The 144179-nt window shown below is 47.2% G+C and overlaps 1 protein-coding gene across 2 annotated transcripts; it reads left to right on the forward strand.

The window, feature by feature from the left end:
* Nucleotides 1-649: 649 nt before the first annotated feature.
* Nucleotides 650-102951, forward strand: OGG1 (8-oxoguanine DNA glycosylase). 2 transcript variants are annotated; one of them, XM_085624273.1, is made up of 8 exons: nucleotides 650-802; nucleotides 36207-36327; nucleotides 49501-49940; nucleotides 63499-63678; nucleotides 81861-82039; nucleotides 97519-97666; nucleotides 101983-102032; nucleotides 102652-102951. In XM_085624273.1, exons 1-8 carry the CDS (start codon nucleotides 679-681, stop codon nucleotides 102736-102738), a joined length of 1329 nt encoding a protein of 442 aa, XP_085480399.1. In that variant the 5' UTR covers nucleotides 650-678; the 3' UTR covers nucleotides 102739-102951. The 2 variants fall into 2 exon arrangements, with proteins under 2 accessions (XP_085480399.1, XP_085480400.1); XM_085624274.1 differs by lacking the exon at nucleotides 63499-63678.
* The last annotated feature ends 41228 nt before the right edge of the window (nucleotides 102952-144179 follow it).

The raw sequence follows: 144179 nt of genomic DNA on the forward strand, positions 1-144179 counted from the left end.
TATCTGATTTGACATTTGAGTGACAAATACAGGCAGTATACGTGTGAGAGGTTACATGCTTACATATAATTAATACTGAAAGTGGTGTTGCATTGCTAAAACCGCACATTCCAAAAAGGATATGCTTTTAAATGATCATGAACGTTTTCTTAATAAAGGGAGCTCAATAGTTCGGACTTCCTCTCGGTCCTCTGTTAATAAACCCCACCTACCCGACCTACGATGTAATCGTTCTGACACGACAGTCCCGGAAACAGGATTAAGAGTGGATCTGGCAGTCCGTCTTCTATCTCAAGCCCGGCACAGGATGCGGCGCAGACCGCTCACGCGTGTGCCATCGAGGGGCCATCTTTTAAGAGACACTGCCGTTCGATTTTTACATACAGAAAGACGGCGTCAGGTGAAATAATCACAAACTATCCTCAAAGTAGGAAACGAAAAAACGAATAAACGCGGGTGATGAAAACAACGTTGCATTTCTTTTGTATACATGTATGCCCTTCAAGATGCAACCGGAATTTAACAGAACATGAGGGACGATATTGAAATTTGCCGTTTGTTTTTTTCATTTAAAAATACGGTTTCCTCTGGCGTTATTAGACTCCCGCTCCACAGCTGCGGCACAGTGACCAAACTTCGGACGTGTGGGAAGGCCCTACACAGCTTTCTTTTCTTTCCATGCGCCGCTCCGAATGGTGCCTGCTCTCTTGCCCCAGCCTGCTGCGGAAATGGCTCGCTGATCGCCGGCAACAGCGCGCGCCCCTCCAGAGCTGCAGCAAGAACGTGCAGGAGAACTCAGCCTGTAAGTGAATCGGCGTGCGCGCTCGTGCGCAAAGCTGGGCGCGGAAGAACGGTCGAGAAGCGCGAGCTGGAACTCACGCGTTAGCGGCCATCTTAGGCCGGGCGTTATCCCAAGGCAATAAAATGGCAGCCTCCAAGAAGGACCCATCAGCATCTAAGGGTTTTATCCATTCTGCATCTATGGGAAGATGCTTCAGTGTTTATGGCTTCAAGTCTTCTAACTAGCATTGCCAACTGGGCGGTTTTCTACTGGCACCACCAGTATTTTATTGTTGGTACAAAACTAAGCATAATCACCTAAATATGTATTTTTAGGCCTTATCTGTACATACTTCCATTCATGCCACTCGACCTGATTCCAGCCCTGCCATGTACCATGCATCATGCGTTAGACTAACGCATTTCAGTGTGGTGGGCTGCACCACCGCACTGAAATGCAACGTCACGCATTATAACACTTCCTCAGCTGTTAATCATGGAGCTCCCATATAATAATGCATGATACAAGCTGCAGGGGCAGCTCGCAATGCATACTACTCCTGCAAGGCTCGGGGCCACGTGACAGGTGTAGTAAACAAAGAAAGGAACGCGTGGGCATCTTTGTCACTCATTGAGTGTGCAATTCCTGGTCACACTCGACTGCAAAGTGTATTTAGAGAGATTTCCTGAAGCATTGTTGTGACAAGGGCCTCCTCCAGCATGCCGAAGTGCAAGAAATGACATGCGTTGGTAGGAGGGCTTGAGATGAATTCCTCCATCAAGGCTGGAGTGTATAAATATTCTGAAACTGGGCTCGCCCAGCAGGACAGACTGAAGCCGGGGAATTGCAGCTTCCAAACCGCATCTGAAAGATTCGTCTCTCTCAGTACAGTGCCTTGTGTCCAGCACCTCACATTGTAAGGATTTCCCCCTCGACGTGCAGGTGCAGCCTATAGCGCTGACAGGCCTCTTACTGCTCAAGGCGCCATTGCCAACCGAAAGGGCAGGAGGGTCGCATAGTTGACCTCACTGTTCTGTGACTAAAGGCTGCCTTTCGTCCATCGAGGGCCTTACTGGGAAATGGAGCAGAGAGGATACTGCGGACTCGCCAGTGATGGTGTAAACCAAGCAGACACAACACCTCTGTTTTTGGAGGGAAGGGTATGTTTGCTGAGAGGATAGTCCCAATGTAGCCAGTGGAAGAACCCTCGTTCCAAGGTGGGTGGGTGGGAGGGGGCACACATGGAACCCCTTCTACAGTGGGACACTCAAAGTCAGTGCCCTCACGCTATGAATTCATACTACGAAGGAAAGGGTGAACCACATACTTCTGTTGCACCATCTTGCGGTCATGTATCGGTGACAAGATGGCTCAGCAAATTAAGCATACAATGATGACAACTGCTCATGGTATGTCATGTGCATTTGTATAGTGCTTGAATAACACAAGTATGGTCTCATAGCACTTTTAAAATCTAGGGACCCTCTGTGGTTCTGGGGTACTTTTTGACTGGAGTCAAAGCGGCATGGTTACCTGGTATTTGGTTCTGTTTCGTACTGTTTGCAGGAGAGTCATATTGGGTCGGGTGCCGGTATGGTGAGAATAACATAACGTGGATTTGTAACATACACTCTTGGGGCTCTTGACGCTGAAATAACAGATGTTTTCTTGTTACCCAACTCAATAGTACTCATTTTATCAACCTCGAGAGGATGAAAGGCTCCTTGGACCTGCGAGGATAAGAATTTAAGGGACCATTATGTCAAGCATAGATTCCTGGAGTGAATGCATTAGTCCACTGAGTCACTGCCCCAGTATTTAGAATAGACTACTTTATCATTTAGTGATGGATTGTATCATTCTGTGGCCGGCTGGACCCTACTATGGATCTGTGTAGCGCATAATTGCGTTCGTGTGCACAGATGTGCGTGTCTAAGCACTCTGCCATGTGTTTCGTTCCACTTCATGTTTCGAGGTATTTTCGCTCATTATGCAAGTGTGATAAATTTAAAGTTTACCCGTCGGTGACCAGTTCAAATCACAGCAAGTCCAACTCGGCATTTCATCCTCCCTTTGTTATTACATTCATTACTTTATTGGGCAACAGTAGCTTCTTTTTCTACAACATTGACAATAAAACTGTGCTCTTAAACACTATATAAAAAAAACATTCCTCATTGATGTCTCCTACTCGACCCTTTGCTCATCACAGGTTGTATTTCCTACTGTTTCGTGATAATTATCTTCTCAGTGTTGAGCAGATTTTGTCTGCAGCCAGTTTCAGTCTTTGAAGCTAGATGATCATGAGTTGAATCCCGGATTCCCTTTACCCAAATCTATGATTCTGGACAAAACCTATTTCCTCCTGTGCTTTGTGTACTTTGCAAATCAGTAATTAATGGGTGGAATCGGCGATTCTTGTAGCACGTAGGAAAGATGGCAGGTACAATGTACGCTTCTTTAAGGATAACAATGAGATTATGTGTGTAGAGTGCCCCTCAGATAGTGTTGCAGGGATTCTGCTTATGCACAGAACTATGCACAGGAAACCAGGACCTCAGTGAATTGTGGTGTACCAAAAACTCACCTCAGAACCCAGAACCCCTTATCCGACCAGCATCAGTGTCCCATTCGTTATCCGAGGTTTATCTCGGTGGTCCCAATGTACAGACAACCCAGAACAAGCGACTTAGGGTATTCTCAGGAATGGTGGGAATCAGAAATACCTGTTCGTAATTATTCTCATACCAGTCCACAACAGAATAAACAGAGACACGGTAAAGTTTAAAGAGTTTATTTTATAAACCTCGTGTCCTAAGATGCAGTACTTTGGCTAACATAAGCAGATAAATGATTAAGATCAAAACCATCAGCATAGTTTCAATACCATAGAAAATGAAAGGAGTAATCATACTAAAATGACAGTGGATCTCAGCCACCTTCCTTTCGCTAACAAACTAATATTATTATTATTAGACTAGTAAAAGGTCTCTAGGCTTGAATGGGGAGCCCCATACCGTAAAGATCAGCTCAGTGAGATCACATCACAGGATCAGCTAGGCTCTGCTCCTGGGAAAGCTCTTCTTACGAATGTAATGAAAAACATGTAACACTGCAATAGTAAAAGCACCCGACTTTCAGGTATTTGCAGCTGCGTGCGTGTTATGGCTAAATAGTGGGTCGATCAACCTGAACCCAACAACATGCACCGTCTAGCGACCCAGACTGTTTCTTTACACGATGTACAGACCAAGGTCGCTGCTCACTGTTCGGGATGTGAACAACAGACAGTTCTCATGTGAAGCAAAGTCGAGCAAGCATTTTCTCGATCAATAACATGTGACTACAGTGTCGTGTGCAAAAGCAGCAAAAGCGGCAAGATGGCTTTCTAACATCTAACGCGGTTGTGCTAACTTAGCATTGTACGTATATAGATAGCAATCTTCACTACACCCCCCTTGATCGGACCACTAACCAGTAGGGGCGCACTTTCAAGAACGCAGAGTTCAAGTTTGATAGTTTGGAACCAAGGGCATGAACTATAAGTCCATATAAGGTAAGTGAAAAAGTTCGAAGAGAAAAAAGAATAAGAATGGAAAAAAAAACATTTAAAGGATAAAAAAAAAACATCACTGAAGGACGTAGGACGAATTGAAGGTGCAAAAAGTCAATCCATCAATGTATAAGCACAATAAGTTGCAACAGCTTCCAAGAGGAAATCATTGGAACGTTCTGCAAAATTATCTGCCATCCAGTTCAGCACAGGGAAGGAACACACATGCTCCTCGACAACCGGAGCCTCCAGCACCATTCGAGGACAACTGTCGTGCTCTTCAAGATAACTTCTCGCTAAGAATTCATTTGCAGCCGTTCCGATGTCCCAATTCCCAAGGACTCCATGTGCTGCTCCACAGGCCATAATCCTGACGCCAGAACAGTCCAACTCATAAGCCACTAAGGGGCTCATTAGCCGATCATAATCCGGGGCAGGAGACACCGAGTTCGACATGCACAAATCGAGAACCCATTGGAATGGACAATCTAGGCAATGAAAGACGGGCTGGACACAAGTAAAATAGGAAAACCGGAAGGACAATCCATAGGCTATGCTTAAGGTCACCAGTGGTAAAGTGCCATAGTATTCAAGCATCCGGTTACAAAGATGTAACAGCCGGGACCTGCTGTTGTGAGACGCAAGTTGTGGATCCATAGCGTAGTGCGCAGATCAACAAAAGTACCCCAGCTACGAGGGCGAGAAGCAAAGGGAGACCTCCAAAGACGCTGGAAAAAATAGAATGAAAAAATGCCGAGATCACACCAAAAATAATTTGAAAGGAGGTCACGAGGCCAGAGCCCACAATTTTAAAAAAATGAGCCAGACCACTTGTTGACGAGACATTAAAGATAGTCTGAATCAGGGTCCCAAAATGAAGTGGGAGATCAGTATTCAAAAGCGCTTGCACCTCAGTGCGCGTGTTTGCTACGTGAAGGACAAATGTTTCCCAGGATGAAGTCAACGCGACTTCTTTTTGAGACAATAGAGCCCTTATTCTGCTCATCTTATTGAACTCTGCTTTCAAGGTTGGAATGGAAGGCCAGATGGATACATCGAGCCTTCCATGCGGGGGTGGGAAAAGGACGTTATTACAGCAAACTACTCTCTGTGATACAGTCACTATGTAAGGAATCCCCACTAGCATCCCACAGCAAGCTTTGTTATTTAACAGTAAATAACTACCATTAGCAAGCAGCATAAAAGACGGGGTTATAACTGGCACCGGGATCCCTTTCAGGACGCAAGCTAAATTTGGAGCGTGCACATTACATGCCTCATGCAATTGAATGTGCCTACACACAACAGAGTGATCCGGAGTGGAAGTGCACCCTTCACCTTTCAAGTATACCTCTTTTCCGTCTCTCACACATCTATACGTGAATGGGAGTGACCAAACTTCATGTAGGAAGGCAGAACCAAGTTTTTCATATCTGCCAATGTTTCATGCACAAACTGAACTTAAACAGAGGGAATGGTAATGTGATCAACCCGTGTTTAAGCCACACAGCGGAATTTAATTCAGCAACAGAGAAAGGTAAAGGTTCTAATTTTTCAATGTGTAGCAACGAATAAGTCGCATCTTTCATGGACATGAACTGTTTTTTGCGGTTAAATTAAAAGGAAGGAACAACAATGAAGTATTCATGTAATCCCAAGGGACTTTCCCAGCCTTTAACGTCTGCAATGTCCATGCAAACTGCATAATAGAACGCGATTGATTCTGACCATGATACAAAACAGACAAATCATCCTGCACAATATCTACCACAGATGAAACTATATTATCTAAGGTATAAATTCTGGAAGACAGGGTGTTAATGCTACTATCTATGACAGCCAATACCTTTTCCATATTGGCTTGATCAATAGCACGTAATCTGGATGCAGCCTCAATCTGTTACAACTTCCAAACTTCGTTATAAACAGCATATACCCATCTTTTGGACCTGCCTACTGCAGGACCCTTAACAAAATCATTCAAATCTATTTTGTCGTTTAATCGTGCTAAATGAATTTTAACAGATGCCAAGGTGGAATGTTGCAGCCAGGATTGGCATAACTTACCTACTGAGTAGGTAGTTACAGTGTGAGAAGACTCAAAACGGGGGTCTACACGAACTTGTGTATACCCCGGTGCCAAATCCAGAAACCGATGTTGACAGGAATCCGAACTCGTTTGCCACACCAACCACCCTTCCGGATTCAATTCAGAAATATTGAAGGATGTGTTGGAAATGTATGACTGCAATGTAGCAAGGGACAGATCCGTATGATTACCCAAATTTGGATAAGCACCCAGACCCGGCATGGAGGGAAAATTTAATTTTTTAGAAGTAGCCAATCCAAAACAGGTTGTCTGAAAAATGGACGAATTTAAAAATAACATGTGATTCGGGATAAGACAGGCACGATGCAAAGCTTCTGTTCCCTGTACCTGCCACGGTTTAGAACCCCAAACCGATTTAAGATCGATAGTAGCTTTCCACAGATCATATCCTCCAATTGCCAACTCGTCCATAAAGGACTTGGAATACAACAATTTGGTGTGTTAGTTTAACTTTAGAAGCAGACTCAGGCGCAACCTTAAAATAAAAGGAGGCCGGATTTGACACAGTGAAATCAGAAAAATAAGTGAATTTGTCCACTAATGTGGCGGAGCTGCCCAGCCTAGGGGCGGGACAGTGTTCCCATTGTGTAAAATGTACAAAATTTCTAAACGTATTTGCTTTGTGTAGGAAATGCGTGCCATAATGTTGATAACAGAATTGCTCATCATAATTAGCAGTATGAGGGGGCGTGGCTAAGCAAGCCACGATGGCGGTCCTGCTTTGCTGAGGCTCCGCGTCTGGGCGCCTCTCGGAAGCATTATGGAGCGTCTTCATGGCAGCTCATCGGTGCAGGGGGCGTCGGAAGGTGGCTGCATGATAGTGTGATGCCGGCGGACGCCTGGGCGCATTCCTAGCCTTCAGAACGGGACTTTGTCCGGCCGCAGCCGCCGACGCCGCAACCCGAGACCCAAGATGGCGTCGGAGCTCCTCTCAACGAAACGGGTGACGGTGTGAGGGGAGGCTTTGAGACCAGCGGCGCATCATGCATTATCTGCACTGACACCTGGAAGGTGTAAACCCGGAACAGACCCAAGAAGAGCGGCACGGAACATCGTGAGGCGGAGGGGCTTCGCCGCCCCGGGCGTACCCGCCATCTCAGACGCAGTAAACCCGCCGTGGGCCGGGAGTGGACCCCGATGTAGCCCTCGAACACCCCAGGTACCCCTTGCGGTTGACTCTGGGAGGGGCTGGGGGGGGGGCGCTGGGCTCCGGTGGGAACGGCGAGACCTGGAGGCCCTTCGACCCTCCCGAACAAAACCTGCCTGACCTTAACATGGCCGCCCGGGTGACGCCGGATCCTTCCCGGCGCAGCCGGTGAGGCCTTAGTTCCCGTGACCGCCAAAGCGACGGCCTCTCCGGCGATACCCGAGGGAGTTGCTGTGCCCTCGACTGACCTGCCGGCCGCCTGCCCACTACGAGCCGCCTGAGAGCCCCCCTGATACCCCGGGGGGCCCCGAAGACTGACGAGGCCCGGCGTGGCCGACGAGGACACCCAAGGTGCCGGACGCTGTGGAACACACTGAGGAGAACGAGGGAGATGGCGACTTTGAGGGAGGGCGTTGTGGGCTCGGGCTCCCCCACCACGCACAGCGGGACCTCGTCGCCTATATACTGAGGGACTTCGGTGGCCTCGCCTCGGCTGTGGGCTCTGGGAGAGGGCTTGGCCTATACGGAGGCCGCAAAGTCAGTTCTCAAGTCCTGTGGGGTGTCCCCCCTCAATCCTGGGAACGCCGCAAGTGATTTCCCATAACTTCGGCTGCAGGCGGAGTCTCCGTGAGGGTGGCCTGTTACTGGGAGCGCCCTGCCTGTGGTGTCTTGTGGCTGGCGTGGACGACTCCTGTGCCCTGCCCGTGGAGGGAGATCCAGTATACCGGCCCGGGCTGCTACTTCCCTGTGTGGCTCCCCCACGGCCCATCGCTGCTGCGCCTTCTGCCCTTCCGCGGACCCCTGGCGTCACTGAGGGCTCCTACGACCTGACCGACGACACCGACCCTTCCATACCACGTGGAATCAAGATGGGGAAATCAAAGCCCGCGGAGCCTCAAGCGGTCCCGGAGACAGCCCCGGAGAACATGCTTCGGACCTCGACCTGGTCCCCCAACACGGTGCCCTCCACAGACCTATCAATCTCGGATAAGCTGGATAAGGTCCTCACCGCCATCGAGCTATCCCGTCTGTCTATGGAAGAACGCCTTGGTACCCTGGCGATAGATGTCAACCTCCTCCGCGATGATCACCGGAAACTGGCGGACCGGGTGTGTACAGAGGAACAGACACTTGAGGAAATGCAGCCAATGCTAAAAGAGCAACAGAAGACGCTCCAGGGGGTCCTTACTCGCCTAGCCGTGGTGGAGGAACACGCACAGGATTTGGAGGGCCGCTCAAGACGCTGTAACATCCGAGTGCTGGGGCTGCCGGAGGGAGTCGAGGGTGCAAACCCCATAGACTATATGGACACGTGGCTGAAATCCTTTACCCCACCATCAGACTGTATAACATTCTTTTCCATAGAGCGGGCTCACCGAGTGCCAGCCCGAAAGCCCCCGCCCGGCGCGGCTCCTCGACCACTCCTCGCTAAGTTCCTACACTTCCGGGATCGGGATGCGGTGCTTCGGGCGGCGCGACTGGCGGCGCCGTTGCGGGTGGAAAACAACCAAATCATGATCTTCCCGGATTATGCCCGAGCAGTACAACAGCAGAGATCTTCCTTCCTGGATGTAAAGCGGAGACTACGGGACAATAAGATTCAATATGCATTGCTCTTCCCGGCCCGCCTCAAGATCCTCTACAACGGGTCTTCCCTCTTCTTCACATCCGCGGAAGCCGCGCAAGACTGGACAGATCAGCATTGCCCGCGGGCACCCACTCCTCATCCCCAAAGGGGCTCACCTCTCAAAACTTTCCACGCCCGGAAGCGGCCCAAGAAACTCCGCAATATCGAGTCCAGAACAACGAACGGCTCCCATGACTCGCCTGATCTCGAACAGATTATGCGAGAAAGACGTGAAGCTCTGCAAGCAGTGATCGATCTGCGCACCACACAGCCCTCAGACTCTATAGATCGACCCCCGCACCTGTTCTCATCAGAGGGCGAAAACGACAGCGATGGCACCGTCTCGGGGCAGACCAGGCGGCGCCCCCCCACGCCACTCCGCAAACTGCAGATGGACTACTGGATGGACTGACCTCTCCTACTTCGCCCTGAGGCAACTCGGGCATATAGACTACCACATGGTATCCTTATATGTAATGTACACCTGGCACCCATTGTCTCTCAAACACGGGGACTGACACCCTGCTCCTGACGCGCACCGATCCTACTACATGCCCACTCAGCGCGCGGCCTCGCACTCGCATATCGTCACCCCCTATCATATAAAGCAGTTCTCCCCCCTCGTGTTACGGGAGGAAGTTTGGACACACCGTTTCCCAAACGATGAGTCCTATGTATTGGGACAGTTTCCCGCACCCCTACACGTTGTTTAAACCCCGGTTCGCACATGTCCCACCCTGCCATGGAGTTTCACACCACAGAATACCCGATTATCCAGGCTCCCCATCTGCCTGCTCCCCTCAGACGCAGCGCATCCCTGAGGGTCCACTACACGATTTATCTAATGGGCACCTCACCCAGCCCCCACACAGAACCGACCATTTATGGCACGGCTGACGACCAACGCAGACATTAATGTACTCACACTCAACACACGTGGTCTACACACCCCACGTAAGCGCTATGCGATATACGCCTATGCGAAACGACAGAAAGCATCTATCCTCTGCTTACAGGAAACCCACCTTAATTCAACCGAAGTGGGCAAATTACGAGTAAAATGGCGCAGACTCATCTGCGCCACGACCTACTCCTCGTTTGCCCGGGGGGCACTGATATGGATCCGTCCAGGAACCCCATTTCGGGAACTTAGACGGGTGGTGGACGACGAAGGCAGATACGTCCTACTAGAGGGTCTATTAGATGGGAGGGCTATCCTCTTGGGAAGTATATACGCCCCAAATGTCGATCAGGATAAATTCTGGGACCGACTCACAACCTCTCTGGCCCAATTCACGCATGTACCCTGGCTACTAGGAGGGGACTACAACTGTATCCTGGACCCGAGACTGGACCGCTCGCACCCCCCACTCCCACATTCCCCCACCTACAGACAAATCGACCGATTTAAAGCATAGGTCGCACACTGGTCACTCACAGACGCATGGAGACTACACCATCCCCAGGCCCGCATTTACTCTTTCCACTCCATTCCTCACAACCTGCGAGTCCGGCTTGATCAATTCTTGTGCACCGCAACGCTTCTCCCGCAAATACGTCACTCGGATTATCTGGGCAGAGTCGTTTCAGACCATGATGCACACCTTCTCGGCCTACAGTGGCGACCCCCGCACCCCCCCTGTCCCCACGTGGCGGTTATGGCGGGACTGCCTCACAGACCAGATCTTCACACACGAACACCAACGTAGCATCCAAGACTACTTTACTCATAATACGGGGACCGCGTTGTCAACCCTGGTCGAGTGGGATGGCTTCAAAGTGGTAGCCCGCGAAGAATGCATTCGGCACAGAACCGGGGTGAGACACACCTTGGAGCAAGACCTAGAGAAGGCGGAACAGCGACTGGCTGCGGCCACTAAGGCCGCAGATCAATCGGTAGCGACGGTGGCTCAGGTCGCCCACGCCAAATCAGAGTACCAGACAGCGTGCGTGGGCCTCCGACGTCACAACTTTCGGGCATACGCAACCCGAATGCACAAGTACCGTGACAAGACGGGCACACTTCTGGCATGGCTCGCTAAGCGAGATACTGAAGTCCGGCCTATTACCGCAATTATAAATCCCCAGGGCACCCTGGTGCAATCTCAGGACGAGATCCTTCAGGCATTCTATCAACATTACTCGGCAGTCTACACTGTTCCCTCATCTCTCGACCCAGGGGCCGTAGACCACTTCCTAGACCCTCTTCCCCTCCCCCCAAATCTCTGCTGAAGACCAGAAGGGGTTGGACGCAAAGATACAAACCACTGAGATTACAAGCGCTGTACGAGCACTGGCCCGCGGCAAGGCCCCTGGCCTTGACGGGCTCCCACTTGAATATTACGCCACCTTTGCCCCACAGCTGACCCCTCATCTATCAGCAGTATTAGACACGGCGCTCAGACTCGGCGAACTACCTGGCTCCATGAGAGCGTCGGTGATTGTGACATTCCCGAAACCCGACCGAGACCCTCAACTCCTAGCCTCCTATCGCCCCATCACACTACTCACAGCCGACTGCAAAATTCTAGGGAAAAGTTTGGCGGACAGATACTGACAAATCATACGCCCGTTAGTACACCCGGACCAGTGCGGTTTCGTTCCGGGAAGGAATACCTGTCATAATATCCGGCGCCTCTTTCACATCCAGGATCAGATTGGCGACCGATTTCCTCATGCGGCGTGTCTGATCTTGGACCTTGAAAAGGCGTTTGACACTCTAACGTGGCGGTTCCTCTTTGCCGTCCTTGGACGGGCGGGCCTAGGCCCCACACTCATAGCCTACACTCGCCTGCTCTACACCAATCTTACGTCCCGGGTCCGCCTTGGTCGCTATATCTCCCCGGAATTCGCAATACACAGGGGCACGCGACAAGGGTGTCCCCTTTCGCCCTTATTATTTGCGCTCACGGTGGAACCCTTGGCCGTCCGGCTCTGTAGGGATGGGCAAGCCTGGGGTATCCCACTAGCGGACGTTACGCACTGCGTATCCATGTATGCAGACGACCTCCTCATTTACATACGGGATGTGACAGCGGATCTCACCATGCTCGAGACCGCCCTGACGGAGTTTGCAGAGGCCACGGGCTTGAAAGTGAACTGGGACAAGTCGATGGTATACCCCCTCCATCCAGGCGCCTCCTCCCAAGATGTCTGGATCGGGGACCGGAAACTGCATTGGGCGGCAGAAGGTCCCCGATACCTCGGGATCCGATTATATCATTCCCCAGTCGACATTATTGAGGGTAACCATCGTAGGGCACTAGCAGGGATACGATCCTCTATTGGGTTCTGGCGGAGCCTCCCGTTGGCCCCGATTGGTCGGGTAGCCCTGGCAAAGATGATACTGGACCCGCGGCTTCTATACTACTTCACCAATCTCCCAGTGATCCCACCCCGCTCCTTTTTCAAAGATTTAGATACACTCCTCAGCTCTCTAATATGGGGTCAGGGGCGGGACAGGATCGCGCTGGCCAAGCTAAAACTACCCACAACGCAAGGGGGGCTTGGTGCGCCATCATTCGAAGCCTACTTCCTGGCGTCGCAGCTCCAGTGGCTCTCATACTGGATGGCGGAGAGATACACACTCGAAACATGCACTGCCATGGGATGTATGCCCATACCCGAGTTGCGTTGCCTGCTTCTGCCGGGCTCCCGCCCCACGCGAACCTACCCCCTTCAGGTAGATATTGCCCGGTAATGCGTTCAACGTATACACCGCATGGCACCACACTGCCCTCCATACACGCCATTACTACCACTAGTCGGCTGGCCCAGACACGGAGGATTCTTCACATCCGCCATGCTTCGGGAGTGGGCTTCTAGAGACATTGCCGAGGCAGAAATATTGTTTGAAGAGGGACAGCTCCGGTCGTACCGGCAGCTTATGGACGACTACGACCTGCCCCCAGGCCAGTTCCTGCTTCACCGTCAACTCCTCAGCCACTTTTGACCATATTCTGATCTTACATTGGGGGAGCCTCCCACACACCCAGTTCTCCACACAATTTTACGAATGGGACGGGGTCGACACCTTATTACATGGTTGTACAAATCGATCGGGGACCTGACACCCCCACTGCTAGTACCTCTCAGAGCCATTTGGGAGGAGGAAGCAGGACGACCATTTCATGACAGCGAGTGGGACAGGGCGATAGAATTCCCCAAAAAAGTATCCAGGAACGCCCGATTTAAGAACATACAGTTTCACATCCTACATAGGGCCTACTTAACGCCAGCGCGCCTTCAACGCTTTTATCCTGACGCTGACTTCCTTTGCCCTCGTTGTCAAGCGGGGGATGCAGCCTTTTTCCACATGTTCTGGACCTGCCCGGGCATTCAGAACTATTGGTCATCTATCCACTCGACGCTTAGAGATCTCACCGGGCTGACCCACTTGACTGCCTGGGAGGGATGCGCGCTGGGTATACTGGGGCGGAGGAAGCGACACAAGATACCAATGCGCTTTGTTTTCCTAGACCACCTACTGGCCAAACGCTGTATAGCCATGCACTGGCGGTCCCCTACTGGTCCTCCGATTGCGGCGTGGGTAGGGGCGGTTCTTAAATGGGCTGCAGCTGAGGAGGACGCAATACGGGAGGAAGAAGCCAAAGGTATCCGCAAAGTCCCAATCTCTCTAGAATGGGCGCTCTTATTGCACCAATTCAGACAATCCCAGACCCCGGAGGCCCCGGTCACCGACATACATACCCCGACACCGCACCGCCTCATGCGGTACAGGTTCCCAAGGCAAGGGATCCCCCCCAGTGACCCTCCACACCACCCTCAGGCCTGTTGGGTTCACCCCTGCTCACCTGATGTACCTCACGGTTCCCCACACCAGATCGCGTACGCGCCCACCCCCCCCCTAGGTGGGAGGCAGCTATATTATCGAGTGGGCAATGGCAGACTTATGACATAAACCTGGCCCAATCATTCAGAACCCCATGGCACTTCCCAGTTTGGTTATCCCCCCCAGTTTTCTTTACGGGCAAAGATCTGCTACAGCACAGGCCGCATCTACACGGAACAAGACGCAAACGTGCTCTCTATGTTGATGACGGTCTATTCTGCTACTCATGTAACATACTCATCTCCATGGAATGTGATGTATGTATGCTTATGTTAATAAATGGCAATAAAACGAATTATCAAAAAAAAAATCATAATTAGCAGTATCTAAATACAAATCCTCAGCATCAAATGCAGCATAATATTTCAAATCAGAAAACAGTGCTTCCATGGCCTGAACATCCCAGTCATCCGAGTGGATGTTCTGCTTAACGACATCACCCATAGAAACACGAAATACATTTGGCACATTGATTACTTCAGTGGGGCCATGTATTTGAAATTTTACAGCATCCCAAGCAATTCCATCACGTACAGGCCAGGCAGTAATGTTCACCAAAGTCTGGTCCCTTTTCATAATATGTGATGAGGAGTGGGGGGCCAAAGTTCCATCAATTAGTCGATTGTAGAGCGTTCTTTCAGGTAGTGTCCATTGATAAGTCTAAAAAACACTACCACAAAGCCAATGGACATAAACAAAAAAATACATATGAGCAACAGCCAAATGTAAGTCCAAGGGGGAATTAAAAAATGTCTTTTGAACCAGGCCACAAAAATCGAAACCTTGGATGGGGCAATGGAAGTCATTGAATTATCGTCAAAAGAGTATCGTGACCGGGTAACTGTGGTGGATTGTAAAACAGGCAATGTAACATCCGCAGGATAAGCATACTCAATATCTTCAGGTAAACCACCAGATGTCGGTGGCAACAAAGGACCAGTAACTGTATGCATCTCGATGGCAACATCAGGCAAGGTGTCAGAAGCCGGGGCCACAACAGAATTTCTCAGCATCGAAGGGCAAGAAACTGTCGGTGTCATACTAAGAAGAATCGGCCACTCGCTGTAGCTTGACATTGTCAATGGAGATGTACCTGTTATCCTTGCGACCAGGAAGTGGAGGTAAAATGACTGTTCTTGTACCTTGTACTCCAAGCACTGGAACTGGTGCACGATAAGAGGGGCCGAACTCCTTCTTGTTCTCCACCTTCTCACGGACCAGATCACCAACTCGAGGTAGCCAGCCGACTACCGGAATCTGAAGTGCAGCATCAGATGAGGAGGGTACGTGTTCCTTCGCTAGACTGTCTCTGGCTTCTTGAAGATTCTGCAATACAGCACAGTGATCATCTACGTCAAAGGGTGCGGCTGACGCCGCCATGTCTAGATCATCAAGGTCCGGGACAAACATTCGTATGCCAAAGAGAATCATGTATGGGGTCCGCCCACCCAGAGACCTTCTAGGGAGATTATTAAGTGAACGTTGCATGTCATATAAGTGGGCTAGCCAGTTCCGGCCAGTACCTAAAACCCTGGCTGTCAAAGATTGCTTTAAGTCACGGTTCATCCGCTCCACTACACTATTACCCTCAGGTCGGTATGGAGACGAAAATTTGACTTGGACCCCCAAATTTCTCATGGCATCTTTGTACGCCTTAGAGGCGAACGCAGGGCCCTGATCAGAATGAAAGGTACCACATGCAAAACTTCCAACAAAGACACGCAAATCCTTTATGACAGTGCGGGCATCAGCACTCCTTTGTGGCCACAACCACAGAAAACGTGTGCACGAATCCACTGCAACCAAGATGTATTTGTACGCAGTATCAGAGGTAAATGGACCGCAATGATCCAAATAAACACAACCCAGTGGTTTATTGGATATGTACAACTGAGTTTGTGGTGGGTGTGCCGAAGGTGAAGGTTTTATCTGCTGGCAAATGTCACAGTTAAGAACATAAGCACGGGCTTGTTTATATAAACCGCACCACCAGTAACGTTGTTATAACAGAGATACAGTAGCCGCAACGCCGGCATGCGCGGACGCCATGCCCTCGTGAGCTGCTTGTATCAAAGATGGTCTGCAGTCCGCGTTGGGAATCAATCCGTCACCAACGTCATTAATCCTCACTAAAGGGACGTTATCAGGACTTAAGCGATAATGGTAACGAGAAGGGAAACGTCTAGGAAATTTCGTTCCCTTCTCTGTAGCAGCAATAGCTGCCAAGATGTCATCATCGATCTTACTTTTGGATCTTGTAACTGCTGCTACTAAGTATGTTGCCACTACTGTTTTTGCTGCCTCGTCAGCCAGGCTGTTGCCGACAGCATGGACACCAACCCGTTGGTGACCAAGAGTGTGAATAACATTCACGAGGGGCAGATGTTCTTTAAGTTCTGCCACTCGAACCCAAAGCGTTTTATGCTTAATCGTGCTACCTTTGGAATCATGGTAGTCATTCTGAGACCAAAAATGCAGATTGTCGTTGTAAGATTGGACACAATAAAATGAGTCACTCACTATAAGAGTAGTGACTAGGGCATCAGCAAACTCTAGTGCAAGCACCAGAGCATGAAGCTCCGCCAACTGTGCGGTACAATCACCCAATGACTGCGTATGCACGACATCGGATTGGAATTCACCATTCACGAAAGTACCGACCACAATTGCGCAGGCCGCTGAGTAGGCGTGCTTCGATCCAGTAGCCGGTTGCGCAGAACCGTCAGTGTAAATGACACAATGGTAATCCTCGAGTGGGCGCAAAGACAGAGGAGCTGGATGAACGAATTCATACTGTAAAAACTCCTGAGTCTGTAGAGCTGCGTCAAAGATATATGTGACGTCAGGCGATGTCAAGGAAGTGGCCCATTGTATCCACCTTGGATGCAAAACTTTAGAATTTGGTACACTTGCTTTTGTCACCGCCTCAAGGGCAGGATATGGTGTTACCACCAACATGCGTTTACCTTGCGACAACGCTCGTTCTTTCAGAATCGCCATCTGCACTGCCGTCAGAACTTTCTCAACAGCGGAAAATCACAGTTGAGCTGAAGTGTACAAGTGTGATTTGTAGGCAATGGGGACGGTGTCGCCCTCATTGAACGTTAAGTATGTGAAACCCACTGCGCCTGGCACAATTCGTATTACCAGGTTAGTGTGGTTATCACGTGTCAGTAAGTATTTTGAAGCAAGAAGATCAGCTTGTAATGATTGCAATATAGCTGAATGCTCTGGCAGCCAACATGATTTGGAAAAAGTAGGTTGTACCAAGGCATAAAGCGGCTTGATATGCTGGGCATAATCAGGAATGTACGTTCGACCGAAATTCAGAAAGTCCAGCAGAGATTGTAATTTCTTCAGTGTCGTAGGAGCACGTAGGCATGCGCATTTCTCTAGGAAGTGCGGAGCCAATCCTCGACCTTCATTGTTGAGTTCGTATCCCAAGAACAACACTGTATATTCCGCAATGTGAGACTTCGCAAAGTTGATCTTGTAACCAAAGTCTGCAAACAAAACAATAATGCGATCAACGCGACTGAGATGCGGTTCCAACTCGTCATCTGTGAGATAAATATCATCCACATACGAGTACGCATCAGGGTCTATGCTATCTAACAGAGAGACAACGCGAGCGGCGAAGACACCAGGGCTGTTTTTATAGCCCATCGGTAATCTTTTGAAATGTTTTTGTTTGCCACCCGAGGTAAATGCCGTCCACTCACTACTACGAGAGGACAGGTTATGGCTGTAAAAGCCATTGGAAATGTCAAGTGTGGTTTTAAACCGTTTTGTCACGAGATTATCGACGAGAGACGAACTGTGGGTATTTTGTACTGCGCATGTCCGGCAATGAGAGTTTAAATGCCGGTAATCTAAAACCAGGTGGTACGACCCGTCAGGCTTCGTCACAGTGAACAAAGGATTATTCATTGGTGACACACACGTTTCAATTACTCCTTGATATTCCAATTGTTCAAGGATAGACGCGACGTGAGGTCTTGCTTCGCGACGCATGGGGTATTGGGGTTGTGGCTGGGGTGTGGTTCGCAACGGAATCTCATAGCTAGGAGACAATTTATCCCAGCCAACCTGATTACGATATAACGCAGGTGCGAGCACCTGAGCCCACTCCTCGGCGTACTTTTTAGCTTGGTCCTTCGGCACTGTGTGCGCAAAGGACGGGAGGATCATCTTCTCCCCTCTAGGAGCATCCAAAACAAAAGCCGGGGGCCAATCTGCCTCCACCAATAGAATATCATAGGAAGTGGTCAGATTATCCCCAAAAAACCCTGGAATTGTACGTTGTATGTCACCTTCAATTAAGAGGACTATATTATACAGTCTATCAGGGGGAGCCACGCGAGTGTCAGCAGTTTCAATATTCACGAATGTATCAGTTGCTGTCGCCACCAGATATGGACGCAGTGCTCGTCGCACTACTGTAACTTCCGCCGCGCTGTCGAGCAGCGTTAGTGCCCATATCAGGTTCTGAAGCTGTGTCCGTGCTATCTGTGGCATACCTCTCTGTTAGTGCAGCAACTTTCTTCTTCTGACTCGTCCTGCTTGCCTTTGCCGTCAATCTGTCGGGTTGCTCACGACCATTGGCACCCCTTCCTTTCCCACGGTCTCCGCCACCGGATTGTGAAGCCGATGTTTCCTGTGAAGAACGAGGAGAGCGTTGCTCAGAAACCTGAAATCTATCAGGTGACTTAATACGTGATCGATCGCGCAGATCATATGTGCGTTTACTGGACGACTGGACGGGTGAGGCAGGACGAGACCCCTGTTTCTGTTGCTGCTTCCCCTGTTTCTTCGCTCTCCAACTTTGTTTAGGAAAGTTGGGGCGTTCGTCCTTAGTAGACGAGCTCACCTTAGTTTGTTGTACTATATCAGGAATGATTACAGTTGGTTTTACACCCAAAGCACTACGGCCCACGGTCCTGTATGCTTTCGCAATTATTTTAGCGAACTCCTTGGGCTTGTCGAGTTCATCCACGCGGTCCATCATATTAGCAACTTGGAACTGCATGGCATCTCCTTTGAGGTTGCCCATCACCATGGAACATACCACATCGAAGCTGTCGACAAGCCTCATTCCCAATTCAATAGCAGCCTCCGCACCGTGATTCTCTTGAACATTTTTGATGACGGAGGGTAGTACAGACATAGACGGAGTGCCATAGCACTTCGAGTAGGTCGCGGCAAAGACCTTGCCCCAGTTTGTGCAATCAGCCATATCTGGGACTAAGTCTTTCGGCAAACTAATGGTGAGTATCCTGTGTTTCTCCACAGGAGTGGTATGCGGAAAAACCGCCTCCAGTTGGTCAAATTTCTCAGCAAGCCAGTAAGGAAATTCATCCTTACTCTGGGGGCGCTTGCCGACTACCGAATTAACCATAACAGGACTAATAACCACCGCGTGGTGGTCCATTGGTTGTCCCGCAACAGCAGGTGTTCCCACCTGCACGTTGCGTGACACGTACTGCACCAAAGCCCTATGAACTGTAATCAGGGCTGTGTGCAACACCCGCAACTCAGCCACCGACTCCGTGAGATAACGGGGATGAGGCGTAAAACCGGCCAGCACCGGTCATGTGGCCCCTGCAATAGACAACGGGCCCATTCTTGCCGGTGCAACCGAATGGGGAAGGGCGCCATTAAACCAAATGGTATGCTGCCAGGCAGAGATTGGAATTTCTTGTGTCCTATACGGGATATAGACCGGAGGTAGCTGTGTGGGAGTAAAGGAATGAAATGTATCATCGTCATCCACCGCCGTAAAAGTCACCCAAGAGTAAAACAACTCATATGGGTAAGACACATCAGCGCTCACCACAAAAATAATAGCCATCCCATCATCCGGCACCCCATACGTCGTCAAATGACGGCGTAGAGCTGCATGACTATGCGTGGCAATGTCAACCGCCATAAGGACACACCAAAGAGTATCAACGATATCAACAGTAGCACTGGGGTTCAGAAAAAATAACCTTTTTAATGATCAAGCTTGAAGGAACCTATTAGTCGAAACACAGGTAGGTTAAACCGTCACTCCCGTCAACCGGAAACCAGAGTGAGGGTGTTGTGGACTAATATAAGCACTACTAAGGCGTTTCAAATCAATAGACCAAACGTTAGGTGCGCCATGTTGCAGGGATTCTGCTTATGCACAGAACTATGCACAGGAAACCAGGACCTCAGTGAATTGTGGTGTACCAAAAACTCACCTCTGAACCCAGAACCCCTTATCCGACCAGCATCAGTGTCCCATTCGTTATCCGAGGTTTATCTCGGCGGTCCCAATGTATAGACAACCCAGAACAAGCGACTTAGGGTATTCTCAGGAATGGTGGGAATCAGAAATACCTGTTCGTAATTATTCTCATATCAGTCCACAACAGAATAAACAGAGACACGGTAAAGTTTAAAGAGTTTATTTTATAAACCTCGTGTCCTAAGATGCAGTACTTTGGCTAACATAAGCAGACAAATGATTAAGATCAAAACCATCAGCATAGTTTCAATACCATAGAAAATGAAAGGAGTAATCATACTAAAATGACAGTGGATCTCAGCCACCTTCCTTTCGCTAGTAAACTAATATTATTATTATAAGACTAGTAAAAGGTCTCTAGGCTTGAATGGGGAACCCCATACCGTAAAGATCAGCTCAGTGAGATCACATCACAGGATCAGCTAGGCTCTGCTCCTGGGAAAGCTCTTCTTCCAAATGTAATGAAAAACATGTAACACTGCAATAGTAAAAGCACCCGACTTTCAGGTATTTGCAGCTGCGTGTGTGTTATGGCTAAATAGTGGGCCGATCAACCTGAACCCAACAACATGCACCGTCTAGCGACCCAGACTGTTTCTTTACACGGTGTACAGACCAAGGTCGCTGCTCACTGTTCGGGATGTGAACAACAGACAGTTCTCATGTGAAGCAAAGTCGAGCAAACATTTTCTCGATTAATAACATGTGACTACAGTGTCGTGTGCAAAAGCAACAAAAGCGGCAAGATGGCTTTCTAACATCTAACGCGGTTGTGCTAACTTAGCATTGTACGTATATAGATAGCAATCTTCACTACAATAGTCTCGAAGCTCAAATGGGTGTAATGTCTCATATTTATGTTTCCCTCGTCGTCATTGCTTGATTTTGCTTGCGAGACAGTGTCACTCATAATTACACAGAAATTATGAAAATGTCACTCATAGGAATCTGAAACCTTGGCAGCTATGCCCGATTCAGGCGAGAGACTCCAGATTTCCTAAGCCAAAAATTGCTTTATTTTGGCCGTCTTGAATTACCTCTCTTTTAATAGACTTAAATTGGGGAAATACATTCTCCCAATTATTTTTTTTAGAGTCTCCCACTTTCCTCCTCTAAAATGTTGGCCTGTCTGATACTTCAAACAGAACCTTTAAATGTGCTCTAGAGCCGCGATAAGTATCCCTGACACTGAAATCGAACAAAGGCAGAAAAAAGTCATGTTACAAATGAATGCATACACTTTTAGGGCCTCATTGGCGAGGCTCTAGCGTCACTTTTGCGTTGCCGGAGCATCACGTCTTTGATACTCCGGTGGCACAATGTGCCGCAGCATATTTACAAGGTTACGCAAAGCCACTTTACATGGCTTTCCTTGGCCTTGTAAATATATGCCCTTTTCACGCAGAACACTGCATAAAAGGGGCGTTCAATGGTTGTTGCTGTGGGTGTTCCCACGCAACACCCATGGAATCTGAAGCATTCCCGGATTTACAAGGGATCGTAAACCTGGAAATGCGTCAGATTCTAACGTCACCCCAGGGGTGGCGTTAGAGAGGTGCAACAAGAAGAAATATCCTTATTTCTCATCGTTATTTCCGCTTTCTATGTGTTCTGCATTCTGCAGCACACATAAAAGGAAGAAATCACCTTCATTGATTGATTTTGTGCAGAAAGGTGTCCCTTTCTGCGCAAAACCAATCATCCCCTCAACGCAGGCACCCTTGCAACATGGCGCAAGGATGCTCGCGTTGGCGCTCGGCTGCATTATTAGCACCAGCGTAGGGGTCAGTACAGGAATGCACCATATTCTTGTAAATTTGGCACATTCCTGCTTTTTTAGAATGACACACCACAGGGCTGCAAAATTGCCTGTGGCACAGCGCTGCGCCGTTCTATAGTAAATGAAGCTTTAGAGTCCTATTTGGCATTAAGTCTGGGCCTTTGCGCACTCTTAAAACAACAACACATGCGCTTATCACTTGAGTGGCAACCCTACTTCTAACGTGAGTCACATTTTTACAGAGATCAAAGCCAGCGTGCAGCTAGCTTTTCATATTTATATTGAACATTTTGAACACCTGAGCTTTGTTCATTATGAATCTTGTGTTTTATGTATAACACCTAAACCAGAGTTTGGGCAAACAGGACAAACCCAACATCAGATTTGGACTAGAACCTGCAGTGAATATGGACATAGCAAAGAGTGCAAATACTCTTGCCACTGTTCGGGGGAACGGATCATAGACACATACAGCCAGAGCCTCCTGATTGTGTCTCTCACCAGGGATGCCATCTTTCCCAGAGAAAAATATTGGCCATTTGTTCACATTTTACGACTCTGCAACCGTCCTGACTTGATTCTTATGTAGAACTGTCTATGAAATTGTATTAATTTTAAACACGGTCTAGCTGTCTTCGTTTACTTTAACTATCAGATATGAAGCATTAAAGCAGCTCTAGAACTCATTTTAAATTATTTGTTTCTGATATTTGTAGCACTCACAAGTTTTCCAGGTGCACACCAGATGTGCTGCTCCAGTCCAGGTTTTCCTTCGAATTCTGGGACTGGCCGGCCAGTATTCAAAGGACAAAACCTGGACCGAAGCAGCTCATCACATGTGCACATGGGAAACTTGGCAGGGCTGTAAATATGTGTTGTTTTAAATATGTTCTGTAAAGAGGAAAACATACCAGCTGTAGGTGATTTCCCTAATTTGTGTACCAGCCAAGGAATTAAAATACTGGTCAAACTGTTAAAAATGAATAGGTCGCAACCCTAATCACCGCCACGCAACAGGTGGCGAAACGACCATGCAGCAGGAAGGCAGAGGGTCCTGCTATCCTCCTCCTGTTCTAAGTGATGCCAGCTCATGCAGCGGTCCTGCAGTGATTTCACATCACAGAAGCACCATTTGGAACTAAAAATATGCAACATAACCACATGCAATTTCAATTTGTGGCAAAAAAAAATAATATTAGCACACAGGAACAAAACCAATATTGATATGTAAAAGGTTAATGTTCCACATGTCCTTATAGGGAAATTGACCTAAAAGATATTGTCACTGTCGCAACGCTGGCTGCTTCCGCAGTGAAGCACTTGGCTACATTGTTACATTTAATAAATGTTAATTTGGATCTGTAGCAGCTGGAGAAATAATTCAAGGACTCATTTTAATAGTTCACCAAAGTCCAATTCAATGGTAAAGTCAAATATTTATTGACCATTGTGGCACAACTAGCTGTGATTAATCAAAGGGTTAATCACGCTGCAGATGAGCCAGCGTACTGTATGGACCATCATATCTTACACCCGGGGGGATATCTGCGAGCACTTTACACCAGCCTGAAACGTTTGACCCTCACAGTCTGAATCAGGCACATGACACTTAAAACATTGGGCTTGGGAGGTAAGATTTCCCAGGCCACCCCATTCTGGGAATCTGAGAGGTACGGCACGCTCGGGACAAGACCCGGCTTAATGGGACCATATAGACATATCTAACATGGGGGAGCTCTGGTCCAGTGGGGTGATCCCAATCTCCGAATTACAGAGGGAGTATGAGCTAGCGAATGCAGAGACCTTCTGTTATCTGCAAGTTTGACATGCTCTTCAGATAGTGATCCCCGGGTGGACGACCTCCCAGAATCGTCATCACTGGGCCTGCAGCCTTGCGCCTCTGGGCACGGAACTTCTCAGTGGATTGCAATACCCTGCTTAAGTAGATTTTAATTAACCATACGAGGAGCCAGGACAGACCGGTTTTGAGAAATCAGTGTGCTAATCAGCGCTGCTTATGAGCTGCTAAACACAGTGCCGTGATAAAAATATCACTGACACGACACTGAAGCCACGTGTGTGTCATATGTAATCTACTCTACGAACAACAGTATACACTTCTTATATCTATCATCCCACGCCGAAATTAGGCCGGGACGGAAGTATAACCGGCAGGAAGGCAGCATCAATTCCAATACAGTGACACAGCCCTGAGGAAGTCGCGGGTCACATACCCATTGCGACGAAACACGTGTTGGCGGGAGCAACTGGAATCAACAATAAACCAGCAACGTCATACTAAATCGCTTTGTGTGTCATAACGTACAGCACTGCCAATGTGTATAAGGAAATTACTTATTTATGTGTGCTAGGGCATGGTAGATTTTAATGATACCTCGTTCCAACAATGAGCAACTGGATTGCAATAATTTTGGAAAAATAACCAGTGGTTCTCATTTAAAGTTGCGAAGAACCACCCAGTGTGTGCTGCCTCACTTCTGGGACTGGGTGGCCATCTAGGAGAGGTGGAGATCAGAGGGCTTTGGTCTCCGACGGAATCTGGTCTCTCCATCAACTTGCTGGAGCTCCTAGTAATTCGCTTGGCATTAAAAGCCTTTCTTCCTTCAGTCAAGGGAAAGCTGGTTCAAGTGTTTCCAGACAACACAACCGCCATTGATACTGCAAGAAACAGGGCGGGGTGGGTCGTGGACCTTTTGTCAAGAGGTCCTGCGTCTTTGGACGTGACTGGAACAGGAGGACATATCCCTGGAGGTTCAACACCTGGCAAATTCTCTGAACACCAGGGTGAAAAACTTAGCCGTCGATGCCTAGTGGATCACGAATGGCGACTCCCTCCGGAGGTCTTTTTCAACCGTGGGTAGAGCCTTGCTTAGATCTGTTTGCCTCAGCCGAGGATGCGCAATGTCAGCAGTTTTGCACGCAGAAGTTTCCAAGGTGGCCCTCGCTTGGAAACGTTTTTCGTCTCGAGTGAAGCTCAGACCTCCTTTACACCCATACCGCGTCTGTCCAGAGTGCTCAAGAAGATCAGGAGCGACCGGGTCCAAGACATTCTTGTGGCTCTATTTATACTGTTCCCAAATAGGTACAGGGTGTACAGAGTCCACAGTCCCCAGAGGTTTGGTAGAGGCTAAAGTTAGATATAACCTTACTCTCTAAAGTGGTAGCTTGGTCGAGCAGTAAGGCAGTATCAGAGGACAGTGTAAAGCATTTGATGTACACACTCAGTCAGCAAATAAATTCACACACTCAAAAACTGAACTCTACGCCAATTGTTGTTGTATAAAAATATACTGTTGTTTATTTTTAGAACCAAGCAAGCCTGGTACAGGTAAGCATTAAATACTTTTCAGTAATAAGTTACTGGATATAGAACAGTTGAAAAATGCAATAGGAATTGTACTTTCTTTGATTTACAGGGGAGCAGTAGTATGCAACACTTAGCAAATACAGTACATTGGAATGAATAGGCTTTTTCAGTAAATTGCAGGTAAGTTACTTTTCACGTTACTTTTCTAACTCAGTGCTGCATACCTAGATTCTGCACTGGGACATTTCCTGCAGACAGGTGAGTAAACACGTTTTGGTTATTTTTGCGATTTTTAAAGAATATTTTTAGGTTTCAAAACTCCACACTTAAAAACTTTTTGGAGAAAAAGTGTCAGTGTTATCCTATGGAAGGAAAACAGGTTAACAGTTCACAGGTAAGTAATCGACTGTGGGAGTTAAGGTTCTGGGGTTAGACTCAGGGGTCTCCCAGGGTCAGTGATGCACTGTTGTTGCACCCTCAGCGGCACTAGGGCGGCCGGGTGCAGAGTGTTGAGGCGCAATGTTATCCAATGGGGGATAGGGGACCTCTGGTTGGTGGCTGCTGGCAAGCATGCCACCGGGTTGTGGGAGCAAAGCTCCTAGGGTTAAGCTCAGGGCAAGTTGGGGACCAAAGTAGCACCAAAGGTGCACCCTCAGCAGCACTAGGGCGGCCGGGTGCAGGGTGCCGTTTTGAGGTCGGGTGCCCTGTTGTTTTCAATGGAGAACCTCCGGGACAAAGAAACACTGCAGGCTCGGGGACGAGGATCTTCTGGGTGCCACCACCACTTCGAGGGGTAAGTTGGGATGTCGTGGGTTGGTTAGGCACCGTTGGTTTGGGCACACAACGGCGTCGAGTGCAGGGGTGCCTTTGGACGTCGGATTTTATGGCCCACTTTGGTCCCGGTAGGGGGGTCCTCTGGATTGAGGCTGCAGGTGTCATCTGGAGGCTTGAGGCAGGTCAGGGGTCGCCGGATCTCGGGTCAGGATCGCCGGGGGGACCTCCTCGTGGTGTTTTTCTACTCGAGCTCAGGCTGGGTTCGGCGGGTGCAGAGTGGACTGGATTCGCGGTCTCTGGCTGGCACCAGAAGCTGCAGTTTAAACACGTCCGGTGTTCACGGAAGAAACAGTCTGGTAGGTGAAGTCAGGCAGGTCCTCCGGGGTTTGTGAGGTTGCTGGCTGCTGGACATGCCGGGTGTTTCGCAGGAGCAGGTTCGAGGGGAGACAGGCCTGTAGGGCTGGGGCCAAGTCAGTGGGCGTCGTCCTCTTGTTAGCTCTGCACGGCTCTTCGTCCTTCTTCTTTTCTTCTTGTAGGTAGGCTGAATCTACTTTCTTGGTTCAGGGCTACCCTCTAAATACTGTATTTAGGGGGCGTTTTAGGGGACTTGAGGTCAGTAGCCAATGGGCTACTGACTATTGGCTACTGACCTTAGGGTGACTACACCCTTGGTGTGCTCACCCCTCGTGGGGGAGTGAGCACAATCCCTAGTCCTGATTGGGGTGTGCCTGCCATCTGCAAGATGGCCAGCACTGGAGAGTGGGCTTCACCTCGCCTCCCCTACCTGAGGGGTGGAGTTGGCAGAGGTGGGCACACCTCCTGGGCTGGCTAGTTTTTCCTGCCTGTCTTCCTGCCGAAAGGGAGGGGAACCGGAAGGGGGCCTGCTCCTGATAGCAGGAGAGGCTGGGGGTCTCATTACAAAGGCTGCAAGGCCTTTGAAGCTCCCCTGCCACATATGGCTCTTCCTGGCCTGGGGAGGTGTGAACACCTCCGCCCAGGAAAGATTTTGTTTCTGGGCTCAGGGAGCATAGGCTCCCACCCTAGGGGTCCAGAAACATGTCTTGTGGTGGCAGGCTGGTGTGTACCAGTCAGGGAACCCACCAGAGGCTGGTCGTTTTTCAGGGGGCATCTCTGAGATGCCCTCTGTGTGCATTTTTCATTAAATCCCACACAGGCATCAGTGTTGGTTTAATGTGCTGAGAAGTTTGATACCAAACTTCTCAGTTTTCAGTGTAACCATTATGGTGCTGTGGAGTTGACAAGCTCCCAGCACCATATACTCTTAATGGCAGCACTTATTTATTTATTTATTTGATTTATTTATTTACCTTATATAGCGCGTTATAACCACCGGGGTCTCTAAGCGCTGTTTGTCCAGATTACGTAGTGAGGTATGGCATTCACTTGATCCCAGCAATGCGCCTAGGGTCTGCTCCATGCTTGCTTAAAAAGTACAGTTTTTAACTTTTTCCTGAAGGATAGCAAATTGCATTCCTTCCTAAGTTCTGGGGCCAGTTTGTTCCACAAAGCTGGGAGTGTGATGGAGAAAGCACGTCCCCCCACCGTGGCCAGTTTGAAACGGGATTGGGACAAGAGGGTAGCGTCCGACGAGCGCAAAGTCCTGCCCGGTATATATGGGAGTAGGCGGGATTTCAAATATCTTGGTGCTTTACCATACAGCGCCTTGTGTACGATGCACAATCCTTTAAATACAACCCTCTGCCGAATCGGGAGCCAATGTAGCTCCTGCATCAGGGGGGAAGAGTGGGCAGTCCTGGGTTTCTTATAGATCAACCTGGCTGCATCATTCATAACCCCCTGTAGTTTATCCAGCAACCGCTGGGGTAAACCTATATACAGGGAGTTCCCGTAGTCCAGCCTAGCCAGGATTGTGGCTGAGACCACGTGTCTCAAAGTAGAGAATGAGAGTAATGCAGAGATCTTCCTTAATTGTCGTATCAGGCCTATACAAGTACCCACTACTGTAGTGACTTGTTTTTTCATGGATAGTTTGTCATCCACATATAGGCCCAGACTTTTGACTGCAGTCGCCGGTTTCGGTGGCACACCCAGCTCCACAGGCCAAAATTTCTCGCTCCAGGGGTTGCCCGAGATGGAAATGGGCAACACTTCCGTCTTATCCGGGTTGATTTTTAAGGAGTTCTCGGACATCCAGTTAACCGTGGCTTTGAGTATGTCCTGTAACCTGGTGGACGCTCCCGAGCCATCATCCAGCCGGATGATTATCTGGGTATCATCGGCGTAGTTGTATACTAGGCAGTCCATCCTATTCAGGAGTGCGATTAATGGCTGCAGGTAAATATTAAAGAGTAGGGGTGACAGGGCAGATCCCTGTGGAACCCCGCAGGTGATGGGAGCAGAGGTGGAAAGTAAGTCCCCCAACTGTACTCTTTGTGTCCTGCCCTGCAGGAATGATGTAAGCCATGCATGTGCTGTACCCCTGATACCAAAAGATCTCAACCGCGACAAAAGCTGTTCATGACACACGGTATCAAAAGCCGCGGAGAGATCCAGTAGTACCAGGGCGCTCGGTGTTTTTACATCAACCCGAGTTCTCAATTCATCCAGGATTGATAGCATGACTAATTCCGTGCTATGGTTAGCACGGAACCCTGCCTGATTAGACTCCAGCAGGTTGTTGCTCTCTAGATGACCTGAGAGTAATGTTAACACATGCTGCTCAATCACCTTAGCCAGGAAAGGCAACTGGGAGATGGGTCGAAAGTTCTTCAAACACTTCGTGTCCGATCCAGGTTTTTTTAGTAGAGGAATCAGGCGAGCCTCTTTAAAAGCTAGAGGGACCTGTCCTGTGTGAAGGGAGGTGTTCAGCAAATGCAAAACCTCATCCTCAATTCCTGGCAATGCCAACTTGAACACATCAGGAGGGCATGGATCCACCAGGGAACCCGATTTGACTCGGTCCATGATCGTAAATAGTTCTTGTTTTGAAATTGGGGAGAACTCAACTAGTGGTGAAATATCTGGCGGGACAGTGAGGTCCGGTGGGTAAGGACATTCGAGGGGTGTAGTTGCAGCAATTTCTCCCAGAATATCGGAGATCTTATTCACGAAGAAATCCTGGAACCTCTGGCAATCCTCCTGGGTGAACTCAGTACTTTGCTCTTTATTTATCCTGAGCTCCGCCAGGACCCGGAAGATTTCCTTCTGTGGATTTCTAGCTGCAACTATTCTTTCCTCAAAGAAAGCAGCCTTCCTAGTTTGGATGGCTAGTTTGTAATTCGCTAAGGATGAAATGTATTCTTTCTTGGCAATGGCGTCATACTCTTTGCGCCATGCCCGTTCTTTCTTCCTCACCCCCCGTTTCATATCCCGTAGGGAGTCATTGTACCAAGGGGCCCCAGCTCCTCTCTCCACCTTCTTCACCCTACGAAGGGGTGCCACCAAATCAATGGCGCTCCCCAGTTTATGCTGAAGGTGACCACAGAGGGCATCAATGTTAGCATCCTGCTCCTTTACTGAAGGAGACTGTTCCAGGAGGTAGACCATTTTTTCCCCATCAAAGTTTCTCCACTTCCGGGCCATTTTCCAACCTTCCCCAGGTTTGGACAAATGGCCACTCAATAAAATTCTACCCTTTATTAAAAAGTGGTCAGACCAGGCACAAGGCAAGATCTCTGTAGAACCCTGGGCTGGCATGGTGGTCCAGACTAGATCAAGCATATGTCCCTTCTCATGTGTCGGTCCCTTCACCTGTTGGGTGAAATCCAAGGAGGAGATAGCCTCCTCGATCTGTAATGCTTGTCCCTCTTTGGGGGATTTTTCCCAATAGTAGTTAAAGTCCCCAACAACAACCATTTTGTCATATCTCGAGCGCAGATCCTGAACCAATCTAGTAAAAAGAACCGGAAAATCAGGCGACGCCCAAGGCGGTCGGTACACCACCAAAAACACCACACATACCGCCCCCCGCCTGAGCTTTACCCCCATAACCTCTGCTCCCCCTAGGGTTTCGGAAAGAAACCTTTCGGCGCGGAGACGTGCCTGATAGAGGAGAGCTACTCCACCTCCTTTCTTAGCTCCCCCCCTATTGAAATGGAGTGCCAGATAATTATCTGGTAGGGCCGCCACTAAGTCCGGCGCCGAGCAATCCTCCAGCCATGTTTCGGTGAGCGCAAGGGCATCTAGCTCCCCGTCTTCCAGAAGTGAAAAGACCTCCAACTTATGGCCCTGCAAAGAGCGCGTGTTCAGCAGGCCATAGTTTAGAGTATGAGTATTAGAGTCGCGCTGCCGCGCTCTTGTGCTCTTGGGTGAAATCAGCAGGCCCTCCCGAGCCAGCAGATGTATACAGTCCTGATCAAGACGGGACTTACCCATATTAAGCTCCAATAGTTCACCTCTGGAGTAGGGCAAATTTGGACCAGAGGTTCTGGCCCCGGGTCCCGGATGGTCTCTGATGGGCAAAGATGGGCTCGCCTCTGGCGCGCCCGCTGCGCGTCACCGCTGCGCGTCATCATGGGGGCGTTTAAATAGCACCCAATCGTGCTATGTCTGCAGCAGCAGCTAGAGCACCAACAAAGATGGCGTCTCTTGCCGGCACTTCCCCTCCCAAGATGGCGCCTAACCCCCAGTCCAGCTAACGGGCCGCCAAACAGCGGTGCAGATTACAACAAATTTTAGATGCAGGTATGTCCTAAGAAGCCCCCTAATTGCAGCCAAGCCAAGCCAGAAATGAATTTTGCATTTAAAACGCGCTAAAAATAAAACGCACAGAACCGCGCTTCAAGCGCCGAGCATGTGGTACAATTTAAAAATCAATTTCAAGATCCACGATTGGAATTAATTATAGGCAAGTAAATGGCAGTAATCATGAAATAGCAAGCACAGCAGCAGGGAGTCAGAGGATGCTTCGCCTACACTAGCGCTTACCTGAACAGAGCAAGCGCCTGTTTCAGTCGACTTAAATAGCACCCAATCGTGCTATGTCTGCAGCAGCAGCTAGAGCGCCAACAAAGATGGCGTCTCTTGCCGGCACTTCCCCTCCCAAGATGGCGCCTAACCCCCAGTCCAGCTAACGGGCCGCCAAACAGCGGTGCAGATTACAACAAATTTTAGATGCAGGTATGTCCTAAGAAGCCCCCTAATTGCAGCCAAGCCAGAAATGAATTTTGCATTTAAAACGCGCTAAAAATAAAACGCACAGAACCGCGCTTCAAGCGCCGAGCATGTGGTACAATTTAAAAATCAATTTCAAGATCCACGATTGGAATTAATTATAGGCAAGTAAATGGCAGTAATCATGAAATAGCAAGCACAGCAGCAGGGAGTCAGAGGATGCTTCGCCTACACTAGCGCTTACCTGAACAGAGCAAGCGCCTGTTTCAGTCGACTTAAATAGCACCCAATCGTGCTATGTCTGCAGCAGCAGCTAGAGCGCCAACAAAGATGGCGTCTCTTGCCGGCACTTCCCCTCCCACTTCACTTACAATGCCTAAGAATGGACTTAGACACTGTAGGGGTACAGGGCTCACCACTGGCATGGGCACCCAGCTAGAGGCGTGACTGATCTATGCCAAGGCAGTGGGTTGTAGGCATGGCACACAGGGATGTGTGCCATGTCGACTTTTTACTTTGTTCTGCACCAAAACACGCAGCCTGCAAAGGCAGTAATTGTGTGTAAAGGTACAGGGCCTCTAAGGGTGGCACAATAATTGCTGCAGCCCTTAGAGGTCTTCCCTCATCACAGTGCCCTGGGCACCTGTGGTACCATTTACCATGGACTGACCTGTGGCCAGACCGGTCCTAGGAAGCTTGTTTCCGGTGCAGGGAAGACATGGCTTGGCAGTTCGGGCTGGACTGTTCCCATGAGGCACAGGGTCCGACTGATTTGCATATGGCATGTCTGAACTGGGGTGGCAGAGTGGGGTAAAGAACGGTGATGGATTAAACCCAGATCAGTTGACTGGGGGTGAGTGCTTGCAATGTTCAACACTCCGTCCATCATTTCCTTTGGTTTTTGCTGTGGCCAGAGATGCCAATTGGGTTAGTTTTGGGGAAAAAACATAGGCCCTGGGAACCTGATTGGCAGGGACCCAGGGCACACTAAGAAAAAGTGCATCAGTAGTCTGGTAAAAAGTGGGTGGGTTACTGCAACAGAAACCCACTTTCCCTACAGGGACTGACCATGCTTTGCTTAGCTGCCAAGACAAACTTTTGTATATGTCTGACCCCATTACCAAGATCCTTGAAATGGCTTATCCCGCCTAGGAGTTGGGGACTCCAATAGATCCTGTTGTCCTGAACCCAGAGAGCAGTGTGCAAATTATTTAATGCTAACTGTGCTTTATCGAGAGAGAGCCATCAATTGATCCTGATGTTGATTGATCCTAAACGTACGGATCTGGCCGCGGCTTAGGTTGGTCCTTTCGTAGAGGGTTTACTGTTTGGAGATCACTTTAAGAAACTTGGACAAGGATCAACGTTTGTTAAAAAAAAAGTCTTCTAACCTGACCTTTTTGGCTGAGGTGATTTAAATGGTGTTGCCAGGCGGAAGGTTCTTTCAAGGCTCCACCGCACAGGCATTTTCTTCAATTTCAGTGGCAGGAGCAATGGTTCGACTCCCGCGCCCTTGTATTCGGTCTATTTTCGGCTCCATGGCACTTCACCAAACTGATGAGACCAGTGGTGGAAACCCTAAGATCGAGGCGTGTACGGCTGATCGTCTACATGGACAACCTTATTACTATGGCCCAAGATCAGTCCACAGTGATGATACATTTGGATTGGACTGTTTAGCTCCTGCAGGATCTGAGGTTCTTTATCAACACGACATAATCTGTCTCGATGCCATCACAACATATAGATTTTCTAGGATTTCGGGTGGATTCGATGAACGCGAAGCTTCTCTTGCCCATGCAGAAAGTCAAGTCCATCAAGAAAGGAAAAGAGGTCATCAATGATCCTGATACGGGTTGATCCCAAAGTTAGAGATCTGGCCTCGGCTGAGGCTACTCCTTTTGCAGAGGGTTTACTGTTTGAAAATCCCTGGCCAGGATCGTGGGACAGTTGTCTTTCTCCTTTCAAGCGATTTTTTTTTTTTCTGGGCCCATTACATTATACAGCTCTTCCGAGCTGAAAAATAGCCACTTTCTGAAGGATATCTCCTATGCAGATTAAGTGTTGTTGACTGTGGAAGCCTTGACCAAACTTTCCTGATGGCTAGTCGACATGGAGGCGTAGAATAGCAGGGTAATTTGGGCCGCCTGCTGGAAATAGTAATCCAATCGGACTCCAGCAAGTGGGGCTGGCACGCAAGGTGCAGACTGGTTTCCACAGGTGGCTGCTGATCCGAGATGAATTTGAGTCTGCAACTAAATTCTAGAGCTTTTGGCGGGCTTTTTTGCCATTAGGGCACTTTCCCCACAGAGGATGAACTGTTGTGTTCTGGTGTGGTCTCGGAGGTTCAGTATTTTAACAGGCTCAGTGGGACGAGATCCCCCTTGCTAGCAGAGACTTCTAAGGATTTCTGCCTCTTTCCCTATAACACCAAATCTCGTTGATGGTGAAGTACATTCCCGGCCAGACAAATGTGGTCGCAGATTGGAACTCGAGAACTCTGAAGGACAACACCAACTGCTGATTGTATCCACAAGTTGTCAGAGTCCTGGATTGCATTTGGGGCCCTTGCTCAATGGATCGCTTTGCCAAGATTGGCGGGTAATCTGCAATATGATGTTCTCCCGTTTGTAATGATCCAGAGGGTGCTGTCTTAGGTATGTCATCAGAAGACGGAATTGATTCTGATGACTCAGCTTTGGCAAGCACAACCTCTGTTCGCGGTGTTGTTTGACCTTTTTTGCGATTGCCCAATGATGGTTCTTCACTTCTGGGAAGAAATGACAGGCTCACTGGGTCTCCCTCCTCCATTGGTCCTGTCATAATAAGTCTCCCTTAAGAATTCGGGGGCTTTCAGGAGAAGTTGGGAAGTGCCAGGTATTTTACCACCAGCTAAGTTATACATGCAGCAGTCTTGGTCAGCCAATACCCATAAGAGAAATGCTTCAGCCTGGAGAAGATGTTTGTGCAACAAACGAGGTGTAGATCCCTGGAAACTACCTTGTCAGTGGTGTTGCAGAGAGTGGTTTGACATGCAGGTCGATAAACAGTTTTCACTCTGTAATTTAAACAGAACATCCTCCTATTAAGGGTGGTAAACATCATTTATCACGAATCCTTTTCCCCGCAGGCTATTACAACGCGGTCGTTACATCGACCGCGTTGTAACAACGCATACCACTACCCTGCAAGTCATAGCAATGGCTTGCGGAGGGGTCAGAAGGTGTTGGATTTAAAATCCAACACCTTCCCTACTGTTGCACAGACTTGAGTTGGAATAGTAAATTATACAATTCTGCCATCCAGTGCCCCCACTAGAGAAAGTCACTGTTATGAATTACGGGGTAATGGTATGCGTTGTTACAACGCGGTCGTTGTAACGACCGCGTTGCAATAGCCTGCGGGTAAAAAGGCATGAGTTGTAAGGAGGCATATTCATTAAGGGTAGGCCAGTTGGTGAACATCCTCAGATCTGCAAACTAATGAGGGGTTTAAGAAATGCCCGTTCCGAGTACTCAGTATACTGTTCTATGGGATGTCAATGTAGTTCTACAGTTTTGGGAAAATTTGCAAGATAATGAGGATTTATCCAGGAAACAGTTGTTGGCCAAATTGACATTTTTTTTGGTCTCATTTCATGAAGGAGAGCATTGGATACTCGTGTGCTGGACTTGACATGTAGAGTTTTTTTTCTGACTGCAGATTCTTTATGCACTAAGACAAATTCACGTTGTATTTCTTACCCTACTTTTCCTGAAAATCATGAGGCGTGTATTGTCAGATGTTTAAAGGTTTATTAGGCTTGTACCAGAGAACTGCAACAGGATGGTTCTGGGCAACCACTTATCGCTTTAAAAAATAACTTACAGGCCTGTATTGTCCGCCATGCTGGCCAGGTGGGACCACTAGCTATTAGCCGAACCAGCTTTTGATATGTTGAGCTTTCGATCTCATTCCACCGGAGGAACCATGGCTTCTAAAGCCTACTCTTTGTGTTCTCACCTAGAGGATATCATGAGAGCGGCCGACTGGTCGTCTGAATCTACTGTTATAACATTTTGTTATAAATAAAGCAACTGTGGATGTTGCTTCCTTTGTTGTGGGTCAGCTTTAAACAAGCATATTCACAGCCTCCACCCTGACATAGAAGAAACATTTTCTAGCTGTTGCATCAGGAATTTTCAATCCCGTTAAGGACTCTGACAGGAGGATTATCACACCCAGTTGTTTACTTTGTGATTTCACCTTTAATACTAAACATATATGTTATTATATGATTTGTATACGGGACCCTCCCTCATGTTGTGATTATCATATGGGTCATTGCCGTTATTGCGGCTGTGTTTCTTTTTAGTTTCAGCTTAACACTAGAAGCAAGACTGAATGGTGTTTGAGAGGGTCCCTTCCTGGGTTAGTGCATTGTTCATCACATTTGGCGAATGGTTGGCAGGCAGATCAAGGATTCCGACTGCAGTTTGGATTTCCAGTTGATGTTTGTCCACAGTGAGACTCTTGACTGTTATATTGATGCCACGCTTGCAAAGAAAGAGGAGGGTCCTATTATTACATTTCAGCTCAAGGGACCATGTGCGGTCTGATTGCTTAATTTATGCATGATGAGGTGGAAGATGATCTTTGGAAATGTAGTCTTTATGTGTTTGATTTTATTGGCTGCTATATTTTATTGCAGTAAAGTTAGAGAGGCAGAATCATCACCTCCATGTCCTTAATAGAATTGAAGATTCTTGACGGAACAGTTAGAAATGTTTATATTATTAGGTAAACTTCCTTAGATGACCTGTTCTAATTGTACCTTGTTCAAACATTTTCTGACACTGAAGTCTATTCACAGAGTTCTAGTTGACTCCCTCTCTCTGTTTCCTCAGGTTCTGGCGTCATGCAGCCCCATGCCACCCTCTCCTCCTCTCCAGCTTCATGGCGCAGCTTCCCATGTCTGCCTTCAGAGCTTCGATTAGATATGGTCCTGTGCTGCGGGCAGTCCTTTCGGTTAGTAGGCTTGTTTGAAAATGTCCTTTTGTTTTATTCTTAGAGGGAGAGACAAAATGCAATCTAAAGAGGATGAATAGAGATATATTATTTAAATTAATGTTTGACCAAAAGTTTATTTTTCTTGAGACTGATTTACAGCAAAGTGTCTGAAAAGGGAGGTTTATGCATTGTAGCTACTTCTTGCGATTTTCAAAGATTTGCAACGTTCAAGGGGATTCACAAGAAAACGCATAGAAATCTCTGTGAATCACAGATTCACTGCCATCCCCACCCCTCTACTTAGTACTCCTGAGGATTATCCGCACAACAGACAAAATCTGCAGAAGCAACTTTTGCATAGGCGTTTGTCAATTTGCACTTGCCATTTTAAAATATTCTTCTGCACCTGGAACATATCTTTAAAGGTGGATAAACGTGTTCCCCTGCACCCCCATGAAACATGGAGGGGAACACTTCCCTTCCCAGCCCTGCAAACACACTTGCATCTGCCTTGGGTAGAGCCCAAGTCACAAAGGAAAACTCCTTGCGAAGGGTTCCACACACCATAGATTTCCTTCTATGCCTGGGGGCAGATCTGCACCTGGATGGTATTCACCAACTCCAGGTGTAAATCTCCACTCAGCTGTGTGAGTGTCCACTCGCTTACACAATGGGGGCTGGCGACGCTTTGACAGAAATGATAAAGGTGAAGTTTCTGGTAGTATGTCTGGATTTCTAATCGGCTTCTATACGGAGAGATCTCTGCAGTCGAGATTTTCCATAGCAGAGGCTGAGGTCTTCTCCTCTGATGTGGACAATTCAGAATGGAAAGTAACTGGGAAATAGCATCGGCCAGACCAAAATCACACATTTCAAGCCTTAACACTGCGAACACATAAAGTCAGTCCACACTCTAGGCTCAGCTCTCTTCACCTTCCAGGTTGCAGTTCACTACACTCAAGAGGAAGGGCAACTTCAATGAGGAGACGAACCTTGTGGTTCATTTTGTATCACACTACAGAGAACTACGTGGTCGGCCTCTACACGCCCTCAGTGCAGTCGAGAAGACATGCATGTAACTTTGTTAATCCACTGGGGGTGGAGGTGCACATTGTACGGGCCTCAAACAAATATACCAAACAGTGATGGATGAATGCTTGAATTACTTTCAGCCACTGGTAATTACTCAGGATGTATCCCAGTCCATCCTTATTTTGCATACAACGCCTCCTCAGTTTGGACTAAGCCATATGTGGATCAGTCTTGACCCTGCCCCATTGGGAACCGTCCAGACCGAACTGCCCGGCCAGGTCCTCCCTGAACAGGAACAGAAGCAGCACAAGACCTCTTGTCCCAAAAAGCGGGATTTTGTTTTTGAAAAAACAAAAATTAATGACCCCCACACCGTGTGCGGATTGTCCTTTGTTGTGGTCATTTAAATGTTTTTGTTGTCCCTTACCACCAGCCTTTTCACAGCGGTGGTAAGGCATAGTAAAAAGTGGCCATTCGATCGCGCACTCTAAATTGGGCCATTGGTTGAATAAACAAACCTCAGACGACCCTTACTCCGTCAGAGGAGTATATCAGTGACGGAGATGGATTAGGCTCCATCGCTGACTGGACTGATGGAACTTCAGTTTTGCACATGCACTTGTGACATTCTGAAGTTTTCAACTCCTCCGCACTTACGGCCTGATTTAGAATTTGGCAAAGAGCGTCTCCGTTGCGCTGGAGTACTCTTTACGCCAAACTCTAAATCAGCCCCAAAGTGCAGAAGAGATGAAAACTTTAGATTATGACAGGTGCACGTGCAAAAGAAACCGGAGAGTGTAACAGTGAAATGTTGCATGGTTTGTAAGTAGCTAGTTGTTTGTCAATATGGAGTGTTGTGATCAGCACCGCACATTCTCCTACCCTCTGTGGTTTTGGTGAGGCCTGGCTAGTTAGATATTTTTTAACCAGGCCATGGCTCAACCTTATCTGGTACTTGTAGCCCTCCTTCAGTTTTTAGTACCTGCTGCCATGTTGGTAGTAGCCTAGGATCATATTCTATATTGTTGTAGTACTCCCCCCCCCCCCCCCCCATGTACAATGCAATAAGCTCCTCCTTAAAGGCAGAGGGTGCTCTTTGGGTGCTCCCATGGCCCGCCAAAGGCAACCCCATCTACTCCATACTGCACTCTGTTTGCACGATGTATAAACAATACTTTTCATCTCTTCCCACCCGGGGGAGTTCTTACAACTCGCAGGAACTTTGAAGCTATCAGTAGGTGCTACTCACATCATGATTTACTGTGTCAAGAAGGTCCCAGGACTAGGTATTGACTTTAAACTGTGTCCCTATTAGCTTGTAAAAACTAGTGATAACTATTCTACGTTTAAGGGTGGGTTTCTTATGCAGGCTTTCTCCCCAAACATTGTTGGGAAATTTACAAATTGCTAATGAACTAGGACTTGGACTTACTCTTTGTCACAGTGTTAGGTCTCACTGAAACTTCTAACTGTTCCTGCTAGCTATTGCATTCTGCATAATATTAGGGTCGGAACGCAAGAGAGTGCAATGGCTGTAATTTTCAAACCAACCTACTTTTCATCTGGTTTTTTTCTCTCCTGTATTCTCCCTGCAACCGTTGTGTAAAATGTATTTCCCCCCTTCCACCTGTAGGCCCTCTCAGATGGAATGATGGATTGACCTGATAAATTCACTGAACTTGTGCGAGAATGAGCTCTATCTAGCTCCCTGATTCCAATCCCGGGAATTTTAATTTTCACGCTGAATCCTACACCAATTCCAACTTTCTAAAAGTAGAAAACTATCTTTCCCATTTAGGGCTTAGTCAGAATGCACCCCCTGACTTACATAACAGGCAACAGCCCAGACCTTTCTTGTGCTGTTAAGGAGTCCATTGACACATTTTTAATTTCCTCCTGCCAGGTCAGATCATCATCTGATCTCCTTTTATAAGCAGTCACCTCAGAATGTTCAATCTTCTGAACATGTTGAAGTCCCCGCCGTGGCGGGGGTGATTGTCTGTAGCTTTACTTTCCCAAATAAACACGAGGAAGTGGTTTATGATACATATTTTGGTAAGTCAACTGTTATGTCCCGTTAAGGTACCTCCAAACCAGTGGTGCCAGTCTATTGCAAATACTCCAACAGATGGTTTACTCCTGAGCTCAAACGCTACTATCACAGACGAGATAAGCTGAAAGAAGCTGAAAGAAGCTGAAAGAAGCTGAAAGAAGCTGAAAGAAGCTGAAAGAAGTTGGAGGCGTAACTGCCCCGATGTAAAAGTCAACTGTGATGTGATTAGGAGTCAGTGGATTCTACCAACGCCTTTTTCATAGGATCCCCGCAGGCCTCCTCCTCCATCTCCCCCCTCGCCTCTTTAAAATGGTCCATTCTTATATAGCTCCCGAGTGTTTGACTCTTCTCATCCCCCTGGTCTCACTGTGATGATCTTGCATCCTTTTTTGGGAACAAAATTTAAAACACCAGTGAGGAAATTACCTCCTGGTGCTCTCACAGTGGCTCTCTTGATACGCAGCTGAGGTCTCCAGTCCACCATCATTTGCGGGCATCCTCTTATGTGGTAAGGGGGGGTCCTCACCGCTGTCACCAATTTGAAATCAGCCTTCCTTGATGATTCCTCACCTCCATCTATTTTAAAATCAGTGCCCTTAGATTTGGTGCTCTCCCTCCGAAAGCTTGTCAATCTTTTTATTAGTTCAGGGCAGCTGCTGATTTTCAGTTAAAAGGGCATCGTTTCTCAACTCTCTCACCTGCTAAAAAGAAAAGCCAGTTTGGACTCTTTGGAACTAAAAAGCTGTAGACCCATTACACTCCTTGCCTTCGCTAAGATCATGGAACATTCTCTCACCAAATACGTTGGCAGGCATTCTCGAAAGCATGGTATTCCTGGAAGCCACCCAGACGGAATTTTGGGCAGGTGCAACTCTGAAGCTTCTCTAGTTGTAGTTCTTGAGTCTCTTTGAAACCCCTCAGTAGAGCTTCTCTGCCACCCCTGTTGCTTCATGATTTGTCAGCAGCCTTTGATATGGTTCACCACATCATTCTAGTCCACTGTCTCAACTGCGGAGCCTGTTCACCATATATGTCCACCCGCTGGGTGAGCTAATCTGGACTTTTGTCATATGCTCACAACACTCAGATAATAACTGGGCCTCTGACACTGTATTACCTCTCTGAGATTTTCAGCAGTTGAGGACTGGATGGTCAGAACAACATTTTCAAACTAAATGAGAAGAATGAGAATTTTGTAGATGGAAGCAGACCTTTGGTCTGGCCCAAGTGGCTCTGTCCAATCTTGTTGGATAATTTCCATTATGGCCATTGAGGTGAAAAAAAAAATAGATTTTTGGATTGATCAAAATGTATGTGTCTCAATGGGCAGTTACAAACAATGCAGGCAAAATGTTTTGCATGACCTACAACTTCCCTTTTCTCCCTCGTTATCAGCTCTATCATTCTTTTTTTGGGAATATTTTTCTTTTGTTTTCAATAGAACAACACAGGTGGGCACAAACATCTACCCATATTGGACACGTAAACATTGCAGGTGAGTACAGCTGAGGCAATAATTAATACACAGATCATCAATAGTATACTGTGAGCAGTCAAGCATTTACCAAACGACAGGCAGTTACAATCAATATGGTCAAACACATCATTGGGCTTGAATAGGTGGAGTCCCAGATTCCTCATCTGATACATCAAGATGGTGGTATTCAATCCACCCGCCCCAGACTTTGTGAAACTTATGCGGGCACTCTCTACTTCTGTAAGTAACTTTCTCAGCAGTCATGTGGAGGTCCATCCCCTTCCTCAATTCCAACATAGATGGTGGCTCGGGAGACCCCCAGTTTTTTGCCACATCTCTCTTTGCCACCACAAATCCCAAATTACAGAAGAGTAGCTTTGCCCATGGAGCATCTACATCATTGTATATACCCAAAAGGACATATTTGGGTTTGTCGGGAAGTGTTGCTCCTACAATCCTACTCAATTTGTGTATTATTTTTCCCTAATATACATGTACGAATGGGCAGGTCCACAAGGTATGAAAGAAATCTCCTCTGCACCTCAAACGCTCCGGTGACATCGCCCTCCCGGTTCTGTGTAGGCGTACGAAATCAAAGTAAATCCAATGGAGGATTTTAAATTGGATGAGTTTCAATCTGGACTTAATCGCAACTTGTTTTGTGTGCATCAGGGCTGCCTCCTAATCTAAATCGTCTAATTCTCCTAGCTCAGATTCCCTCTTATCCCTCCACTTCTTCAAGGTATCTGGTACATTATTGTTAATCGTCCAGTAGACTGAGAAGACAGCTTTTTCCATCAGCTCTCCCATTAAGAGCCTGCCTTCTAGGGGTGCATACTCGGGAGGCTCCAGAGCTATACCTTCCACCCTCCATGTTGTGTGTCCTGGATTTGATAATCTCTTTAAAGGAATTAGAAGAATATAAGGCCCCCTTTCTCAATGAGGTCTCCCACTTTGGAGATACCAATGAGGTCCCAAGTTTCAAAACCCCAGAGTTTCCCCAGCTCCTTGAAGTACATCCCTATCCACAATGGAGTCTCTCGAGTAACCCTACAAGCCCACCTGAAGAATTTGTTCATTCTAACGTAGGCCTCAAACACCACTTGAGTTGTTTTGTATTGTATTGTATGCGGTATTTGTAAAGCGCAACAGTCACCCAACGGGTATCTCGGCACTACAGTACATGATACATTGACGGGTGGCTTGGAGGGAATGGAAATGGAAAAGGTAGAACAATAAAGAGAGCTAATAAGCTCTAGGAAACAGCCATGTCCTGAGTTTTCTCCTGAACTGCAGAAGGTCATGAGATTGTCTGAGTTCCAAAGGAAGGCCGTTCCAGAGCTTAGCTGCAGCAAAGCTAAAGGCCCTACCCCCTGACTTGGCTTTTCGAATCTTTGGAACTTTCACCAAGTAAGCAGTGGCAGAACGAAGACACCTAGTAGGTGTATACCACGTAAAGGTCTCTTGAAGGGGTATGGGTCCTAATCCATGCAAGTCCTTAAAAACCAAGCATAAGGACTTAAATTGGATCCTTTGCGTTAACGGTAACCAGTGAAGCTCTGCAAGGGCCAACGAACCTGATGAACGCCGCGGTTTCATCAGAGCCAGTTTAGCTGCCATAGTTTGTACTCTCTGAAGGCGTTCAATCAAAAATTTGGGGGCATCCAGCAGGAGAGCGTTGCAATAGTCTAGTCTACTGAGGATAATGCCACCAGTGACCGACGCTCTGGCCGCCTCTGGTAATAATGGAAACATTTTCTTCAGAGCTTTAATCAAAGAAAAACAGGTCCCTACCACCCTATTGACGTGCATCTCCAAAGTTAGAGTGGCGTCGAGCATGACTCCCAAATTACGTACAGCTTTAGCCGGTACCAGAGTAGGTGTAGATAAAGAAGACCAAAGATTTCCAGGAAAAGGAGGGGGAACGCTCCCGTTGGTGCAGTATAAAACCTCAGTTTTGCCTGAATTAAACTGAAGAAAATTTGCTTTTAGCCAGCGGGCAGTGTCTCGCATACAGTCATGGAAGGCTGTCAATGGAATAGAATGATTACCCTCTAAAGAAAAGAAGATGTGTGTCATCGGCATAGTTCACAAGTCTCATACCATGCGTTTTTATGATTTCAACCAGGGGTCGCATATAAACATTAAAAAGGATGGGGCTTATCGCTGACCCCTGTGGAACACCGTGGTGGACATCAGAGAACTTGGATTGATACGGCGGAAGGGAAACCGCTTGGCACCTATCAGAGAGGTAAGATCGAAACCATTCGAGAGCAATCCCCGACACCCCAACTTCTTCCAACCTGGTCAGCAAGATGTCATGATTGACCGTATCGAAAGCGGCAGACAGGTCAAGTATAATTAAAATACCTGATTGCCCCCCTGTCTGCCCGCAGTCGAAGATCATCCAATACGGTCACTAGTGCAGTCTCAGTTCCATGGCCAGGTCGAAAGCCGTACTGGACATCATCCAGCCTGGAATTGGATTCAAGGAACTGAGACAGACTTTTGCGGACCAGTTGTTCAATGATTTTTATCGGGTAGGGAAGAAGGGAAATGAGTCTATAATTAGCCGCACAGGTCGGATCCAGAGTCGATTTTTTCAGAAGTGGAGTAACCACTGCTTTCTTCCAACAAGCTGGCACTGACCCGGAGGTCAAAGAGCTATTGCAGATCTGACATAGAAGAGGGAAAAGCTCGGAGCCCAACTCCTTGCTTGGAGGAACTGTTTCGTCCCTCTCCCTCCATAAAGATAGTGATGGAAGGGACGCTTTTGGAATTAAGTCCGCTCAAGCGCATAGGTGGGGTGAACTCGTGGGGCTTGACTCCATTTGTTGATGGGGATCAAGTGATACGCCCAGTAGTAGGTTCGGACATGAGGGAGGGCAATACCCCCATTGTTTTGGTTCAGCTTCAGCGTCTTGAGGGCCACACTGGGACGTCCACCACCCCACAACAATTTTCTGAGTTCTTCATCTATCTTAACGAAGAGCTCCTCAGGGACTTTATAATATGTGTTCTGGAGGGCATATAGGAGATTCGCGAGGGTGGCCATCTTAAACACTGCCGCCCTTTCCAATATAGTTAAAGTCAGTGTCCTTCAGCGTTCCGCATCAGTCGGTAACGTGGTCTGTATTTTGATCAGGTTCCGCTCCAGGCACCTCTCTGGGACCAGAGTGACATAAATTCCCAGATATTGAAACCCTTCCCAGTCAATGGGCAGTCTCCTGGGCAGAAACGTTGGATGCAAATGGCCACTGGTGGGAAAGAGAACCGATTTATCACAATATATGGTGTATCCTGAGTGGGCACTATATCTATCTAAAGGCCTGAAATGTTGCGGTAATCGAATATTCTGGGCGAGTAAGGTGTAGGAGGATGTCGTCCGCATATAGCTAGATTTTTCCCCTTGTCGTTCGGGGACCCAGGAACGTGAAAGTCCCTGATAGTCCGGTGCGTTCAGACTGTACAGGCCTGTTGCTCCAATACTAGAGCAAATACGAGGGGTGACAGAGGGCAACCTTGTCGAGTTCTCCTCCGTATGGGAAAGTCTGCAGAGAGAACCCCATTCACCCGCAATGCAGCCAGAGTGATACCCATTTTAGAAATTGCGGGGCAAATCTCCATATAGTCTGCATCATAAAAGGCCAATGGATGGCATCAAATGCCTTTTCTGCATCTAGAGATGTGAACTCATGAGGGTCAGGGCGGGCCTGTACCTCTGCCAATCAGTTGTGGAGTCTGCAGAGGTTGTACCTAGTTCAGCGTCTGGGGATAAAGCCAGATTGGCCTCTGTGAATAAGAGGGGATGTCAACAAAACACTCAAGATGATGGACGGAATGTTGCACATTGGCAAAACATTCACCCCCAGTCACAGATCTGGGTTGAATCCATCATCGTTCTTTAGCTCACTTTGCCACCCCAGTTCAGACATGGCCATATGCAAAACAGTCTTGACCCTGTGCCACATGGGAACAGTCCAGCCGGAACTGCCAAGCCATGTCTTCCCTGGACCAGAATCAAGCATCCTAGGACCAGTTTCGGGGTTTCACCCCTCTTCAGCCAGGTTAGCTAAGAATAAGAGGGGATGTAACACCGATGAGTCTCGTGGCCAATACCGTGGCCAGTATCTTGGTCTCTATATTGAGCCACCCGATAGGGCAATACAATCCACACTTGGAGGCCGGCTTCCCAAATTTAGGTATCACCACTATCATGGCCTTCTGCGGGTGGGAGTGTCCCGTCCTCTCGGGCCCTTCAGTACATGTTGAGGAGATCAGGAGTGTTTTCCACTGAGATACCGTTTGGGTCTGGCCTTTTACCCGGATTCAGTTTAGCTATGGCTGCCTGTATTTCATAGAGGGATATTTCCTCCTCGAGGGTATTGCGGACTTCTGCTGTAAGGGTGGGTACCAACACTTTGTGTCGATACTCCTCTATTTCCGACTGCGTTGCCAGTTTTCTCACATTGTGAAGAGCCTCATAAAAGTTCGCAAATGCGCCTTCTATGTCCTTGTCTGTTGTATGGATATGATTATCTGTCCCCTCTATGTGGCGTACCCAGCGGGCCTCTATTTCCTGGCAGCCTAGCCATGCAACAAACGTTCCCACCTTGTCTCCGGTGTCATAGAGGTGGTGTTGGGTGGCCAGGATTTGATTACGTGCCTCGTTGTGTACGCCTCATTTCACCAGGTGCATTTCACAAGCACAGCAAGTCCTACTCCCCCGCTATCAGAATTGCGCACCTTACAACTTATACAAGGCCCAATTAATTTATTACAACCTCACCTTCCAGCGCCATATGAATAGGAATGTCCCGCCTTGAACTATTTTCGATCGATGTAGCATCACATTAACTGCTCCGATGCTTCATTAACTTGGCCATTAGGATTAACGCTTACGCGCCCTTATTGCGCCAGACCACTTAATCACTACAACGCCAGTGTTTATTAAATCTTGTTTTTAGGACACAGAACTATTTTCCTACTTTCCACTATTTTAGATCTTGCGTGCTCACACTTTACATTGTCCTGATGATGATCTTGAATTACTAAGATCGAAACGCCGTCGACTACAATTTCAAAGTTCCCTTAAACTGTCTAAAACCATCTGGGTTCTTTTGATCTGTTTTTTTCAATGCGATGCAAAGTTTTTATTGTCACTAAACACTTCACTTCACGCACCCTCACTTATGTATGTGTGAGCACTGTATATAATGTATACTCTTGAAATGCAAAAATGACAGAAACGGAAGCTACTCCAGTTTATGATGTTAAATAAAATGTAATGCCTTCCTCTATTCTTCAGTGTCCTTGCATACATTTCTGAACTGGATCCGACTGGGTTCAATATATCAATGAATGTAATTGAATTATTCTTAAACTTAACAATTGTAGCCTTGCTACCTGAGGATCCTTGACCTCACCAGACCACTGTCTTTCTGAACTCGTTGTGTACTAGCGCCTTGTATTCAGGACACAGGGCCTTTATCTTCCTCATATACAGGGAGGCTGCATTTGTCATTTCCACCGCTTCTGCTTTGATTTTAAATTCTCTATCTCTCTCCTCTTCTTTTTTTTTAAAGGCAATGACATTCTGGTCCCAAGCCCACAACACTGTTGTATGCGCCTCACACAGGATTACTGCCGAGGTCACTGAATCTTTGTTTTCTAAGAAATAGCTTTTTCCACTTGGAGTTTGAGCGCTATAGTCTCATCCCGCAGCTCCTAAGCATTCAGTTTCCATCCCAGCCCATTACCCCGGGGTCTCCATCCCAGGGTGATTCAGAGTGGGGCATGGTCAGACAACCCTCTAGCTAGACATTCTGTACGTTGAATCGCCCCCACCTCAACTACCGGTGTGAAAACATAGTGTTACCTGGAAAATACTCTATGCAAACCCGAGTGGTAAAAATAGCCTCTGGCTGTTCGGTGGTAACAACGCTAAAGGCCAGTGAGTCCCAGTGTCGTGGTGAAACTGGCCAATGGTGTTTCCCTAGGGGTATGTGGGGCAGTTCCAGATCTTTCTATTTCGATAGAAATAACATCATTAAAGTCTCCCTCAATGATAGGGAGCTGCAAGTCAGTTTCTAATGATATGCCCGTTACCTTATCTAGGGTAGGTTGCTGGAGTCGGAGGGGGTGCATTGACTCTTATAAAGTGTAACATCTAGATTACCCCATAGATCCTGCATTGCTACATACATTAGGGTCCACCCACGGTCTCTGGACGCAGAAGGGGGTGACTTCTGAAGCAAAAACAGCACCCCCAGGGAACCAGAAGTAAAGTCTGCAAGGTCTAGTGTGGTGTAGGACCTCCGGGCTAGGAAGTGACACTGAGTAACCCTCAAGTGGGTCTCCTGTAGGAGAACTACGTCTGGTGTGTGTTGCCTAATGTACGATGCAACAAGCCCTCTCTTAATCTTATTGCAGACACCATTGACATTCCACACTAGCACAGAGTGACCCAGGGGATCAGTCTCAAGGGTATGTGTCATGTCTGCGTCCTGGGGTGTATGTATCTATCAGCTCGCCGTAGTAAAAAAGGCCCCAAGTCCGTGATTTCACCTCCATCTTGTGTACAACAAAAAATAAACCCTTAAGACGACAACTAGCTGTATCAGTGTTTCGCGTCTGGACTGTGGGAACACCTTGGCTTACTGGACTGCCAGATTTCAGAGTTACGAAGACTCCAGAATATGGCTGTGTGGCTGGCTTGCAGAAAATGTGATCACGTTTCTGAGATTTAGAATGCCCTACAATGGTTCTAAGACCACAATTTTAGGGCCTTTTGCTTGATTCATTGGGTCTTCTATAACATAATCCCTTATGACAAATTAGTTGGATTAATTTTACCACATCACGGTGATGCACCTGTTACAGAAACAATATATTGCGAAAGAAATATGTCTGTAGCTCAATAATAGCGATATCGTTATTGCTGGTCAATCCTTATATGTATTTGTCCCCTCGGGCCCTTCTCTTTGTGCCAGTCTTGTTTTAAGCTGCTTTGCAGAAGGACATGCAGTTTTTTATCAACGTATTTGTATTTGTTTTGCAAAGAAAACATGAGATCTATGCAGTCGCGGCCGGCCTGACTCGAGGGAGGTGAGGTTAGCGGGTGGGGTAGGGGTAATAACATTTTTTAAAAACCTACCTTACTGGGTCCTGCGCCGCCTCCGCTCCTGGCCGGGTCCTGCATTTTCCTGCTGCCTTCCTGCTCTCCTGCCACTGGCAGGAACAGGAAGCAGGCAGCCTCCCTCCCCTCCCCTCCCCTCCCCTCCCCTCCCCTCAATGGCAGCGTTGTGATTGGTGGGGACGGTGCATATGGTAAGGACATTTTCTCCATGTAGGCTGCATGCAGCCTACATGGAGAAAATGTAGAGTGCGCATGACTGGTTTGGTCGCCCCCTGAGGGCCAACCAAACAGTCGGGGCCCACAGCATTGGGCAAGTCACTCCTCTCAAACCCGCCCGCCCCCAACCAGGCATACCCTTCTGCTTTCTCGCAGTGCGAGAATCAGAAGCATGAAATGGTAGTTTTACCATTTTATGTTTCTGCTTCTCACACTGCGAGAAAGCAGTGGGTTGACGCTCCTCCGCCCTAATTGAGGAACCGCCCCTGCATCTATGTAGTTATGAACCAAAGATGCCGAGATTTCGGGATTTGTCCGTTACACATTTCAGCCATACTATGAATCGCATCTGTTTATGTAAACATGTCCATTGAGGAAAGAGGGAGTAAAGGGGGCCTATATTTCAGTGTATCATTGGCCACATATGTCCCAAGGCCGGCATCCTGTCTTTGCACTGTCCCCTGTGCGGGCACTCGAATATTTCCAGGTGCGGGTCCTCAAGCTCAAATATGTGATCTGGGGCCCCATATATCCTTAACAGTATGAGGCAGCCCCTACTTTCGTGCACTACTTTCTCTGCTCCCAGGCGCCGGTCCTTATCCGCAGGACGTGCAAGTTTGATCATTTGTCGTGTTAAGCCGGAGGGCTTTCAGTAGTGTGGCCGCTCCATTAGCTGTTCGTCCTGGACAGAACATGTAAAATGACATGTTGCACCCTGCCTTAGGACTCGATAGGCCCCATAGGGTGACCTACCCATATACCAGAGGCACGTCTGACTGTGCCATTGCTTTCAGTGGCAAAGTCAGGCTCGCAGTTTAACCTGCTCTTCCAGCCTGCGAATGGTCGGCTGGGAGTCTTGGTTTACTTGTGTCGCACCCGAGGTGGCATAAGCAGTGCTGCAATCACTGAGGGCGCCCAACAAACTTACATGCCCTGGGTACCCTTTACAAGGGACTTACAGGTAAGTTAATGTAGCCAATTGGGTATGAGCCAATTGGACATATCAGTTTACGGGCCAGGGCACAGGCACTGAGGACTGATTAGCAGGCCTTAGTGCACTCTCAGAGTCGAAAAACCAGCAGCATCAGCCCGAAAACATGGGGGTGACAATACACAAAGGGGCATTTCCTTACAGGGGGTTTTAAACAGAAAGGTTTATTGCAACTGTTCAGTTTTCTTGGTGATTGTATGGATGGTCAGATTGTTTCTCGGGAAAAGTCAAATTAAATTAAAAAAAAAAAATGTTTCCCTGTTCTTATTTGCCTGCCCTGCTAGGTGGTCTGAAGTCCATCCTGGACATTGGACTGGTGTTTTGGCTGGCCGCGTGTGGACCCTCACCCAAAGAGATGACCGCATCTGGTACAGGCACTACAGCAGTGATGAAAAGGCTAATAATGAAGAGAAGCCAGTTTCGACTTGTGTAAAATCTGCAAGGAAAAGGAAGCCGCCAAAAACCACAGCAAAGACTATCCCAAACGTGACTGAGATCAAAATTGAGACCCCCGGCCAGACCAGAGTAAAAGAAGAAGAGACTGAAACAGCGACCATTCTCAAGGAGGAGCCAGAAGAAAAGTTCTCTGGAGGAGGCGAGGATCTCAAGAAAGATCAGGAGATCCTACACGATTACTTCCAGCTGGACGTCAGCCTGGACGCCCTGTACAAGCAGTGGAGCGCTGCCGACCCCCACTTTGAACAAGTGGCGCACACCTTTCCAGGTGCGCATAAGGATTGTAGGACCGATGTAAGCAGAGAGTGAGATCTGTGATTGTTGAGTGAGATGACGCAAGACCGGCTGAGTCTTTAGATGTTCTGAGTGAAAGAAGAGTTTGGAATTCAGAGCCTGTCAATCATTTGATATCACTTTTTTGCCTGTTATTTCCTGTTGTCACCATGCGCACAATTATTAAATAATTTATTGCATCCTAGTGATACTTAAGTGTGCAATAAGTGTCATCTGACGAATGACAGATCCCCCTTCACCAAATCAGAGCCTGTGTCTGTTGAGGGCAGCAGACGGCACTTACTGCGAAGGGTCCTCCAGCGTGTGGCCGGACTGTCCTCTGTGCTGCGTGTGCTGATATGGGAAGGTGAGGGTTCACAGGGGAGGCCCGTTGCTAGTTCTGAGAAGGGTCCTACCCATATTACACATGTAATGTGAAAAACGTCTATGAGAGGCGGGCGGAAGTGGTGTAATGAGTGTGAAAAAGGGCTGGGGACATCCCTATTTTGACCAGAGGCATTGCTACAGATAGAAATAATTCACATGGAGGAGAAAAGAGTGTAGGAAGCTGGCTCTGTATATACTATCCAAAAGTGAGGTATACTGTGTACAGTGTCCAGGGGAACCCCAAAGGTAGGCAGAGGTAAAAATAGATAGCGCCTTACTCTCTATTTGTGGTAGTGTGGGCGAGCAGTAAGGCTGTATCAGAGGGTAGTGCTAAGCATTTAGTGTACACACTCAATCAGCAAATGATGTCACACACTCAAAGACTGAACTGAGACCAATTTGTTTGTATAAAAATATTATTTAGTTCTTTTATTTCTAGAACCAAGCAAGCTTGGCACAGGTAATATGGTACTTTTTAAGGCAGGTTGAACAATACAAGCAAGCGGAATGAAAATGACTTTGTAACATGTTTGTAAATACTTTGAATACAGTTGAAATACTGTTAGATTACTTTTGATTACATTTTAGAGTACTTATTAGATTACTTTTTCCACTCCGTGTGATATGCCTAGATATCACACCGAGATATTTCCTAGAGAAAAGGTAAATTAAACTGTTTTTGTATATTTGCAGTTTCTTAGAGTTCCATGCAAACCAACTCCACAGTTAGAATAATTTCCCAAAAAAAGCACTCAATGCAATCCTATGGGAGAAAATGGAGTTATCGGTTTACAGGTAAGAAGTACTTGGTTGTGGGAGTTGGGTTTCTGGGGTTAGATCCAGGGGTCTGCCAAGGTGAAGGATGCACTCTCAAAGCACCCTCAGCAGCACTAGGGCGGCCGGGTGCAGAGTGCTGAGGCCAAATGTTATCCACTTGGGGATAGGAGGCCTCCGGTTGGTGGCTGCTCATGAGCAGGCACAAGGTTGTGGGAGCAAAGCTCCTGGTGTTAGGCTCAGGGCAAAGGGGGGATCCGTTGTAGCACTTAAGGTGCACCCACAGCGGCACAGTGGCGGCCAGGTGCAGGGTGCTGGTTTGGCATCGGGTGCTGGTTTGGCAACGGGTGACCTGTTGTTTTCAATAGGAGTTGCTGGTTTTGGATTTTGGCTGCAAGCTTGGTCCAGGAAGAGTTCTGGGAGGAACCAACAGCTAGGCAAGTAAGTTGGAGGGCTCAGGTACGTAGGTGCGACTCGGGTTCTCTTCTCCAGGGCGCAGGGATGCAGGGATGTATTTTGAGGTCGGATTTCACCTTACCGGGCCACTCATTGAGGGGGTCTTTGTGCAGAGGCTGCAGGTGATGCCGGGGAGTCCTGGAGGGGTCAACTTATGGTGGACATGGACTCTCGAGTGCTGGAGTACCTGGCTGGGACTGGTGGGCGACTCGGTTTTGGGTCCTAGGCATCGGGTGCAGTGGTGGTTCCAGGCGCCGGTTATCTTTGTCATCAGGAGGCTCAGAGTCTGTCTTGGGAGTTTCTTTTAAACAGAGCTGCTGTTCACAGGAGATTCGGTCTTTGTTGAAGGCAGTCCATCCTCCCAGGGGTTCTGGAGGCCGCTGGCTACAGGACAAGGCGACTTTTGGTGCAGTATCTCTGGAAACTGCAGATAGGCCGGTAGGGCTGGGGCAAAGTTAGTTCTTCTCTGCAGTCTCCTCTGCTGGGCGTCTTCTTTTCTTCTTCTTAGGTTGTGAATATCTGTCTTCTTGGTTCAGGGCAGCCCCTAAATACTGTATTTAGGGGTCAGGTTAGGGGTCTTGAGGTCAGTAGCCAATAGGCTACTGACCTTAGGGTGACTACACCCTTGGTGTGCTCACCCCATGTGGGGGAGTGAGCACAATCCTTAACCCTGATTGGAATGGCAGGCACTTAAGAGAGGGCTTCACCTTGCCTCCCCCACCTGAGGGGTGGGGTTGGCAGAGGTGGGCATATCTCCTGGGCTGTTCAAATTTTTCCCGCCTGTCTTCCCGCCGAAAAGGAGGGGAGACAGGATGGGGGCCTGCTCCTGATAGCAGGAGAGGCCGTGGGTCACATTACAAAAGCAGCAAGGCCTTTAAAGCTCCCCTGCCACAGATGGCTCTTCCTGGCCTGGGGAGGTGTGAACACCTCTGCCCAGGAAAGGCTTCGTTTCTGGGCCCAGGGAGATGAAGATTCCCATCCTAGGGGTCCAGAAACATGTCTCGTGGTGGCAGGCTCGTGTTTACCAGTCAGCGAACCCACCAGAGGCTGGTCGTTTTTCAGGGGGCATCTCTAAGATGCCCTCTGAGTGCATTGTATAATAAATCCCACCCTGGCATCAGGGTGGGTTTATTTTGCTGATATATACCAAACTTCCCAGAAATCAGTAAAGCCATTATGGTGCTGTGGAGTTCGTAATGACAAACTCCCAGCACCATATACTCTTTTATGGCTTTACTGCACTTACAATGTCTAAGAATGTACGTAGCCGCTGTAGGGGGTACTGTACTCACGCATCTGTACCCTCACCAGTGGTATAGTTCACCCAGCTAGAGGGGTGTCTTACGTATACCATAGGCAGTGGGTTGCAGGCAGGTGTGTGTGCCATGTCGACTCTTCACTTTTCTCTGCACCAAAACACTCAGCCTGCCATTGGCAGTGTGTGTGTGTTAAGGTACAGGGCTTCTAAGGATGGCCCAATTTGTGCTGCAGCCCTTAGAGCTCTTCCCTGGCCACAGTACCCTTAGCACCCATGGTACCTTTTGAAAGGGGCTTACATGTGGCCAGAGAGGTGCCAATTGGGGGTACAAGGGTACAGTTTTGGGAAAGAACACAGGCCCTTGAAACCTGATTGGAGGGACCCAGAGCACATCAAGTCAAAGTGCATCAGAAATCTGGCTACAAGTAGGGGGGGGTTACTGCAACAGAAAGCCAGCTTCCTACAAAGAGCAAATGTAAACAGGCCCAGTAAGATTCATGAAAACCTTCATCAAGTAATATTGTTCTTGTTGACTGCTCTCGAGGTCTTGCGGTTAAATGTATAGGCTCAGGCAAGTAAGTTACATCAATTACAGTATAACGCACATTATTTTATAGCCTCAAACGCGATACAAAGCCGGCCTCTGTGTTCACGATGTCCTTCAAAGAAGGTTAATGTATTTTGGAAGGTGAGGATCCGAATGCAATCCATAGTCCAGGCATGACATTAGTAGTCCGCATGCAGAAGCGTGTAAACCACCTGTCTGTGAACTTGGTTTAGTGCTGCAAAGAGCGTCATGTAAAATACCTCTGTCTCAGAGAGACTGCTCGCAAACAGCGCTTCAAGGGGAGCTAAAGAAGTGAGTATCTCCAAGAACATCCCTCGGATCGCTGAGCAACCTCACATCTCATGGGTTTGTTCCTCAAGCGTTTCTTCAGCGTGTGCAAGTGGTGAATTTTAAAACACATGTTACGTATGAACCTTGCCAGGGGATCCCAAGGGACGGAATATATTGCTGTGCGGTGATCTACCGTTGATGTGTTTAGGGCTTGAGCCTCCAATCCCCACTTGCAACTGACATGCTCAGTTTATGGTGCATAGACCTAGAAACATTCTTGTGGATTGTGAAAGATGTGCCCTCTGGCCTAAAGTCACAGCAGTGTCTCTGGTGCCCAGGTGGGTTTCAGATATTTAAAATGCTGGACATTACTGGAGTTGCACAGATTTGAGGTCTGCTTTGGTGGTTTCGGTGTTTTATTTTCATCTGCCGAAATCTACACAAACGTTTTTTTTTAAATATATTTTTGCCAACACTATTGTTGTCATACTTGGGCTTTTGCACAAGTGTAACACTGTTGGAAAACCACTCCCACACTAGAAAGGGTGGTGGTGGTCTTCCGGAACACACTGTGGTAGCTTGGCTCGAGTGGTCAGGAAACAGGCGCAGTGCTAAGCATACAATATACCCATACAAGAACCATGCGTGCATCCGTTCCAAAAACGACTCTACACCGTAAAAATTATGAAAATATTCTTCTTTATCTTTTTCTCTTAGTTGCTGATTGGAAAAATAAATAGGTCAATCACAATATACAAGTTTCAATTAGTGCAGGTCAAATAAATATTATCTGAAGATTCAATAAATAGGGGTGATCATAAATAACAGGGCATAAATACAAGTGCAATATATACAGACAATTAAATACTTTGAGGCAATAAATACTGTACCAATAAATATTGTACACCATCAAGTCCTGTGGACCTATAAATATAGTGCAGCAATAAATAGGTAAAAACTCAATAAATACAGTATCCCCAATAAATAATTAAAAGTATACAGCAACCCTCATATAATCAGATGACACTTCAATTCTTAAGGGCTGATATGGCCCAGGCACAGCTTGTAGGGTTGTGGAAGGCTTGAGGGGGGCTACTCCCTGGCTGGGACAAGGCTGAGGCCTAATCTGAGGTGGATCCAAGGGGGGTATACCAGTGCCCTGGCTTTCTCTCTCCACACAACCTCTCTAGGTTAGTCCCAGTTCACCCCAGGCACAGTCAGGTTGGTTTCAGCACCTCCCTAGCCCCTTAGAGCAGTCTCTCAGGTCTCCACAGGGCCTTAGGCGCCCTCTACTCCACTTACTGCCCTTTTTCTGATGTTCCGACGCCGCTGGAGTCGTGTCGACGCCGTGAGGCGGTTCCGGTTCGGTCTCGGCGGCCTCGGCACAATGTCAGTTCTTTGACGACGCCGGTAGGCGGTTCCGGTCCGATGTCGGTGGCCTCGGTTCGATCTCGACCTCCGATTCGACGGCGTCGGGCAGTCTCCTCACGATGTCGACTTCGGGCGGCTCCGGTCCGATGGCGCTCTCGGCTCCGATGACGTCGGCCGGCCTGGCCTCGATGTCGACTTCCGGCGACTCCGGGGTGCGATCCTCACCCCCGACCTCCGGTGCTCCTCCTCACAGGCTCCGGGCGACTCCGGAGTGCGATCCTCACTCCCGACCTCCGGTTCACCTCTACCTCGGTCTCCGACGACTCCGGAGGGCGGACTTCACTCCTCCGATGACGCCGCTCGCTCGACCTCGGTTCACTTCCTCCTCGACCTCTGGTATTCCTCACGACCTCCGTCGGCGCCCTCTCACGACCTCAGGCGGCTCCGGGTACGACGTCTGCTACTTCAGTCAGCGCCGCTTCTCCACCTCGGGCTCCAGGTCTTCAGGCTACTCGACGCCGGACTCCAGGGAAACCAGTTCTCAGGTCAGAATCTTGCTGTTTTCTTGGTTCTAAGGCCTGTTCCTGCTGTCCAGGTCCTTAGGATAAGTTTCTTCTGTCTTTTTCCCACACAGGGCTATAGGCTGGGATCCATCAGTAGGGACAAGTATCAAGGGTGGGTTTATGGACCCCACTCCAGGCACAAGTTTCCACCCCTGCTGCTTCACTCCTTCCTCCTTCACTGTTGTGCTCCTCTCTCTTCACCAGTCAGGTGCCAACTGCCAGCTCCAACTGCCAACTGCCTCTCTTATCCTCCCAACATTCTAAACGGTCTCCAACTGTCACAGAGTTCTGGAATCTCCTGGAATGTTCTGGAAGGTGCTGGTAGGTTCCAGTGGATGCTGGTGATGTCACAGGTGGCCACCATCTTGTGCTCCAGGCCCTCAGACAGAAGTTTCAGGGGTAGCTAAAATGGCTCCCTGAATCTGCAGCAACACGAAAAAGTCTGGTGGTTCCCAAAAAGGAAAAATTCAAACAGGATTTGAGGCAAAAGTGGGACAAAATAAATAATGATGAGGAGGGACCACCCAAAGGGCTGACAGGTCTAACACGCGTCCCCCCCAGCTGAAAGTGGGGAGAGCTACCCAACCCCTTGGGAGTTCTCATCACTGAGGCGGAAATACCTTGAGAGACCGTCTGCATTGGCGTGGTCCACTCCAGGCTGATGTTCCACCTGAAAGTCCATCCCCTGTAGGGAAATAGACCACCTCAACAACTTGGGATTCTCCCCCTTCATCTGCATCAGCCAGCGAAGGGGTCTGTGGTCGGTCTGAACCAGGAAGTGCGAGCCAAACAGGTATGGCCGCAACTTCTTCAGAGCCCATACCACTGCAAAGGCTTCACGCTCTATTGCACTCCACTTCTGTTCCCTGGGAAGTAATCTCCGGGATAGGAAGACCACGGGTTGATCCAGCCCCTCTTCGTTGAGTTGCGATAACACTGCCCCAATGCCATGTTCTGATGCATCTGTCTGGACAATGAACTTCTTGGAAAAGTCTGGGGCCCTTAAGACCGGGGCCTCGCACATGGCTTTCTTCAATTTCTCAAAGGCTTGCTGACAAGCCTCCGTCCAGACTACCCGTCGAGGTTGTTTCTTGGACGTGAGCTCCGTGAGAGGGGCTACGATGGTACCGTACCCCTTCACGAAGCGGCGATAGTATCCCGTGAGGCCCAAAAATGCTCGGACCTCAGTCTGTGTCTTGGGGGGTTCCCAGGCCATGATGGCCTCGATCTTCGCCTGGAGGGGTTGCACCGCTCCCCTACCCACCAAGTGTCCAAGGTACACTACCGACCCCTGCCCGATCTGGCACTTGCTGGCCTTGATCGTCAATCCAGCTTGTCTCAGGGCCTGGAGAACAGCTTGCAGGTGACGCAAGTGATCCTCCCAGCTGTTACTGAAGACGGCTATGTCATCCAGATAAGCAGCAGAGAAACTCTCCATTCCGGTGAGGATCTGGTTTACCAGGCGCTGAAACGTGGCAGGTGCGTTCTTGAGCCCAAAGGGCATCACACAGAACTGGTAGTGGCCATTGGGCGTGGAGAAGGCTGACCTTTCCCTTGCTCCATCAGTCAACGAGATCTGCCAGTACCCTGAAGTAAGGTCAAAGGTACTTAGATATTGGGCAGCTCCCAGCCGGTCAATCAATTCATCCGCCCTAGGGATCGGATGAGCATCAGTTTTTGTCACTGAATTCAGTCCCCGGTAGTCCACACAGAACCTCAGTTCTGGTTGGGCACCCGGTGGTGCAGCTTTCGGTACTAACACCACCGGACTAGACCAGGGGCTGCTAGAAGGTTCAATCACTCCTAGCTCCAGCATCTTAGTGACTTCACTATGAATGCTGGCCTTCACCTTGTCTGACATCCGGTAGATCTTGGACTTCACAGGTGGGCTGTCTCCTGTGTCCACGTCATGGACGCACAGGTGAGTCCTACCCGGGACAAGGGAGAACAACGAGGAGTACTGCCCCAGGACCTGGCGACAGTCCTCCTGCTGTTCAGGAGTTAGAGATGGGGAGAGAATCACTCCCTCCACCGACCCATCCTTCTCTTGAGACGCAAACAGATCAGGGAGAGGCTCGCTTTCCACGTCCTCTCCTCCGTCAGTCACCATCATCAAGATGACTTCGGGCCTCTCGTGGTGGGGTTTGAGGCGGTTGGCATGCAGCACCCGCAGGGGCTGACGAGGGGTCTTCAGGTCCACCAAGTAGGTAGCTTTACCCTTCTTTTCCAACACCTCAAAGGGTCCTGACCAGCGATCCTGGAGGGCACTAAGCTCTCCTGGTTCGATCACCCACACCTTCTGGCCAGGCTCCAACTCCACCGGGTGAGCGTTGTGGTCATACCACGCCTTCATCACTGCTTGGCTGGCTTCCAAGTTGTCAGAAGCTTGCTTCCACAACTTAGCCATTTGGCTCCGGAAGGCCAGCATGTAGCTCACCACATCCTGGGGAAGCTTTCTGGGAGTTCTTTCCCATCCGTCTCTCACCAGGTTGAGAGGTCCACGTACAGGGTGCCCATACAGAAGCTCGAAGGGGCTGAAGCCCACTCCCTTCTGTGGCACTTCCCTGTAGGAAAAAAGTAAACAGGGTAGGAGGACGTCCCATTTCCTCCGCAGGCTTTCAGGCAGACTTCTGATCATGCCTTTTAAGGTTTTGTTAAACCTTTCCACCAGACCATTGGTCTGGGGGTGGTAAGGAGTTGTGAACCGGTAGGTCACTCCACACTCCTTCCACATTGCCCGCATATATGCTGACATGAAGTTGGTCCCCCTGTCGGACACAACTTCCTTGAGAAAACCCACTCGGGTAAAGATTCCCATCAGGGCCCTAGCCACAACAGGCGCTGTTATGGTCCTCAGAGGTATTGCCTCTGGGTACCGTGTGGCATGATCCACCAGAACCAGGATAAACCTGTGACCAGCTGTAGTCGGTGGATCTAATGGACCCACAATGTCGATGCCCACCCTTTCAAAGGGGGTGCTAACGACAGGAAGTGGTTCCAGGGGAGCTTTCAGCTTCACCCCTGTTTTCCCACTGGCTTGGCAAGACACACATGTCCGGCAGTAGGTATCGGACGACACTTTCATCTGAGGCCAATAAAAGTGTGGGACAAGACGGGCGAAGGTCTTGTCTTGCCCCAGGTGTCCTGCCAATGGTATCTCGTGAGCCAACTCTAAAAGGAAGGCTCGATAACGTTGAGGAACTACCAAGGCTCGTGACGATCCATGTAGGGGTGCCTTGGGTTCACTGTAGAGGAGGCCATCCTCCCAGTAAACACTGTAGTTCCCTTCAACGTTCCCTGCTGCCTGGGCTTCGGCCTGTCGCCTCAGCCCCTCAAGGGTAGGGCACTCCCTCTGGCCCTGGCAGAATTCCTCCCTGGACGGGCCTCGCTCCACGTGCCACTCGGCCGGGATGGGTAAGTCCTCCAGGTTGGTAACGTCCCCCTCCGCAGACTCCTGGCCCACCACCTCCGGTGGCCTATCCGTCCTACGGGGTGGAGACGCCGAGGCAGGCTCCTCCTGTCCTCGGTTCTTCCCTTGACTGGCAGCTGGCTGGGCCTTTGTTCCAGGCTCCAGCCGGAATGAACTCCCTCTTCGGGTAGTCTCGGACCTTGTGCTAACACAGGCCCAGTCAGGTGTACCCAGCATCTCGGTGTGAGTCCGGTATTCCACCTCCTTCCAAGCGTTGTGCTCCATGTCATTGCCCAGCAGACAATCGACTGGCACGGCAGGGCTTACGGCAACTCGAAGTGAACCTGCAACCCCCCCCCCATTCAAAGGGAACCTCGGCCACGGGATAGTGACCTGTTCTGCCGTCAGCCATCGCGGCTGGGTGGAGTACATCGGGAATTACCTGCTCTGGAGACACCAGCTGGCTATGCACCATAGTCATACTGGCTCCTGTGTCTCTCAGAGCCTCCCCTCGTTGGCCGTTGATGGTGATCCACTGCCCATACTTTGCGGTATTTGCGGGCACCTGGATCTTAGGAACCATCTCCCGTTCTCCCAGGGACACTAAAGTGACACCCGCCCACTCCCTTCCCTTAGTTAAGGGCATCTCCTCCCCGAGCACTACACTAGCTACTCCGGGGGGCTTTCCTCCAGTGGGAGGGGGTGATCGTTTCTGACACTTCGGATCTCCTTTATAGTGTCCAACGCCACCGCACTCGTAGCAATGGACAACCCTTGGCTGCTGACTCTGGCCAGGATTAGGGTTTCTGGGTGGGTTAGCCTTAGAGGTGAATCCTGTTCCCTTCCCTTGGAAGTTATTTTGGGGGCCTTTGGAGAACTCCTTTTTCTTTTCCCCTCCCTCTTTCTTCTGGGGGGCGCCCTGTCCGGCCTTTTGAGTATCCCCTCCAGTCCCCCTTGTGGACACCCGGGTACTGGCCCAAATGTCCGCCTCCTCAGCAAGCTTCCGGGGGCTGGTCAGCTTGCTATCCACCAGGTGTTGCCGCAGTTCAGGGAAACATTTCTCGAGTAGGTGTTCCTTCAGTACTAGGTCAAACAACTCCTCGTAGTTCCTTACTTCACTGCCCTGAATCCAACCTTCCAGTGCCTTCTTTGCATAGTCCAGGAAGTCCACCCAATTCTGTGTGCCCAGTTTGTGACTACCCCTGAACTTCTGTCTGTACTTTTCAGGTGTTAGTCCAAACTTTCTGAGGAGCGCCAGTTTCATGGCGGGGTAGTGGGTCTGCTCATCCTCTTCGAGGGCCAATAAAGCATCCCTACCAGCTGGAGGCATGTACTTATACAATCCTCCTCCCCAATACTTCACTGGAACCCCATGGGCCCTCAACGAGACCTCATAGGCTGCTAGCCACTTGGCGATGTCGTCACCCGCCCCATAGCTAGCTACTATGTCCTTTGGCAGGTAAGGTTTGGATTCCCTGGTGATTTCTTGGTCTTTGCTGCCACCATTAGGAACAGTTGGTGCCCCAATTCTTAAGATCTGAAGCTCTATCTCTTTCAGTCTTATCTCATGAGCCATCCTCTCTTTCTCCGTCTCATGAGCCAACCTCTGTTCCTCCTTCTCCTTTTCCAGCTTTGCTAAGTCCCATGTGAGCTGTCTTTTCTCCCTCCGATCTGCTAACTCCACTTCGGATAAGCCCCCACTAGAGACAGTGCTGCCCTTCCTAGAAAGTGTCCTGGGCCCTGCTGACAGGTTCCCCACCTCAGGTTGGTACATCTCAGCCCCCTCGGGGTCAGGCTCTCCATCCCTGTCTTCCTCCTCAGCCTTGCTTTCTCGGCGTGCCTCCCCCCAAGCCCTTAAGCTGGTTTGGAGTGCACCCTTCTTTGCTCCTGGGGGACAGTACACCCCCTCCCGCTGGCAAAACTCCCTGAGTTGGGCCACAGTGTACGTTTCTAGATTTTCTAGTACAAACTCCATCTTGCCCACTCAGGTTAGAGGACAGGTTTTGTGCAGTAACAATGTAGGGGGGTACCTTTAATAATACCTCCTCCCACCACCAGAGTAAATTTGGAAAAAAACAAAAACCCACAATTAGGAAGGCCGCTTTGAGAAAACTCCCGGTGTAGGCCTATGGACTACCCACAGTTATTGTTGAGTATACGTAGGCACAGCTCTATCCCACCACTGAACACCAATTTATGTTGGAAAACCACTCCCACACTAGAAAGGGTGGTGGTGGTCTTCCGGAACACACTGTGGTAGCTTGGCTCGAGTGGTCAGGAAACAGGCGCAGTGCTAAGCATACAATATACCCATACAAGAACCATGCGTGCATCCGTTCCAAAAACGACTCTACACCGTAAAAATTATGAAAATATTCTTCTTTATCTTTTTCTCTTAGTTGCTGATTGGAAAAATAAATAGGTCAATCACAATATACAAGTTTCAATTAGTGCAGGTCAAATAAATATTATCTGAAGATTCAATAAATAGGGGTGATCATAAATAACAGGGCATAAATACAAGTGCAATATATACAGACAATTAAATACTTTGAGGCAATAAATACTGTACCAATAAATATTGTACACCATCAAGTCCTGTGGACCTATAAATATAGTGCAGCAATAAATAGGTAAAAACTCAATAAATACAGTATCCCCAATAAATAATTAAAAGTATACAGCAACCCTCATATAATCAGATGACACTTCAATTCTTAAGGGCTGATATGGCCCAGGCACAGCTTGTAGGGTTGTGGAAGGCTTGAGGGGGGCTACTCCCTGGCTGGGACAAGGCTGAGGCCTAATCTGAGGTGGATCCAAGGGGGGTATACCAGTGCCCTGGCTTTCTCTCTCCACACAACCTCTCTAGGTTAGTCCCAGTTCACCCCAGGCACAGTCAGGTTGGTTTCAGCACCTCCCTAGCCCCTTAGAGCAGTCTCTCAGGTCTCCACAGGGCCTTAGGCGCCCTCTACTCCACTTACTGCCCTTTTTCTGATGTTCCGACGCCGCTGGAGTCGTGTCGACGCCGTGAGGCGGTTCCGGTTCGGTCTCGGCGGCCTCGGCACAATGTCAGTTCTTTGACGACGCCGGTAGGCGGTTCCGGTCCGATGTCGGTGGCCTCGGTTCGATCTCGACCTCCGATTCGACGGCGTCGGGCAGTCTCCTCACGATGTCGACTTCGGGCGGCTCCGGTCCGATGGCGCTCTCGGCTCCGATGACGTCGGCCGGCCTGGCCTCGATGTCGACTTCCGGCGACTCCGGGGTGCGATCCTCACCCCCGACCTCCGGTGCTCCTCCTCACAGGCTCCGGGCGACTCCGGAGTGCGATCCTCACTCCCGACCTCCGGTTCACCTCTACCTCGGTCTCCGACGACTCCGGAGGGCGGACTTCACTCCTCCGATGACGCCGCTCGCTCGACCTCGGTTCACTTACTCCTCGACCTCTGGTATTCCTCACGACCTCCGTCGGCGCCCTCTCACGACCTCAGGCGGCTCCGGGTACGACGTCTGCTACTTCAGTCAGCGCCGCTTCTCCACCTCGGGCTCCAGGTCTTCAGGCTACTCGACGCCGGACTCCAGGGAAACCAGTTCTCAGGTCAGAATCTTGCTGTTTTCTTGGTTCTAAGGCCTGTTCCTGCTGTCCAGGTCCTTAGGATAAGTTTCTTCTGTCTTTTTCCCACACAGGGCTATAGGCTGGGATCCATCAGTAGGGACAAGTATCAAGGGTGGGTTTATGGACCCCACTCCAGGCACAAGTTTCCACCCCTGCTGCTTCACTCCTTCCTCCTTCACTGTTGTGCTCCTCTCTCTTCACCAGTCAGGTGCCAACTGCCAGCTCCAACTGCCAACTGCCTCTCTTATCCTCCCAACATTCTAAACGGTCTCCAACTGTCACAGAGTTCTGGAATCTCCTGGAATGTTCTGGAAGGTGCTGGTAGGTTCCAGTGGATGCTGGTGATGTCACAGGTGGCCACCATCTTGTGCTCCAGGCCCTCAGACAGAAGTTTCAGGGGTAGCTAAAATGGCTCCCTGAATCTGCAGCAACACGAAAAAGTCTGGTGGTTCCCAAAAAGGAAAAATTCAAACAGGGTTTGAGGCAAAAGTGGGACAAAATAAATAATGATGAGGAGGGACCACCCAAAGGGCTGACAGGTCTAACAAACACACTCTCCCCTTACCTCTCCTTCTGAATACCTTTGCCTGTGTTTGTGTCCTCCCCTGCCCTCTAGGGCTACCACTGCCCTCCAGTCGCACCCGTTTCCTTTGACGTCCTCTGCCTACGGATCCCCACCTCCCCACCATCTTTTCATCACCCTAGAGCAAGCATTGCTAAGCTGAGCACCTGAACCAACCCACAGCCCCTGCTTGCTTTGTAATGAACCATGGAGCCTTATGGGGTCTCGGTGGGGAAGGTTTCCACATCAATGAAGTGGACTCTTGAGAAGGCGCGTGTCAATGTTCCATGAGTAAGATGTACTTTGCTTCTGTCTGCAGGAGTGCGGATTCTGCGTCAGGACCCCACAGAGTGTCTCTTCTCCTTCATCTGTACATCCAACAACCACATCTCCCGCATCACCGGCATGATCGAGCGGCTGTGCCGGGCGTTTGGCGAGAGACTCTGCCAGCTGGACTCGGTGGAGTACTTTGCGTTTCCCTCCCTGAAGGCGCTAGCTGGTTAGTGGCGCTTTCTTTATTTACTCTTGTCATTTTATTCTGACACTGTTGTCTTTCAGTTTCCTGATATTTTATTGGTTCATTTTGCAGAGATGTACTCTGCGTCATGTCCGCTGTATTGGGATTGGTTCATGGTCTTTAATTGATATTTCATTGGTTCATTTTCCAAAGTGACTTAACCGAACAGAATTTTCTTTGCGGGTGAAACAGCCTGAAAAGTTTTTTTTTATGAGAACCTTTGCGTAAAAAAGATTTTGTAAAGTTATTAAATTTGTCAACTTTGTAAAAAACATTTCCAAATGAATTTAGTTTATACAGCTCTGTTTACCCATTTTGCATTTTATGTAAATCGTTTTATTGGTTTTTATTAATTTCAACACAATACAACAATTCATGAAGGAAAGGTTACTAGAGGACAGGCGTAAGACACACGTGGCCATTAAGTGATAGTTAAAATAGTGGGCTGACAGCATGACAATTAGTAGGCTATAGGTAACGGTAAATCTGGCTTTAACAAGGTAGACAAGAGCCCCATATCTTTTGATGCTTTTTTTGCACCCTGTCCATTTTTACACCACTTTTTCCATAGCAGCGCAGTAATCCATTCCTCTAGTCCACTCATATGGTCAGGGACTACCAAATTCCCCCCCCCCCCCGGGCATAAACACATTTGTAATGAGGGACATGAGAGGTAAGGACTTTTGGAGGCGGGGGTCGACCAACCCCCGGCCGTATTTATTAAAATATGAAAGCAAATCAAAAGTTTCAAGAAAGAAACATTATTTACACAAATTTTTACGCAGAAACATAACACGACATTTGATTACAATTAATATGCACAGATTTCAGATGGCTAACCTTAACATATCACTAATACATAGTTTTCCTATCCGAATCTAACATAAAGATCATAATCATACATTAATTACTTTCTGCGTATCCTATTTGGGCCTACGGCAAGGTCATTAACTGGTGTCAGATCCTTATCAATTTACCGCACCCCCCTGTAGGGTTGCGCATGCGCAGGGGGCCCGCTTACCGAGAGGGTACTCCCCCCCCCCCCGGTTACTCCCATACGTTCCCTGAACTCCACGCCAATTTGGGGGGTCTTGCACTCTGCGCCATTTAATGACGTCCATGCAAGTGCGGGGTGGCCAACCAGCCTAAAAGAAAGCGTGACTCATCCTCTTCCCTGCACCCATCCAGCCAACCGGATGTACCGCCCCTGGAGTTCTAGGAGAGACCCCTTGTCCCTCCCCCTGGGCGTCCCCATCCGAGAATGAGGCCGCCCCCTAAGGACCTTAAATTTACTGCTCACTAGTCATGACCTTACCGCCTGACCAAGGAATAGCAATAAATACGACGATTGAAGACCTGCAAACGGGAAAAAACGCCTAAGGAAGGAACCACACCGTCAATTACAAACACCCATTAAATACCTTGCAACAGGGGATGGAGGGTGGGAAAACAAAAGAAGTTAAGCAGCCTTCTAAGGGCTGCGACCAGATGCTGGGAGAGCGCGGGACAAAGAGACCGAGTCCCACGCTCCCCAGCCTTTTAACCTAAAACATGGGGGCAGACCAGTTCTAACTGGTCTGACCCCCAGCCCCCCCCCCACTCCCCCATGACCCGGAAGCGCCTTAATCGCTTCTGGGCCATGATTCACCGTCGCGAGCCAATCCCGGACACGGCGCGCCCACCGCGTCATGATGACGCGGTGGTCCGCGCCGCCTGTTGGACATGCGAGGGCGAGGGGGGGAGGGGGTCGGTGCCCCGCCATATTTGCGGCGGGGCCTATTCCGGCCCCGCCTTTCGATATGGTCAGGGACTACCGAATTTCCCCCTCCCCCCCCCCCCCGGGCATAAACACATTTGTAATGAGGGACATGAGAGGTAATGACTTTTGGAGGCGGGGGTCGAACAACCCCCGGCCGTATTTATTAAAATATGAAAACAAATCAAAAGTTTCAAGAAATAAACATTATTTACACAAATTTTTACGCAGAAACATAACACGACATTTGATTACAATTAATATGCACAGATTTCAGATGGCTAACCTTAACATATCACTAATACATAGTTTTCCTATCCGAATCTAACATAAAGATCATAATCATACATTAATTACTTTCTGCGTATCCTATTTGGGCCTACGGCAAGGTCATTAACTGGTGTCAGATCCTTATCAATTTACCGCGCCCCCCCCGTAGGGTTGCGCATGCGCAGGGAGCCCGCTTACCGAGAGGGTACTTCCCCCCTCCCGGTTACCCCCATACGTTCCCTGAACTCCACGCCAATTTGGGGGGTCTTGCACTCTGCGCCATTTAATGACGTCCATGCCAGTGCGGGGTGGCCAACCAGCCTAAAAGAAAGCGTGACTCCCCGCACCCATCCAGCCAACCGGATGTACCGCCCCTGGAGTTATAGGAGAGACCCCTTGTCCCTCCCCCTGGGCGACCCCATCCGAGAATGAGGCCGCCCCCTAAGGACCTTAAATTTACTGCTCACTAGTCATAACCTTACCGCCACAGGCCAGCATAGTTGCCCGACTATCTGGCCCCCCCCCCAACCTATCCCTCAGAAAGGTCATGCCCCCTCCCTCAGACCCTCTAGCCAAGCCATGGAATTCTCGAACATTAAGTCATTACCCAACCTAGTCAAGTGGACCCCGTCTTTAAGAAGCACGGTTCCCCCCTAACACACCCATGTGCAATGCACTGTAATTTAGAAGATCGGAACAGTTTCCCTATTTTATTATTGACCCTCTTTACCGAGTGGTTCAAAGCTCTCACAGAGTCCCCCCCTCTCCATTTAAATCTGGGTACCATGTGTGACCAAACTATGTAGCAACCTTGGCACGCCTTGGCTAACCAACCAATCTCAGAGATTATGTTCTCAAACAAGACCCTCCTGCCCAACCTGACCAAGTCATTCCCCCCCAGGTGTAAAATAACGATAGAGGGAGGAGGACTGTGTCTTTTCAGCAGATCAGTCATAAAGCCCCTAAATTGACTAAGGCAAAGGCTCCCCTTTCCATGAAAAGATACTGCGAAGCCCATCAGTTCTGCCCGTTTCCTATAGTCACCTGCAAGAAAAACAAAGTAAGCACAGGAAACTGAACAACCCATAGGCATGCACCTATCCATGTAAAACTGCCCCTGAAATGAAAAACCCAGCAAATGATGATCCAAAGGATGCACTGGCAATAGTCGGAATGCAGATTCAATATCAGATTTTGCCAGCCAGGCCCCCGGACCCAAAACCCTCAACATCTCAACTGCCTGGTCAAAGGACGCATATTTTACACTGCAAAGTTCTTCATTGATGGCATCATTCAATGACTTGCCTCTGGGCGCTGATAGATTATGAATCAACCTAAACTCCCCCTCTTCCTTTTTTGGTACCACACCTAGGGGAGAACAGACAAAATTAGGCACCGGGGGGACATCAAACGGACCCACTATTCTCCCTAAACCCAACTCCTTCTCAATCTTTTTTACTACCACCCTTATGTTTGACCTCACAGACAATTGGTTTTTGCACTCCGATGTCCCTTTGTAATCCCCAACTGGTATCCTGAAACCATACAAAAACCCTTCCTGCAGCATCCTAGCTGTAGCATGATCTGGATGCCGATTTAACCAGGAATTCATAGCAAAGACATCAATGGGTGAATGCGTTACCTTTTCCATTTCCTCCTCAGTCCTGTTTTTTACCCCCTCTTGGCCCTGAAAAGGTGTTCCCTCTCTTAAGACACTTTGACTGGGTGAGAGGGGTGATTACATATGGCACATGCGTGCCTGAATATACAGGTGCTTTGGGCTCTAGTACAGGACTTCCTATTAAAGTCCCAACACACTCCCTTTCTCTTTCCCCCTTTCTCAGTGGCCGGCGCCGCCGCACCGGGGTGCCCTGACCGAAAGGGCTGATGTGGCGGCGAACTGTGTGCCTTGCCCCAATTCTGACCTGTACTGCCCGACTGCCCTGGGCCAAACTGATCAAACCAGGAAATAGAATCCACCCTGTCCCATGTGAGTGAAGGTGGCGCAGATCTGGGTGTACAAATTCTCCCTACTTCCACGGATAGAGTAATTTCACAGATACACGCACATACACTCATCATACACTTGGGCCCAATTTACTAACATACGCTCAAATACTCTATCAGCACTGAACCTGTGGAAAGGAAACTCGTAAACACCCTGCATCTACACTGAGGCCGATAAGACCTAATTGTAACTGTCCTGAGTCATGATCTAAACAATCTATACAACAATAATCAAAATAGAGTACTCAATAATTGACAAGAAATAACCACCAACACTGTATTTAAAATTATGATACTTTATCTAAAATTAGTCAAGGAAATCAATCAGAGTAAATCATTATTCTCATAATTACCTATTCTAGCTAAATGTCAGAATGGGTCAGGACAGGTCTCTCAGTAGAAGTCTCCCGAGTCGCCGTCCTCACAGCATCGATCCTCACCAACGCAGGTTTGGGAAGAAGTGGCATAAGACCCTCTCTAGGCTAACAATATTTATAATAAATTTAACAAAAGAAGGCAACATAAAATGTTTTAGATATCCGCTGAACCGCTGAGCAGAGCGAGCAGGAAAGGATGTAGCATCGCTACATTTGGAAAATCTCCACTCAGAAAAATCACAAAAATAAAAAGACGGAAGACGGAACTAAAATTTTCAAATGTATCTCTTCATGTTCATATTTCCTCGGAACCAGCATTGTGATCACAAAGTTCATTGTGGCTCCTTTGTCCTCCAAGGTTACTCAGATGCACTTGGATGTTCGCCCAGAGCTGCTGTCCTCACGGAAAACTTTTAAACCAGGCGAAGACTGTGGTCAGATGACTCTCGACCATGTTCAGCAAGGCCTTCTCATCAAAATTCAGTCACTCGAGCCCAGGCTGCAAACAGCAGCCATTTTATCATAGGCCAAAACGGACCATCTTAATTAAAAGAGACAAAACAAAGTTACCACAGCATAGTGATTAAACAGTGTTAACCCCACTAATACCCTTATGTGTATGTAATTATCTAGCCTTTGCAACACAGAAAAGCATTAGTACACAACATTTCAAAAGCGTTTTGTGCTTTAAAATAAACAGCACTCAGCAACGTTTATTTAATAAAACATGCACATTATTAGTAAGCAATACGAACGCATTCCCACGTCTCGTTTTCTTTTGTTAATTCGTATTGATTAGTCAGATCATTTACACAAAACAAATAATTAATAATTAAAAATTAATAATTTTATTTTCGACAAATAGACAAACCAGAGCTTAAAAACCCAATAGATTTTCAACAGAAAACTCTGCTCCAGCAATCCCCCTTTGGTGATTTTATCACCAAAAAAAAAAAAAATTGTGTAAATTTAGTCCCATTTTAGGAGAAATTGGAAATGTCTTTTTCTCCTTTCACAATACTACACACCAGACTCTCTTTCATCATCCCTCTTCGTCTCCAAGTAAACACTCTCCCTCAATTCTTCTAATTCAATTTCTTGTGGTTCTCTTTTCAACCTTTTATTTCTCTTTTCATTTTTTCTTTTGATTAATTTCTTTTTCCCTCCCCTGTTTTTACAACACAAACACACCAATCTTAGTATCAATAAAGCAACAATTATACAAGTCAAAGGAAACAATATCTTACCTATAATAGTACTACCTATTTTTGCAATAAAACTCTTAACAGCAACTATTTTATTAGCTAATTTAGTCCAAATACTCTCAGCTTCTAGTGGTACTAATTCTTCATGCAAATCAGTAATATTTTTGATATAGACCTTCAGGTCTTTGCTTTCGTCAGGAATGTAAGTGCAACAATGTTGAACTTTCAGCATTCCACAGACTCCACCTTCCTTGGCCAATAGAATATCAAGGGCAAGTCGATTTTGCATTGACATGGCACGTACGGCAATCAATTCCGTATTCACCAAAAGAAACCCTCCAGCGGTATTTGTCGATAAGCGATTGTTAGACCTGTCAGCCCTTTGGGTGGTCCCTCCTCATCATTATTTATTTTGTCCCACTTTTGCCTCAAACCCTGTTTGAATTTTTCCTTTTTGGGAACCACCAGACTTTTTCGTGTTGCTACAGATTCAGGGAGCCATTTTAGCTAACCCTGAAACTTCTGTCTGAGGGCCTGGAGCACAAAATGGTGGCCACCTGTGACATCACCAGCATCCACTGGAACCTACCAGCACCTTCCAGAACATTCCAGAACTCTGTGACAGTTGGAGGCGGTTTAGAATGTTGGGAGGTTAAGACAGAGTGTTGGCAGTTGGAGCTGGCAGTTGGCACCTGACTGGTGAAGGGAGAGCAGCACAACAGTGAAGGAGGAAGGAGTGAAGCAGCAGGGGTGGAAACTTGTGCCTGGAGTGGGGTCCATAAACCCACCCTTGATACTAGTCCCTACTGATGGATCCCAGCCTGTAGCCCTGTGTGGGAAGAAGCCAGAAAAACTCATCCTAAGGACCTGGACAGCAGGAACAGGCCTTAGAAACAGAAAGCAGCAAGATCCTGACCTGGAAACTGGTTTCCCTGGAGTCCGGCGTCGAGTAGCCTGAGACCTGGAGCCCGAGGTGGAGAAGCGGCGCTGACTGAAGAAGCAGACGTCGTACCCGGAGCCGCCTGAGGTCGTAAGAGGGCGCCGACGGAGGTCGTGAGGAATACCAGAGGTCGAGGAGGAAGTCAACCGAGGTCGAGTGAGCGGCGTCATCGGAGGAGTGAAGTCCGCCCTCCGGAGTCGTCGGAGACCGAGGTGAAGTGTACCGGAGGTCGGGAGTGAGGATCGCACTCCGGAGTCGCCCGGAACCTGAGAGGAGGAGCACCGGAGGTCGGGGGTGAGGATCGCACCCCGGAGTCGCCGGAAGTCGACATCGAGGCCAGGCCGGCTGACGTCATCGAAGCCGAGAGCGCCATCGGACCGGAGCCGCCCGAAGTCGACATCGAGTAGAGACTGCCCGACGCCGTCGAATCGGAGGTCGAGATCGAACCGAGGCCGCCGACATCGGACCGGAACCGCCTACCGGCGTCGTCAAAGAACTGACATTGTGCCGAGGCCGCCGAGATCGAACCGGAACCGCCTCACGGCATCGACACGACTCCAGCGGCGTCGGAGCATCAGAAAAAGGGCAGTAAGTGGAGTAGAGGGCGCCTAAGGCCCTGTGGAGACCTGAGAGACTACTCTAAGGGGCTAGGGAGGTGCTGAAACCAACCTGACTGTGCCAGGGGTGAACTGGGACTAACCTAGAGAGGTTGTGTGGAGAGAGAAAGCCAGGGCACTGGTATTCCCCCCTTGATCTACCTCAGTTTAGGCCTCAGCCTTGTCCCAGCCAGGGAGTAGCCCCCCTCAAGCCTTCCACAACCCTACAAGCTGTGCCTGGGCCAAATCAGCCCTTAGGAATTGAAAAGTGATCTGATTACATGAGTGTTGCTGTATACTTTTAATTATTTATTGGGGGCACTGTATTTATTGTGTTTTACCTATTTATTGCTTTACTATATTTATTGGTGCACAATATTTATTGGTACAGTATTTATTGCCTCCGAATATTTAATTGCCTGTATTACCTGCACTTATATTTATGTCCTTTATATTTATGATCACCCCTATTTATTGAATCTTCAGACAGTATTTATTTGACCTGCACTATTTAAAATTGTATATTGTGATTGACTTATTTATTTTTCCAATCAGCAACTAAGAGAAAAAGATAAAGAGAGATATTTTCATAATTTTTACGGTGTAGAGTCGTTTTTGGAACGGATGCACGCATGGTTATTGTATGGGTATATTGTATGCTTAGCACGGTGCCTGATTCCTGACCACTCGAGCCAAGCTACCACAGTGTGTTCGGGAAGTCCACCACCACCCCTTCTAGTGTGGGAGTGGTTTTCCAACATAAATTGGTGTTCAGTGGTGGGATAGAGCTGTGCCTACATATACTCAACAATAACTGTGGGTAGTCCATAGGCCTACACCGGGAGTTTTCTCAAAGCGGCCTTCCTAATTGTGGGATTTTGTTTTTTCCAAATTTACTCTGGTGGTGGGAGGAGGTATTATTAAAGGTACCCCCCTGCATTGTTACTGCACAAAACCTGTCCTCTAACCTGAGTGGGCGAGATGGAGTTTGTACTAGAAAATCTAGAAACGTACACTGTGGCCCAACTCAGGGAGTTTTGCCAGCGGGAGGGGGTGTACTGTCCCCCAGGAGCAAAGAAGGGTGCACTCCAAACCAGCTTAAGGGCTTGGGGGGAGGCACGCAGGGAAAGCAAGGCTGAGGAGGAAGACAGGGATGGAGAGCCTGACCCCGAGGGGGCTGAGATGTACCAACCTGAGGTGGGGAACCTGTCAGCAGGGCCCAGGACACTTTCTAGGAAGGGCAGCACTGTCTCTAGTGGGGGCTTATCCGAAGTGGAGTTAGCAGATCGGAGGGAGAAAAGACAGCTCACATGGGACTTAGCAAAGCTGGAGAAGGAGAAGGAGGAACAGAGGATGGCTCATGAGACGGAGAAACAGAAGATGGCTCATGAGATAAGACTGAAAGAGATAGAGCTTCAGATCCTAAGAATTGGGGCACCAACTGTTCCTAATGGTGGCAGCAAAGACCAAGAGATCACCAGGGAATCCAAACCCTACCTGCCAAAGGATATAGTAGCTAGCTATGGGTTGGGTGATGATATCGCCAAGTGGCTAGCGGCCTATGAGGTCTCGTTAAGGGCCCATGGGGTTCCAGAGAAGTACTGGGGAGGGGGATTGTATAAGTACATGCCTCCAGCTGGTAGGGATGCTTTATTGGCCCTCGAAGAGGATGAGCAGACCCACTACCCCACCATGAAACTGGCGCTCATCAGAAAGTTTGGACTAACACCTGAAAAGTACAGACAGAAGTTCAGGGGTAGTCACAAACTGGGCACACAGAATTGGGTGGACTTCCTGGACTATGCAAAGAAGGCACTGGAAGGTTGGATTCAGGGCAGTGAAGTGAGGAACTACGAGGAGTTGTTTGACCTAGTACTGAAGGAACACCTGCTCGAGAAATGTTTCCCTGAACTGCGGCAACACCTGGTGGATAGCAAGCTGACCAGTCCCCGGAAGCTTGCTGAGGAGGCGGACATTTGGGCTAGTACCCGGGTGTCCACAAGGGGGACTGGAGGGGATACTCAAAAGGCCGGACAGGGCGCCCCCCAGAAGAAAGAGGGAGGGGAAAAGAAAAAGGAGTTCTCCAAAAGCCCCCAAAATAGCTTCCAAGGAAAGGGAACAGGATTCACCCCTAGGGCTAACCCACCCAGAAACCCTAATCCTGGCCAGAGTCAGCAGCCAAGGGTTGTCCATTGCTACGAGTGCGGTGGCGTTGGACACTATAAAGGAGATCCGAAGTGTCAGAAACGATCACCCCCTCCCACTGGAGGAAAGACCCCCGGAGTAGCTAGTGTAGTGCTCGGGGAGGAGATGCCCTTAACTAAGGGAAGGGAGTGGGCGGGTGTCACTTTAGTGTCCCTGGGAGAACGGGAGATGGTTCCTAAGATCCAGGTGCCCGCAAATACCGCAAAGTATGGGCAGTGGATCACCATCAACGGCCAAAGAGGGGAGGCTCTGAGAGACACAGGAGCCAGTATGACTATGGTGCGTAGCCAGCTGGTGTCTCCAGAGCAGGTAATTCCCGATGTACTCCACCCAGCCGCGATGGCTGACGGCAGAACAGGCCACTATCCCGTGGCCGAGGTTCCCTTTGAATGGGGGGGGGGGTTGCAGGTTCACTTCGAGTTGCCGTAAGCCCTGCCGTGCCAGTCGATTGTCTGCTGGGGAATGACATGGAGCACAACGCTTGGAAGGAGGTGGAATACCGGACTCACACCGAGATGCTGGGTACACCTGACTGGGCCTGTGTTAGCACAAGGTCCGCGACTACCCGAAGAGGGAGTTCATTCCGGCTGGAGCCTGGAACAAAGGCCCAGCCAGCTGCCAGTCAAGGGAAGAACCGAGGACAGGAGGAGCCTGCCTCGGCGTCTCCACCCCGTAGGACGGATAGGCCACCGGAGGTGGTGGACCAGGAGTCTGCGGAGGGGGACGTTACCAACCTGGAGGACCTACCCATCCCGGCCGAGTGGCACGTGGAGGGAGGCCCGTCCAGGGAGGAATTCTGCCAGGGCCAGAGGGAGTGCCCTACCCTTGAGGGGCTGAGGCGACAGGCCGAAGCCCAGGCAGCAGGGAACGTTGAAGGGAACTACAGTGTTTACTGGGAGGATGGCCTCCTCTACAGTGAACCCAAGGCACCCCTACATGGATCGTCACGAGCCTTGGTAGTTCCTCAACGTTATCGAGCCTTCCTTTTGGAGTTGGCTCACGAGATACCATTGGCAGGACACCTGGGGCAAGACAAGACCTTCGCCCGTCTTGTCCCACACTTTTATTGGCCTCAGATGAAAGTGTCGTCCGATACCTACTGCCGGACATGTGTGTCTTTCCAAGCCAGTGGGAAAACAGGGGTGAAGCTGAAAGCTCCCCTGGAACCACTTCCTGTCGTTAGCACCCCCTTTGAAAGGGTGGGCATCGACATTGTGGGTCCATTAGATCCACCAACTACAGCTGGTCACAGGTTTATCCTGGTTCTGGTGGATCATGCCACACGGTACCCAGAGGCAATACCTCTGAGGACCATAACAGCACCTGTTGTGGCTAGGGCCCTGATGGGAATCTTTACCCGAGTGGGTTTTCCCAAGGAAGTTGTGTCCGACAGGGGGACCAACTTCATGTCAGCATATATGCGGGCAATGTGGAAGGAGTGTGGAGTGACCTACCGGTTCACAACTCCTTACCACCCCCAGACCAATGGTCTGGTGGAAAGGTTTAACAAAACCTTAAAAGGCATGATCAGAAGTCTGCCTGAAAGCCTGCGGAGGAAATGGGACGTCCTCCTACCCTGTTTACTCTTTTCATACAGGGAAGTGCCACAGAAGGGAGTGGGCTTCAGCCCCTTCGAGCTTCTGTATGGGCACCCTGTACCTGGACCTCTTAACCTGGTGAGAGACGGATGGGAAAGAACTCCCAGAAAGCTCCCCCAGGATGTGGTGAGCTACATGCTGGCCTTCCGGAGCCAAATGGCTAAGTTGTGGAAGCAAGCTTCTGACAACTTGGAAGCCAGCCAAGCAGTGATGAAGGCGTGGTATGACCACAACGCTCACCCGGTGGAGTTGGAGCCTGGCCAGAAGGTGTGGGTGATCGAACCAGGAGAGCTTAGTGCCCTCCAGGATCGCTGGTCAGGACCCTTTGAGGTGTTGGAGAAGAAGGGTAAGGCTACCTACTTGGTGGACCTGAAGACCCCTCGTCAGCCCCTGCGGGTGCTGCATGCCAACCGCCTCAAACCCCACCACGAGAGGCCCGAAGTCATCTTGATGATGGTGACTGACGGAGGAGAGGACGTGGAAAGCGAGCCTCTCCCTGATCTGTTTGCGTCTCAAGAAAAGGATGGGTCGGTGGAGGGAGTGATTCTCTCCCCATCTCTAACTCCTGAACAGCAGGAGGACTGTCGCCAGGTCCTGGGGCAGTACTCTTCGTTGTTCTCCCTTGTCCCGGGTAGGACTCACCTGTGCGTCCATGACGTGGACACAGGAGACAGCCCACCTGTGAAGTCCAAGATCTACCGGATGTCAGACAAGGTGAAGGCCAGCATTCATAGTGAGGTCACTAAGATGCTGGAGCTAGGAGTGATTGAACCTTCTAGCAGCCCCTGGTCCAGTCCGGTGGTGTTAGTACCAAAAGCTGCACCACCGGGTGCCCAACCAGAACTGAGGTTCTGTGTGGACTACCGGGGACTGAATTCAGTGACAAAAACTGATGCTCATCCGATCCCTAGGGCGGATGAATTGATTGACCGGCTGGGAGCTGCCCAATATCTAAGTACCTTTGACCTTATTCGGGGTACTGGCAGATCTCTTTGACTGATGGAGCAAGGGAAAGGTCAGCCTTCTCCACGCCCAATGGCCACTACCAGTTCTGTGTGATGCCCTTTGGGCTCAAGAACGCACCTGCCACGTTTCAGCGCCTGGTAAACCAGATCCTCACCGGAATGGAGAGTTTCTCTGCTGCTTATCTGGATGACATAGCCGTCTTCAGTAACAGCTGGGAGGATCACTTGCATCACCTGCAAGCTGTTCTCCAGGCCCTGAGACAAGCTGGATTGACGATCAAGGCCAGCAAGTGCCAGATCGGGCAGGGGTCGGTAGTGTACCTTGGACACTTGGTGGGTAGGGGAGCGGTGCAACCCCTCCAGGCGAAGATCGAGGCCATCATGGCCTGGGAACCCCCCAAGACACAGACTGAGGTCCGAGCATTTTTGGGCCTCACGGGATATTACCGCCGCTTCGTGAAGGGGTACGGTACCATCGTAGCCCCCCTCACGGAGCTCACGTCCAAGAAACAACCTCGACGGGTAGTCTGGACGGAGGCTTGTCAGCAAGCCTTTGAGAGATTGAAGAAAGCCATGTGCGAGGCCCCGGTCTTAAGGGCCCCAGACTTTTCCAGGAAGTTCATTGTCCAGACAGATGCATCAGAACATGGCATTGGGGCAGTGTTATCGCAACTCAACGAAGAGGGCCTGGATCAACCCGTGGTCTTCCTATCCAGGAGACTACTTCCCAGGGAACAGAAGTGGAGTGCAATAGAGCGTGAAGCCTTTGCAGTGGTATGGGCTCTGAAGAAGTTGCGGCCATACCTGTTTGGCTCGCACTTCCTGGTTCAGACCGACCACAGACCCCTTCGCTGGCTGATGCAGATGAAGGGGGAGAATCCCAAGTTGTTGAGGTGGTCTATTTCCCTACAGGGGATGGACTTTCAGGTGGAACATCGGCCTGGGGTGGACCACGCCAATGCAGACGGTCTCTCAAGGTATTTCCGCCTTAGTGATGAGAACTCCCAAGGGGTTGGGTAGCTCTCCCCACTTTCAGCTGGGGGGGACGCGTGTTAGACCTGTCAGCCCTTTGGGTGGTCCCTCCTCATCATTATTTATTTTGTCCCACTTTTGCCTCAAACCCTGTTTGAATTTTTCCTTTTTGGGAACCACCAGACTTTTTCGTGTTGCTACAGATTCAGGGAGCCATTTTAGCTAACCCTGAAACTTCTGTCTGAGGGCCTGGAGCACAAAATGGTGGCCACCTGTGACATCACCAGCATCCACTGGAACCTACCAGCACCTTCCAGAACATTCCAGAACTCTGTGACAGTTGGAGTCGGTTTAGAATGTTGGGAGGTTAAGACAGAGTGTTGGCAGTTGGAGCTGGCAGTTGGCACCTGACTGGTGAAGGGAGAGCAGCACAACAGTGAAGGAGGAAGGAGTGAAGCAGCAGGGGTGGAAACTTGTGCCTGGAGTGGGGTCCATAAACCCACCCTTGATACTAGTCCCTACTGATGGATCCCAGCCTGTAGCCCTGTGTGGGAAGAAGCCAGAAAAACTCATCCTAAGGACCTGGACAGCAGGAACAGGCCTTAGAAACAGAAAGCAGCAAGATCCTGACCTGGAAACTGGTTTCCCTGGAGTCCGGCGTCGAGTAGCCTGAGACCTGGAGCCCGAGGTGGAGAAGCGGCGCTGACTGAAGAAGCAGACGTCGTACCCGGAGCCGCCTGAGGTCGTAAGAGGGCGCCGACGGAGGTCGTGAGAAATACCAGAGGTCGAGGAGGAAGTCAACCGAGGTCGAGTGAGCGGCGTCATCGGAGGAGTGAAGTCCGCCCTCCGGAGTCGTCGGAGACCGAGGTGAAGTGTACCGGAGGTCGGGAGTGAGGATCGCACTCCGGAGTCGCCCAGAACCTGAGAGGAGGAGCACCGGAGGTCGGGGGTGAGGATCGCACCCCGGAGTCGCCGGAAGTCGACATCGAGGCCAGGCCGGCTGACGTCATCGAAGCCGAGAGCGCCATCGGACCGGAGCCGCCCGAAGTCGACATCGAGTAGAGACTGCCCGACGCCGTCGAATCGGAGGTCGAGATCGAACCGAGGCCGCCGACATCGGACCGGAACCGCCTACCGGCGTCGTCAAAGAACTGACATTGTGCCGAGGCCGCCGAGATCGAACCGGAACCGCCTCACGGCATCGACACGACTCCAGCGGCGTCGGAGCATCAGAAAAAGGGCAGTAAGTGGAGTAGAGGGCGCCTAAGGCCCTGTGGAGACCTGAGAGACTACTCTAAGGGGCTAGGGAGGTGCTGAAACCAACCTGACTGTGCCAGGGGTGAACTGGGACTAACCTAGAGAGGTTGTGTGGAGAGAGAAAGCCAGGGCACTGGTATTCCCCCCTTGATCTACCTCAGTTTAGGCCTCAGCCTTGTCCCAGCCAGGGAGTAGCCCCCCTCAAGCCTTCCACAACCCTACAAGCTGTGCCTGGGCCAAATCAGCCCTTAGGAATTGAAAAGTGATCTGATTACATGAGTGTTGCTGTATACTTTTAATTATTTATTGGGGGCACTGTATTTATTGTGTTTTACCTATTTATTGCTTTACTATATTTATTGGTCCACAGGACTTGTTGGTGCACAATATTTATTGGTACAGTATTTATTGCCTCCGAATATTTAATTGCCTGTATTACCTGCACTTATATTTATGTCCTTTATATTTATGATCACCCCTATTTATTGAATCTTCAGACAGTATTTATTTGACCTGCACTATTTAAAATTTGTATATTGTGATTGACTTATTTATTTTTCCAATCAGCAACTAAGAGAAAAAGATAAAGAGATATTTTCATAATTTTTACGGTGTAGAGTCGTTTTTGGAACGGATGCACGCATGGTTATTGTATGGGTATATTGTATGCTTAGCACGGTGCCTGATTCCTGACCACTCGAGCCAAGCTACCACAGTGTGTTCGGGAAGTCCACCACCACCCCTTCTAGTGTGGGAGTGGTTTTCCAACAGCGATCCACCACTGTTGACAGTTTCCGAATCCCATGAGCATTTAAAGAAATTCCCACTGCTGGAATTAAAGCTCCAAAAATATCACCTACAATTTCAGACCAAGTTTCTCTCTTAAAACGTGTTAGTAAATTAATATGTTCTACATCTTCTATTCTATCTATATGAAAGATCTTTGGAAAGACCAGGCCCACATAACACGTGCCATACCAATGGTCAGGCAACCTGTAATAAGCCTTATTCCCACAAACATAATACACTCCTGGAAAAACTGTATCCTCTCCTCCCTTGAAACCCCATCCTGTTGCAATGAAGTATGTATCATGACACTCACTAGTCCCAACAAAATATGTATCATATTGGGATTTCCTCCTTGTAATGCACAACTTACCCTTCTGTGGTGCATCTAAAGCTAAAGTTGGACTAGCCCCATTTCTCAACTCTTTCCCCATCTCAATGTCCCAAATTGTCTCACTCATTTTATATTTCCCTGCTTTTTCATGCATGCTCAATCTCCTTTCCTCTACCATATTTAGGAAAGCTTTCTCCTCTTCTTTCAGACTGCAAGTTAAATTGTTCTTAAAAATGTAATCTAATGTTAATTCTTCTTTTTCAATAAAAATCTTCTCACCAAAAATGTTAGCATCTTTAGCTGGATTCAGCTCTTTGTTCATTGGCAATTGCCCAAAAATGTTATCTTTGTTAGACATCTCATAATCTATTTTCCCTAACAAATAAAAAACACTACTCAACACACTACATGAAATTCCATACGTAGCTGGTAAATGGTGATAAGTAACACCCTCTGAAACGGATGCAGGTAATTGCATACATACGTAGCAATCCCTAACTTCCATTGTCTTCACATAATCGTACAACAACTTTGAAAAAACATTGCTAGAAAAATCATTAATTGACATATCTTTATGTACGTAAGTGTTACTAATTCTAGTTGGAACTACTTTATACGAACTCTTCTCTGCAAAAGTCACATTCTCAGTGTGTATTCCTAAAGTGTCTAATGTAACCCTAAAGGTAACTAATAAAGCTAAAACACCCCATAATAGCATTAATAATCCAGTACAGCAGCAGCACATTCTACACCATCTTTTTAAGAAGGCACATCTACTTTGATTATTCTCTATGTTAGCCATTTTACTACTTTGACCGTGTCTTTTGACTTAGCCTCTACTACTCCACTACTTGAGTTTTTAGAATTCTGGATTACTTCAAACAGCTAATTTTCAGTCTTTCTTCTTTTCACTTTCTCCAAGTGATTTCTTTTGTTCACTCAGTTTGGATACTCATCATTCTTCACTTCAACTTCTTCGACATCAAATTGTATTAGATCTCCAACAATATCCTCAGTATCTGACTTTTCATCAATGTCAGTCAAGATAACTTTCAGGATTTCACCTGTTTCCTCCTCAACCACTTTCCGTACGGTCTCCTCTGGATTTCCTTGACTCTCTGCCTCTTCACCTTCAGACAGTGCCACGTACGTCCATTCCGGCGACCTATACTTCTGGTTAGGTTTTCTGATTCTTTTGATCCCCTCTGGTTCTTTCGACTCTTTTCGCTTTTCACCTCTTGCCTCATGATGACGCGGTGGTCCGCGCCGCCTGTTGGACATGCGAGGGCGAGGGGGGGAGGGGGTCGGTGCCCCGCCATATTTGCGGCGGGGCCGATTCCGGCCCCGCCTTTCGACTCGTGGTGTGAGCGATCTTGGCCTCCAGTGATGCGATATGTTTCTTTTGGCTATCAAGAAGCCTAGACCTACCAGTGTTCTCTGGCCACTCGAGGTTGACCAACCCTCCATTATGCCCTAGAGCATCACCTTAGAGTCCAGTGTGTCGCGTACATTCATTATCTTTACGGGAAATCCTCACACAAGCCTGCATTGAGAGGGAGAAAAAAAAGGAGGGACACAGTTGTTGAGGAATGTGATAGAGGAGTTAGAAAGGGAGTCTGATCAGGAAACAAGACAAATACGCAGTGAGGGGGGAAAACTGACATGGTGTAGGTGATGGGGGAGGTTACTGGGGCGAAAAGTAACAATAGGGGAGGGGAAACCAGACTAGTTTTAGGAGGAATCAATCAATTGATCAGGGGTTTGTAAAGCACACTACCCACCCGTGAGGGTCTCAAGGCGCTGGGGGGGGGGGGATTTCGGGCAGCTCCGGCTCATTCAAAGAGCCAGGTCTTGAGGCTCTTCCTGAATGCTTGCAGCGTGGGGGTTCACCTGATGCTGAGGGGGAGTTCCAGCTGCGATGTAGGAGGAAGAGGAGGAGTAGACTCTAAGAGGAGATTGCAGGGTATTAGGCTTCTGTATTTTCTGTTCTGATTGGGGCCCCAAAGTCCTGTCACTTCATACCTTAGTTTCTCAGAAAGGGCTTGCTTCACAAATATGGCACCATCATTTTCAGTGGGCATTTACATGCGGCCTTGTCTGCAAGCTTGCCTAACCTGCATGCGAGCCCATAGCATAGGGGCATGTGTGGAAGAGTAATCTGGGACTACAGAGCAAGTGCTGGCTGCACCCCCTGTACATTCTAACGCAGCTGCCTATCGCATTAATGGGCTCCCTGACCACTTGAAGCAGGGTCAGAGGGCTTTTCACACCAACATGCACCCTGCCCCCTGCCTCGTCCTAGCCTTGCAATCAAGTAGCGCACGATGCAGTAAGGCTGCACAAATGCTGCACTTGAGCACTGATCGCTCAACACCCATCTGTGATTACGGGATGTGCAAGTTTATGGAAGAGCAACGTCATTCCTTACCCAAGATCTTAAATGATGTGTGAAGGTTACTTCCATGCTGTTGTCCTGAATGTGTTTGAGCTCAGATTGGAAAAAATATTTGTGAACCTGGCCCAGAGCTCACAACTTTCTGGGCTAAAGGTATTGCTAGTTATGGCGGGAAGAGCTCTTGGAGTAGGGAACACCTTGTCAGATATGGACACTTCCCAGACATGCACACTGTCACTTCCCTTCCCACTGTCACTTCCCTTCCCGCTTGATATAATAGGGAATGTTGATCCTTCCTGGATTGACTGTTCTCTGACTTGAACATTTCCAGGTAATGATGACTATGATGACGAAACATGACATAGAATTCTAGGAAAGCCGAACAGTTATGCTTGATGTCAGGTCTACTTGTCGATTAGCTTTTTAATGTTCTTTTGATATCACTTCAGCTTTAAGAACTGCAAACATTAGCAATGCCATCGTCTTCTCTGTGTGTTCCAGCGGATGATGCTGAGGTGAGGCTACGAGACCTAGGCTTTGGGTACAGAGCCAAGTTCATCAGCCAGAGTGCCCAAGCGATCCTAAAGGAAAATGGCCCGGACTGGCTGCCTCATCTCCGCTCCGTTCCATACGAAGAGGCAAAGTCTGCTCTTTGTGCCCTGCCAGGAGTTGGGGCCAAGGTAAGCGTCTTTCTCATCCCATATTATGTTCGATGGCACACAGTAAATATCCAGTTTTTCCCATTCTTTCCAGAGAGTAAATGAAAATGTGAGGAATGGAAGTTTTCACTAGTACTTCCTAACCACAGTAAAGTTCTCTCGGTAATACTCAATTCCACCAGTTTTTGATTATCTGCTTCATTGCAGAGGGGGTCCAATCATGAGCAAATCAGAGTTGCCTTTTCCCAAAAGGAATAGTCCAGTCCGATTTGATGAGCCACTTCATCATTGCCTGCAGAGATGGCCAACCCCAGGCATCTGTTCTCCTTATTTTTTTCTTCTCTCTTAAAACACCTTTATTGCATTTTGTCATCAATGTACAGTTCATAGAGCAGGAAGTATGATTGATTTGTACTTTTGGCAACCGTAGGTCTCTTGTCACATTGTAGGCCCTGTAGTAAAATGTAGTCTTTCCTGGCCCCACCTAGTTAAGGTTCAACACCCTGAACTTCAGGTCCACACACCTTGTACACATCCAACCCCAGATGTAATCCAGATCTCAACTCCTCGTGCTGAATCCTTTTGCCCTCATTAAGGTACCCTTTCTAAAGGTTTTCGGTTGTGTAGATCTAACGCCCTCATCCATATCTCCTTCATTGTGTTGTCTATTTTTGTAGAATGTTCATTCAGAGGTCACCACGTGTTCTTAATGCTTCTGGGTTGATTGGCCAGGTCCTTTGTATTTTTTTTCACAGCTAAGATTACCCAAAACATTTGGTTCAAGGATAAACAACAGGGGCAGCCCTGAAAACAAATACCTGGAACTAGGGGCAAACAACATATACTGAAACTGGTTTCTGGTGGAATAGTAGATAACACTCACATGTTACTCATTCTTAAAAAACAAAGAGTTGGTTAACAAAACATAATGAAACTATGCATAAATGTTTTTGTATATATATCATAAAAAAAGAAAAGTGCCGGAATTGTCTGAGTGTGTATAATATAATAAGGCAGTGGTACAAAAAAAGTTTCATTTGGTGTTTGTTCCTTCAGAAGGAAAACCCCTTACATTAATACAGCAAACGTAATGATTGGGAAGGTTCCCCTGTAAACCTGAGCCATGCTGATTGGCTACCAAAGGAATTTCATTCTCCCTTCCTGGCGAAGTGGTCTAATTCCTCATTGGGGATTGGTGTTGATCTTTCACTGCAAGAGTGTGATCTCTTCTTTGGGGATTGGTGTTGATCTTTCACTGCAAGAGTGTGATCTCTTCTTTGGGGATTGGTGTTGATCTTTCACTGCAAGAGTGTGATCTCTTCTTTAGGGATTGGTGTGGATCTTTCACTGCAAGAGTGTGATCTCTTCTTTAGGGATTGGTGTTGATCTTTCACTGCAAGAGTGTGATCTCTTCTTTAGGGATTGGTGTTGATCTTTCACTGCAAGAGTGTGATCTCTTCTTTGGGGATTGGTGTTGATCTTTCACTGCAAGAGTGTGATCTCTTCTTTGGGGATTGGTGTTGATCTTTCTCTGTAAACATGTGATCTCTTCTTTGGGATTGGTGTTGATCTTTCTCTTTAAACGTCTGATCTTTTCTTTGGAAATTGGTGTTGATCTTTCTTTGTAAGAGTGTGAACTCTTCTTTGGGGATTGGTGTTGATCTTTCTCTATAAACATGTGATCTCTTCTTCGGGGATTGGTGTTGATCTTTCTCTGTAAACATGTGATCCCTTCTTTTGGGATTGCTGTTGATCTTTCACTGCAAGAGTGTGATCTCTTCTTTGGGGATTGGTGTTGATCTTTCTCTGTAAACATGTGATCTCTTCTTCGGGGATTGGTGTTGATCTTTCTCTGTAAACGTGTGATCTCTTCTTTGGGATTGGTGTTGATCTTTCTCTTTAAATGGGTTATCTCTTCTTTGGTACTGGTTGATCTTTCTCTGTAAGAGTGTGATATCTTCTTCGGGATTGGTGTTGATATTTCTTTGTAAGAGTGTGATCTCTTGTTTGGGGATTGGTGTTGATCTTTCTCTGTAAACATGTGATCTCTTCTTTGGGGATTGGTATTGATCTTTCTCTGTAAAGGTCTGATCTCTTCTTTGGGGATTGGTGTTGATCTTTCTTTGTGGACTGGTGTTGATCTTTCTCTGTAAACGTGTGATCTCTTCTTTGGGTATTTCAGTTGATCTTTCTCTGTAAGAGTGTGATCTCTTCTTTGGGGATTGGTGTTGATCTTTCTCTATAAACATGTGATCTCTTTGGGGAATGATGTTGATCTTTCTTTGTAAACATGTGATCTCTTCTTTGGGGATTGATGTTGATCTTTCTCTGTAAACATCTGATCTTCTTTGGGTATTTCTGTTTATCTTTCTCTGTAAGAGTGTGATCTCTCCTTTGGGGATTGGTGTTGATCTTTCTCTATAAACGTGTGATCTCTTTGGGGATTGATGTTGATCTTTCTTTGTAAACATGTGATCTCTTTTTTGGGATTGGTGTTGATCTTTCTCTGTAAATGGGTGATCTCCTCTTTAGGATTGGTTGATCTTTCTTTTTAAACGTGTGATCTCTTCTTTGGGGACTGATGTTCTTTCTCTGTAAGAGTGTGATCTCTTCTTCGGGATTGGTGTTGATATTTCTTTGTATGAGTGTGATCTCTTCGTTGGGGATTGGTGTGGATCTTTCTTTGTAAGAGTGTGATCTCTTCTTTGGGGTTTGGTGTTGATCTTTCTTTGTGGACTGGTGTTGATCTTTAACTGTAAACGTGTGATCTCTTCTTTGGGGTTTGGTGTTGATCTTTCACGGTAAGAGTGTGATCTCTTCTTTGGGTATTGGTGTTGATCTTTCTCTGTAAACGTCTGATCTCCTCTTTGGGATTGATTGATTTTTCACTGTAAATGTGTGATTTCTTCTTTGTGGATTGGTGTTGATCTTTCTCTGTAAACATGTGATCTCTTCTTTGGGGATCAATGTTGATCTTTCACTGCAAGAGTGTGATCTCTTCTTTGAGGATTGGTGTTGATCTTTCTCTGTAAATGTGTGATCTCTTCTTTGGAGATCGGTGTTGATCTTTCACTGTAAGAGTGTGATCTCATCTTTGGGGATTGGTGTTGATCTTTCACTGCAAGAGTGTGATCTCTTCTTTAGGGATTGGTGTTGATCTTTCACTGCAAGAGTGTGATCTCTTCTTTAGGGATTGGTGTTGACCTTTCACTGCAAGAGTGTGATCTCTTCTTTAGGGATTGGTGTTGATCTTTCACTGCAAGAGTGTGATCTCTTCTTTGGGGATTGGTGTTGATCTTTCACTGCAAGAGTGTGATCTCTTCTTTGGGGATTGGTGTTGATCTTTCTCTGTAAACATGTGATCTCTTCTTTGGGATTGGTGTTGATCTTTCTCTTTTAATGTCTGATCTTTTCTTTGGAGATTGGTGTTGATCTTTCTTTGTAAGAGTGTGAACTCTTCTTTGGGGATTGGTGTTGATCTTTCTCTGTAAACATGTGATCTCTTCTTCGGGGATTGGTGTTGATCTTTCTCTGTAAACATGTGATCTCTTCTTTGGGGATTGCTGTTGATCTTTCACTGCAAGAGTGTGATCTCTTCTTTGGGGATTGGTGTTGATCTTTCTCTGTAAACATGTGATCTCTTCTTCGGGGATTGGTGTTGATCTTTCTCTGTAAACGTGTGATCTCTTCTTTGGGATTGATGTTGATCTTTCTCTGTAAATGGGTTATCTCTTCTTTGGTACTGGTTGATCTTTCTCTGTAAGAGTGTGATATCTTCTTCGGGATTGGTGTTGATATTTCTTTGCAAGAGTGTGATTTCTTCTTTGGGGATTGGTGTTGATCTTTCTCTGTAAACGTGTAATCTCTTCTTTGGGGATTGGTATTGATCTTTCTCTGTAAAGGTCTGATCTCTTCTTTGGGGATTGGTGTTGATCTTTCTTTGTGGACTGGTGTTGATCTTTCTCTGTAAACGTGTGATCTCTTCTTTGGGTGTTTCGGTTGATCTTTCTCTGTAAGAGTGTGATCTCTTCTTTGGGGATTGATGTTGATCTTTCTCTATAAACATGTGATCTCTTTGGGGGATTGATGTTGATCTTTCTTTGTAAACATGTGATCTCTTCTTTGGGGATTGATGTTGATCTTTCTCTGTAAAAATCTGATCTTCTTTGGGTATTGGTGTTGATCTTTCTTTGTGGACTGGTGTTGATCTTTCACTGTAAGAGTGTGATCTCTTCTTTGGGGATTGGTGGTGATCTTTCACCATAAACGTGTGATCTCTTCTTTGGGTATTTCTGTTTATCTTTCTCTGTAAGAGTGTGATCTCTCCTTTGGGGATTGGTGTTGATCTTTCTCTATAAACATGTGATCTCTTTGGGGATTGATGTTGATCTTTCTTTGTAAACATGTGATCTCTTCTTTGGGATTGGTATTGATCTTTCTCTGTAAATGGGTGATATCCTCTTTAGGATTGGTTGATCTTTCTTTGTAAACGTGTGATCTCTTCTTTGGGGACTGATGTTCTTTCTCTGTAAGAGTGTGATCTCTTCTTCGGGATTGGTGTTGATATTTCTTTGTATGAGTGTGATCTCTTCTTTGGGGATTGGTGTTGATCTTTCTTTGTAAGAGTGTGATCTCTTCTTTGGGTTTTGGTGTTGATCTTTCTTTGTGGACTGGTGTTGATCTTTAACTGTAAATGTGTGATCTCTTCTTTGGGGTTTGGTGTTGATCTTTCACTCTAAACGTGTGATCTCTTCTTTGGGATTTTGTGTTGATCCTTCACCGTAAGAGTGTGATCTCTTCTTTGGGTATTGGTGTTGATCTTTCTCTGTAAACGTCTGATCTCCTCTTTGGGATTGATTGATTTTTCACTGTAAATGTGTGATTTCTTCTTTGTGGATTGGTGTTGATCTTTCTCTGTAAACATGTGATCTCTTCTTTGGGGATTAATGTTGATCTTTCACTGCAAGAGTGTGATCTCTTCTTTGAGGATTGGTGTTGATCTTTCTCTGTAAATGTGTGATCTCTTCTTTGGAGATCGGTGTTGATCTTTCACTGTAAGAGTGTGATCTCATCTTTGGGGATTGGTGTTGATCTTTCACTGCAAGAGTGTGATCTCTTCTTTAGGGATTGGTGTTGATCTTTCACTGCAAGAGTGTGATCTCTTCTTTAGGGATTGGTGTTGACCTTTCACTGCAAGAGTGTGATCTCTTCTTTAGGGATTGGTGTTGATCTTTCACTGCAAGAGTGTGATCTCTTCTTTGGGGATTGGTGTTGATCTTTCACTGCAAGAGTGTGATCTCTTCTTTGGGGATTGGTGTTGATCTTTCTCTGTAAACATGTGATCTCTTCTTTGGGATTGGTGTTGATCTTTCTCTTTTAATGTCTGATCTTTTCTTTGGAGATTGGTGTTGATCTTTCTTTGTAAGAGTGTGAACTCTTCTTTGGGGATTGGTGTTGATCTTTCTCTGTAAACATGTGATCTCTTCTTCGGGGATTGGTGTTGATCTTTCTCTGTAAACATGTGATCTCTTCTTTGGGGATTGCTGTTGATCTTTCACTGCAAGAGTGTGATCTCTTCTTTGGGGATTGGTGTTGATCTTTTTCTGTAAACATGTGATCTCTTCTTCGGGGATTGGTGTTGATCTTTCTCTGTAAACGTGTGATCTCTTCTTTGGGATTGATGTTGATCTTTCTCTGTAAATGGGTTATCTCTTCTTTGGTACTGGTTGATCTTTCTCTGTAAGAGTGTGATATCTTCTTCGGGATTGGTGTTGATATTTCTTTGCAAGAGTGTGATTTCTTCTTTGGGGATTGGTGTTGATCTTTCTCTGTAAACGTGTAATCTCTTCTTTGGGGATTGGTATTGATCTTTCTCTGTAAAGGTCTGATCTCTTCTTTGGGGATTGGTGTTGATCTTTCTTTGTGGACTGGTGTTGATCTTTCTCTGTAAACGTGTGATCTCTTCTTTGGGTGTTTCGGTTGATCTTTCTCTGTAAGAGTGTGATCTCTTCTTTGGGGATTGATGTTGATCTTTCTCTATAAACATGTGATCTCTTTGGGGGATTGATGTTGATCTTTCTTTGTAAACATGTGATCTCTTCTTTGGGGATTGATGTTGATCTTTCTCTGTAAAAATCTGATCTTCTTTGGGTATTGGTGTTGATCTTTCTTTGTGGACTGGTGTTGATCTTTCACTGTAAGAGTGTGATCTCTTCTTTGGGGATTGGTGGTGATCTTTCACCATAAACGTGTGATCTCTTCTTTGGGTATTTCTGTTTATCTTTCTCTGTAAGAGTGTGATCTCTCCTTTGGGGATTGGTGTTGATCTTTCTCTATAAACATGTGATCTCTTTGGGGATTGATGTTGATCTTTCTTTGTAAACATGTGATCTCTTCTTTGGGATTGGTATTGATCTTTCTCTGTAAATGGGTGATATCCTCTTTAGGATTGGTTGATCTTTCTTTGTAAACGTGTGATCTCTTCTTTGGGGACTGATGTTCTTTCTCTGTAAGAGTGTGATCTCTTCTTCGGGATTGGTGTTGATATTTCTTTGTATGAGTGTGATCTCTTCTTTGGGGATTGGTGTTGATCTTTCTTTGTAAGAGTGTGATCTCTTCTTTGGGTTTTGGTGTTGATCTTTCTTTGTGGACTGGTGTTGATCTTTAACTGTAAATGTGTGATCTCTTCTTTGGGGTTTGGTGTTGATCTTTCACTCTAAACGTGTGATCTCTTCTTTGGGATTTTGTGTTGATCCTTCACCGTAAGAGTGTGATCTCTTCTTTGGGTATTGGTGTTGATCTTTCTCTGTAAACGTCTGATCTCCTCTTTGGGATTGATTGATTTTTCACTGTAAATGTGTGATTTCTTCTTTGTGGATTGGTGTTGATCTTTCTCTGTAAACATGTGATCTCTTCTTTGGGGATCGATGTTGATCTTTCACTGCAAGAGTGTGGTCTCTTCTTTGAGGATTGGTGTTGATCTTTCTCTGTAAATGTGTGATCTCTTCTTTGGAGATCGGTGTTGATCTTTCACTGTAAGAGTGTGATCTCATCTTTGGGGATTGGTGTTGATCTTTCACTGCAAGAGTGTGATCTCTTCTTTGGGGATCGGTGTTGATCTTTCTCTGTAAACGTGTGATCTCTTCTTTGGGGATTGGTGTTGCTCTTTCACCGTAAACGTGTGATCTCTTCTTTGGGTATTTCTGTTGATCTTTCTCTGTCAAAGTGTGATCTCGTCATTGGGGCTTGGTGTTGATCTTTCTTTTTGGACTTGTGTTGATCTTTAACTGTAAACATGTGATCTCTTCTTTGGGATTGGTGTTGATCTTTCTTTGTAAATATGTGATCTCTTCTTCGGGTATTTCTGTTGATCTTTCTCTGTAAGAGTGTGATCTCTTCTCTGGGGATTGATGTTGATCTTTCTCTGTAAGAGTGTGATCTCTTCTTCGGGGATTGGTGTTGATATTTCTTTGTAAGTGTGTGATCTCTTCTTTGGGGATTGGTGTTGATCTTTCTCTGTAAACGGGTGATCTCTTCTTTGTGGACTGGTGTTGATCTTTAACTGTAAACATGCAATCTCTTCTTTGGGGTTTGGTGTTGATCTTTCACTGTAAACATGTGATCTCTTCTTTGGGGATTGATGTTGATCTTTCTTTGTAAGAGTGTGATCTCTTCTTTGGGGATTGGTGTTGATCTTTCTCTGTAAACGTGTGATCTCTTCTTTGGGGATTGGTGTTGATCTTTCACTGTAAATGTGTGATCTTTTCTTTGGAGATCGATATTGATCTTTCTAAACTTGTGATCTCTTATTTGGGGATTGGTGTTGATCTTTCACTGTACGAGTGGCATCTCTTCATTGGGGGTTGGTGTTGATCTTTCACTGTAAGAGTGTCATCTCTTCTTTGGGGGTTGGTGTTGATCTTTCACTGTAAATGAGTGATCTTTTCTTTGGAGATCGATGTTGATCTTTGTAAACTTGTGATCTCTTCTTTGGGGATTGGTGTTGATCTTTCACTGTAAATGTGTGATCTCTTCTTTGGGGATTGGTGTTGATCTTTCTCTGTAAACATGTGATCTCTTCTTCGGGGATTGGTGTTGATCTTTCTCTGTAAACGTGTGATCTCTTCTTTGGGATTGGTGTTGATCTTTCTCTTTAAATGGGTTATCTCTTCTTTGGTACTGGTTGATCTTTCTCTGTAAGAGTGTGATATCTTCTTCGGGATTGGTGTTGATATTTCTTTGTAAGAGTGTGATCTCTTGTTTGGGGATTGGTGTTGATCTTTCTCTGTAAACATGTGATCTCTTCTTTGGGGATTGGTATTGATCTTTCTCTGTAAAGGTCTGATCTCTTCTTTGGGGATTGGTGTTGATCTTTCTTTGTGGACTGGTGTTGATCTTTCTCTGTAAACGTGTGATCTCTTCTTTGGGTATTTCAGTTGATCTTTCTCTGTAAGAGTGTGATCTCTTCTTTGGGGATTGGTGTTGATCTTTCTCTATAAACATGTGATCTCTTTGGGGAATGATGTTGATCTTTCTTTGTAAACATGTGATCTCTTCTTTGGGGATTGATGTTGATCTTTCTCTGTAAACATCTGATCTTCTTTGGGTATTTCTGTTTATCTTTCTCTGTAAGAGTGTGATCTCTCCTTTGGGGATTGGTGTTGATCTTTCTCTATAAACGTGTGATCTCTTTGGGGATTGATGTTGATCTTTCTTTGTAAACATGTGATCTCTTTTTTGGGATTGGTGTTGATCTTTCTCTGTAAATGGGTGATCTCCTCTTTAGGATTGGTTGATCTTTCTTTTTAAACGTGTGATCTCTTCTTTGGGGACTGATGTTCTTTCTCTGTAAGAGTGTGATCTCTTCTTCGGGATTGGTGTTGATATTTCTTTGTATGAGTGTGATCTCTTCGTTGGGGATTGGTGTGGATCTTTCTTTGTAAGAGTGTGATCTCTTCTTTGGGGTTTGGTGTTGATCTTTCTTTGTGGACTGGTGTTGATCTTTAACTGTAAACGTGTGATCTCTTCTTTGGGGTTTGGTGTTGATCTTTCACGGTAAGAGTGTGATCTCTTCTTTGGGTATTGGTGTTGATCTTTCTCTGTAAACGTCTGATCTCCTCTTTGGGATTGATTGATTTTTCACTGTAAATGTGTGATTTCTTCTTTGTGGATTGGTGTTGATCTTTCTCTGTAAACATGTGATCTCTTCTTTGGGGATCAATGTTGATCTTTCACTGCAAGAGTGTGATCTCTTCTTTGAGGATTGGTGTTGATCTTTCTCTGTAAATGTGTGATCTCTTCTTTGGAGATCGGTGTTGATCTTTCACTGTAAGAGTGTGATCTCATCTTTGGGGATTGGTGTTGATCTTTCACTGCAAGAGTGTGATCTCTTCTTTAGGGATTGGTGTTGATCTTTCACTGCAAGAGTGTGATCTCTTCTTTAGGGATTGGTGTTGACCTTTCACTGCAAGAGTGTGATCTCTTCTTTAGGGATTGGTGTTGATCTTTCACTGCAAGAGTGTGATCTCTTCTTTGGGGATTGGTGTTGATCTTTCACTGCAAGAGTGTGATCTCTTCTTTGGGGATTGGTGTTGATCTTTCTCTGTAAACATGTGATCTCTTCTTTGGGATTGGTGTTGATCTTTCTCTTTTAATGTCTGATCTTTTCTTTGGAGATTGGTGTTGATCTTTCTTTGTAAGAGTGTGAACTCTTCTTTGGGGATTGGTGTTGATCTTTCTCTGTAAACATGTGATCTCTTCTTCGGGGATTGGTGTTGATCTTTCTCTGTAAACATGTGATCTCTTCTTTGGGGATTGCTGTTGATCTTTCACTGCAAGAGTGTGATCTCTTCTTTGGGGATTGGTGTTGATCTTTCTCTGTAAACATGTGATCTCTTCTTCGGGGATTGGTGTTGATCTTTCTCTGTAAACGTGTGATCTCTTCTTTGGGATTGATGTTGATCTTTCTCTGTAAATGGGTTATCTCTTCTTTGGTACTGGTTGATCTTTCTCTGTAAGAGTGTGATATCTTCTTCGGGATTGGTGTTGATATTTCTTTGCAAGAGTGTGATTTCTTCTTTGGGGATTGGTGTTGATCTTTCTCTGTAAACGTGTAATCTCTTCTTTGGGGATTGGTATTGATCTTTCTCTGTAAAGGTCTGATCTCTTCTTTGGGGATTGGTGTTGATCTTTCTTTGTGGACTGGTGTTGATCTTTCTCTGTAAACGTGTGATCTCTTCTTTGGGTGTTTCGGTTGATCTTTCTCTGTAAGAGTGTGATCTCTTCTTTGGGGATTGATGTTGATCTTTCTCTATAAACATGTGATCTCTTTGGGGGATTGATGTTGATCTTTCTTTGTAAACATGTGATCTCTTCTTTGGGGATTGATGTTGATCTTTCTCTGTAAAAATCTGATCTTCTTTGGGTATTGGTGTTGATCTTTCTTTGTGGACTGGTGTTGATCTTTCACTGTAAGAGTGTGATCTCTTCTTTGGGGATTGGTGGTGATCTTTCACCATAAACGTGTGATCTCTTCTTTGGGTATTTCTGTTTATCTTTCTCTGTAAGAGTGTGATCTCTCCTTTGGGGATTGGTGTTGATCTTTCTCTATAAACATGTGATCTCTTTGGGGATTGATGTTGATCTTTCTTTGTAAACATGTGATCTCTTCTTTGGGATTGGTATTGATCTTTCTCTGTAAATGGGTGATATCCTCTTTAGGATTGGTTGATCTTTCTTTGTAAACGTGTGATCTCTTCTTTGGGGACTGATGTTCTTTCTCTGTAAGAGTGTGATCTCTTCTTCGGGATTGGTGTTGATATTTCTTTGTATGAGTGTGATCTCTTCTTTGGGGATTGGTGTTGATCTTTCTTTGTAAGAGTGTGATCTCTTCTTTGGGTTTTGGTGTTGATCTTTCTTTGTGGACTGGTGTTGATCTTTAACTGTAAATGTGTGATCTCTTCTTTGGGGTTTGGTGTTGATCTTTCACTCTAAACGTGTGATCTCTTCTTTGGGATTTTGTGTTGATCCTTCACCGTAAGAGTGTGATCTCTTCTTTGGGTATTGGTGTTGATCTTTCTCTGTAAACGTCTGATCTCCTCTTTGGGATTGATTGATTTTTCACTGTAAATGTGTGATTTCTTCTTTGTGGATTGGTGTTGATCTTTCTCTGTAAACATGTGATCTCTTCTTTGGGGATTAATGTTGATCTTTCACTGCAAGAGTGTGATCTCTTCTTTGAGGATTGGTGTTGATCTTTCTCTGTAAATGTGTGATCTCTTCTTTGGAGATCGGTGTTGATCTTTCACTGTAAGAGTGTGATCTCATCTTTGGGGATTGGTGTTGATCTTTCACTGCAAGAGTGTGATCTCTTCTTTAGGGATTGGTGTTGATCTTTCACTGCAAGAGTGTGATCTCTTCTTTAGGGATTGGTGTTGACCTTTCACTGCAAGAGTGTGATCTCTTCTTTAGGGATTGGTGTTGATCTTTCACTGCAAGAGTGTGATCTCTTCTTTGGGGATTGGTGTTGATCTTTCACTGCAAGAGTGTGATCTCTTCTTTGGGGATTGGTGTTGATCTTTCTCTGTAAACATGTGATCTCTTCTTTGGGATTGGTGTTGATCTTTCTCTTTTAATGTCTGATCTTTTCTTTGGAGATTGGTGTTGATCTTTCTTTGTAAGAGTGTGAACTCTTCTTTGGGGATTGGTGTTGATCTTTCTCTGTAAACATGTGATCTCTTCTTCGGGGATTGGTGTTGATCTTTCTCTGTAAACATGTGATCTCTTCTTTGGGGATTGCTGTTGATCTTTCACTGCAAGAGTGTGATCTCTTCTTTGGGGATTGGTGTTGATCTTTTTCTGTAAACATGTGATCTCTTCTTCGGGGATTGGTGTTGATCTTTCTCTGTAAACGTGTGATCTCTTCTTTGGGATTGATGTTGATCTTTCTCTGTAAATGGGTTATCTCTTCTTTGGTACTGGTTGATCTTTCTCTGTAAGAGTGTGATATCTTCTTCGGGATTGGTGTTGATATTTCTTTGCAAGAGTGTGATTTCTTCTTTGGGGATTGGTGTTGATCTTTCTCTGTAAACGTGTAATCTCTTCTTTGGGGATTGGTATTGATCTTTCTCTGTAAAGGTCTGATCTCTTCTTTGGGGATTGGTGTTGATCTTTCTTTGTGGACTGGTGTTGATCTTTCTCTGTAAACGTGTGATCTCTTCTTTGGGTGTTTCGGTTGATCTTTCTCTGTAAGAGTGTGATCTCTTCTTTGGGGATTGATGTTGATCTTTCTCTATAAACATGTGATCTCTTTGGGGGATTGATGTTGATCTTTCTTTGTAAACATGTGATCTCTTCTTTGGGGATTGATGTTGATCTTTCTCTGTAAAAATCTGATCTTCTTTGGGTATTGGTGTTGATCTTTCTTTGTGGACTGGTGTTGATCTTTCACTGTGAGAGTGTGATCTCTTCTTTGGGGATTGGTGGTGATCTTTCACCATAAACGTGTGATCTCTTCTTTGGGTATTTCTGTTTATCTTTCTCTGTAAGAGTGTGATCTCTCCTTTGGGGATTGGTGTTGATCTTTCTCTATAAACATGTGATCTCTTTGGGGATTGATGTTGATCTTTCTTTGTAAACATGTGATCTCTTCTTTGGGATTGGTATTGATCTTTCTCTGTAAATGGGTGATATCCTCTTTAGGATTGGTTGATCTTTCTTTGTAAACGTGTGATCTCTTCTTTGGGGACTGATGTTCTTTCTCTGTAAGAGTGTGATCTCTTCTTCGGGATTGGTGTTGATATTTCTTTGTATGAGTGTGATCTCTTCTTTGGGGATTGGTGTTGATCTTTCTTTGTAAGAGTGTGATCTCTTCTTTGGGTTTTGGTGTTGATCTTTCTTTGTGGACTGGTGTTGATCTTTAACTGTAAATGTGTGATCTCTTCTTTGGGGTTTGGTGTTGATCTTTCACTCTAAACGTGTGATCTCTTCTTTGGGATTTTGTGTTGATCCTTCACCGTAAGAGTGTGATCTCTTCTTTGGGTATTGGTGTTGATCTTTCTCTGTAAACGTCTGATCTCCTCTTTGGGATTGATTGATTTTTCACTGTAAATGTGTGATTTCTTCTTTGTGGATTGGTGTTGATCTTTCTCTGTAAACATGTGATCTCTTCTTTGGGGATCGATGTTGATCTTTCACTGCAAGAGTGTGGTCTCTTCTTTGAGGATTGGTGTTGATCTTTCTCTGTAAATGTGTGATCTCTTCTTTGGAGATCGGTGTTGATCTTTCACTGTAAGAGTGTGATCTCATCTTTGGGGATTGGTGTTGATCTTTCACTGCAAGAGTGTGATCTCTTCTTTGGGGATCGGTGTTGATCTTTCTCTGTAAACGTGTGATCTCTTCTTTGGGGATTGGTGTTGCTCTTTCACCGTAAACGTGTGATCTCTTCTTTGGGTATTTCTGTTGATCTTTCTCTGTCAAAGTGTGATCTCGTCATTGGGGCTTGGTGTTGATCTTTCTTTTTGGACTTGTGTTGATCTTTAACTGTAAACATGTGATCTCTTCTTTGGGATTGGTGTTGATCTTTCTTTGTAAATATGTGATCTCTTCTTCGGGTATTTCTGTTGATCTTTCTCTGTAAGAGTGTGATCTCTTCTCTGGGGATTGATGTTGATCTTTCTCTGTAAGAGTGTGATCTCTTCTTCGGGGATTGGTGTTGATATTTCTTTGTAAGTGTGTGATCTCTTCTTTGGGGATTGGTGTTGATCTTTCTCTGTAAACGGGTGATCTCTTCTTTGTGGACTGGTGTTGATCTTTAACTGTAAACATGCAATCTCTTCTTTGGGGTTTGGTGTTGATCTTTCACTGTAAACATGTGATCTCTTCTTTGGGGATTGATGTTGATCTTTCTTTGTAAGAGTGTGATCTCTTCTTTGGGGATTGGTGTTGATCTTTCTCTGTAAACGTGTGATCTCTTCTTTGGGGATTGGTGTTGATCTTTCACTGTAAATGTGTGATCTTTTCTTTGGAGATCGATATTGATCTTTCTAAACTTGTGATCTCTTATTTGGGGATTGGTGTTGATCTTTCACTGTAAGAGTGGCATCTCTTCATTGGGGGTTGGTGTTGATCTTTCACTGTAAGAGTGTCATCTCTTCTTTGGGGGTTGGTGTTGATCTTTCACTGTAAATGAGTGATCTTTTCTTTGGAGATCGATGTTGATCTTTGTAAACTTGTGATCTCTTCTTTGGGGATTGGTGTTGATCTTTCACTGTAAATGTGTGATCTCTTCTTTGTGGATTTGTGTTGATATTTCTCTGTAAACATGTGATCTCTTCTTTGGGGATTGCTGTTGATCTTTCTTTGTAAACATGTGATCTCTTCTTTGGAGATTGTTGTTGATCTTTCTCTGTAAGAGTGTGATCTCTTCTTTGGGGATCGCTGTTGATCTTTCTCTATAAGAGTGTGATCTCTTCTTTGAGGATTGATGTTGATTTTTCTCTGTAAACGTGTGATCTCTTCTTTGGGTATTTATGTTGATCTTTCTTTGTATGAGTGTAATCTCTTCTTTGGGGATTTGTGTTAATCTTTCTCTGTAAACGGGTGATCTCTTCTTTGGGATTGGTTGTTTTTTCTCTGTAAACGTGTGATCTCTTCTTTGGGGTTGGTTGATCTTTCTCTGTTAAAGTGTGATCTCTTCTTTGGAGATTGGTGCTAATCCTTCTTTTTGAACGTGTGATCTCTTCTTTGGGTATTTGTGTTGCTCTTACTCTGTAAGGATGTCACCTCTTCTTTGGGGATTGAAATTGACATTGCATGAAAGAGGTGCAACGGTGTCAATTTTCACTGAGTCCAGTCTTTCTTTTCACGACAAACGGCACCCTCTATTTATTTAAATGCTCTTGAATATTTGCTTTAACTGGCGGCCGGTGTACTTCCAGCAGTGGACGGAGCACTGTTACAACAATTAGCTCCATAGCACGTCACAGATGTATTCTAGCTTTTCTGTATGAGGCATTTCTGTGGTATTTAGAACATAGATAATTTCAATGTGTTAGCAGCTTCAATTCTAAATCTAAGTGTGTCTTAAAACCACGCACAAAACGGAATGATCCTGTGCATGGAACCGGCATGTGATGTTTCAGACTCCTCCAGAGTGTCCTACCGCTCACAAATAGAGCGAAGGAAACATTGCAGTACCTGAAAAACCAAAGAGACCAAGTTCCTAAAAAGGAGGTATCCTCACTCTTATTCCTTCATTACTGAACTGTATGGATGTCGTGGAAGTAGAAACCGATTAATATACAAGTAATGGAAAATAGTTACTTGTGCAGCCCTGCTCTCTTTCTAAGACCCCAGCACTCAAAGACTCAAACAGGTGTGATGGGGATCAATATTGAAGTAACATTGCTGACAGAGGCACATGCTGTTCCAGGGTTGCACATGTGTGCTGTGATTTTCGCTGAATGAAAGCGGTACCTATAATGCTGATGGTCTCCTTCCAGGTCGCGGACTGTGTTTGCTTGATGGCGCTTGATAAACCTGGCGCGGTTCCTGTTGACACCCACGTCTGGCAGATCGCAAAAAGGGATTACATGCCCCAGCTGGGCTCGGGCAACAAGAGCCTGACGGATCGGGTGTATAAGGAGATCGGTAAGGAGGACTGTGGTGCTGGTGGGTGGATGTGGCATGCGTGCTGTGAGATGAGCAGCAGAATGGTTGGGCCTTGTTTGATTGACTGCCGGGCTAGAGTTCAAAGGGAATGGAGTAGACACTATATCACATCTCCTAACAGAAAGAGGGAAATAAGGTGAGTGTAATCAAACTGACAAATAATCTTTTTCAGATCTTGTTACCTGTACGCGTCAGATTTGAAACTGATTCCATTTACCATTTACAGATTTCAAATTGATGGCAACATTACATTTCTCTAGTGGGGAAAGGAAAGGTGCATTGACTGTGGCTAGTGTGAGTAAATGAAAGGTGTGTGGTTTCTAATTCAAGTCACTTGTTTATGATATTCTGAAAGTTGCCATTTACCATATGTCTAGACATACAGTTCTTCCACCAGTATCCAAACTGAACCCAGAAATAAATGAATGAGCTCCACTGATGGAACTCCTCCCTCTCTTGCTGCTTGTTTTCAGGCCTGTGTGTTATTGTGAATTAGATCTGGGATGCGAGGAACACAAGCCTGGGTGAGTAATGCTTGTGGCTTGGAAGTGTGATCTGACAAGCATTGGTAGTTCAACGAGTCCTGGTCCTTTCTTTATTTTGATGCCAGAGTTCAGAAGCCTGGTGGCTGGTTGAGGCCTGATCCTCTAAGCCTAGCTACAGTCCAGAAGTGGAAGGGGGACTGAATAGGTCTATGCTATCCTGCAGATGCAGAAGTCTGGGACAAGAAGATCAAAAGAATGATTAGGCGTGGCTCTGTTCATAACAATCACCAAACTGTGAAAAATCCAAGCCTCAGTACTTTTGGGAGGCGGGTCTGTCATGGGATATTTACTGTTCTGCGATAGCAGTGAACCAGTCTGTCGATCTATCCTTCTCTGAAATGCTGTTGTGAAGAGGTCACATAAAGACCACACTTGTATTTGAGCCAGCGGTAAATGTGTCTTTTGCATTGAGTGGGAAGGAACATTATTTACCCCTTAACCCTCTGCCGCTTTAAAAAAACATAATATTCCGAATGGCGCCATGCGCCAAGAAACTCAGAGGCTGTGATACGCACCAGCATTGATGCTATAGTGCAGTGGGACGTGAGAGTAAAACCCTGCCATTCATTCCATTAGACCTTAGAAAAACGGTTGTAGTAATTCTCTCTCCAATTGACTACTGCGAACGCACTATATTTGGGCGTCGACAAACGTCAACTGTTAAACCTCAATCACTGCAAAACGGTGCAGCGCGAGTATTGCGCAATACTCCCAAATAACACCTCTAATTTGTAGCAGCATCAGGAAGCTTCACTGGCTTGCAGTCAGGCAGCGCCTCAAGTTTAAGGCGCTATGCCTGGTGCATAAAGCACTTTAAGGTGGTGGGGCATTGGATCTACAGATACCTTTTTAGTGGTACATCCCGCGTCTGAATCTTAGATCGGCCAGTAAAGCCTTGGTTCGGGTTCCTAAATCAATAAGGCTAGATGGGGAGGTAGATGCCTCACCTAGCGAGCTTATGAGCTCTGAAATGAGCTACCAATCAATATTAGGCTTCCTGTTTAGGAAAATGCTCAATACTTGGTTATTACCTACACAGGAATGATCCAGTACTTCCCGGTAAGACGCCTCGGCTTTTGTGCGCTCTACACATTCGTTACTTACTTAGTTACTTCTCATTAGAGATTTTCCCGCATGGCGTGCCCAAGGAAACTTTCTACCAAGGTCAGATGATTATGGGGTTACATACAGGTTCCAAACACCCTTACATCCACCTGCAACTAGTGTAACAGTTTGTTATGTCATGATGGTGATCATCAAAGAGCTGCTGAAGGTGAAGTGTCTTCTTCTATCTGTTCTTTGGCTACTGGAGGTTCTGCCAAAGAGAAATATACGATACATGCCATAGAGGAACATACTATACATGCCAAAGAGGAACATACTATACATGCCGAAGAGAAACATACTATACATGTCAAAGAGGAACATACAATACATGCCAAAGAGGAACATACTATACATGCCAACAAGAAACATACCATCCAGTCTGTGTACCCTGATTTGTTTCCCTTCTTACTCTTTTTGATTCTGAGGAGGTTTAAAGGTAGATCCCCTGAATCCACTGATGGCACCATATTAAATAGTAGCTTGTTATGAATGTGATCAGGTGTGGCACGCTGCACCTTTCCCTGCCCAGAGAGGTACTTTCACCATTACTTTAACTCTGAGAAATCATGGGTGGTTGCCCATAGTCCGCCGTAATCATTCCTAGGCCCTAGCGTGTCTGTAGAAAGGTATCGGCGATGACGCAATTACTTCTTTAGTAATGGTCTTTGAGGCAGCCCTTGTTCGGATTTTCTGCCTTTTTATGGACTGTAAATTTCCTGTTTTCCCAGGAGCATTTATCATTTTAAGTGCATTTGGTTTGGGGTGTCATCCACACTTTAAGCCTTACAAAGATTCTGAGAACTTGGGGTTCGTTCGCAAGCTTCTTTTGGTTCTTGATGTCTATTTGGCTCACTCTATCGCTGTAGCCTACCAACGACACTTGACACGTGTGTTTACGGTGTATGTATTTTATTTTCCTTATTCCCATAAACGATACACTGGTAACAGTACTGCCTGGGAAGTGGTATTGAAGGGGAAACTTATTCCAGCCACTTATAAAATGATATGATGTGGTTTTAGACAGCACATGTTTTCTGCCAGCCATGCTCTGGAATATGTTCCCATTAATTTGTCATCTCTGAATTGTAAATGGAATCAGTATCAAATCTGACATGTACTAGTAACACGGTCTGAAATAGATCATTTGTCCAATAGATTGCCCCTAAATTATTTACCTCTCTGTGTTTGGAGATGTCATATCATTTCTACCTAAAACCCGGCCTCACTGCAATCACGCACTTTACACCGTTGTGTATGGGATCACCAGGACTTCACATATATTAATCTGCTGTGCAGCTCAGAGTAACGTATACAAAACTCAAAGAGCAGAGGTGAGGAGCAGCTGCCTTGGACCTTTCAGAAAAATAGGACCTGTGGGACCCTTCCCCGCGATGAGCGTGGGTGGCACAACAGTAGATGATGGTTCTCCCCTTGGTACGGCATATCCTATTGGTGAATCATAAGTGTGTACCCTAAGAGGTTGAGGGACCTGGGGTTCCTTGACAGAGACAGATGCCTAACGGGATACAGGAGGGGGAGGATCCTGAGAGAACCTGAGCATTGGTAGTGAGGTGACAGTGCAAGCTCAGAATCCAGGACTGCATGTTGGTCGAGGATAGGTTTTTGAGTTATGTATTGATAGGTGTTGATGCCCACCTTACGTAGTATATATGATAAAACCAAATTTAAAAATGAATTGAAACTTCATTCAAAGAATGATGATAAACCACACTAAGGAACTGTTTTAGATCTTGGTGCAAGGGCTGCTCCGGTGATCCCACCCACCGAAATATAAATCCCATTATATCCTATGGGATTTATATTTTGACAGACGGGATATCCATCACCGTTGTGAAGGAGTAACAAGATCTAAATCAGACCCTAAATGTCTCAGAAGCAAAACTCCACCCGTCCTGCTTTTATGTGCTTCGTGATAAGAGCCTTTTGTTGGAGGTTCTGCCGCGACCATCACAGTCTTAGAACAGGGTAGAAATACTCTGGTTGCAAATGTCCATTCCATGGCCCATCGGTGACTGCAGGAGTCATCTGATGTAGGGCTTTGTGCACGCCCTCATGTTCTGGCCCCTTTACTCGTGACTGAGAAGGGTGGGGCTGATATCCACATTTAGTGATGATGGGCTGGTAATAAATGCAGTGATCACCATAAAGGATGCCAATGACCTGGCACCTGACAAGACAGTAGCCCGTCTTTTAAAGTGAGCGTGGCAGTGAAGGACCAGAGCTGCGCCACAGAAGCAGCGATCGGTGTGCCTTAGCTTAGGTGAAGCTAAAAAGGATGAGCTTAGGCATTGTACACAGACACCAGGGCCACTGTTTGGGGCTGAATATTTGCATTAAGACCATCCCCAAATTCTGCATTCTGACTCCACTGCATGTGAGACTTTCTACACACACCACAGATTTGTTTTCCAAATTCTTTTTATTAACATGAAATTGTCCACTACAGTCCCTATGCTTGTATCAACAGTAAGTTTACATTTCGATTCACACACCACAGATTTGAACATGATGTAACCGTAACCCTTTGTGCATGGCACAACCACTGTTAATAAAGAGGTGGGTTATTATTAGTTGGATGCAAAATGATTTTCAGACCTCTATTTCCTGTTTTTTATTACACAGGATCTTTTTTCCAAACTCTGTGGGGACCATATGCTGGCTGGGCTCACTCGGTAAGTATCTAGAAAGATATATGTTGTGCATGTGTAAGTTTTTTGGAGACACCGTCTGCTACCGTGGGATTGGCAGAAGGGGGCTCCTTTAGAGTTTGGCAGACAGGGTACTCCATCACAAATGAGACAGAGCAGACACTGTGCACCCATTTGTTGATTAATCATCACATCTGATAGCTTTTAACTACACACCTGGGTTTCTTTTGGGAACACCATACCCTTCCTTGCGTAACAAATAAATGAAATTCGCAATTCATTAAGAACATCTTCTTCAACTACACCAAACAGTCCTGGCAGAAGAAACCAAAAATCACAAAACGCTCTTTGTCCTCAATCCCACCCAGGCATCTAATGCCCTCCCACTTAAAAACACTTAATTCCATCCATAAAATCATTCTATCAAAATCTTTCCGCATGACTGATTCATTCCAGCCCCTCTTACACAAAGTCCATCACCTGCACAGGTGGGATTTGCAAAGCTTTACTCCATGCAACCTATTTGGACGTCACTCCGATGCCAAAACCCCACAACCAAGTAAGTGAATTAAATCGACTTCTTCCTCTGCTTTTCGTACTCCATTCCTTATTAATACTTCAATTTTTTGTGTTTCATTCCTAGGTCTTGTTCTGCGCTGACTTGAAAAAGTTTAAGGACCTTTCCGAGCATCAGGTGACAAAGAGAAGACCAGCAAAGAGGAAAACCTGATCAAACCTTGCACTGATTTATGAAGAGACCACTCTTACCCCCTGACATATTCATGATACATCTATGCGAACCACCATAGTAAGGCTTCACTTTAGGAACTTTGCCCGGAAGGGCCAGGCATCAAGTATAGTTTCCTCCATGCACAGTGGAGGCAAGATTAATTAAATGAAAAAGTTGTATTTTTTAATAAAAAAATGTTTTTCTTGCCTAGAAGCCAAAAATATTTTTTCCATTTTCTCATACATCGCATATAGCTATAATTATTCAGCCCATGAAGACCGAACTAAGTGGAAATATTTGTATTTGTGTGAGCATCGTTTTGTTTTAGATGCTATCGCGGTTTCGAGCATTCGAGAATGGATTGTCATGAGAACCCGCTCCATCTTGCATCAAGGTTTCTGCTCACTAGAATACCATGCCTGTGGCTGTTGTTGGTTGTTTTGACAACTCTCCTTTTCATTTTGGCCTTCCTTTCTGACGTGCCATGCCTTCCCTGATTGCCCCTGAAGGACATGATCTTAGAACATGCAATTGCATTGAAAAACTGTGATCTCAGTACACACCTTGAGTGATTACTCTTTTATACTTATTGGAAATGCCAGCTCAGAGGTCTGCAGATGCGGGTTGGCCTTGTTTCATCAATGCAAGTTCTTCTAAAACAATGTCCTGCTTCTAATATGGAATATAGCGAGCCGGAAACTGGCAAACCACTGGTGAGAAGACATTGTCACCATGTAGCTAGGCTTCCTTGAGGCCCTAGCAGTGTGGGTGCAAGTGTCATCTGCCCAGGAAGATGGCACAACAGTGGGTGATGGTTCTGCCATTGTATGGCCTGTTTCTATAAGCGATGTGGGATGTTCAGACCCTGGCGTGTTTACTTTTTACAGACAGTGAGAGATAATGACAAGAAAGTGAAACATGTATCCATGGCACAGAAGAATTGTAAAAGAGTGGTAGAAGCAGCTAAAAATATGCATGCGTTTCTTTTAAAAGTCATTTCAGGCAGAGTGCGATGAATTAGGAGAGCATCACATCTGCAGAAACTTGCCTTTGATTGACATGTTCTGAGCTATGCAATGAATGGTTGCTGCTCATGCGTCTCACACTTGTCAGGCATGTTAGGCAAGATTGATTTGCTGGCCATGGATTGTCACTCCTCCCTCCCTCATTCTACACCCACCCACCCACAGCCCGAGCAAGAAAGGGAGCACACGATGGCTGAAGCACGTGAGATGGTTTTCGCCTCACAGATAGTGGGGTTCAAGAGAAGGCAGTCAGCCAGGTGGGTAATGAGCACCTGCAAGGATGGGGCTTAACAATTGTAGTAATTCAGGTAGAGGTGGGAACATGTACCGTGAAGAAAGCTACTTTATTCGGAAGAATTAGTAATCCAAATACAAGGCCCACGAAGGACCAAAGAGGGTGCCAGAGATCCAACTGCAGTCCAAGAAGACTCCAAAGTCTGTATGCCTGCTGGACACCAGTGGACTCTCGGAACAGAGCACACAACATAAGAAACTTCTATAGACACACACATTACAAGATCTGATTTCCTGCAAAAGAAACATAAACTTACAACATCTCTTTTCCGGCAAAACAAATAGTAAAAAGAGGTTGAAGTAAATGAAGTCAAATAACATAATGGCTAATCAATACATAAGATAATCTTAAAATTTGAATTTTACATGCAACAAATTGTGCAAAACTCTTGTCAGCACCCAGTACAGGTTGTACATAGCCTTCCAAACTAGTAGAACTCCCCAGTACAAGCTGTACAAGACCTTCAGAGCTAGTAGAACTCCCCACTACAGGCCGTGCAACATCTTCAGAACTAGTAGAACTCTACGATAGAGGCCGTGCAACATCTTCAGAACTAGTAGAACTCCCCACTACAGGACGTGCCACACCTTCAGAACTAGTAGAACTCCCCACTACAGGCCGAGCAACATCTTCAGAACTAGTAGAACTCTACGATAGAGGCCATGCAACATCTTCCGAACTAGTAGAACTCCCCACTACAGGACGTGCAATACCTTCAGAACTAGTAGAACTCTACGATAGAGGCTGTACAACACCTTCAGAACTAGTAGAACTCTATGACAGAGGCTGTGCAATACCTTCAGAACTAGTAGAACTCTACGATAGAGGCTGTGCAACACCTTCAGAACTAGTAGAACTCCCCACTACAGGCCGTGCAACATCTTCAGAACTAGTAGAACTCTACGATAGAGGCCGTGCAACATCTTCAGAACTAGTAGAACTCCCCAGTACAGGCTGTGCAACACCTTCAGAAATAGTAGAACTCCACACTACAGACCGTGCAACATTTTCAGAACTAGTAGAACTCTACGATAGAGGCTGTGCAACACCTTCAGAACTAGTAGAACTCCCCACTACAGGCCGTGCAACATCTTCAGAACTAGTAGAACTCTACGATGGAGGCCGTGCAACATCTTCAGAACTAGTAGAACTCTACGACAGAGGCTGTGCAACACCTTCAGAACTAGTAGAACTCTACGATAGAGGCTGTGCAACACCTTCAGAACTAGTAGAAATCCCCGGTACAGGCTGTGCAACACCTTCAGAACTAGTAGAACTCTACGATAGAGGCTGTGCAACACCTTCAGAACTAGTAGACCTCCCCGGTACAGGCTGTACAACACCTTCAGAACTAGTAGAACTCTAGGACAGAGGCTGTGCAACACCTTCAGAACTAGTAGAACTCCCCGGTACAGCCCGTGCAACACCTTCAGAACTAGTAGAACTCTACAACAGAGGCTGTACAACTCCTTCATAACTAGTAGAACTCCCCGGTACAGGTTGTACAATACAGTCGGAGTTGTCACGTACATCATGACATGGAGCATCATTGTTAATATTACTAACAGTATCATTTTGACTGAAATCTTCAAAAGAACATTGGAGTCCTGTGTAACATTTGTCAAACCACCTATAGGGCACAATCTGCCTGCAAACACGTAATCTTTACTAGAACACTTTCCTTCCTCAATTTTTTTTTTTTAATGGTTTCACTCTCACAACAGCTCCTTTGTTCCTCCCTCCTTGATCTTTCAACAAAACAGAACTACAAGGTACACGAACTACCAGAACGGGATCTGAAAACTTTGAAACACCCTTGTGAACTCTATAACTGTTTTTGATTTGAATCAGTCCCCAGCACTGAATTCTTTAGATGTGCTACTTACACACTAATCAACCACTTTGTGCTTAGCACTGACATGCGCTCTTACAAGTTCATCCACTGTGGTATGAAAACTACGTTCACATTGCTGTCATACCACCGTGTGGCGTAAAACAAGGGTCTAACCTCCCTAATTTTTAGAAGAAAAAATTGTGGAAACCAGTAACAGTTTGTGAAGTATTTGAATAACTCCAAACCTCTTATCTATGATTCTTTATGACATCCATCCTAGAAGCAACGGCCGTTTGAATACCCTCTTATAAAAATATGTTCAATCTCTCAGCCAAGCTGTTAATTGCAGGTTACTACAGAGTTATTTAGTTCTAGCATCTTTCTAAAATGTAAAGAGAGGACCAATATCAGAAACTGAAATATGATTCACTCCTCCATTATAAAAAACTTCAATTACATTCAATGACATTGTCAGTGTTAGACATGGCTACAAAGCCATAGCACACTCACTTTGATCGATAATTTGTTAAATAATTAAGAATCTCATATTTTTTTTAAAATGTTATACGGTCCCGCAAAATCAATAACTACTTTCTGCCATATACGTGCATGTAAGGGATCACAAGATGTCTTCTCTTTGCTGACTCTCCAGTGTTTATCTGAGAACAAACACCGCTGACACTTATTCACAAACCCCTCAATATAAATATCCGTACTAGGCCACCAATGATGTCTTCTCAATAGTTTTATATTACCTGAGATCTCAGAGTGGCCACCATGAGCGATATGTATCATTTTGTTTCTCAAGCTCTCGGGTGGAACAAGTGACTTGCCCATACTTCTTACCGGTGGCCATCCATTACCTAAAAACCCTTTTACTTCCCTTGCAACAGGATCATCCTGATTTGGTTTAGGGGTTTGTATGGGGATTGATTTAGGGTTTCTTCACATGCTTTCAACCATTCACCTTCACTGGAAGAGACGCATTAACAGCAGAAACAACGCTCTCAGCATCTGTGTCATCACTCAAATCAGATGACTTAGGTAATGGCAAACACGACAGACAATCAGCTCTTACGTGTTTGCTTCCTGCAATATAATTACATTTCAAAGTTGAATTTCTGTAATCTGGAAAATCATTTCACAAGTCTAGAAAAAGCCAAACCAGTGCCATATGCGGTCATTAAAAATAAAAGCGATTTATGATCAGTGGTGAGGTCAAAACAATTTCCCCAAAAGTATCTCAGACTTTTCTCCAGCCCATGTGCACACACAAGACCCGCTCTTTCAACAGAACTACTGTGTTTTTAAGGATCCTTTAGCGTACGTGAAATGAAAGTGGCGCTGTGCTCTTTGCCTTTATACCACTGTTTAAAACAGCGCCCAGACCCAGCGAGCTGGCATCAGCTGTGCTGGCAGGTAGGCACACATCGTAAGGTTGCAAAGCAGGCGCTGACACAATCATTCTCTTAACTCTCTGAAAAGCATCATCCTGTCCTTTTGCCCACACAAATGTTTCTCTGTTATGTCCTAGACGCCTTAATGGTTCAGTAGCAATGGTAGAACCCTGCACACATTGAACATAATATCCACTCAGGCCTAGAAATGACCTCAGTGAGTCCTCGTCTGTAGGAGATGGTGCATGTTTAATAGCCTCAATGGGATTTCCTTTTGGTTTCATATCACTGCCCTTCAACATTTCTTCAAAGATTAAAATGTTGCCCTTGAAGGCCTGGACCCCTTTGATGTCTTTAGACACCGTCAGCCTCTGAAACCCGCCGGCAGTGAATGCCAACCCTAAAGGAAGTCGAACATATCTAAAGGCACCAAAAGGCGTCACAGAAGCAGTTAGATCTCTTGACCTCTCTGACAACACCGCTTGGTGGTAAGCTGATCTGAGATCTATTGTAGTGAAACAAGGGGCAGCCCAGGGAGCCATTACCATTTCCTGTATCTTTGGTAGGGGGTGGCAGTCAACAATGGTATTCTTGTTTAATGAGAGTAAATCTGCTCGTAAATTGATATTCTGACAGATTTTTTTTATCCAGAACAACAGATGCAACCAACCCATTCCTTTGAATCGGTGGCTTCAATAATGCCATCTCTACACGTGGAACACAACAGATATTTTAACTCGTCCCTTACTCTCAGGGGAATTGGCAGTCGCGGCCGGCATGGCTCGCAGGTGGGGGTCAGACGGTCCCGCGGGAGGTCGAACAGGGGGGGGGGCTAATTTAATAATTTTAAAAAATGATAATTAAACGTATCTTTCCCGCGGCCGGGTACCGCGTCTTCTCTGCTCCTGCTCTCCTGCCTTTGGCAGGAACAGGAAGCAAAAGCAGGCAGCCTGGCCCCTCCCCTAAGCCAATCACAATGCTGCAAGCAGCGTTGTGATTGGTAGTGATGCCGCCCAGCCAAGGGCTTTTGGGGAGGCCATTTTCTCTGCATGGATAAGGGCAGAGTGCGCATGACTGGTTGGGGCGGCCCCAAGGAGACAACCAAACAGTCTTTGCGCACTCAGGAGTGGGCAGGCACATCCCTCCTCCCCTGCCCTGCTGGCAGAGCAGCCCCGCCCACTCGCTTGCCCACAACCAAACATAAAATGGCAATAACTTAAAGAGAAAGCAGTGGGTTGACGCTCCTCCGCCCTAGTGGAGGAGCCGCCCCTGGCAACTGGCCTAACCTTGTGTTTGACCGGAATTGCACCTGACTTTAATGTCATGCCAAGCCCCTTTATCACAGCCTTCCTTGGACTGAAAAATGTCATCATACTTGTTTAAAATAAGTTTCAAACCCATCTCAACTTTAAAGCCATTATCATCTAAGATGGGCATAGGTACTTGTCCTAATGTAATGATGTCAGCCATGCCAGGAGTTCAAAATGATGCCTAATGTTCCTATATTACGCCAACCTACGATGTGATGAACTTTTTTAGCAACAGACATTTTTGTAAAATTGGCATGCCCCTTAAATTCTAAATTATATGCGAAATAGTCTAGCATTTCAATATCGTGCCCCCCAAACGATTTTGGGTATACATCTGTTGCAATTAAAATGTTATTAAATTTCTTTTCAAAGTAAATGGTATCTGACATAACTTCAACGCCAGTTTTGCCGAAGTGAACGCGACCCACTGGCGCTTTGAAATGCGATGAATCTGAATTATCATCTACACTTCTAATAGTCAACACTAAATTTGTAACAAATTCAACTTCTTATTCTTCTATGGCATTTACCCTAAGAGGCTTCTAGTTCTTTTGACCCAACATACACCTTGAAAGTGACCTGTTTTTATTTACCTGCATTTAATACAGTTATTTTCTACAGAAGGAGAATTGCGATTCTTTTTCAAATGGGATTTTAAACCACATCTGAAACATGTACATTTCATCTGTTGTGATTTTAAATTCTTTGTTTTATCAGCGACAAAACAAACTGCTGAAGTAGTTGCAGACTCTCTACGCGCAACAACTTTTGTAGACGCTGACCAACGCGCAAATCCCTTAGAAATGTCTAAAATGTCATCCAATGTAGGATTTCTGGTTGCTGATACGAATTTTTGAATTATTTTGCACAAACAATTGAAGAGGAACTGGTCCTTCAAATAAATATCCACATTTGCATTTAATTGCGAGAATACGTAGATTTGAAATACATTCTTCCATACTTTCATCCGCACATTGTTTCTTTTGTAGAATCTGTGTCTGTCCAGCTTTACACCAGCTTCTTCTGTAAAACGCTTTACTAAGCTTTTTACAGCTTCAGTAAAAACATCTCAAGGTATGAATTGACCAGCAGGAAGATCCAGGGGGCATATTATCAAGAAACGGCGTTAACATTATCGCCGCTTTAGCGGCAGAAAACTGCCGCTAAAGCGGTGTTAATGGGCTTGATAATATGCCCTTGTGAATTCCCATAGAAGCCCAGGTTCTGGTGTCAACCTGGGCTTCTATTGGAATTCTCTGCGGCATATTATCAAGCCCATTATTGCGGCATTAGCGGCAGTCTTCTGCCGCTAAAGCGGCGATAATGTTAACGCCGTGCATGATAATATGCCCCTAATTCTGGTGAATTACCAAAAATGTCCTGTCCATCGTCTCCAAGCATACTGAATAACAGTGCTTTTTTCTCTCTGGTGGAAACGCCCTGCCATCAGTTGCAATATCATAATATTCAAAAGCCCGGAGCCATTGTTGTCATTGGACAGTGGGCCTACCAGGATTTTGTAAGAATGAGTTTAGTTGTGTTGTGTCCTGCGAGACACGTTCTAGTGCTTAGACAGGCACAGATTTAGTAGCCACTCCCCTATGGGAGTGGACACACACACAGCCCACACCCATCCATCACCGGCGTCACGAGTAACGTGACCCGGCTAATAAAGGGGCCCGAGTGCACGTGCTCGTGGCCAGTTGCACAATGATACCCACGGTGTCTGCGTCAGTTATTCTCTAGCATGTGGGCCCAGGGCCCCTGACATCACATTGGCGACGAGGCGGGTCTGACCCCGCGTGCCTCCGTCTCGGCGCTTCCTCGGCCCTTGAGGGGAAGGAGCGGGCCCGAGATGGGACTTTCCCATGGCCCGTGGACGGAGCTTGACATCGTCACGGTGTGAAACTGGCCGTCTACCATCCGACTTCGTCTGGGTAAAAGGGGGAGAAACAGATCAGGCCCAGCTACGGTGTGAGGGTGATATGTCTGTGTCCACACTGCGACGATTGCATCAACCACGAGGGAAGCAGCGGCCCGCTGCAGCATCGGCCGGCGGGCGACGCACCTTGGCGCAGCGGGACACCTCCTGAAACACCCCCGCTGGTGGGAAGAGCGGGCCCCCCTACAACGCCCCTGCAGAGTCCAGGTATCGGTGAGCCCGGCCGCAAGAGAAGTGACAGCCGATGGCAGCACACCAGAGCAGCTGCGGCATCTGAGGTAGGGCTGACATTGCCATGTGAGGACACGCTGCAACCCTATACAGCAACTGCTCTGTGCGCACCAGGGAGGAAGCAACAATAAAGCAGGCATGCTGAGAATGGGTCCGTGCCCACCCCCTACCTGCTCAGGCGTGGGTGGTCCATCGTGCCTGGCGCCGGCTGCCCAGCGAAGCCACGTCGCAGTGGAGGGCTCTGACCCCGTGCAGCAAAGTTGCCCGATGCATGTCTCTGCCTCCTGCACCCAAATGCGGCCCACAAATGAAGACGCGCAGCTGACTCCAACATCACGCTTGTGATCGGAGAGGCGGCCACAGCGGTTGGCGGAGGGTCGCGCAGCGCCACCTGGTGGTCGCCCAGGGATACCGCAGTGCCCCAGGGGGAGCGGCACAAAGACTGACACGGATCGTCCCGCGGACTCGCTGCACGCATCAAAGCCCCCAGAAAGGTGCTGGAAAAAGGAAAAGGGGTTTCAGCACAGAGATCCTTGTGACACCCCGGCCAGCTCTGCCCCAAGCAGCGCCGAGGGCCTGCAATACTCCCGCGCTCCTGGGAGGCCAACTGCAATGAAGGTGTTCTCCTCTTCTCCGTGCGTGGAGAAGCCAGAGCCAGTAACTTCAGGAAAGAGCACCGGAGGTTGCCGCACGCCCAAACGTGGCACTGCCACCTAGTGGCCACTGATGAAACTACATTGCAGGCAAAAGCAAGCACAGGAAAGACCCTGAGGGCCAGCACCGGAAGGTCATCACCCTCAAAGAAAAGACAGCCTGCTCCTGGACCACTAAAGCAGCTGGTTGCTGCTACAAGTGCATTGGGGCAAGGCATGCCCGCTAGAAGTAACACAACACTGCATACATGAACACTGACCCAAATCAAGCAAGCTGCTGGGGCCCACACCCACTGAGCGCAACCCAACCACAGGCCGTGGGGAGACTGTCCCTTAGTGACTAACAGGGAAGGAGAAGCATAAAGGCTGCCCGGCCAACAAGGTGTGCACCCATGTGCAAGGCCACCGCAAAAGGCAAATAGTCAGCATGTTCAAGAGTGACAATGATCCCAGGTAGAGGGACGAAGAGGCATAAAGCCATGGAGCCATGAGAGAGTGCCTTCTACAAGCAACAGGGGGTGATGTACTGGATAATGGTGGCCATCCACAGTTGAATGTGTCAGCAAGACAGAGACTTGTGTCCAGGAAAACTGTGCAGACGCCGGCCCCTGGATGTACTGACCTGCCACCTGTCTCCCAGGCACCATTGAAAAGGGGGAAGCGCCAAGGAAAAGAGCACAATCCCCAAGTAAAGGACAAAGACGTGAGCAGGGCACTCTAACCCCAGTGGCTGTCTGATGCCACCACAAGTCAGAGAGCGGAGTGACGCACCAGTACAAAGAGTACTCACGGAGTTACTGCAACCACAGCATCGCAGTGGCTAAAATTAGCAGCAAAGAGCCCTGGGACATTATGATGACGAACTGCCATGTGCAAGAAAGTAAGCCCTGTGCGTTGTGTGGAAGGAGAAGCTTAAACAAACCAAGGCAAACACAAATGCGCAGCAAGCAAGAATGACTGGTGCAGAGAGCGTGCCACCAGCGGAGGCCCAACACCACTAGAAGTGAGAAGAGCGCGCCAGCACGAGTAAATGCCCAGGAAGGAAAGAGACCTCTCCAGAGAACAGAAAAGAAGCACTGCTGGAATCAGCAAGGAGATCCCATACACCTCCACAGCAGAAACGGCAATGAGGCACGCAAGGGACCAAACACAGCACAGTATCCTCCTTCACACTATTTCAAGCAGGCGTCGTCAGTGACCCAAGTCTGAAAAGAGGAGAGTCGCACACTACGAGTGAACAGATCACTACTGCCCGTGAAAGCCATTCCCTGGAGAGGGAACACCTGGAGGTGGAGTGTCAAGAAGCTGCCGGAAGAAGGAGCACCCAAGATGAGTAGCTGCTCAAGACGCAGCAGACAAGAGCGACAGAAGTTTCGCCTGCATGGTCAGGAGACCATTGGAGTTAATAGGCCCGTTGGCCTTGTTAGAACACGGTGCATGTCACTGCACCCGGAGGAGAAGCAGAAGAAGAGTGGAGATCGTGTCACCCCGAAGAGCCGGACAAACGCAGGCATGTCAGACCAAGAGAAGAGAAGCACGAGGACTCGAAGCACCACAAGCCAAGAACACCTCCAGAGGCACCAGACAGCCACTAAGGTAGATCGACGGCCCTGGCGACAGCACCAAGGGAGAACCACACATAAGCCGCAGCAAGCGCAAACCGCGTTGCTCCCATCGCTTCACAGTGAGACCGTCTAGCCCCGAGTGTCGGCAGTTGGAGTTGAGTGGCATCCCTGCTCCTGAACGCAAATGCCAGAGGTGCAAGAGAAGATCCAGAAGAGGCAATCCTGTGGCCACAACGTCCATCCAGAAGCTTCATCTCCTCGTTAATCGTCACAACCTGTCGTCCAGGCCCAATGGCAGCTATGTCATCAATGCCATGTGCATGCCACCGCACTCAACAAGAAACGTGGAAGTGTGACCGGAAGGTCCGCACCAAGAATCGGACAACCAACTGAAGCCAGAAGGGGAAGTCGTGATTGGCAGGGCCGGACGATGAAGAGAACCCAAGCTACAACAGGAGTGAGTCCTGACGCAGCGACGGCAAGGGAAGAGGATGATAGCCCGAGAAGGAACTGGCAGCTGCACAGCGGGGGTCCGAGAGTAAGCCGCACAGCCTGCACGAACCGAGTCTCAAGCCCTACGTTTCTCAGCGTGTTCATCACTCCACCGTCATTAAAGTCCCAACAGCCCAAGAAGCACAAGTTCACAAATGCCAATGCCTCCCCAGAGAACATGGAGGTACCTGACCACTCCCTGCCTCAGGTGATCGACTCCCGACTAGATGCCATTGGTGACCAGAGAAAGACTGCCGGAGCTGGTGGAGCTAATGAGACGTAAACCATTGGTGACCAGAGAAAGACTGCCGGAGCCGGTGGAGCTATTGAGACATAAACCATTGGTGACCAGAGAAAGACTGCCGGAGCTAGTGGAGCTATTGAGACGTAAACCATTGGTGACCAGATAAAGACTGCCGGAGCTGGTGGAGCTATTGAGACGTAAACCATTGGTGACCAGAGAAAGACTGCCGGAGCTGGTGGGGCTATTGAGACGTAAACCATTGGTGACCAGAGAAAGACTGCCGGAGCCGGTGGAGCTATTGAGACGTAAACCATTGGTGACCAGAGAAAGACTCCCAGAGCCGGTGGAGCTATTGAGACGTAAACCATTGGTGACCAGAGAAAGAGTACTGGAGCTGGGGGAGCTACGGAGACGTAAACCATTGGTGACCAGAGAAAGACTGCCGGAGCTGGGGAGCTACTGAGACCTAAACCATTGGTGACCAGAGAAAGACTGCTGGAGCTGGGGAGCTACTGATACGTAACCATTGGTGACCAGATAAAGACTGCTGGAGCCAGGAGAGCTACTGAGACATAAACCATTGGTGACCAGAGAAAGAGTACTAGAGCTGGGGGAGCTACTGAGACGTAAACCATTGGTGACCAGAGAAAGACTGCCGGAGCTGGGGAGCTACTGAGACATAAACCATTGGTGACCAGAGAAAGACTGCCGGAGCTGGGGATCTACTGATACGTAACCATTGGTGACCAGAAAAAGACTGCCGGAGCAAGGGGAGCTACTGAGACATAAACCATTGGTGACCAGAGAAATATTTCCAGAGCCAGGGGAGCTATTGAGGCGTAAACCATTGGTGACCAGAGAAAGACTGCTGGAGCCAGGAGAGCTACTGAGACATAAACCATTGGTGACCAGAGAAAGACTGTCAGAGCCTGTGGAGCTATTGAGACGTAAACCATTGGTAGGCTGTCCGGATATCGGTTAAAACCGAGTGTGCTCGAAAATTCCCTACCGGCGGCAAATCAGCTGACCTGGTTTAAACCGAGTGTCACTGATTGTTCACATTTATTGCACAGCGCGACCACTTGAGGGAGCCAAAGCAGTACAAACAGAACTGTACTGGAAACAGCAATATGAAGCAAACCCTCACTCCCACCCTCCCTCTGCACGTCCCATCTGCTCCAAAATCTTCAGTGCACCGCGCACAGAAACATCTTAGCAGGCTGCAAAGGCGAATGCGAGATGGGGTAAGGGTTGGATTGGATCACAGTTAATGCCGGGCACTTCAGAAAAAAATGGCCTGCAATCCCAGATCATGCCTTTATGTTTTTTTTACCGGATTGATCATCGTTACAATGCCCCGACTAACATGAAACTGTGAACTAAACCTAGCTAGATATTTTGTGTAGTTTTATATAGTGTGATCTCGGCCCACAGGCACTAGTGTGATTTACGTGTGTGCCAAATACATACAAGACAAAGTTTCATTTTATTGTAGGCCTTTAAAGATTAAGCGAGTTGCCCAGAATCACAGGATGCTGAGTTGGCGCTCGGATTCTGTCACTTCACAGCGAGGCCCCAGTAAAGGCACACTCCCTCCACCGAAGCGTAAGACACTGGGGCCGAGGTGACAATACCTGGGCCCCAGCGAGGCCCTGCATACTTCTTCCTCCCCCACCCACTATGGCCTGCATGCGGCAGCCTGATGTGGAAGGGTGGGTTGGAAAACACGGCTGCTGGGCCGGTCTGACACATGTGGTGCTGAGGTGTGAATAGCTCAAGAGCCGTAGCAACACCTGGCCCCCAGCCTGGGTCATGGGGAGGGGGTCACTGAGGTGACGATGGCCCAACGGACGACGCTGCTGTACTCCCCCCTCCCCACTGTCTCGCTTCAGTTTGTCAGTACGGCAGGGGAGTGGGACAGCAGGGAGGGTTCTGTGGGCTGGTTCACTAAGTTCCTAAAAACATCAAACAATAAGCCAACATGTGATCATTATCGGCTTGTGGGCAGAAAAGCGAAGTTAAAATGAACATGGAGGTTTATATGAGTCCTCTTTAATAATCATGTCTAGGCCTTTGCACGTCACGCACTTGAGACTGCCTCCATGGCAGTGGGCCCCTTTGTCCGGGTCAGGGGCCTGTGCTTGCCAGTACAGCTACTTCTTAGAGGACCGGATGCACAACTTAAGTCTTTCTCAAGATCCCATAGTCCTGTGTTTGATATCTGTCTCTTTGGGGTGAACTTTGCGAGAGGAGCCTGTACTCACCTGCGGTCCCGCTGACTTCCCGCTGACTTCTCTGTTGGTGCTCTTGCCGCTCCTGGGTCCCTGACGCTGCGGGTCTCCCCCGACGCCGCTTCCTGGCATCGCGGTTGAGACGGGGGGAGACTACAGCTCCCAGGCTGCATAGCGGCCAACTTCCTGCCGCATTCGCGCCCGGAGGCGCTTAAAACGCTGAAGCTCCCTCGGAGGAGCGGGTGAACTTTGCGAGAGGAGCCTGTACTCACCTGCGGTCCCGCTGACTTCCCGCTGACTTCTCTGTTGGTGCTCTTGCCGCTCCTGGGTCCCTGACGCTGCGGGTCTCCCCCGACGCCGCTTCCTGGCATCGCGGTTGAGACGGGGGGAGACTACAGCTCCCAGGCTGCATAGCGGCTAACTTCCTGCCGCATTCGCGCCCGGAGGCGCTTAAAACGCTGAAGCTCCCTCGGAGGAGCGGGTGAACTTTGCGAGAGGAGCCTGTACTCACCTGCGGTCCCGCTGACTTCCCGCTGACTTCTCTGTTGGTGCTCTTGCCGCTCCTGGGTCCCTGACGCTGCGGGTCTCCCCCGACGCCGCTTCCTGGCATCGCGGTTGAGACGGGGGGAGACTACAGCTCCCAGGCTGCATAGCGGCCAACTTCCTGCCGCATTCGCGCCCGGAGGCGCTTAAAACGCTGAAGCTCCCTCGGAGGAGCGGGTGAACTTTGCGAGAGGAGCCTGTACTCACCTGCGGTCCCGCTGACTTCCCGCTGACTTCTCTGTTGGTGCTCTTGCCGCTCCTGGGTCCCTGACGCTGCGGGTCTCCCCCGACGCCGCTTCCTGGCATCGCGGTTGAGACGGGGGGAGACTACAGCTCCCAGGCTGCATAGCGGCTAACTTCCTGCCGCATTCGCGCCCGGAGGCGCTTAAAACGCTGAAGCTCCCTCGGAGGAGCGGGTGAACTTTGCGAGAGGAGCCTGTACTCACCTGCGGTCCCGCTGACTTCCCGCTGACTTCTCTGTTGGTGCTCTTGCCGCTCCTGGGTCCCTGACGCTGCGGGTCTCCCCCGACGCCGCTTCCTGGCATCGCGGTTGAGACGGGGGGAGACTACAGCTCCCAGGCTGCATAGCGGCCAACTTCCTGCCGCATTCGCGCCCGGAGGCGCTTAAAACGCTGAAGCTCCCTCGGAGGAGCGGGTGAACTTTGCGAGAGGAGCCTGTACTCACCTGCGGTCCCGCTGACTTCCCGCTGACTTCCCTGTTGGTGCTCTTGCCGCTCCTGGGTCCCTGACGCTGCGGGTCTCCCCCGACGCCGCTTCCTGGCATCGCGGTTGAGACGGGGGGAGACTACAGCTCCCAGGCTGCATAGCGGCCAACTTCCTGCCGCATTCGCGCCCGGAGGCGCTTAAAACGCTGAAGCTCCCTCGGAGGAGCGGGTGAACTTTGCGAGAGGAGCCTGTACTCACCTGCGGTCCCGCTGACTTCCCGCTGACTTCTCTGTTGGTGCTCTTGCCGCTCCTGGGTCCCTGACGCTGCGGGTCTCCCCCGACGCCGCTTCCTGGCATCGCGGTTGAGACGGGGGGAGACTACAGCTCCCAGGCTGCATAGCGGCCAACTTCCTGCCGCATTCGCGCCCGGAGGCGCTTAAAACGCTGAAGCTCCCTCGGAGGAGCGGGTGAACTTTGCGAGAGGAGCCTGTACTCACCTGCGGTCCCGCTGACTTCCCGCTGACTTCTCTGTTGGTGCTCTTGCCGCTCCTGGGTCCCTGACGCTGCGGGTCTCCCCCGACGCCGCTTCCTGGCATCGCGGTTGAGACGGGGGGAGACTACAGCTCCCAGGCTGCATAGCGGCCAACTTCCTGCCGCATTCGCGCCCGGAGGCGCTTAAAACGCTGAAGCTCCCTCCGCGTCACGGGACGCGCGCGGGCGGCGCCGGGCTAAGCCCGGGCAAAGGGCGGGCCCTCTGTGGCCCTCAGTGACCGAGGTAGGCCGGGCCGGGCCCGGTCCCTTACTTCTTATATTTACTGTACTTTGTTACTCTGTGAGTGTTTGTTTGCAATCGTGCCCAATAGAGTAGTAGGGTTATGTGATGCAAACACTGTGATAGTTATACTGCACCCTTCCTGCTGCGCCAGTGACTGAATCAACTCCAGATTTTATTCATTTTACATTGTTACATCTCTTACCAATTACTGTGGAAAATGTCTAAAACTTTACGCTCAGGAAGAGTAGTGGGAGAAAATCCTGCCCAGACTCCAACTACCTTCCATATAAAAGACAAGGATGCAACCATCCCACCTTTAAAAAGACAATGTTTGTTATCTGAACTTTGGATGCCATCTGGTATAAAAAAGCCAAAATGCGTAACTCCACACAATCTTGATACTAAAGCCTTGGAAGTCTATGCTCCAACTACCTCTGTGCCTCGATCTTTCCAGGTCCAGCAGGGGGCCCCCCAAATTATGGCAGAAGGGTCTCCCGTGCGGGACCTTACAGATGGGAAGTTGATAAAGATAAGTGACCCAGTGCACATACCATCGACCCCTCAGTTCTCAATGAATGACAGGCAGGGGGATGACCTGTCTGCACTATCCATTGATTTGGAACTTTGGGGACGTTACGTAAGCCCTGCCAAAGTGGAATCCCTGGAGCAATTTAAAGGTCAGGGGGGAGCCACCCCATCAGGGTTAATGCTGTATAGTAGCACCCCGTTGCTAAATAGCCATGAGATTTCTGACTTGTTAAACTCTTCCAAGAGCCCTGACCTCAACCTCCTGGATAACATCCGTACTGCAGAAGCACGAGAAAAGCCGATCTCCGAGTCTATGATCGCGCTGGAACAACTCCTTGCCTCAATCTTGCTGCTTCTGGGGAAGTTTGTTGGCAGCTCGGACTGCATCCTTGATTCAGTTACCCAGATTTTAAAGGTATTGCTGCAGAAAGTGCCGGATGCGAGTAAGGTCGTTCCCCTTAAGTCTGAACAAGCTGCATCTGAGAGGAAACTTAAAGACATTAGAAGCGAACCAAATAAGAAAAATGAAGAGTTTTCTATGGTCCCTCATAAGGAGTTGACCTATACTGCAGCCTCTAACTGTATCAAGAATTTAGTCCTGGAGATAGAGGAGGAGGATGAAGTTTTGCCAGGATCCAAACCGGTTCAGGAACTATTCCCAATCTTTGTCTCGGATGGTGGAAAAGACCTCCTGGTCGATAAGTTGGAGGTCAACAAAGAAAAGAGAACATATGGTAAACAAAAAAGTATCAAAGCCAGCAAGAGGAAACCCACACGAAAGTATAGAAAGAAGAAGCAACGGAGGATCATTTTCCAAAAAAGCCCAGAGACAAGGGAGATTGAAATAAGGAAGGGGGAATCCTTCTCTACTGCTTTAAAAATGGACATTGGTGTGAATTTATCCTCTTCAGCTTTGGTGGAGGAGGAATTTGAACAAAGCAGCCTGCCTCCCCTGGAGGATTTACCACTTATTGGGGGCTCTCTCCCTGGCTCTCCTTCTCGGAGTGCTTGTGAAGGTCCAACTTCTAACTTATCTGGGTTTTTAAACCCTTTGGCCCCCCCCTTTGTGGTAACTATTGACTCTGTAATGACTTGCCCTCCGGCCCGGCCTGCAAGTATGGCTAAGGCTCCTGTGGATGTGCGTGTATTAGATTTCGTCCTATTATTTGATACTGACCTCTTATTGAATAGAGCCTGGCTCCTTAAATGTTTTAGTGAAATTGAATGTCTCCATCACATCCAGTCTAGAGACATTGAATTGGTAACCTTGTTGGGTAGTAGTCGGGTTCTGAGTACTCGGGTGAAATTTTACTCTCCCATTATAACAAATCTGATACTAGAACAGGCCGAAAACTTTCAACGCTTAGGTATTGATATACTACCTATATCTACCCCAGGCAAACCAAATCTTTTCGATAAGCAGGGGTTGAGGGGTGGTGAACAAAACGGGGTAACCTCTCCTCCTCTGAGAGACCTGAAAATTTGGGTATCCAGGGGAAAACGTATAGTATCGCACGTGAAGCCTCTTCCACTAATTGAGAATTCTATACACAATGATGATAATAATCGGTGGAATTGGCTACATAGTGCACTCTCAACAAAAAATAAGGATAACCCCAAATTGTTCCACCATCTTTAACCCAGCCTTAAATATAATTTCCTGGAATGCGGCCGGATTCCATAGCAGCCCGGAGAAAATGACTTTCTTATCTACTCTGGAGGCGGATATACTATGCATTCAGGAAACATGGTGCACAGATAGGTTAACGCCTTTAAAAGATTTTTACGTTCTGGAAGTTCCGGCTGCGTCCTCAAAGAAAGGGCATGCTAGGGGGGGGCTTGCCTGTTTACTATCAAATAAGTTTCAATGGAGATTTTCACATTATATTGATCCCAGTGGACTCTTCCACACAATAACTTTAGAAAATTTGTTCTATGACAATATAAAATATTCCATGGTAATTTTTAACGTGTATATTCCGCCTGAGGAATGTTTTAATGAGAATTTGCAGCGGGTTCTCCTGTACATGGATAAGATAAAAAATTCGCCTCCTTTTCCTGTAACTTTGCTTATCGGTGACTTGAATTGTAAAGTCTCAAACGCAAGTCTAAACCTTTTCAGGGATAAAGCTAAGGAGGAAGCATATGGCATCCCCCAGACGCTCTTCCCTGAAAATTTAAAGACAAATAAAAGGGGGAAGATTTTGTTAAAAGAATTAGTGATCGGGGATGGCATTATCTTAAATGGTAGATTTCCATCCGACGCCCCCGCAAGCCATACCCATAAATCCCCCTTTGGGTCATCAATTTTGGATTATGCTATCGCCAGCTATAGTCTTTTCCCCCAGACTCTTGACTTAGAGATTATACCCACGACCCTGAGCGACCATAGTATACTGTCATTATTAATTGCATTAAACTCTATGAATACGGCGTCCTGGTCGCTAAAGGGCAGGGAGGCTACCTTCCAATCGTCATCTGGAAGATGCTTCTGGAATAACGCTGCCATTAATGGGGTCCAGGAGTTACTGACCGATACCCTTAGGGAATTAGAAGAGTGGAACGGAAATGAAATAATTTGTTTTGAGGAACTCATGGCAAAAATTTTATTGAATGCTAATAAAACTGTTCCCCCTAAGAAAAAAGGAGAGGTAGTTCCTCTAACTCTCCATAAGCTGAATAGGGAATTAAACAAACTTATCCGGGCACAGTACCTTGAAAGGATATTGGAACGTGGGAAAGATATTGCTAGGTTAAAAAGAAAGAGAAGCAGACTTAAGCGAAAAATTAAAAGGGACAGGGAGGATGAAGTATGGATCAAATTAAGGGAATCTGCTGCTCAAGGCAACAGTAAAGATTTTTGGGCAATAATCGGGAAAGGATGTGGTACGCGTCACTCTCCTACTCCCGTAGCTATATCAGAAGATCTATGGTCCTCTCACATCCGAGAATTGTATGCAGGAATTGGGACCATGGGTGTGGATAATTTCATGCATGTCGCACCTGAGGCCTCAGTCTTTTCTCCCTCTGAGAAGGACATCGAGTTGGCTATAAAAAACATGAGATCCTCTGGGGCTATGGGACCGGATGAGCTCCCGATGACGGTCCTAAAACAAGACCCTTCAACCTGGAGTAAAATCTTGTATCCCCTGTTTAGGGCATGCCATTTTTCTAAATGTGTCCCTGCATCGTGGAGGGGAAGCATTCTGGTCCCTATCTTCAAAAAGGGAGCAAGGGACAACCCCAGTAACTATCGCATGATTGCGCTCCTCGACTCCATCGGAAAGGTCTTTGCGAAATGTCTCCTGAGATCTCTCTCCGATTGGGTCGAGGAGCGCAACATTTTGCCGCTGGAACAGACTGGCTTCCGTAGGGAACATGGCACTCTGGATAACCTTACAGCCCTTCAGGTTATTACTGATAAATATGTCCAGGTTAGAGGGGGTGTTGTATATGCCGCTTTCATAGACTTCTCCACAGCGTTTGATAAAGTGGATCGGGGTACGCTGTGGAGAAAATTGATGGGGATGGGTGTCCCTCCTCCCCTACTGGACTTGGTACGGGCTCTACACACTGAGACCTGGTGTAGGGTCTTAATGGGGGGTGAAAGGGGGTTGTCGGCTAAAATACCATCTCAGAATGGCCTTAAACAGGGCTGCTTATTGGCGCCCCTGTTGTTCTCCCTATATACAACTAACCTCCCTGCAGCTGTGTCCCGTAGTGAGGGGATCGCACCGTTGATAGGAGGGGTGCCAATAGCCTGTCTGATGTATGCCGATGATGTTTTATTGCTCGATTTAACTCCTGCGGGTCTGGCCAACAGGCTTCAGGCTCTTCAGGACTTTGCTGGCGAGCATTATATGAAGATCAATATTAATAAAAGTAAAGTGATGTGTATTGCGGGTAGGAAGAAATGTCGCTCTACAAATTTCGGTTGGGCCATCGGAGGGCTTAGATTGGAGGTCGTAACTTGTTATACGTTTTTAGGGAAAATATTCTCATCCAACATGAGCGAGAATTCTCATATAGAGCATTGCTCCTGCAAAGCTCTTGCCCAAGGTAATGGGTTAAAGTCCCTATACCTGGCAACGGGGAAAAGACATTTCTCTAGTCTTCTAGAAGTATTTAGAGCTAAAATCCCCGCAACCATCTTGTACGGTATAGAAATAATTGAGATAAAATATTGGGACTTTTGCAATAAGACCGAGGGAAAACTCCTAAGATCCCTCTCGAATTTTAATAATGCTTGTTCACTGGCTGCGTGTAGGCTGGATTTCGGACTCAGAAGTGCCTGGGTTCAGGGGCTGTGCGCCTTAATAAGGTGGGTCGCCAACTTAGCCAGAGCGAGAGAAGGAACCCTGCGAGTCCTACTCAAAAATGAACTTTTGGGCAATTTTAAGGAGTTCTCTAAACTTGTTAACAATTTTAGAAGGGCTGTGAATATCCTTAGATTGGATGAAAGCGCTCTTTTCTCCTACTCTCCCACGCAGTTAAAGCAGGTCCTTAGGGAGGCCTCGTGGGAGTATTGTTTTCAATCCGACATAAAAACAGTTGGAGATAAAAGGAATGTGGAGCTGCTGGTCTCCTCCTATAGGTTGAAACAGCCCCAACCGTATGCCCAGTGGAATCTCCCACATGGGATTCGTAGGTTTTGGTTTTTATTACGTTATGACTTAATCCCTCTTAATGTGTTGTTGTCTAAATGGTACGGCACTTCACCGTTGTGCAACCTATGTAAATTAAATAATCAGGACTGTATACATGTACTTTTGATTTGTCCTATGTTACGAAGCTTGCGCAAGAGATGGCTTAAAGTAATTTGTCTTCGCCTTAGCATTGTCACTTTACAAGATTTTCTTCATGCACTTTATTGCCCACCAAATGAAATGTTTTGTGCCTATGTTTTTAACTTTTTTAAAGGATTTTTAGATATTTATTAAATTCTCTGGAAGATTGTGCCGGCCTGGCCATGTGGGATTGCTGGTTTGCAGTGTACCTATTACGATTTGAATACTATGTTTTATGATTTTTGTATTGTTGATGACTGTGTTGTTTTGTTTGTACATGCTTATGTGGCCCTCTTTGAGAGCCAAAACATAATAAATAAATTTGAATTTGAATTTGTCTCTTTGGGGCTGGTGCACAGCTGGCAGTCCAAGTCTCAGTAAATAACAACTACAGCCTGGTGTGGCAGTAGGATACTGCTGCATTCTCCATTTTACAGAGAGCACTTTTATTACCCCCAAAAAAGGTTTTATAAAAAGCAATATTTTAAACACTGCTGTTCGTGGTGGCGAATATCCAATGGCAAGCGGATGGTGATTAACTATTACATAAACCAAGGAAGCTCGGGAACCACTGAATGTGACTGGCGCACAGTAGTTTAAATCACAGATGGGAACACTAGAAATTAACAGGACACAGATTCAAAGAGCAAGATTGCAACAAAAAAAAGGCGCTCCTGTGAAGCACTCCAGTACCTTCGGGTGGAGTTAGCGCTATAAACAATTGCACAAAAAGAGCATTATTTTTTTTTTTGACCGAAAATAGCAAGGACATTAAATCTGGAGAGCATTCTCAAATGTCAAAGTAGCATACCTAACTAGATATTTTGTGTAGTTTTATATAGTGTGATCTCGTCCCAAGGGCACTAGAGTGATTTACATGTGTGCCGATTACATACAAGATAAAGTTTCGTTTTATTGTAGGCAGTGCTTTAAATGGGCCGGTACTGTCCGGTACGGAGTACCGGCACTTTTTTATTTTGAGGAGGAGAGTACCAACACTTCTCAAGAGAAATGCAAAACCTTTAATTGGAGAGTACCGGCACTTCTCAGAAACAAGCAGGTACTCTGCTACAGAGTACCTGCACTTTTATTTTTCCATTTCAAGCACTGATTGTAGGCCTTTAAGATTAGGCGAGTTGCCCAGAATCACACAGGATGCTGAGCAGGCGCTGGAATGCTGTTGCGTCAAAGGAAGGCCCAAGCAAAGGCACACTCCCTCCACCGAAGCGTAAGACACTGGGGCCGAGGTGACAATACCTGGGCCCCAGCGAGGCCCTGCATACTTCTTCCTCCCCCACCCACTACTGCCTGCATGCGGCGGCCTGATGTGGAAGGGTGGGTTGGAAAACACGGCTGCTGGGCCGGTCCGACACAAGGGGGCCGAGGTGTGAATGGCTCAAGAGCCGTAGCGACACCTGGCCCCCAGCAACATGTGATCATTATCAGCTGTGGGCATGAGATACGAGGGCTTTGTGTTATAGAATCGTTTCATTTTACATGAGGTGATATAATGAATTGGGGATCATAAAACTTCGTGATGCACAGTATTGTTACAGAAACATTCTGCCTAACAACCCTGATGACTAGCAAGAGAATATCAAAATTGCTTGCTTTTTTAACACACAGTGGAATCCCGGTCACCTCAGGTGTGCTGCCGGCCAGAAAAGATATTAACAACTTTTGTTTACTAAGTAAGCGAAGGGCAGAGTTTTAGGAAAAATATATGTTTCTGGAACATGGAGAGAGAAGGAAGCACCTTAAAACAATAACTGTAGGAAAACAGTAACAGACTCCATGGGGGTGGGAGGGCAGCCATGTGGTAGGATTACCAGCTCGTTAATCCTGTGAACTAAATTGTGCACAGAAAATACTTTCCAGTAAAATTGTTTTTGTAGTGGACTTTTTGAGCAAGAATAAATTTTAAACGAAATGTGTCCTCCCATGATGCCCCCTGAATTGCAGGTTCTCGCTGCGGTTTCCTACTATAAATACCTACATTTATAGTGTTTCTCAATCACAGATATGTGTTTTGGGGGCATATTATCAAGCCAGGTGATAAAATTATCGCCGCTTTAGCGGCAGAAAACTGCCGCTAAAACAGCGATAATGGGCTTGATAATATGCTCTATGGAATTCCAATTGAAGCCCATGTTAGATGTGAAGGACGTCTAACCTGGGCTTCATTTGGAATTCCATAGAGCATATTATCAAGCCCATTATCGCCGTTTTAGCGGCAGTTTTCTGCCGCTAAAGCGGCGATAATTTTATCGCCTGGCTTGATAATATGCCCCTTAGAAAGGTACAATAGGATCGCACATCTGAGAGCATAAAAATGTGTGTCAATGAATGTGTTTCTTTAAGTGTAGACAACATGTTATGCTCCAGGTGCGGCATCTAACTTTTATTTCTGAAACACATGTGCCTTGTCCTTACTCTGGTCCCATCTCACCTTTGATTAAAAGGAGGTAATAACTCATAGCCCCATTCCTCCAGCACCCCCTGCTTTGGGGCTCATGACACCGCTTCCTGGGCCAGCCATGTCTTGCTCCCACGCTGGCCAGATAACCTCACATTTGGAGTAAGCACATATTTTATAAATAATTTCTTGTACGTTGGTAGGATGCGACTTTTCAAAAACGTTTTTGCTAAGTGCCTAGTATTAATGTTACTACTAGTTATTATATGGGGATGACATGGCACGTCTTTATTACTATATATCAAAACCACATGTTCCTGTTCATGGCACTGGCACGCATATACTGATTATTAGAGCATAAACCAGAGGTACACTGTCTATATACCATGCATCAGTGAAGAAAGCGAGCAATAATAAAAGTGAAGCATTCCATAAAACCCGGTAAAACACTCTTCTTTTTTTTATGACGCGAAAATGAGTAACCACTGAAAAGCACTGATTTTTCAAGGTATTGAAATCACTGGAAAACACTGAAAAAAACCCACCAGAATTTACCAAAAATAGAAACTGAAAACAGGAAAGCCTAACCATTGGTGAACAGAGAAAGACTGCCGGAGCTGGGGAGCTACTGATACGTAACCATTGGTGACCAGAAAAAGACTGCCGGAACCAGGGGAGCTACTGAGACATAAACCATTGGTGACCAGAGAAATAATTCCAGAGCCAGGGGAGCTATTGAGACGTAAACCATTGGTGACCAGAGAAAGACTGCTGGAACCAGGAGAGCTACTGAGACGTAAACCATTGGTGACCAGAGAAAGACTGCTGGAGCTGGCAGAGCTACTGAGACGTAAACCATTAGTTACCAGAGAAAGACTGCTGTAACCGGGAGAGCTACTGAGACATAAATCATTGGTGACCGGAGAAAAACTGATGGGGCCGGGGGAGCTACTGAGACGTAAACCATTGGTGACCAGAGAAAGACTGCTGGAGACAGGGGAGCTACTGAGACATAAACCACTGATGACCAGAGAAAGACTGCAGGGGGAGCTACTGATATGTAAACCACTGATGACCAGAGAAAGACTGCAGGGGGAGCTACTGATATGTAAACCACTGGTACCAGAGAAAGACTGCCATAGAACGCCAGAGCTTCTGAGACATAAACTGCATTAACCCCACCACATAAACACAAGGAGCTGACTAGAGTAGTTAAACCTTTATTGGTGTCTTGTCTAATGGCACTATAGGTGCTACCACATCAGTGGTGTAAACCTTTTCCCAGTTGTAAAGGTAACATAGGCGCACACATCACAGAAGCCCATTCCTCCCAATTGAGGTTGTGTTGGGATTGAGGAACTGTATAGAATCAAATGCACTGCATTGGCTTTGAGAGTGGGATGTGTAACAGTGAGCTTCTTTCCTCTGGTCAGAAGTGTAGGAAATTGCCAAATCCCCCACCTTTTGAAACATTGCTGGACTGCCCCTTCCTCATTGTGAACCATGTCTTTCCTTCTACTCTATGTAGCGTCCTCATCAGCTACTTCATCATCCAGTGATTCTCTCTGCTGCTGCATTCTACCCCTGGAAAACCATCTATTGAACTTTTGTTGCCCTTCTGCTCCGGTCACTACTGACCAGGGTCTATTCTTAGGTTGAGCAGCCATGACCGCTTTCCATTCCCCCATCAGTGCCCAAGGCTGTCCATATTGCCCCTCTCCCTTCTGTCTCATGGTTACATCACATTTTGCCCCTTGGTGTAGAGGTGTCCCTGATCACGTGCTGAACACCATCCTACATCACACCGGGTGCAATGATATTCCTCAGGGCGCCCCTAGGTAGAGTTGTCCATTGATGTGACCCATGTCTCTCCTGTGGATTGGCATAGAATGGACCTTCCAATACCTCCATGTCCGCTCTTGTCTCATAACAGCAGCAATATCATCCTGCCCCCAGATGGTGATGCATCCAATCAATCTGGCCCAAGGGAGGTCTTGTCCTGTGATGCATCCAGCCACCCTAACCCCAAGGGAGGTCTTGTCCTGTGATGCATCCAGCCACCCTAACCCCAAGGGAGGTCTTGTCGTGTGATGCATCCAGCCAGCCTGGCACTGGGCACCATGGGAGGTCATTTCTTGTGATGCATCCAGTCAGCCTGGCCCCATGGGAGGTCTTGTCCTGTGATGCATCCAGCCATGACAGCTTGAGCTCGGTGTTTACGTTGTGCCTTTCTGAGCTCATCGAATACGTGTTTCTCTTACCAATGAGATGATTAATTTGCCTGACATTTGGATACCCTGCAAAAAGCTGGAACGCTGCTGGCGTAAGGACTACTGTCCAGGGGCTAAGAAGACACTTAGAGAAGCCCAGAAAAGATACTATACAGCCATTAGAGAGGCCAAAGGCCTATATTATGATGAGCGGATTGAGTCAGCCAGTAATAATTCTAGGGAAATCTTTTCCATTGTGCAGAGCTTTATGGCCTCGAAGGCAGAGACCACTAAACTCCCTACATCAGTTTCTTGGTGCGAAAAGCTTTCTAATTTCTTCATCAATAAGATTCGAACTATCCAGGCAACATTCGCAAGCCAGAGCTCGCTTTGGCTGGACGCTGCACCCTCTGCTGAGGTAATAGCTCCTGCCTCTATGTTGAAAGTCTTCTCCCCCATCGACTTGTCAGAGTCCCTGAAAATCCTGAAGTCCATGAAATCCGGGTCGCCATCGGACCGTGTGTGGCTAGGCTCCTGGCCTCCGTCGCGGATTCGGTCAACCTCGAGGTTAATATACTCATTAATCTTTCCCTCGAAGAGGCAGTTGTCCCGGCGGAGTGGAAACAGGCGAAGATCCTCCCGCTGCTAAAAAAAACATCGCTGGACCCTGGAGATCCAGGGCATTATCGCCCTATTTCCCTGCTCCCCTGTGTGGCGAACATCTGCGAGAAGGCAGTTAACAAACAGCTCACTGATTTTGTTGAAGGTGCTAGCCTACTCCATCTGGCGCAATCTGGTTTTAGACCTGCCTACAGCACTGAGTCCGCCTTAGTCGAAGTCCCTGAAGCTATTCAAGACTGTTTGGACTCTGGTGGAAGTGCGGCCCTCATTTTGCTCGACCTGTCGGCGGCATTTGATACTGTTCCCCATTCACTGCTTCTGGCTCGGCTGGTGGACATAGGTGTCTCTGGGCTGGCTTGGAGGTGGCTGAAATCCTTCCTGGAGGGACGATCGCAACAGGTCTAGCTCCCGCCTTTCTCATCCCCGCCTCAATCTGTGACCACTGGAGTGCCGCAGGGGTCCTCTCTGAGCCCCCTGACCTTTAATATCTACGTCACCACTCTGGTCCAGTTGGCGGAAGAGCAAGGTGCCAAGATCGTTGCTTATGCCGAAGATACTCAATTTTTGTTCACCTGTGGTAAATCGGAGTTTTCTACTGTGAAGCCGAAAGAGTGTATGGTTTTCAATGGCTTTATGCTGCTCAGCTCAAATGTAATGAGGATAAGTCAGAAATCCTTCTCTACAGAAAGTCCCCCCCGGTTCAGAGAATCTCTCTGGCCACCTGACTATCCTATGCCAACATTCTCTGGCCTTCCAGTTAAAGAATCTGGCTGTTTGGTTCAACGAGCAGTTGTCCTTCTCGACCCAAATAAAAAAATTGGCCGGGAGCTGCTTTCGGGTATTAAAGTCCCTTAAGAAATTCTTTCCACTGCTTCCGAGGACAGCAAAGGAAACAGTGACCCGGGCACTGATCCTTTCTTGCGTCAACTATGCCAATGGTTTGTATATGGGCCTTCCTGATTATACTCTCAGAAAACTGCAGGTGGTCCAGAATGCGGCAGCTAGGCTTGTGTTCAACATTCCCATTAGAAAGAGCGTCAAGCAACATCTGCGAATGCTGCACTGGCTACCTGTCACGAAACGTGTTAATTTCAAGGACCTGGTCATAGCGCACCGTGCTCTGCATGCTGGTGGGCCTGAATACCTCAGGAAGCGCTTTGCTTTTTACACACCTGCCAGACACTTGAGGTCAGCATCTCAGCTGCTTGCACAGAAACCCCATGTGCGCCTACAAAGAATGGGGGGCAGGTCCCTGGCTTTTAGGGCAGCCACGGCCTGGAATTCTCTGCCCTTTTCTCTGTGTAGCATCTGGGATCTGGGGCAGTTTAAGAAACAGCTCAAAACTTTTCTGTTTTAATCGCTTCCTTCTCCTGCACCTTACAGGCTCGCGCCGGGACACTCCCAGGAGTAGCTGCGTGTGTTATAAAACTCAATAACATAACATACATAACTTTGAAGAAAAGTGTTGAATGGAGGATAGAAGGATGGAAACCAGTCCGTGATCAATCGTGGGATCTTTTTGATTTAGCCCTGAGGAAGCCCTTTAGGGTGAAACGCATTGGCTGTGGCTGTGTATATCCCTCTTCCTTTTGAAAAATAATAAAGAAGTTTCTACACCGAAGACTGTGAAGATTCATAATTCTTGGCATATTATATGCAACTTGCTTTGTGCCTCTCTGTGCTTTGTTTTATCTACTGTATCACCTTGCTCCACCTACCAGTGGCTAACATTTCACAAATAATAGAGAGCGGAAATGTATCAATTACAATATTTTTATTAATATCTGAGATCAGTGCATAGGCTCAGCCTTCTCTTTGTCTGTCTTGCTATAAGTAATGGAGCTATCCATTCAGCACACTCAACAGGCTCCATCAAACCAGCTTTCCTCATGTTTTCTAACTTCTGTTTGACTTACCCTAATCATAACAGGTATATTACACACTTTATGTACTTTAGCTATAGCATCCTTCTTTAATATAACAAAAGTATGAACCTCCTCAATTTTCCGATGCCTCCACCAAACACATTTGGAAATCTTCTCAAAAGGTATTTTCCCAATTTATCACCCTCCGATACTACCATCAACTGTTCTTTACTGTTGGGATAGAGTACAATATTCAAGCTTCGTTGGTTTTCCCATCCTAAGATTGGTGGTCCTTTCTTTGCAACATGCATTTTTCCATCAGCATCTCTGCGTTTAAATCTAAACTTCAACCACCTGAATCTAATCATGTGTATGTTTTCACACTATATCTTTCCGGATTGATATTGCATGGCAGTAACTCTTCACAAATTTCGTCTACAAATTTCTCTCACCACAGCATTTTATCAATCTTTGTTTATGGAGTGCCTGAGTCTTAAACAATGGTAATTTCTACCCCTCCATTTGTCATACAACATTTAGGCTTATTATTCGAATTGACTTTTAAATTTAAATTTAAAACAGCATTCATATTATTTTCCTGACAGTAGTTTTCTCTAAGATGCAAGCACTGCATCATCACTTCCATCCGTATCATCACTTATGCGCGTCACTTTGTAACTTTTCGTCTTCTCCTTGCATAACCTTTCAAAATGACCCACATTGCAGTTGTTACATTTGATTTTAATCGCATGCCATGTTTTGACAGATGCCAATTGCATATACCTACCTCATCTGTAACACCAATTCCTTCTTTCCTGAATTCCCTAAAGTTTTCTTTGAAAACATAGACCTAATTATACCAACGTCCTCATTTTCTTGTGGTTTTAAACCAGATCTAACCACTTTAGCTCTACGACCCTACATTTTGGATCTCCTCCCTATGTCTATAGTATCCTTCAGTGATAACTCTTCTTTCATCCTTAAACTTTCCTAAACAATGGTACAGTTCATATGCATTGCTATTTAGGGGCATATTTACAAGGGCTTTATCTCTGCTTTTTTGGCTTACAAAGCCAAAAAAGCGGAGATAAAACCAGCGCCCTATTTACAAGAGGGTGCTAACATGCATAATCGCATGTTAGAAACCCTTTTTCCCAACGCCTCACTTTACATCTCCAATGAGATGCAAAGTGGGCGTTACTGGGCGTACCCCAGATGCACTACCTTGCAAATATCACTGATGTTTACATCGCGATATTTACAAGGCAGCCCACATGATTTTAGCACACATTAGATTTTGGCGAAAATGGCCGTTTTCGCCAAAACCTAACGTCTGCTAAAATCCTGACTTAGCCATCCCTAACGTAGGGGGTGGATTATGCTGATACGACCCTGTGGGTCGTATCAGCAAGGTTATTGCCCTTTTGCAGGGAACATCGCTGGAAAACCAGCGATGTTCCCTGCAAAATGGCGATAACCTCACTATCTCTGGAATTTTTATCGCCCTGGAGAAACGAGTTGTTAATAACGCGCTACCAGGGCAATAAATAGCAGAGATAGCCTGAGATAATATAATTATCGCTAAGCACGGCCAGCGTTAATTATCGCTGGCCGTTGTTAATATGCCCCTTAATCTTTAGTGAACTCATTGGGCAGTGCACCAAACCTGCAAACGAGTATTAACTTCCTTAAACTGTTGACATAATCATCAATGTTTTCTTCCTTTCCTTGTTTTCGCTGGAAACAATGTATACAGATAGTTCCATACACACAGTTTAGGAGTGAAATATGCATCCATGTCATCAATTGCTCTTGTAAGAACATACCTTTCATCATCAGCAACGTATTCACTTTTTAGAGGTTGCCTATAAAATTGTTGTCCTCCAGCCCTCAAGCAGTGAAGTAGCACATTCAATTTTCTATTTCTAGTCAAGTTTATATCCTCAAGTGTTGAAATAAAATTCAAGAAATACTAATTCCACTGCTTCTGTGGCACAAGAGGTTCGTCTTTTAGATGATAAAAAAGGCTGAGGAAGATCAAATCTAAATTCCGGACATTCAAAATGCAGTAACTCTTAGACGAGTTACTAGAAATTCATGCTCAAAACAGCAAAGAAAATTGCCACTGAAGTTGTTGTCATTTACCTATTGGAATTCGGGTTAAAGTGAAGCTCCTGAAGAGCAGCCCTCCTGTGTAAAAGGCTTAGGGCTTGATTATGAGTTTGGTGGTGTGGGAGCGTGACCGTCCTACTCCTGCACCTCCAAACCCGTGGCTGAGCCGCCCACCAGATTAGTAGTTTTCTCCTGGTCTGATGGGCGGTTCGTTGGCGTTTTCATGGCAGTGCCTATTAAATAGGCACCTCAATGGGAACGTCAAAATCAGTACCTGTACGTCAGGGACTGCTGCAGTCTGTACTGTGCGGATACTGGGGTGCATGCACACAACGGGGCACACAATTTGCCCTCCCTGCATGCATCCCCAGAGGCAACAGGAGGCCCTGTAGGGCCCCTTTTGTTTTCTTTCTGCCACGGCTTTCATGGAAGTGGAACCGCCAATAAATCCGAGGCAGAAAGGAAACTTGTAATATGCTTGGTGGGACCGCGCGGTACCGGCAAGCATATTGTGGCCACGACTGCCGTGCCATCGCCAGGGACCTCTGATCCCTGGCGGTTGCGGTGGTCCCAGGGCGCCCCAACCAGCCTAGTTGTAATAGGGCAGTCGGAAGACCACCACCGCCGCGTTCCCGCAAGTCTGGCGGTCCATGGATCATTAGACTCATAATTAGCCCCTTACTTTCTTATAATATCACAACGTGTATTTAATTTTAAATCTTCTGACAATAGTCACTTTTCCTACTTTTTCACATCCAAACAGGCATCTGTGTGTCTAATGCAAATGGCTTTGTACTGAAGTACAGAGAGAATTGTTGTGATTTTCTAATTAGAAAGCGAAATAACACTTATTTTCTTACAATGAGCCAATGTTTGTTCAATACGACTTCCCCTCTCACATTTCCTTCAGATTTCACGCTACTTCTGATCCAAGAATGTCTTCTTTCAGGTCCTGCACTTCTGCTGTTAAATGGTTACCCATTAACCGGTATGGTACTTACAACCGCATAAGGTATGGACAGGATAACTTATGCACGTGCACCATCGTAGTTTCACCAATCACCATGTAATTTCTTATTTCCTCAGTACATAAAAATTTGCTCCAAGATTTGATTTCTTCTTCAGTTGGTGACCAGTGGGTTTCAGTCGCTCGTCCCTCAATTGTATTGTGTGCTTCAGTTAAATGATGACACGTGGAGACGGAATAAACTGATCTTCAAGGTCTTTAATTATTAAAACCCGCAATACAAAGAGAACATACATAAAGATGCAAAATACCTCCACTTCACCACACACTCTCCCATCTTACCCCCATTCCAGAACTGTCATCCCTTCCAAAACATTCTAACCTCCTTAAATAACAAGCTGTATTCTATACTTACCAACCCTACAGTGTGCCTCTGCAGTGAGGTGTCTGAGCATGATGCCCACTGTACCCATATTTTGGTCTCCCTCATTTCCTGCACATTCAGGGCCACATTTATCAAGTAGTTGAGTCGCACTTGCACGACGCAATGGGATGCAAGTGTGACACAACTCGTAAGTGTGATTTACCTAGCCACGCAAGGCCACCGTACGTGACCCTGAATGACTTGATAAATCTGGTGTAATGCTCTGGGTTTAGCGCGCTATATAAGTTATTTTTCATTTAATTTCACCACAGCGCAAATCGATGTGTTGCCTTACTCTGCGCTACTGAGGCGTTCCATGGGTGTTCCCACGCAAAACCCATGGATTTTGGCGCATTCCCAGACTTACCATAAGTGGTAGACCTGGGAATGCATCAAAATGCTGCGCCTCTCCAGGTGAGGTGTAACAAGAAGAAATATATGTTCGAGGCATATGAGCTGCAGATTACACACTGTGCATAGATCGCCATCTGGTGTTGGGCCTGGATGTTTGCACTTTGTTGTTGTATTGGAATAAGTCTTTGGAAGTCACAAGATAGGTGACTCCTCCTTTGGACAATAGTGCGCATGGGCATCGACTCCATCTTCAGATTGTTTTTTTCTGCCATCGGGCTCGGATGTGTTCATCGCGCTCCAGTTCAGTGTCGTTACCGTTCTACCTTTCGAAGTGCAATCCTTCACCCATTCTTCGGCGATTGTTTTGATCTCGTTTCCCATTCAACACGCATCTCTACAAACTTAAATTCTTCGATTCCGGTCGTCGATGCAGGCCTTTGGGCCTAGCTGCGCCATTAGGCCTTTGGCTCAAGGAAAGGACTCCTTTCAAAATGTGTCCTCAATGTGGATCCAAGTTTCCACACGCCGATCTTCACGAGGTGTGTAACCTCTGCCTTTCGCCCGAGCACGAGGCCAAAGACTGTCCAGCTTGTGCCTCTTTCCGCTCCAAGAAAACAATACGGGATCGTCGAGCTCGAAGAAGCATGGCTCAATCATCAACATTGATACCGGACGATATCTTCCAAGAAGGCATCAATGTACCGGAGCAGGAGCAGATCGAAGAGGGCAACATTAGCGCCTCCGAAGCTGACGACTCCGACTTCGAAGACATCACTCCAGGGCAGCGGGTCGTAAGTACTGATGTCGACCCCTACCCCCCACCCATTCACAAAAAGGCTTCGGTAACACCTTCACCTTCGGGCCTAGGTGCACACCGGGACAAAACTTCCCATGCCCTGCCTTCGGGCTTGGCCAAGAAGTCAATACATAAGTCTTCAGGCCTTTCGGGATCGAGCCAGCCTACCGTCGGTGCTGAAGCCCCATCCCCGGCACCAAGAACAAACCACTGTCTTCGTCCGCACCGACGCCTGGTTCCACATCAGCGCGTTCATCACCGAAATCCACTGGTACTGACTTTTCGGCTCCGAAAAAATCATCGGAACCAAGTAAACAACCAGTTCCAAAGACCACTGGCGCTCAGTCTTCGGATCCCAAAAAATCATCGGAACCAAACAAACAACCGGTTCCGAAGACCACTGGCGCTCAACCTTCGGATCCGAAAAAATCATCGGAACCAAAGAAACAACCGGTTCCAAAGACCCCAACGGAACCCAGGAAATCCCCCGATTCCAAACCTAAGGAGCATAAAACGACTCCAAAACTTGTGCCACACAAACAATCGGACCCGAAAATATCAGCACCGAAACAACACACTCCAGAGGAGGAGCTTTTTCGGCCTGATCCAACCCAAAAACTCTTGAAATAGACCCAAAGACAGGCCAACTTATACTTAGTCCTTCCAGGAAAAGGAAAATGGACAAACCTGTACCAGCTCCACACCCTTTAAAAGAAGAGAGACATTTCCACTTCTCCTTTGAGAATTCCTTCTCCACCTCCTCCTCCACACCACATCTCTCCTGTCCCAGCTCCAGTACCCTCATAATCTCCTCCACCTCAGGATGATGAGGACACCTCTGGGGAGGAAGGAGATGATGAACCTTTAGGGGAACCTAGTCATCCTAATACCCCAGATGACCCATGGGACGATTATGGCACACCAGATGTTCCTGATACACCACAAGATGATATCTACCCATTTAGACCATCCCCTCCAGAGGACACTATAGGATTCACTCAGCTCATACACAGAGCTGCAAAATACCACAGTGTGAATTTGCACACAGACCCTATAGAAGATTTCCTCACGGACACTTTTGCACCATCTCAAAGGTCCACTTCCATTCTCCCAATGTTGAAAGGGGTAATCAAACACGCTCCTGAAGTTTTTAAGGATCCTGTAAGGGCTAGAGTCATTAACCCCAGGGTAGAAAAGAAATACAAGTCTGCCCAGCTGACCCTGTTTATATTAAAGGGCTGCTTCCCTTGGATTCCTTGGTAGTCTCCGCCAGGAAAACGGCTAACTCCCAAACCTCAGGCGATGCTCCACCTCCTGATAAGGAGTCAAAACTGTTGGACGCATCTGGTAAAAGAACAGCGTCCCAAGCAGCCAACATATGGAGAATTGCCAACACACAGGCTTTGTTCGCTAGGTACGATAGGGCACACTATGACTAGCTAGAGACCCTGTTACAACACCTTCCAGACCAATATGAAACACGAGCCAATGATCTCATCCAGGAAGGCAAACTCATAATTAATACCTCCATTTGATGTGCTGTGGATGCTGCAGACACAGCCTCCCGAGCTATTAATACCAGTATCCTTTTCCGGAGACATGTGTGGCTACGCTTTTTGGGGTTCAAACCCGAGGTTCAAACTACCGTACTAAACCAACTGTTTGACCAGGAACACTTATTTGGGCCTAGTGTAGATTAATCTCTGGAGAAGATGAAAAAAGATACGGATACTGCCAAATCAATGGGAGCTTTGCAATCACAAGCTCCCAGAAGTTCCTTTTGTCGCTCCTCTTATAGGGGCGCCTCTAGAGGTTTTACCACTGATAACTCCTCCACTTCCTACATAAGTCCCACCCAGACCTCATCTACCAGAGGCTATTACAGAGGAGGCTACAGGGGCAATAACAACAAGGGTAGAGGCAAAACTACCAATACTTGCACCGCCTCCACCCCCAAACAATGGCTTCCCTCCACTCCCCCGGACCACTCTACTCCGGTCGGGGGAAGATTGCTACAGTTCCTACCTGTCTGGAACACCATTACCACAAACAGGTGGGTGAGACAAATCAACCAATCCGGTTATTGCCTAGAACTCACTTCAACTCCCCCAAACAGCGTCCAATGTCAACAGAGCATTTAGCGCTTCTAAAACAAGAGGTGCTTTCACTCCTATAAAAACATGCAATAGAACCAGTTCCCCTGCATCACCAAAACACAGGGGTTTACTCCCTGTACTTTCTCATTACAAAGAAGGACAGAACCCTGAGATTCATCTTGGACCTCAGACCATTAAGCCTCTACATACAGTCAGACCATTTTCATATGATCACTCTTCAACAGGTCCTTCCTCTACTCAAACAAGGCGATTTCCTTGCCACCTTAGATCTCAAGGACGCCTACTTCCACATTCCCATTCACCCTGCTCACAGGAAATATCTTCGATTTGTAGTGGACGGTCAGCATTACCAGTTCACGGTTCTCCCATTCGGAGTCACCACAGCACCCAGAGTCTTCACAAAATGTCTGGCAGTGGTAGCCGCCCACTTAAGAAGACAACAAATTCACGTCTTCCCATATTTGGACGATTGGCTCATAAAAGCCAAGTCACATACCCAGTGTGTAAATCACACACACACCACAATTCAACTACTTCACGACTTAGGGTTTACCATAAACCTCACAAAGTCTCACCTCCAACCGTCCCACATCCAACAATATCTAGGTGCCACAATAAACACCTCAAAAGGCCTTGCATATCCCAGTCCAGCCAGGATAGCAAGCATGCAAACCCTTATAACAAAATTCCAGCCACAACACTCTCTTCCAGCTCGAGTGTTCATGCAACTAATAGGGATGATGGCCTCTTGTATATTCATAGTACCTCATGCAAGACTCCAGATGCACCCCTACAGGAATACGTAGCACATCAGTGGAACCAAGCTCAAGGTCAGCTAACAGATCTGGTGTTGGTGGCCGCACACATCGCTCTCTGCAGTGGTGGAACACCCAAAACCGTTCCAAAGGGCGACCGTTCCTTGAGCCGGTTCCACAGATTGTGCTAACAGCAGACGCATCGCTTACCGGCTGGGGAGCTCATTTACTTCATCACACCATACAGGGCACATGGACACCTCCGCAAAAGCTACTCCACATCAATCATTTGGAGTTACTAGCAATCTTTCTGGCATTAAAATCATCCCAGAAACAGATATCAGGCAAAGCTGTCTTAGTCCACACAGACAATATGACAGCAATGTACTATCTACAAAAACAAGGCGGGACACACTCCCTACAGCTCTCTCAACTAGCACAGAGCATATGGAGGTGGGCTATTCCTCAAAACATATTCCTTTTAGCCCAACCTCTTCCAGGAATTCAGAATCACATGGCAGACCTGTTATGTCGTCAGACACAACAGATTCACAAGTGGGAACTTCATCGACAAGTTCTTCAACCGTTTTTCCAAATGTGGGGACAGCCAGACATAGATCTCTTCGCCACACATTACAACACAAAATGCCCAAGCTTCGCCGCCAGATATCCACACCCATTGTCCAAAGGCAATGCTATATGGATGAATTGGTCAAGCAAATTTGCGTACGCTTTTCCGCCTCTCCCACTCATTCCATTAGTGGTGCGCAAGCTGCAACAACAGTCACTAACACTGATCCTAGTTGCTCCAACATGGGCCAGACAACCATGGTACACAACACTGCTGGAACTATCAGTAGTCCCGCACCAAAAACTACGCCTCTCCCCACAGCACTTAACACAGAACCATGGAGGGATCAGACACCCAGATCCAGCACAGCTCAACCTGGCGATCTGGCTCCTGAAGTCCTAGAATTCGATTACCTCAATCTTCCACCTTATTGTATGAACGTTATCAAAGAGGCTAGGCGCCCCACCACTAGAGCCTGCTATGCAGCCAAGTGGAAAAGATTTGTTATATACTGTACCAACAACATGATCAATCCTCTAGATGCGTCCATTCAACACATCATATGTTACCTGCTCCATCTTCAAAGATGTAATCTAGCATACACATCAATTAGATTTAATCTCGCTGCCATCGCAGCATACCTACAAAATAGACACCATTTGTCATTGTTCAAGGTACCTGCCATTAAAGCATTTATGGAAGGCCTCAAAAGAATAATTCCTCCCAGGGTACCACCCTCCCCAGCGTGGAATCTAAACATCGTCCTCACTAGATTAATGGGCCCTCCATTCGAACCTCTGCATAAATGGGAGCTACAATTCCTCACATGGAAAGTCGCATTCCTTGTGGCATTACATCTCTCAGAGGAGTCAGTGAGCTACAGGCACTAACTATTCAAGAACCATTTTTACAACTCCATCATAACAAAGTGGTTCTCAGGACAAATCCCAAATTCCTTCCTAAAGTTATTTCTCCCTTCCATCTGAACCAATCTGTTGAGTTGCTAGTGTTCTTCTCGCAACCACAAACAGTAGCAGAAAGAGCTCTTCATACACTAGACGTGAAACGAGCACTCCTTTACTATATTGACAGAACAAAACCTTTTCACAAAACAAAACAACTTTTTGTATCCTTCTCACCACCACATAAAGGCAATCCCATATCAAAGTCTGGGATTGCAAGGTGGATTGTCAAATGTATACAAATTTGCTATCACAAAGCAAAACGTACACTATCTATTCCCCCTAAAGCCCAGTCTACACGCAAAATAGGGGCTTCAATGGCGATTTTAGGGAACATTCCCTTAGATGATATCTACAAAGCAGCTTCATGGGCTACACTGCGCACATACACAAAACACTATTGTGTGGGTGTGCAGGCAAAACAACAAGCTAGTGTGGGCCAGGCTGTACTCAAAACACTATTTCAAACTACTGCAACAGATACTGGTGGTCGCCGCTAGGAGGGGATACTGCTATGCAATCTATGCACAGTGTGTGATCTGCAGCTCATATGCCTCGAACGTAAAATGGTACTTACGAGTATGCATCTGTTCTTGGCATGTAGAGCTGCAGATCTACACACGCCCACCCGCCTCCCCGGCTACCTTTATCTGTGCCAGTCTATCTTATTTAGATACAAGATACATGGACATCTATTTCTGTTTCTCACTAAACTCCATCATTTCCCTTCTTGGCGAAAAAACAATCTGAAGATGGAGTCGAGGGCCATGCACACTATTGTCCAAAGGAGGAGTCATCTATCTCGTGACTTCCAAAGACTTATTCCAAGACAACAACAAAGTGCAAACACCCGGGCCCAACACCAGATGGCGATCTATGCACAGTGTGTGAATCTGCAGCTATACATGCCAAGGAAAAAGATACATACTGGTAAGTAGCATTGTCCATATTTCTCCTTGTTGTCTCCTCTTTGTATGTGTGCTGCATTCTGCAGCAGGGGGTTGCTTTTATGCAGGAAGGTGTCCCTTCCTGCACAAAAACAATCCCGCTTACAACACAGACACCCTTGCAGCATGGTGAAAGGGTGCTTGCATTGGCGCTAGTCAGCACATAGTGCACCAGCGCTGGGAAAAGACAGGAATGCTCTGTATAATGTTAAACAGTGCGCATTCTTGCTCTTTCACTGTCACGCAGCACAGCATGGTGGCTTGCTGCGCTGCGTGACTACTTGATAAATATGCCTCTTGGTGTCTGCCAGTTGCACCATTGCTCTTGTGGTTGCAGGGGTGCATTGCTTCAAACAGTGTCACCTGCAAAGTATATAACTCTAACCTACTTTAAGAGGTCACCTTGTCCATCAGGGTCAACATCATGCCTTCCTCTGGTTCGGTTCATTGTCAGTCCAGACGGCAGCATACAATGTATTGGTAACGTCGTGGGTGTGCCGTGCTAGTGGTAATCCTGCCGGCATGTATAGCGTTGTTTGGCCAAGGAGACAAATTTGGCCGGATTTCATCTTCATTTCTTTCCGTGGAGTTGTGTTATGACTGCATTCATAAATGTATGCATAGTCTATGTACCTTATTTGCAATGTTTTCTTTCCAGAATGATGCAGAGTTTACATAAGGTCTAACTTCTTTAGCAGGTATGTGCTCGTCTGCTTTCATTGACTCTGGTATTTTTAGATCTCCTTAAGATGAGTGCTTGTGGTTACTTGTAACTTTATTGTCAGTAGCAGTGTCGTAAGTGTTGGCCAGTCGCCTATGGCGTGTCTGTGTCTACTTTGAGTTTCTCTCCAGTTGCTTCCTGCTATGCACTGTGGGTCAGGACTAGTGTGTGTGTTGTTGCAGGGAATGTCAGCTTGTTCCTGTTTCCTGTTGATCCTTGCATCACCAGGGCTACTGTCGAACCCTCCCAATGTTTGAACTGCCACCTTGTCTATCCTCACTGATCCATTCCTGCTGTGAGTGTCGCAGTGCTGAACCCTGGGCAGCACGTCCAGCGGTAGATTTCCTTACTGCTGGAACACGATAGCACCTCATGAGTGCGGTCTAGGAGTCTGACCTCAGGCATCATATTTTGGAGGAACTGTTGGAACAACGCTTGTACATATCTTCAAGATCTTTGCTAGCAACTGCCACCCCTTTGATGCAAATGTTGTTCTGTCTGGAACAATTCTCAATATCATCTATTTTGCCTGTTAGATCCCCATGATGAGCCTCCAGGGTATTTATTCAGCCATTGGAGTAGTCCATCCTGCTCGTGGGAGATAGATGCAAGATCGTGTTGGACTTGATCAGTACTAGTTTCTGCTCTATGAAGTGTGCGGTCTAGGTCAGAGATGGCCCTGGTAATGTCTGGCCGCCAGGCTGAGATCTCTTTAAGAACCGCTGGCTGGATATGTCTGGATATCACCCTTGGTTGCCCGGGTCTGGAGAGGGCCATCAGCCATGTCAACAAGATCATTTGGCCGGACCAAATTAAGGTTTTCTTGGTTCTGGGCTCGCTCAGCTTTTTGTGCCTAGAGCGTGTCGTGTACGGAAGATGGTCTAGTTGCCTTTGCTGCTTTGGGCGTGCAACACTTTTGGGCGTTTGTGAAGTTTGTGAGTAACTAGGGCTTCAGGCCATAAGAGCACCTCGTTTAAAGTGACATGAAGTATAGTTGAGTGACTTGTTCAAAAGCCCTTCCCCGCTAAAAACATATATGGGGGGCTTCTGGTGAAAGCTAAGGTTTGTAAAACAAGCATTAGCATAGCCAATAGGTCTCACCTTTGGGGCCTTATAAGTGTTTAGGCAGAGCTATTGACTTTGCCAATGTGTTTAAGCAGTGCTGTAGAGAAGTGTGGCTGCTGTGTAATAAAAAAGTGTCAGAAGCATTTTTGTTACCTTATATATGACCAAGAAGGCATTATGTCCAACAGAACGACCATATTAAAAAACTTATGAACAATAAACATTTTCCTCATTTTTCTTTTGTTCTTGCAATGCTGGGAACTTGTTTTTGCCACGTCCAATGGTTGTTTGTTAAACTTTTTTTTTGAGGGGGCATAAACAATTGGAGGTTGAAGGTTGTGAACTAGTACCTGTATTATAACACTAGCAGCAGCCAGACGCTAGGGGAGAATCAACAGATGCCAGATTCCGAGAGCAGGCTGAGGTGGTGCTGAGGGATGCTGAGGTGGTAGTGGTGGTGGTGGTGACTGGTGCTGAGACGTTGCTGAATGATACTTAGGTCTTGCTGAGTGATGATGATGTGGTGGTGTGCTATTGCAAAGGCGATGCTGAGTGATACTGATGTGGTGTTGAGTGATGTTGTGGTGGTGCTGAGTGATGCTGTGGTGTCGCTGAGTGATGCTGTGGGGTCGCTGAGTGATGCTGTGGGGGCGCTGAGTGATGCTGTGGGGGCGCTGAGTGATGCTGTGGGGGTGCTGAGTGATGCTGTGGTGGTGTTGAGTTATGCTGTGTTGGTGCTGAGGAATGCTGTTGTGGCCCTGAGTGATGCTGTGGTGGTGCTGAGTGATGCTGTGGTTGTGCTGAGTGATGCTGTGGTGGCGCTGACTGATGCTGTGATGAGGCTGACTGATGCTGTGGTGGCGCTGAGTGATATTGTTGTGGCCCTGAGTGATGCTGTGGTGGTGTTGAGTGATGCTGTGGTGGTGCTGAGTGATGCTGTGGTGGCCCTGAGTGATGCTGTGTTGGCCCTGAGTGATGCTGTGGTGTCACTGAGTGATGCTGTGGTGTCGCTGAGTGATGCTATGGTGTCGCTGAGTGATGCTGTAGTGGCGCTGAGTGATGCTGTGGTGGCGCTGAGTGATGCTGTGGTGGTGTTGAGTGATTCTGTTGTGGTACTGAGTGATGCTTTGGTGGTCCTGAGTGATGCTGTGGTGGTGCAGAGTGATGAAGGGGAGTGAAAAAGAGAGATAAATAAGGTGATAGAGAGAGTAAATGAAGTGGAGAGAAAGAGAGAGAGAAAGGGGCGAGAGAGAGAGAGAGAGAGATAATGAAGGGGGTGTAAAAGAGAGAGAAGATGCAATAAAAAATTAATACATTGCTAAATGCCTCTGCTTATGTCGCCTTGCCCTGTATCAGCTGCTTGTTTCTGAAAGAAAAAAACAGTGCAATAGGGAATAACAAATGCTATCGTTTTAAAAAACATCCATTTAACATAGATTGTGTCACAATAGATAGCTAATAATAATGTTGTGAAGCACACGCAAAATAAAAGCCGTGCAGGAGTGAATAATGGCAATTTGCCTTTTGCACGCGCTGTAAAGCACACGCAAAATAAAAGCCATGAAGGAGTGATTAACTAATGCTGATGTGCGATGTGCGTGCGCAGTAAAGGTGCCCTCGAGTGATGCACTTAATTAGGAAGACAGAGGAAAGCCAGATGGCGCCTCTGCGCGTAAACTGTGCGCGTGACCGCACGCTCTAGGCCACACAAAAAGCATGTGGTCGGATTTTTCAATGCCCACTTTCTAAAAGTCTCGCCAGGGCAGAGCATGCGCTGGCTCAGGCGAGACCTAAAAAGCATGCCTATCTGTCCAGCAAGACTCCCCTGGGCCACCACAGAGATTGCAGGGCCAGATTCGTACTGCTTAAGCCTCCAATGCACTCCTTCACTCATATCTTCCATCTGCTTGCATTGCAGCTCTCATGCCGGGGCTGTCAACTACGTTTATGCAGGCCCATGTGCTCCCTACTGTGTGAGGTAAAACTGGGCTGACAGTGACTGTGGTAGTGTCTAACTTCA

Source organism: Triturus cristatus, chromosome 9, assembly GCF_964204655.1.
Source record: "Triturus cristatus chromosome 9, aTriCri1.1, whole genome shotgun sequence".
NCBI classification, from domain to species: domain Eukaryota; kingdom Metazoa; phylum Chordata; class Amphibia; order Caudata; family Salamandridae; genus Triturus; species Triturus cristatus.

Coding starts and splice junctions, on each gene's coding strand:
- OGG1 (XM_085624273.1), top strand. CDS start 679: ATGCGCCGCTCCGAATGGTGCCTGCTCTCTTGCCCCAGCCTGCTGCGG. Junction 82,040..97,518: donor TGCCAGGAGTTGGGGCCAAG/GTAAGCGTCTTT, acceptor GTCTCCTTCCAG/GTCGCGGACTGTGTTTGCTT. Junction 97,667..101,982: donor TCGGGTGTATAAGGAGATCG/GTAAGGAGGACT, acceptor TTTATTACACAG/GATCTTTTTTCCAAACTCTG.